At 43.5% G+C, this 144,179-nt stretch overlaps 1 protein-coding gene and 1 non-coding gene across 7 annotated transcripts; both read left to right on the forward strand.

Moving 5' to 3' along the window:
• The first annotated feature begins 9,961 nt into the window (after positions 1-9,961).
• LOC148120125 (U6 spliceosomal RNA) lies at positions 9,962-10,068 on the forward strand. Its single transcript, XR_015734655.1, has one exon. It is a non-coding gene; the product is annotated as a U6 spliceosomal RNA (small nuclear RNA).
• A 7,152-nt stretch (positions 10,069-17,220) lies between these two features.
• On the forward strand, positions 17,221-96,335 carry Fermt2 (FERM domain containing kindlin 2). Of its 6 annotated transcripts, XM_085698468.2 has the most exons (18): positions 17,221-17,375; positions 17,683-17,848; positions 42,321-42,554; positions 69,704-69,838; positions 78,884-78,916; positions 79,219-79,444; positions 79,710-79,812; positions 81,718-81,825; positions 86,071-86,205; positions 86,874-86,923; positions 87,909-88,033; positions 89,987-90,093; positions 90,214-90,435; positions 91,831-91,854; positions 92,366-92,386; positions 92,913-93,037; positions 93,281-93,422; positions 95,101-96,335. In XM_085698468.2, exons 2-18 carry the CDS (start codon positions 17,692-17,694, stop codon positions 95,272-95,274), a joined length of 2,121 nt encoding a protein of 706 aa, XP_085554594.1. In that variant the 5' UTR covers positions 17,221-17,375; positions 17,683-17,691; the 3' UTR covers positions 95,275-96,335. The 6 variants fall into 6 exon arrangements, with proteins under 6 accessions (XP_085554594.1, XP_085554595.1, XP_085554596.1 ...); XM_085698469.2 differs by lacking the exon at positions 91,831-91,854; XM_085698470.2 differs by lacking the exon at positions 78,884-78,916.
• Positions 96,336-144,179: the final 47,844 nt, after the last annotated feature.

Here is a 144,179-nt window from a genome sequence, read left to right on the forward strand (position 1 = left end):
GGCTGTGGCTCCTCATGGGACTGGCTGCTCTGCTGAAGTCTCTCACCCGCCATGTGACTCGCTGCCTAGGACCTGCTGTCCCTCATGGTCCACGGACCACTTGGGGGCTCCTAGCCTGGGACCCGGCTGCCTTCGTGTCTGGACGTGGTCTCGTGCCCGTTGCCCACTGCCATGACTCAGGGACCTGCGGCGTTTCTGCCACTGCGCCCCTCAGGGAAACAGCACCATTTTACTTAAGCCATAACATTGGTGCTTGTGACTCGGCCAGGCTCTCCATGGTCCCTCCTGCCTGCGGGTAGGCCAGCTGAGGACACATGGAACCCTGAGCTAGGGAACCAGGTTTCTTTACAACAGCTCTGCATTCTATCTGCCTGAACACTGACGTCTATGCACACCAGCATCTTCCATGGTGAGTTTTCCCCTTCCAGCCCCCAACCACAGCCGATCAACTCTTTGCTAACATTCATCTCTGTCGCCTCTGGTTGCTTTCCATAGCTAAAAACGTAACTGGACAACCCAGGGTTGGTCCTCCCGCTCTAGCACTGACGTGCTGTGTGGTGCATTCGATTTGGGGGCCCAGGGTCCCTTGGATTTTTCTTTCTCCTTTCTTTTCCTTTCTTTTGGACCACTCGTAAGTGGTCCCTGCTATGAGAGACCATTCAGAGCTGCCTCTAGCCTCTCTGGCTTCTGAGTCGCCTGGATCGGAGCCAGTCAGGCTTTAAGACCCCACTGTAGAGAGAGGACTCTCTTCTTCAGGTCCTGCTGTGTTCACTGCCATTTCACACCCTGCCTATCAAGAAAGGACACTCTTTGTGGTGTTTCTCGTGGGTTTTCACATTTTCAACTATGGTATAAACTCTCAAACTATGTTCCGCTGGTGTCCTGCCAGCTCTACTTTTCCTCAAACTGTCCCTGCTACTGCTGCTGACAAGATTGGTCAGATCCATGAGGCAGCTGTTTTCAATTCCTGCCTTTGCTCCCTGCTGCGGCTTGTGGCACGGTGCTCCACAACAGGGCAGATCACGCCTTTAGGTCTCTCTTCCATACATGTCATGTGACTGCTGCCATTTGACTGAGGTCAGGTAACCTTACCACCATCTTAACTGAGGTCAGGTAACTTCACCACCATCTTAACTGAGAGCCAAGTCAGGTGACCAAGTTCCACCATATTTACTGAGGTATTCCCTGCCTGGTTCCCTGGTGTTGACCCTGTTACCTGTGTGTTTTGCATAGAGGCATGCCTTTGGTAGGGCCCACCAAGAGCATTCGCTTCACCCAATTCCTGTTCACTCTGTGTGTGTGGACACACATGTAACTTAAATGCACCTATGTTTACTGTTAAATGTTATAATTGTCTGTTTATTGTATCTCATTCCAGACTGCAAAGCAATTAAGTTTCATGTTTTAAATTGGTATGTACTTTTAAGTCTCCTACAAAAATATAGTATATTTAACCCAACCCTGATTTAAAATATATTACTATTGTCAGTTCTGCCATTAACCTTCTATTGCAAGCAGTTTTTTCTTTCTGTCTTTTTACGAGTGTAAATCTTACCTGTTAAGTTGAGAGCCAGTACAGTCAAGCTTGGACCCAGCTCTCCAGGCAGATTCTATACTGTAGTTATACCTAATAAACAGCCCTCAACTGCTCAGAGATCTGGGGAATATGGCATTAAATATTTAATTGTTAAAAGAATTTTCATAACAAAAAGAGACAGGTTGGCTCCTAGCAGCAGCACTCTATTTCCTCCAAAGAAGGCAGAAGACAAATGGGCACAGAACAATGTCCCTCTGCAATTCACTTCAACTGCCAAGTGCTGACCGCTGGACAAAACTGCCTTTATCTAAACTGAAGATCACCAGACAGTGGACAGAATCACTGGAATCGACAACTTAGCTGCTCAGGTCAATGTAGGCTTGTCTTCATACAGATTTCTCAGCCCACAAGATCTTCTGGAGTCTGACAGGCCCTGTGCTAAACAGCAAAAGGCAAATACGACCTTCAGCGACCATGGAGGACCCTGAGGAGTAGCTCTAGGGGCCAACCAAGTAAGTTCTCTGTCATTTTTTAATCAGTAACTCCTCAAGTGAAATTTTGTCCTTCTGAAAGATCTCTGGTGCAGTTTGACAGCTGAGAGGTTTTGTCAGTTTAAAAGGACAGCCTCACCAAACAATTTCAGTAAAATAACAAGTACAAGTTATAAAGGTGTGAGGACAAATACAAGTTAATCAAATTTCTCTCTCATTCTGCCTTCCATAGTCTTAAAAATACTTTTTATTGTGCAAAAAATATCTGTCATAGTCATTCTGATATGAACTTATGTTTTCACAAATCCAAAAAAATTCTTGTAAGTTCCAGGGAGCCGAATTGAAGGACTCACCTTAAACAGGTCAGATACATCCCTCTCAATTCCCTATTTTTTTTTCCCTAAACTTAACTTTGTCCTCTGTTCTGCCAATACCTTAAAACGGGTGTGAGAGACACCAGACATTTCCATACCACAAACACCGGATAGTAGCAAAGAGATCAGCTACCCCAGGATGTAACCAGCACCCAGCTTTCTCAGGCACCCCCCCCAAGACAATGCCCACAAATAAGCAGGAAGCAGTCTTGAGAATCCATCGCCCCTATTCCTTTAACCTGTTGTGTCTAACCTCCCATCTTTTTATTATAAAAAAGAGACGGGAAGGTAATGGTCTTCCTGTCCCTTTAAGAGACAAGCCCCATCCACTCTCTCCCTTTCCATATCTGTCCCAAAGAAGTAGCTGCTCCTCTCCTCTCCTCCCCCTCCCCCCCTCTGATCACTGGCTGATCTTCTGGAGGACCCACATTTGAATTCTAGCGCCTTTGAAGTGTCTCATAACTACCTAGAACTCTAGTCATAGGGGACCCGATGCCCTATTCTGGCATTCATGCACACCAGTCACACACATGGTACACATACATGTAGGCAAAGCACTAACACACATAAAAGAAAGTAAACAACGACAAATTACAGAACTGGGAGTAAATCTCAGTGGCAGAACACTTGCTACATTCACAACACTGGAGATTAATCCCCAGCACTGCCAAATGAAAAAAGAAATAATGCCTGGCAGTGGTATATATGCCTTTGACCCCAGGACTCAAGAGGAAGAGGCCGGCGGTAGAGGCAGAGTTTCAGAACAGCCAGTGCTACACACAAAAAACAAAAAAAAAAAAACCTGTCTTAAAAAACTTGAAAGAAAGAATAAAGAAATGGAATAACAAGGGAGAACAATGTTAGGCTTCCAAGTGTCAGAAATGGTGGAAAGAAGATGAATATGTTGGGAAAAATCCTTAAGAGGAGCCGCTCCACAGACGCAAAATAACTCCAATTAGACCAGATTAGGCCAAATCAAAGATGGCCACGTTTAATGAATGCAGCGCTCCCAGGTGGCACGGAAGCATGGTGTAGGGTGGGGGAGACAGAGAGGAGGGAGTCCACACACAAACCCCGAGACCATGTGTTCCTTCGTCCAGCACAAGCCTATATAGCCTGTGGGAGTGGTCCTGACCCTCCTTGGGGAGGGGTCAGCGTTTGGTGCTCTTTCCTGGAGATGGAGTCCGGCCCAAGCCAACTCCCAGGGCCAGGGGGAGGGGTCTTGAGATGGAGCTTTTGGCTCCATTGGTGCTCCATTGGCACCCCAAGGATGACTGCCAGGGGCTGGGGTGACGCTTCCAACTCAGACAGAATGAATAAAACGTGTTTGCACATTCTTCTGTTTCCAGTGCAGGGTTGTCACCTGGAAAGGAGAATTTCTATCCTGCCTCAGGAGAATAGAGAACAGACTGAGCCTTTCTTCTGCTTTCTGCTTCTCCATTTCCTTTCGTTCAAGAGCAAACTTCAGATCAAAGATGATACATTTCGGTTTCTTCTGAGCCAATGTGGGACTAAAAGTAAAAAGTAACTTAGAATTGAAGTGGAGGGCCCTAGACATGGCCCAGCAGGTAAAGGCACTTTTTGCCGAACCTGGCAACCCCAGTTCCATCCCTGGGTCTCGCATGTAGGAACGAGAGAACCAACTTCCAATTGTCCTCCTCGACTAAAGTGCAGAGGACATGTGCATACACACACAGGGGCAGGGGGAATAAAATCTAATATAAATATTTTTGAAAGAATTGAGAAAGTAGAGACATTGCATACAAGCATGGTGCTCCGACGGTTTCATGCTTGAGGGACCATTATCTGTGAATAGTACTAGAAGCACGCATCTGATAAGACATGCTTTTCTCTCTGCTTTTGAGGTGCAGATAATGGAGCCTGCTGTGTAGCAAAGGGGAGGCTCTGAAGCAGAAAACGCCAGTCATGTGGTGGCGGGGAGTCTTGAAGAGGATCATGTCTCAGCAGAAGCTCATCGGCTTCCAATCATTATTATGATGAAATCCATGTAGCATGAAAGCTTCCATCTTATCTGCTTTTTTATTACACTTTTTTATGGGGAGGGGGGTGCACACATGCCATGGCAAGCACATGGAGGCCTCGGAACAACTTGTAATCAGTTCCATCATGTGGATTCTGTACATAGAACTCAAGTCATCAGACTGAGTCATCTCACCAGTTCCTGACTGAAAAAAAAAATGTTGAGAAATAGACACACTGTGTAGCCCTGTCTGGCCTTAAACTCATAGGGATCTGCCTTTCTCTGCCTCCCAACTGCTGGGCTTCAAGTCTACCACCACTATACCACGGCTCTGGCTAAATTTGTTGGGTTGTTTCTTATTTTAATTTTTTGTGTATGGGTGTTTTTTCTGCGTATAAGTCTGTGCACCACGTGCATACCTGATACCCACAGAGGCCAGAAGAAAGCGTCAGATCCCCTAGAACTGTTACAGTTAGTATAAACCTTAATGTTTTGTTGAGATTAGTTCAAAGGAGAGAAGCTTCAAAGTGACACCTCCCAGCACCAGATGGCGCTGTTCAGCTGCTGGGTCATTCTCTGTCACCTGAGAGCACCTCCTTTTGACCTAGCAGATTAAAAACAACAAAATACTTTTGTCCTTGTAAATTGGCCTCAGGGCAATTGGAATTGGAGGTGACTTTCTGGCTTGGCTCTCAGTGGCCCTGAAAATCCTGCCTCAGAACCAACAAAGGGCATATGTGTTTGCAGAGGACACCGTGAAACAAAGGACAATGCTAGAGAACATTTTCTCAGAATGGAGGGTTGGCCCTGCCACTCCAACCAGGAGAAATCGACTAGACAATGAATAACACTGGAAATCAGGGAGGAGCCTAGCACAGCTATTAACAAGCCTCAGGGACTGAGGTGGATTTCCTGTGGTGTGAAGGCAGATCCCTAGGCTCCTAATCATTCACAAATAGGAGCCCTCCTCCCTGTCCCCAGGCCAGCTTCCGTAGGCCAGGCACATTTGCATGTGTGAGGTCACTGCTGGCTTTCTTTAGGGGCCTCTGTCCTAGTTGTACTGAAATAATCTTTCAATCACGTCCTTCCCCTCTTACATCCCCGCCCAGCTCTGACCTCCTGGAGGGAGTCCATCAGAGCCACACAATAACCCAAGCAGCCCCACCCTCCGTTGGCCAGTAGCCCCAGTATCTGTTCCAATATGTTTAGACTCTGGTTTGCTCTGTCCGGCAGCACCTTTCCACCGGTTTAAATTGTTTGGGACCCTCAGGCCACCCTATCTTATTGGTAAAGGTTTGTGTTAACCTCTGGCTTACCAGGACCTCCCCTATTCCTCCCTTGACTCACACCCAGGCTTCATTTGTTTTGAAAAAGAATTTTTATTCCCACTCTCCCCACAAGTCCCCATTTATTTCTTGCTCAACTTTTCCAAACAAATTTCCCTTTAATATCTTTTCCTTTGATCCCTGTGAGTTCGAGGCCAGCCCTGATCTACAAAGTGAGTTTCAGACCATCCCTGTTACACTAAAACACCCAAAAAAAAAATCATCAAAAAAACAAAAACAAAAACTTTCCCTTCCTCTCTAGAGTTGTCTTGGACAGTGTACCACTTCTTCCGCGCCTTGTAGCATCAACTGATACTGCCGATGGCCTTTTCTTTCTTGAAATGGATGCCTTCTGCTTCCGGCCCCTCCCCCATGCCTGGCATTAGACTGACCTCATTTCCCCCCATCCTTTTGGTCCCTTCTTCTCTGTCCTCAGTCACCTTGGATGACTCTTGTATTCAAACTGTTCTTCAGGAAGCAGTGTCCTTTGGGAAGTTTGAGCCATCCATTAAGGTGAATCTCTACCTTAATGAATTCCTTATGTGAGCTGATCCTCTCTCAAGATCGCCAAGCATACTTTTCTAATTGCCCTGTAGAGTTTCCCACTGGATATAAAACTTTCACCCCCAAGTTCAATTTTATGTGTGTGTGTGTGTGTTGCTCGCATATATAAACACACACCAAACATGTGCCTCATGCCTGCGGAGGTCCAAAGTGTTGAGAATCGAGCCCAAGCCCTCTTCAAGAACAGCTCAGACTTGCTGAGTCATTGCTTGAGCACCACCCCACCACCACCACCTTTTTTTTTTTTTGATTTATTTATTTATTATGTATACAGCATTCTGCCTGCATGTGTGCCTGCACACCAGAAGAGGGCACCAGATTTCATCATAGATGGTTGTGAGCCACCATGTGGTTGCTGGGAATTGAACTCAGGACCTCTGGAAGAGCAGCCAGTGCTCTTAGCCTCTGAGCCATCTCTCCAGTCCCCCACCACCCCCCTTTTTAACAAAATCTTTTCAGGTTTCCCCAGCACCCTGAAGTCTTCCCTCAGCATCTCCCCATCTAGCAACTCCATTGCTCTTCCCACCATCCGTATGTAAACGCTTGGAAGCATTTCTTTTTCAGACCTAAAGCCACCTGCTAGCTGTGTGGCTCAGGATGAGTTGTGTAACCAGGTAACCTATGTGGTCTTATAACCTTAATGGTTATAAACTCTCTCTCTCTCTCTCTCTCTCTCTCTCTCTCTCTCTCTCTCTCTCTGTGTGTGTGTGTGTGTGTGTGTGTGTGTGTGTGTGTGTAAGAGAAGTGAGAGAGAAGCGCAGTCTCACACAGCAGATATGGAAACAGTCTTCTCATCCTAGCTACTAGGAAGATCATGAGCTCAAGTTTCACTGGGGCTCCAGAGCAAGTTCAAGGCCAGCCTGAGCAATTTAGTGGGATTCTGACTCCATTGTTACAAAACAATGGCCGCAACCAAATGAGAGCTGGGGATGTAACTCAGTGGTAAAGTGCTTGTCTAGTATGTTCAAAGTCCTGAGTTCAATCCTCAGTACAAGAAAAAACAATCAGGTTATTAGGAGGAATGCTTCAAATGGCATAACACAGCACCCTAGGTCATCGGAAATGCCTAGACTATTGGGGACGGGCCTTAGCAACAATTCTTAAATCCTCTGCATTCACCATTCACCTATCACGCCACTTAGCAGCCAAAGTCAAAGCTACATTTTTAGTTTTGTTTTGTTGCCCCTTCCCACACCTAAGCTATGAACAGATGTAATCAGCTCTGGATTCTAGTACCCACCTTTTTCTCTCCCTCATGCATGCTCTTACTAGGTCGATTCTATTTCAGCATTGCTTTCATGATTTTGAGACATGCATTGACCTTCAAATAGTTCTGGATCTCCACCTAAGAGCTTAGTTTTCTGTCCTCCATGGTCAGATGACTTTATTCCACTAATTCTCCCCCAGAATTTGCCAGGCTTCTCTTCCAGCCTCGTTCACTGCTCCCTCTGCTATAGCGGCCGGGGCCCACTCCTCTCCAGGACAGACCTAGCTCTGTGTAGTGAGTGCTTCAGGTCTCCAAAAGACTGGCCTTCATTCCAGGTCTCGCTGTCACTACCCTCAGACTGTGCCCGGGCCTTACAATTTCATCTTTCAGGGTTTTTTTCCTCCTTCCTCATTTTGAAAAACAATAGCTTTAATAAGAGATAACTCAAATTCTAAATTTTATTCTTTTGAAAGTACAATTCAGTAGGACACAGCACAATCACAAAAGTGTGCAGACCTCACAATTAACTTTAGGTCATTAAATATGAGCTGCAGTCAGGCGTGGTGACACACATCTTTAGTTCCAGCCCTCAAGAGGATTAAGGAGAGTTCGAGGCCAGCTTGGTTTAGATAGTGAGTTCCTGTACAGCCAGGTCTATGAAGAAAGAGCCTGTCTAAAGAAAAAAAAAGCCCTAAAAATAAACTTAAGTAAATAAAGAAGAACTGTGCCCACCAGTGCATCCTGCTCTCTCTGTACACCCCAGTCTCATTCTGATAGTCATTGAAAATTCTCCCTCTGTGGTCTGCCCCTGTCCTGGATACTTCATGCAAATGGAATCATGTAATCATCTTTTGTGGGTATCTGGCTTCATTCACTCGGCATGATTTCAAATTAGCATGCATCAGTGTTCTGTGTGTGTGTGTGTGTGTGTGTGCGCGTGCATGTAACAGCCATGAGTTACTTTTATGTCACTGAGACCAAAGAGCCTGGTAGAAACAACTCAGGGAGGAAAGATTCATTTTCAAAATCTCTTTTATTGTTACTTTTTAAATTTTATGTGAATGGGTGTTTGTAGGTAGAGTTTTTCTGTCATGGGAACCACTTCCATATTACCACACAAAGGCTTCATATTTTATAGAAGCTTGACCAATAGCTCAGGCTTATTACTAACTAGCTCCTACATTGTAAATTTACACTCTGCCACATGGCAGTACCTTTATTATCGTGGTGCATTTATCTTGTTTCTCTGAATCTCCTCTCTACTCTCTGACTCTACCTTTCTTTCTCCTCTGTTTGATCACTCCGCCTATACCTTTCGCCTGACTATTGGTCAATCAGCTTCTATTAGCCAGTGAGAGTAACACATATTTATAGTATACAAAAGGATTGTTCTATAGCAGGTGTTTTGCCTGCCTGTGTGTCTGTGCACCACACATGTGCCTGGTGCTGGAGTAGGTCAGAAGAGGGCATTGGATCCTCTGGAACTGGAGTTAAAATTGTTGTAGGCACTGAGAATTAAACCCTGGTCCTTGCCAGGTGGTGGTGACGCACACCTTTAATCCCAGCACTCAGGAGGCAGAGACAGGCGGATCTCTGCGAGTTTGAGATCAGCCTGGTCTACATGAACTAGTTCCAGGACAGGCACCAAAGCTGCACACAAAAGCTTTGCTGTTTTGAAAAACCAAAATAAAACAAACAAACAACAACAACAACAAAAAAAAAAAACTGGGGTCATCTGGAAGGCCAGCCTATGCTCTTAACTGCTGATCCATCTCTCCAGCCCCATTGTGACTCAGAGCCGGGAAGGCTCTGTGGAGCTCTTGTAGTAGGGAATGGTGTATGGAACAACTGAGACTCCTCGCATGTCTGTGGACCAGAGAGCGGAGAGCAGGATGGAAACAGGTAAGGCTGTGTGTTTGGAGGCCCACCTTAGTGGCTTACATCGACCAGCCAGGCACTCTATCCCCCAACTCCCACAGCCTCCCCCCCAAACAACGCTACCATCAGGAATCAAGTATTCAAACATGTGAGCCCACAGGAGACATCTCATATTTAAACCATTGCAGGAATCAAAATCAGAACCTTTGGCAGACAAAGTTCTTTTGTTTGTTTGTTGTGTCTCCCCCACCCCACCCCAGGACTGAACCATATTCCTTTGCAGCAATATTCTTTCATGGAAGAGGGCAGCATTCATGGGCTCCACCCATTCCTGAAGAATTACAATACATGCTAATGGGTAGATAGCTCAGAGAGAGAGAAAGAGAGAGATTTTTTCCTGTGGAGTAGCCACTGGTGAGTTGCTCACAGTTCTGTAAACAAACCCTCACCCATGCTCCTGTAAATTACCCTCCAAACTCCCTGGGTCACACAGACCTGAAAACATGAAAAGAGAGGTGGGGAGTGGGAAGAGGAAAGATTGCCAGGAGTAGAAGAGACAAGAGAGAGTAACATGTCTGTGAATATGATCAAAATACATTGTGTAGTGCTCGCTTCGGCAGCACATATACTAAAATTGGAACGATACAGAGAAGATTAGCATGGCCCCTGCGCAAGGATGACACGCAAATTCGTGAAGCGTTTCATAAAAAAAAAAAAATACATTGTGTACATGTATGAAAATGTCACAACACAACCCACTATCCTATATAATTAATGTATGCTAATAAAAACACTAAAAGTATTCCATTGTATGGATATACCATATTTTATTACTTGAAAGAAATTCATATTCTTTTCATCTTTTTTTTTAAAAAATATTTATTTATTTATTCATTGTGGATACAATATTCTGTGTGTATGTCTGCAGGCCAGAAGAGGGCACCAGACCTCATTACAGATAGTTGTGAGCCACCATGTGGTTGCCGGGAATTGAACTCAGGACCTTTGGAAGAGCAGGCAATGCTCTTAACCACTGAGCCATCTCTCCCGCCCCTCTTTTCATCTTTTAAACATTATAAATAATCACATACAAGGATTTTAGGGGTTTATTATTTCTGTTTTTTGGGTTTTTTTTTTTCAATACAGGGTTTCTCTGTGTTGCCCCAGATGTTCTGGAATTCATTGTCTATACCAGGCTGGCTTTGAACTCACAAAGTTCTGCCTGCCTCTGCCTCCAGAGTGCTAGGATTAAAGGCATGTGCCACCACCGCCCAGCTGGTTTTTAGGGTTTTCAGAAATTTTGCTTCGTTTTGTTTTGTTTCACGGTGCTGGGGGTTGAATCCAGAGCTTAGAAAAGGCAAAGGGAAGCACTTTGACAGGGAGCTGCTCCCCTCAGATGGGGACTACAACTTTCTATGTACTAAACATTTTTGCTATATACCCAGGAATAGGCTTTCAGGCTTATATGCTGTCTTTGCCTATTTGGACTACAAAATACTATAAGGACACAGCTTTTAAAAATTATCTTTCAAGTTTTGGATGTTAAGAAGTTCATTTGTGTCTAGTCAGAACCCCGTTGTTTCATAAATGGTGTAGTCTAGCTATGTCCATGTATAAGAGAGACAATGATCTAATCTAGAACTTGTGGTCTAATCAGATGTGCCATATTTTAGTGTTATTACTTTGGCGGTAAGGTTTCAACTTAGAAATTTGGTGGGTATCTTACAATAAACCCGTGTTTGGCTTTTTAAAGGAACTGCCAAGTTGTTACAAAGCAACCAGCCATTGTGCATTCTTTTCGGCAATCTGTGTGAACTGTAGTTTCTATAGAAATCAGAGGGTGGGGTGGAAAGCTTTGAGACACTCTTTTAGATGCGATTTGTCTGTTGCTTTCATGGAGTCCCAGTAGTTGTGGTTACCTGCAAAGAACTACGTAAGATGAAGCCATCAATATCCCATCATCGGTTGGAGAAAAGAACATTAGGCCCTACCCCTAGCTGAGGAACCATTGGCAGGTAAAGATTGCTAAGGAGAGAGATTAATTTTTCTCCAGGGTGTAGCTACTGGTAAATTGCCTATGATCCAATAAACAATCCCACATTCATGCAGATACAAGCGACCCTAATTAAATTCAATAGGTTTAGATTTTAAAAAAAACTTGAGAGTAGAAGGGGGAATGTGTTGGAAAGGGGGGATTTCAGAGGGAGCTGGGGGAGGTAAGAGAAGAAAATGGAGGTGAATATAATGAAAGAATGTTGTATACACATTGTCAAAGAATAAGTAACAATTGTCAGACAAGTAAACAAACAAAGGCACTGTGGTTTCTCCAGACCCTAGACCACACTTCCTACTATCATCTGTCTTTATTGCTGTGATGAGACACCATTACCACAGCAACTCTTATAAAGGAAAACATTTCATCGGACCTGGCATAGTTTCAAAGGTTTAGTCCATTATCATCATGGTGGGACATGGCAGCATGCAGGCAGACGTACTGGAGACGGAGCTGAGAGTTCTACATCTTGATCAACAGGCAGCAGAAGAGACTTGTGTCTCACATGGGGTGTAGCTTGAGCACATGAGATCTCAAAACCTGCCTCCACAGTTACACACTTCCTCCAACAAAGCCACGCCCACTCCAGCAAGACCACACCTCCTAATAGTGCCCCTCCTTATGGGTCAAGCATTCAAACACATGAGTCTATGGGGACCATTCCTATTCAAACCACCATTCTATTTTTTTAAATTTTTTTTTAATTTATGTGCATTGGTGTTTTGCTTGCATGCATGTCTGTGTGAGAGTGTGTGGTACTCTGCAACTGGAGTTACAGTTGTGAGCTGCCATGTGGGTGCTGGGAACTGAATCTGTGTTCTCTGGAAGAGCAGCCAGTGCTCTTAACCGCTGAGTTATCTTTCCAGCCCTACACCACCTTTTTAAATTGTAGCTATTGTAGTAGGTATGAAGTATTAACTCCCTATAGCTTTGGTTTACATTTCCCTGATGATGAATGACACTAAGCATTGTCTTAGATATTTATGGTCATTTATCTCCTTTAATCTATTAATATCCTTTGCCCACCAAATTTATTTATCTCTTTCCAGGCATGGGGGTACATGCCTTTAATTCCAACACTCAGTAGGTGGAAGCCGGTGGATCTCTGTGGGTTCAAGGCCAACCTGGCCTACATAGAGCTCCAGACCAGCCAAGGCTACATGGTGAGACCTTGTCTAAAGAAGAAAACAATAATAGTGGTAGTAACAATCACAAATCTATTTATCTCAAATTATAACAGGCTTTTATATATTCTAGATACAAAATTCTTAGAGATTATTTTCAAATATTTTTTTTTATTCTGTAGAGTTTGTTCCCTATATTTAAAAAAATTATGGCTGTGCAGCAGCGGCGCACACCTTTAATCGGGAGGCAGAGGCAGGCAGACCTCTCTGAGTTCGAGCTCAGCCTGGTCTACAGAACAAGTTCCAGGATAGCCAGCCAGGGCTGTTACACAGAGAAACCCTGTCTCGAAAAAACAACAACAACAACAAAATATTTTCTATGTGGTGGATGTTTTGCCTGCACATGGGTACCATGTGTGTGCCTGATGCCACAAAAGCCAGAAGAGGGCGTTAGATTCTCTGGAACCAGAGTTGTAGACACTTGTGAGCTACCATGTGGGTGCTGGTACTGAACCTATGTTGGAGCACATGCTAAACCAGTATTCTGCCACAGACTTACATGAACCTGCCCCTCACATTGTGATAAATTCCAATTCACCTAACTTCCTTCGTATTATGTGTTTATTTCTAACCCAACAAGCCACTGCCTTATCCACAGCTTTGGAGGGCTAGTGTTGGGTTTCCTCTAAGAATTCTGTAGTTTTAGAACTTAAATTTCAAGTCTACAATTCATTTCAGCTCACTTTTTTGTGTATAGTGTGAGGTGTGGGTCTAACTTCGTTCCTGGGTGGATAATCTTCCTGGCGTTTTCAGTATAAGCCTGCTGCCTGAAGAGGGTGTGCTGTGCTCCACACCTGCCTGCTTATTTCAGTGCCCCACACTGCTAACCACACAACTACGACCATGCTATTATGAGCACAAATGAACCTCGGGTTATTTATTTTTACAAAGTTCATGACCTAACCTGATGTTAAAACACTCAAACTGAATCAGAGAGAGAGAGCAAGAGAACATAAAACCCCACATGATTTTCCAGAAATAAATAATAAACAAATAAAATAAACTGAACTGAGAATAGCAAATGCAAGGAATGCGTATTTCTTTTTCCGTGGAGCAGAGATTGCATTGTTATCTCAGAGCTCTCCCTTTGGTTGCTGTAAAAACCAGAACTATGCTTTTGCTTACACATTTTTCTTTGCTTCATAGTTTACCAGCTTTTTCACGTTCCCCTCCCCCACCCCAGACCTCCTCCACAAGGCCTAACCACTTAGATGAAAACTGGCTGTGTACCCTCCTTCCTACCCTGCATTCCCTGGTTTCTGTCTCCTTGGTAGCTTCTCATCCCTGGCAATCTGCTTACCTGGTATTCGAAAGGAATAATCCATTATGTTTCAAATTAAATTTCAAGCCCCATCTTATATGTTCATGCTTGAAATCCCCTCCTTTCAACCCCATCATTATGTTTTGTATCAATACTCAAATAACTTTGAAAGTACACCACGGGGGAGGTTCAGATAAAAAGCCGAAGGCAACCTGAGGATTACCAAGTCCAGGGCTGCATCCGAGGACAGATCTGCGAGGTATCATTTAGTCTAAATCGAAGTCCAGTGCTTGGTACCTTATTTGGATATTGCTGCTTTCAAAGCCTGAGCTGTTCTTCCAAACACTGGAGTTCTCGGCTCCTTTTCAGCATGATGTAAGTACCACAAGTATTGCATTGTCTTAGAGGCTTGGGGAGGGGGGTGTTCAGATAACAGACTACATTTAAATATGTTAGAGAAAATTAGGTAGAAGTAAATATTTAAGAAATGCACTTGAAGATCCCACTTGTTGTACTAGAAGGGGGAAATGTCCTAGTTTCAAAGGTTTGAGTTTTGGCTCCTCTTTAATCTTCAAAGCAGCAACAGCTTGAAATACTCAAAGTGAAGGCCTGAAAGAACCAGCTGCACCCACCCTAATTCTTCCAAATGTATTTGACCAAGGGTCTCTGCCTCCCGGTGCTTTATACCATTCAAACAGTTTGTTGGCTTTTTAAGGTAGCATAAAGTCTCTTTCAAAACTATAATTTAAATGGGGCAGTTATTTACAATATTAACCCCCCCATCACTAATTGTAGGGAACACTTAGTGAAGTAGATTAAGGAAGCATGGTCGTCCAAGTGACACATCCTATAGTGGAAGGTTGTTCAGAAAATAGCTTACTGGGAAATAGTTAGAATGTGGAAGCTGAGGCATTACAGGGCTATGAACCACCTCACTTGGCTTCAGCAAGTTTGAGAAAAAGGAATATTCAGAAAGGACAAGGATATTTTTGGTTCTAAAGACATGTTAGAGAAACTAGTCATTCCAGGCTTACCGGAACACACACAGGTCATTAGGAATAAATCTGGGCCTCATTCCTGATTCCATTTTAATTTTCTGCCCTAACCTTCTAAGCCTCCAACCCATACGCACCTTTTTCTTTTGCGCCACTTCTAATGTCCACTGCCATCTAGCTTATTCATCCTTTACCTTGCATTACATTGGTGCTTTGCCTGCATGTATGTCTACGTGAGTGCTAGACTCTGGAGTTACAGACAGCTGTGAGGTGGGTGCTGAGAACTGGACCCCAATTCTCGGGGAAGAGCAGTGGGTGCTCTTAATCACTGAGGCGTCTCTCCAGCCCAGGCCACAGATTTTTTGGTGATAAGGTGAGGAAACAAACAGATGAATGAAATCTTCACACAGGATTTCCTTCATAATCAGGTTTCTCTCCGGCTAGATCACCCATTCTCTGATATCGGACCAGTATGTTTTCTATAGCCTTTGACCAATCTATCTGTAAATGTACAGATTACATAACTTTATTTGAAGTTGCTAAAATTCACAGACAAGGAAAGAAATCTGAAAATCCTGCCCGAGAATCTAGTAACTGCCTTAGCCACTCTGTCCATCCTGCAGAGGATGTGACATTGAATGCAGTTTTAGTGATGACAGAAAAGTCCACAATGTGGCAGGTTTTGAGTTGCTAGAAGGACTAAAACCAAACCAAACAAAACTCCTCATGGCTCCAACACAAATTAACATTTGCGGGATTTCCTTCTAGTCCTTTTTTTTTTTAAATATATATATTTTCAAATAAGTGAGTTTTTGATTTTACAGCTTCATGTGCATACAGTTTTCTACAGATTTTTTGTTTGTAGTTTGTTTTGAGAAAGAATTTCTATAATAGCCCTGGCTGTCTTGGAACTCACTAGACAGACCAGACTGGCCATGAACTCAGAGATTCACCTGCCTCTGCCTCCAGAGTGCTGTGCCACTATTCCTGGCTTGTACAGATTTTTTTTTTTACTCGAGCAAGTAATTCTCCACATCATTAAAAAAATTCTCCTATGTTTTTCCCAACACCATGTTTCCATCAACACTTCTCCCGCCTGAACAACACTGATTCCAAGTCAACTCCTTGCACCGTAGAAATAACGATAGTGGCAAGCCTGGCGAGAGGCATCAGTTCCTCCATGATGAATAGCCAGTGTAAGGAGAGTGGTTTCCCTTTTGTTTCCACCCCCAAACCTCTGGCATTTGACTAAATTTCTCCACTTTCACTCCGTTAGGGGTGCCCACCCCTTTCTGAAGGTATTGTCGATGAACAAAGGGTTATCTGCCCAGTAGACTCCCCTTTGAAGTGCCTGAGGCACTTCAAGAAGTCCAAGAGACTTAAAACCACGCTCTTTTACAGTCTGTCTTATCTGAGTCTTCCTGACCTAAACAATTTTGAGCCATGGATTTGCTAGAGGAGGCAATTTCCCTGGCTTGCTGATTCTGAACAGTTCCCTTTAACAGAGTGCAACGTTTAGTGGGGAAGGTGGGAGTGGGCCGTTCTCGATCTTCACTCAGTCTTCAACAGGTAAAGGTCTTCCCTTTGTGAACACCGGTTCAAAGCTCCTTAGATCTCTTCGAGGTGCGGCAGAGGGTGAGGAAGACAATGTGCGTGCATCCAAACCACTTAATATTCTAAGTCGAGGATGAAAAGTCGCAAGTGCGCGCAAACAGTTGGCGAGGGTAGAGAAGCGGTCTCGGGCAAACCACTGCCGGGAGGGGATGTTTTCCCGCTTTTCCCGCGGGAGCGCAGGGGCATCTGGCATCTGGCGGGCGCTTGGGTCCGAGGCGTAGGAATGCTCGCCCACGCCCGGGGGTCCAGCGGAGCCGAGGTCTGGCGGGACCCTGCTTGCCAGGCAACTTTTGTGACTCATTCGCCCCTCTGGCCTTTCTCCTGCTTTTGTGGGATGGGATGTTCAAGACAGACATCGTAAAGTTTCTGCACCCCAACTCCTCTCCCCAGCTCCTCGGCGCGATGTCCCCGCACACGTCCCGGGCCTGGGAACTTCCCGCGGCAGCTTCTCACGCACGCAGCCCAGACCCCGCTGCAGGCGCCGCCTCGGCCCAGCGCGCGCCCCTGCCCCCCTCCCCAGCTCCGCAGCCCGAGAGCCCGGATGTTGGATTCCATCCCTGTGCCTGGTCCTTCATTTCCATAAAAGGGCAGCGCTCAGAAGGGCCGAGATTGCGGCCGCCGCCTCCCCCCGCGGCGCTCCCCCGAGGCGCGCGCCGCCCCGGCCCCGCCAGAGCGCGCGCCGCCCCCGCGGGAGCGCGGCCGGCCGAGAACAGAGAGGAGGGGGCGGAGGCCGGCCGGCTACGGGCGGTGCTGCGGGGCGGGGGCCGGGGCGGGGAGAGGGGGTGGGGCGGGGGCCGCGGCGGGTGCCGGGACTCCATTAGCGGCGGCGGGAGGCTTCGCTTCCCTCAGAGCAGCGACACGGGCGCCGCCGGCCTCGTCTGTTGCCGCGGGAGCCGGACGAGAGGAGCACGGTGAGGGGCGCGGCGGGAGGAGCGGGACGCGGAGGGCGCGGCGCGGTCACCCGGGCCGGGGCGCGGACAGGCGGGCCCGGGCGCAGCGGCGGCAGGTGAAGGCGTCCGAGTCCGCTAGGCGGGCGCTGCGGGCGGAGGCCGGGGACTTTGGGTGCTGTCTCGCCCGCGCCCCTCGCCTTCGGGTGTGCGCGCGTAGACGCGGCTCCTCCGCCTTCTCCCTCGCCGCGGCCGGCGCAGCGGAGTCAGTGGGGTTTGTCTTCCTTTGGGGGAGTGACGCTGACGAGAGCCATTTCCTCCGCGCTCGCAGGAAGGAGCCATGGCTCTGGACGGGATAAGGATGCCAGATGGCTGCTACGCGGACGGAACGTGGGAACTGAGCGTCCATGTCACGGACCTGAACCGTGATGTCACCCTGAGAGTGACCGGAGAGGTGCACATCGGAGGGGTGATGCTGAAGTTGGTGGAGAAACTCGGTGAGTAGCACCCCAGATGCCTCCAATAAAGACTTCCCAGCATGGGAGGAGGGGGGTGGGGAGAAAAGGCGGCGGGGGGAGGGGTGGAATTGGGAGTTCCTAGCACCCGGCGTGTGCTGTGCTTAAAATGCGAAATCTGTTAGTATTAGGGCGCATAGATCTGCTCCGCTTTGCGTCCTGTTTTGTTATTTCGAGTCTGCGTAAAGTAGTGATTCGAGCTTACCACATACTTAACTGCGGATTCCCGGGACGAAGCTACGAGGAGAGTATGCAGGTGAAAGCTGCGACTGTGATATTAGGGCTGTGTCACCAGGTCTTACCCTCCTTGAACCTGGGTTGATAACGGTGCTTAGGGGGAGACTGTGCGAATTGCGTCGGTCATGAAGTTTCTGTAGCCGGACTACGTGATGGAGTGCCCTGAAATGTTCCACTCATCCGCTCTTACGAGGGGTGGGGCAGTGCTTGACAAACTTGGTATCTATATTGAGTTGGAAGTAAGCTATTTCGAGCATTTAGTTTTATATTAAGCCCGTGAAAGAACTTCGTTTTTTTAAAATAAGACTTTACTAAACTAATTTGAGGTTGACAGAATTTCAGTACACATAGTAGTCGATTGATTCTGACTCCGATTGGAAGGGCGACCACACAAGATATTTGAGAAAACTTGGCCCTATGCATTTCGTGACCAGTCAGACCATTTTCACCGGGCCAAATCAACTGACTAGATAAGATGGGTGATTTTATCAGGAGAGCTTTTATCAAAGGACTGCCTTTCTGGGCTGTGGTGCTTGCTTCTGTGTTTAATGAAGTTGTGCTAAGTTGTTTTGTAGTGGGGTGTCATTTTAGGCAGGCTTGGTTGGTTTTAAACAATTCATGCTTCAGGTCATCCTGGAAATGTAAGGGATATTTGTTTCTCAGGAAATGTATTTCTTATCAAAGGGGAGGGGGCTGTATTTTTACCATATAAACTTAAATGAAATAGTCTGATACAATTTCAGAAGTTAGACTGAGTTCATTTAGGTGAACCTGCTTTTTGCCCCTGCAGGGAATTTAATTATTGAAGGACCAAAGAGGAACTCATTGCAGGGGGCCTTCTCCTCTACAAGGTCCGTTGTTTGACTCTAGGGACAGCCCAAGAAAGAGCTCCCAAGGAGCCTCTTAAGAATTCGATTTTGCTGGTTTAACCAAGTAACTGTCAGTTTACAGTTTTTATTTGATTTAAGTAAATCAATCACTGTTGGCAAAATATTTACTAACATTTTTTTGTCCACCTCCACTTGAGGTTACATTTTGACAAGGAAGCAGTCATTTCTATCAGATTTCCTTATGTGTGATAGACAGACCTTATTAATACATTGTACTTTTAAATTTAGCTAATTTTTGTTCTTGTTATTGGAAACAGAATCTCACTATGTAGCTCAGACTGGCCTGGAACTTGCAGTGTAGACCAGGCTGGCCTCTGAGTTTTGAGATTAAAAGGGTTCCCTACCCATGCTCAGAGCCCAGCTCTACATTGTGATTTTTAAAAATCATGCAATAAAGGATCTGTTAAAGGTGACTTAGATGAGTTGAAGTTCTCAAAAAAAAGGTTTTAATGAATAAATAATGATTTCTACTATATTTACTTCACTTTGACTGTTATGATATCACAATTATAAATAGAATTGTAGGAGATGAGCTGTTTGTAGACATGATTGAGGTTGTTTTTGAATAACTATAATCTTAATAAATAATGCTGACGCTGATTAATTACATAGGAAAAAAAGCTAAAAGGAGCAGCTGGAAATTTTTTACCTTTCTTCAGTTGAACCAGGACTGATTCCTCTCTGTTTCAAGTTCCAAATAGGAGATATTTTTCAGCAAACTTTTGAAAGGTACATAGAGTAGGGCCATTTTAAAATGTCCACAAATCAGGCCATTTAAATTAGAAAAGAATCTGTAGCTTATCAGGTTTGTCTTAAAGTGGGACTGGGCTGCCACCTGAAGTCCTGCATTGTTATCACTGAAGGTATTAATGGGCAGACTTAGTGGCTGCTTGTCGGCAGTGGCTGAGTAGATCAGAGCAGCCTACAGAGTCTAGATAAGAGATGGAGGTCATTGTAGAGAGGAGAGGGTGCAGCAGAGAGGAGAGGGTGCAGCGTCTGGTGTCTTCATTGCACTGCAGTACTGGGCATGTAGCAAAAGCAGGCTATGTGGCCATGGACTAGTTAATGACAACATACTGCAGGCAGCCTTACCCTGTATCTTCAGGCTTGCACTGCCTATCTGCTAGCCTTTTCACGCTCATTGGAGAGTATATGATAACCAAAGGTTTCATGATTCAAAGCTATCTTCCCCATACAGTATTCATGTCACCCCTTGATTCCCTAGAGTTCATAGATCCCAGGATGAACCCTCCCTTTGATGCGCTAAGTGTGGAAACTCTGGAGGGTACTTGGCTGTCGTTAGGTCCTCAAGAATGCATGTGTACAGAAAAGGGAGCAACCATACAGTAGGGTTTATTGTGCAGCTACAATGTTCCTCTGAGAACAGACCGAGACAAAAGGGTAAATGATGCTTCCTTAGTGATACCTTTGTATTGGATTTCAGTGTTTCATAAAGAACATTTGCATTCAATAAAAGTAGGGCTCTTTTTATACCTTATCATTCATCTAAGGTGGCAGTTTCAGACACATCAGGAGATTTCTGTTTTAAACACCGATTATGTATTTGGCCAGTAAAACTCATATTGTTTAACATTAATTAAAAAAAGAACATTTGCATTTCAGAGAATGTTATTGAAACCTGATTCTTTAATTCACATATCTGAAAAGTCTCTCACATCTTAGTATAGAGTACATTTATCTTTCTGCGTTAGATGTTTAAAAGAAAACAAGGAGTGTATGTTGTGATAGGATGTGGGCTTTAGGAACTTAAGACTTTTATCATGACGCTGTGTAGGCTGATCCTAGGCAGTCACATTATTGTACACCTCAGTATATGTGAAAAATTGTTTTCTTCATCCCTTTAAAAAGCCATAATGAATGCTTTAACTATTACTACAGTTTTTAATAAAATTAACATTTTAGATGTGTATAGTTTAAATCATTTTTATTGTGTATGTTATAAATTGTACTGTGTTATATGAGGACATTTTCATGCAGGTATATGACATGTGTTGTTATATGAGGACATTTTCATGCAGGTATATGACATGTGTTGAGCGTCTCATGTACTCACTGTGTAGCCGAGGCTGACCTTGAATTTAGCCTCCAAAGTACTAGGATCCACGAATACACTGCTGTGACTGCCCTGTATAATGTGGGTTGGTTTTTTTTTTTTTTGCTTTGTTTTTTTTAAGATACTGGTATGTATAGGGTGGGGCTTTTTGTTTTGGTTTGTTTTTTTCAAGACAGGGTTTCTCTGTGTAGCCCTGGTTGTCTTGGAACTCACTCTGTAGACCAGGCTGACCTCAAACTCTCAAGCTCTGCTTACCTTTTCCTCGCCAGTGCTACCCATGCCTGGCTCCTTTTTTTTTTTAGAAAAAAAATGATTATCAGAGATAAGGATTATAAAAATAAGATAAAAGAGGATACAATTTAATAATTATATCTAAAAATAAATTCTGAAAGGAGGCTTAATTGGATGGGATTCCTCTGGAGATCCCTGGAAAACAGTGACAGACCCAGACCTGTGGGAGTCAGCAATCCAGTCAGCATTGGGCTCTGAGGACCAAAGGGATGCTTAACTGGGTTGATTTCTTCCCTTTATTCTAGGTACTCTGAGCTAAGGGTTGCCTGAGTTTTTGTTTACTGAATTTTAGGGTTACTTTACAAAAGTCTTTTTAGAACCAGGCATTGGTGGCACATGCCTTTGGCCCTAGAACTTCAGTAGAAGAGACAGAAGTATTTCAGTGAGTTCGAGGCCAGCCTGGTCTACAAAGCAAATTCCAGGACAGCCAGGGTTACACAGGGAAAATCTGTCTCGAAAAACAACAATCTTTTTAGACGATTCTAAAAGTTCTCGTTTTCAGTGGTGAGTAAGGAGTTTATAATATTGTAGAGATACTGAGTGGATGGCCCGACAGCCAGCTTCTGAGCTGGGAAGAAGGAATTGACTTCAGGACTAATTTCTTCTGAGTCTGAAGTTAAGTCACATCAGGTAATATAGACCAAAAACTCAAGTTTCAGGGTTCAGGTATAACAAAGAAGAAATGAATGGAGTTGACTTAAAAACATTTTAAAGATTGCTGGGCCTGGTTGTTTGTCGCATGCCCTTAATCCCAGCACTTGGGAGGCAGAGGCAAGTGGGTAAGTCTCTGAGTTAGTGTCCAGTCTGGTCTACACAGTGAGTTCCAAGCCAGCCAAGGTTAGGACTTGATCTCAAAAAGGGGGGTGTAGGAGGAGTCCCATTATCCAATTAAGTTGTGAAATTAGCTTGCATTACTCAAAGTGATTTCTTTTTTTTTTTTGTTTTGTTTTGTTTTGTTTTTCAAAACTTTGTGTGTGTGTGTGTGTGTTTTTTTTTTTTTTACAGGATTTCTCTGTAGTTTTAGAGCCTGTCCTGGAACTAGCTCTTGTAGACCAGGCTGACCTCAAACTCAGAGATCCGCCTGTCTGTGCCTCCTAAATGCTGGGATTAAAAGTGTGGGCCATTTCTGCCTCCTAAATGCTGGGATTAAAGGTGTGAACCACCACCGCCCAGCTTCAAAGTAATTTCTAAGTGTTCATTTATTGCACCTCCCAGAAATGCAAATAGCTAGTTTTTCCTCCAGAAACTCTACAAGTAAGTTTTGTTGAGTTCAGGATGAAGGTGCTAGCTCACATTAGGGACTTTACTACACAAAGTACTTTACACTAAAGTGAGAGGTTGGGAGAGAGACCACATCACTGGACCGCTCTCTTCCCATCCTCATGCATATGGCTCCCTGAGGAAGGAAGACTTAACTTTGTAGAATGGTGTCCATGCTGGAAAATCTCATTTCCCCCTTTGAAGCAGGAAATGTAAATGTCTACATAATGCAGACATGGCAGCCCAAGTGTGTGAGGGTTCTAAGGCATGGTGGTTGTTGTTGTTTGTTTTCACTTTCTGAGACAGGCTTTCTCTGTAGCTTTGGAGCCTGTCCTGGAACTAGCTCTTGTAGACCAGGGTGGCCTAGAACTCACAGAGATCCACCTGCCTCTGCCTCCCCAAGTGCTGGCAGTAAAGGCATGTGCCACCACCACCCAGCTCTAAGGCATGTTTCCAAGTCTTTGGGTGGGTGGGAGGAGCAGTTGGGAAATCAATAAAGTAAACTGAATCCTAGAGATATATCTGATAGCCTATACTCAGTGTTTCTATACCGTGACTGATCCGTAGGAATTCAGTATTGGATTTTATGTTTCTTTGAAAACTTGCAAGTTCTTTGGGCAAGAGAAATGATTCACAGTAGGTAAAGGACCTTCCTGCTGCCAAGCGTGACAACCACAACCTGAGGTCACTTTCTGGAACTCGGGTGATAACTGACTCCTACAAATTGTCCTTTGAACTTCGCACTTGTACTGTGGTATGCATGTATCCCAAAACAAGATATTAAGATTTTTTTTTTAATTTTAAGCTCCTTAAGAAGAGAGGACAGTATAAATTTTATTATACTCTGTACAAACCTTAATAAAATATGAGCTATTTTGTTGGGTGTATTCTGTGGTATTTGTTTCCTTAAAAAAAAAAATAATAAGTACAGGCTCTAGGTCGACCTGGCCTTTGTCTTCCCAAGTGCTGAGATTAAAGGTGGTGCCTTTGCCGAGGTTTTTCTTTCCCTCTGCCATGTTTTATGCCCCAGGTTTCTACAAAATTGAGCAGTCTGTTAGATTCCAGGTAGGGGCAAAGGCTGGACTTGGATTTCTTCAGATATTTACAAAAGACCTTGTTAGAAAAGTCTTTGTCACTTAAAAGAAAACACTTGCAACTTTTAACTTTAGTCTTCGGCTCATCTTTTAAAAACTTGTAGGGCTCAGTGAGGAGTTCTGATCTTCAGCTCCGTCCCCTTGTCATTTGATTTCATTGCTGGAAAACACAGCTTCTGGGACTGGTGGAGCCTGTTGTTGCCCTTATAGCCTCCGGTCTTTAAATACTCAAGCACATACTGCTTAAAAATGAAGGCTTCGCTCTTAATTCATTAGAGTACATTTTATCAAATTCAGGAAATATAATATTGATTTAAGACTGTCATCTGTTATAAACCCATATTCAAATATATTCAGATTTTACTTGTTCCAGTAGCATTGATTGTAGCCAAATTGGCCTCTTATTCTTTAATACACCAAATGAGGAAGTGCAGAGTTGAAAGAGCGTGTGCAGTTGAGATGCACGTAGAAGAACAGTGTTTCTGGACTTCAGCCTGTGTTAGGACACCTCTTTACCTTCCAGAGCAAAGGCTTCAGTGTGGGACTCAGTATTTTTGTTAAGTTCCCTTTCACAGACTGTATCTTTACATTCAGTTTAACTCTCAGATTATTATTAGGCAGTTGGGGAGGTTTTGATCTTAATATTCTTTTTGTATTGGATTCTCCTTATTTATGTTCAGACTGGCCTGCAATTCCTGGGTTTAAATGATCGCCTTGCCTTGAATTCCCAACTGTAGGGATTATCATGAGTGGCATCCTGCACCCAGCAGTGTTAATAACATTCTCAGACATCATTGGCTATAGATTACCCCTAATATCAGCTGTCCTCAGATTATTTTAAATGCTAATCAATGCACAGATCAGTAGGAAAAGAATGTGTTGTCTGTTTGCCAAAAGATCTGATTTCAACATCTGACCTTGCTACTTCCCGATTTGTGATCTGTGAATAACCAATCCAACTTTCTGAGTGTGTCTTGACTTCTTTAAAATGGAAAAACCAAAGTTCTTAAACCAGGCGTGGTGGTCCATGCCTGTGAGCCCAGGAGATGAAGTCCAGAGTTGGCTACATAAAGAGCTGCAAGCCAGTTTGGGCTCCATGAGACCCTGTCTCAAAAAAGTAAACAGGGCCAGTGATACACCTCAGCAGGTAAAGACCTGCTGCCTAGCCCAATGATCTGAGTTTAGTTCTCCGTACTTATATGGTAGGAGAAAACTGACTCTTTTTTTTTTTTTTTTTTTTTTTTGAGAAAACTGACTCTTAAAAGTTGTTCTCTGACCTACACACACGCACACTCAGGGAGCATACATACACATACATGCTCAAGAATAGATGTAATAAAAAATTGAAAAGACAAATTCTCATAGGTTTTGTTGAGACCTAACTAGGTTATTAAACATTGAAGTGCTTTATAAAAGCTGTTAGTATTATAAAAATATAGTGAATATATTTTGTCCACTTTGAAAGTCTCTGGGTATATACTGTTGGTGGAGGAAAGGTATCTAAAGTACAGTGAGAACACTTAGTTTCATATTTGTGAGAGAGAATTGTATACCTCAAAAGGAGTTTAGTTTGGGATTACTATGTGTTCTCATCTCCTAAGCTGCAAGAAAAATAGGTACCATTTTGCTCTTCCCTGCACTTTGAAACACACACCTGCCTCTGTAATGTAACAAAGAGCTATTTAACCACCCTTTTCCCAAGATTTCTGAAAATGTAATTGAACAATAAGTGGATGATGGTATTTCAGGGATTTGAAAAATTTATAGGCAGTGGTAAATTAATTCCCTACTTAATCTGTTTTATAAGAGTGGTGCTTTATATTCATTTATAATAAAGGAATGAAGTAAAATTATTTCTTGGCACATGAAAACAGCCTATTCAGAACTCATGAAAGTACTTTGAGGAAAAAAGCTAATGTATTCAGATTCCTTGTTTATTTTGATGTGGAGACTCAAAACCACGGCCTCACAGATGCTAACTAAGCAACTACTCTGCCGCTGGGCCAGACCTTCAGTCATGGATATAGGATTTTTATTTAATAATTTTATGAAAACATTAATATCCAAGTATATTAATGCCTTATCTGAAGTAATTAGTCTGCAAGTTGTTTTTAAATAATCCTTTTATCTTTTTAAGTTTTTTAAAATTTATTGCATGTAAGTGTTTTGGCTTTGTGTGTGCACCGTGTGCATGCCTGGATCTCCTGGAGCTGGAGTTAGGGATGGCTGTGAACCACCATCTGGGTGCTGGGAACTGAACCCTGGTCAGCCGCTGAGCCATCTCTCCAGCATTTACTTCTTAGATTGTAATTCATCTTGAAACACATAGTTTGTTATCAGAGTTACTGTGTTAGACTGGAATCACTGTGTACCAGCACTTTTTCATACTTCTGCTGGTTTTGTTTGTTCTTGATAGTGTCTCCTGCAGCAAAGTGGCCTAGAGCTCTTGGGTAGCTGAGGATGACCTTGGACATTCGATCCTACTTCCTCCCAAGTCTGGGTTTGCAGGTGTGTGTCTGTGTACCCAGTTCATGTAATACTAGCGATCAGATGCGGGTCTTCTAAGTGGGAGGCAATCACTCTAACAATTAAGTTACATTTCTAGCCTTACCATGTTTCTTAGCATGCAAGCTTTCTCAGGTATAATTTACATAAAGCAAAAATAGTCCTTGAATGTAATGTTCTGGGTTTAACAAATTCATAGTCATGTTCAACTACCATAATCAGTAAATAGAAATAGGTATTCCTCCATAGTCAGCCTACTCCCCAGTGTGAGGTCCTTAAACCATTGCTGGGTTGCCTTTTCTGGGGAGCCATGTAAATGGAACATACTGGTGTATCTCATTAAACCTGGTTTTTGAATTTGAACATGTCAATAATTTTTATTGTGGAATGGATGTGTACTACAGTGTGGTGTGTGTGTTATGTAGGGGATGGTTAGAGACAGGGTTTCTCTATGTAGTCCTGGCTGTCCTATAGCTCTCTAGAGCTGGCTGACCTCAAGACTGGCCTCAAACTCAGAGATCCACCTGCTTCTGCTTGCCAAGTGCTGGGATTAAAGATGTGTGTCACCACCAGCCAGCTTGGATATGTGCTATAGTTTTATCAGTAGTTGAAGACATTGGAGCTGTTCACAATGTTTGGAGATTGTGACTAGGGTTGCCGTAAACGTGTGTGGCCATAGTTTCCCATTTCTCTTTGGTAAGGAGTGGCATTGCTGGGCCTTGTCCCGAGTCCTTTGTGCATACCTGTCAGCCTTGATCCCAGTGTGCCTCAGCTCACGGCAGCCAGGGCTTGCTGTATCTGCTGTCATGCTGTTTTCATAACTAATTTTGCTTGTGGGTCGAGTGTCTGAAATGAGTAATGGCATTGGTGTGCTTTTCTAAGTTTTCATTTGCTGCTGTGTATTAGTAAATGAAGCTGACTGGCCTTCCTGGCCCAGAGATCTTCGGACCACACACACACACACACACACACACACACACACACACACAGTGCCAGGATGACAAGCACACACTACTCTGCCTTTTTAATTGAGTGCTTGCATTGCAAGCATTTTACTGATTGAACTGTCTTCCCAGCCCATTTTTATTTTGATTGTGTTTTTATTTTTTAAAGCTTTCCTTTATCTTAAGTATATATGTATGTATCTGTGTGTATGTGCACGTGTAAATGCAGGCGCCTGCAGAGGATGTCTGGCTTGTTGTAGGCAGTTGTGGGCCACTTGGCATGGGTGCTGGGAATGGCTCTTGAGTCCTCTGCAAGAGCTACCATCAGGATGCTGAAAATCAAGCCCTGTACCTCTGGAAGAGCAACTGTTGCTCTTAAACTCTGAGCCATCTCTGCAGCCTCCTTACGTGAGACTATTTTACATCAGTGTTTCACTCTCTCCCAGGTTGACCTGGCGCTGGCGCTCACTATGTTGCCCAGGTTGGCCTGGTGTTGGCGCTCACTATGTAGCCCAGGTTGACCTGGCGCTGGCGCTCACTGTGTAGCTCAGGTTGGCTTTGGATTCATGGAAACCCTCCTACCTTGGCTTTTTGAGTGTTGGGCTTACAGATGTTAGGGCCACACCCTGTGGCAGATTCAGCATTGAGATTTGTCTTCTGTCTAGGTACACAAGGACCATCCCGGGATGATCTCAAAGTTTGCTAGGTTACCCATCTAAAAACACGAGCAGGACCATCTCTAAATTTATCATCTTCTCTCAGTTCTGTAGCTTATATTATGTTGGAATTTAAAAATATACCGAGTATTTTAAAGGTTGATATTTTGAATCATCCATATAATGATGTTTTTGATATTTTTTTCATAATAGAACACCCAGGGTTATTAGTAAAACGCCAATAAGGTGCTGGGTTATTGATTGTAGTGCCTTTATTGGGTGAGTGCCTTCTGGTATAATGTTCCTTAATGTAATTTTGGGGTTCTGACTTAAAAATTTTATAAGCCTTAAAATTAAAAATAACTTGAAAAAGGCAAGTGATTGCTGTATCAGTTTTAAAAAGCTTTAGACAGTGTGGTGATAAATTCTGTTGCTCTGGAAGCCACCTGTGCCAGGATCCTGACTGTGCCACAGACTAGCTGTGTGACTCCGGGCTGTACCCCGCATCCACGGCCTTGCTGGTAGGGTGTGTGGAAGGACTGCATCAGCAGACACGTGCGGAGTGTGAGAACATCTGTGGTGATGGTGATAAGCGCCGTCACCGTACAGAACATCGGTGGTTTATACAGCTGCCCTCGAGCTGAACTAGGGAAATCATCGTATTTTGTAACACATTAAAGATGTAGTCTTTTATGAAGTTAAGCCAACTAGTACTCATTTATTCTCCATCATATTAGAACTACTACCTTGTATTTTTAGTAGTAATATTATGAAGAGTTAAGTATGATTTACAAGCAGTAAATTTTATGTTTCAAATGTGTACTGTATTGGCATAAGAGTATTTATATAAGCTTAGTATTCTACTTAGACTTGTCTCTTTTTTTTGCTGGCAGTTAAGAATTTAGTTTAAGTGGGGTGGTGGCAACACACACCTTAGTGAAATTAACTCACTTTTTGCCATCATTTCACTTTCAGTCATGGGGAATGATGGTCTTTGTATTGTAATTACTAAACTGTAGCCAAATCAGTGTGAGTGGAATAGAGGAATGGTACTGGAGACCCTGGCCAGAATATAGGGAAGGATTTCTAGAGGACCATGACCTGGAAGCTCAGATCTGAATGTCTTAGAATCTGTTACTATTTTCTTCTGAGATAGGTTTATACTACGTAACATATCCTTACTAAATAACCTTTTGAGATAGTTAATGCCTTTGACCACCTTTAAAAGGACAAATGTCATTAATTCTTGTGTGAGTTGACTATTATCTAGTATATATACTCTAGTGGCACACTTTGAAAATTCATAGGGCATTTACTTTGCATGTAGTCAGAGCCCTGGTTTCTAGGAGCTAAGCTAGGTTGAACAAATTAGCAGTAAGCCTTCAATTTTGGGTAGAAAGTTACCCACCCTTTGGAAGTGATAATTGTGTAGTGTCTACTGTGTGCACTGTGTAGTTGCATGGTTTAATTTGATCTGAGAAACTTATCAACCACTTTGAGCTAGTATATAGTAATAAGTAGAAATAGAGAAATTAGATAAATGGAAATCAATGGGCGTAATTTTGTTTTTGTACTTCAAAAAATTATTTGTGTCTTGGTTTTTGTTGGTTGGCTTTATTTGCTTTTAGATGGGGTTTTGCCGTATATAGGACTAGCCCAGAATTCACTATATTGTCCAGGCTGGTGTTTTATTTGCTTGTTTGTTATTTGAGACAGGGTTTCTCTGTAACTTTGGAGCCTGTCCTGGAACTAGCTCTTGTAGACCAGGCTGGCCTCGAACTCACAGAGATCTGCCTGCCTCTGCCTCCCGAGTGCTGGGATTAAAGGCGTATGCCACCACCTCCCAGCCAGGTTGGTGTTTTAGTTAGAAAAGTTTTTGTTGCATTTTAAAGCCCCATGACCAAAAACAACCTGAGGAAGAAAGGGTTTATTTGAACATACGGTTCCACATCACATTCTGTCACTGAGGGAAACTGGGGGAAGTCAGGAGCTGAAGCAGAGGCCCATGCTTACTCAGTTTACCTTGTTTTTTCTTCTGTGCATTGGGATTTTGCCTGCATGTATGCGGGCACTGGAGCTCCTGGAGCTGGAGTTACAGACAGTTGTGACCTGCCATATGGGTGCTGAGAATTAAGCTAGTGCTCTTAACTACTTAGCAATCACTCCAGCCCCATAGAATACTTTTCCCTCCCTCCCTCCCTCTTCCTTCATCTGAGTCTGTGTCTCACTATGGAGCCTTGGCCGTCCTGAAACTCACTATGAGGCTGGCCTTGAACTCATAGAGATTCAGATTCACCTGCTTCTGCCTCCCAAGTTCTGGTATTTCAGTCTACTTTTTTTATAGCAGAGGTGCCCGGGGGTGACACCACCCACCATAGGCAGTACCCTCCCACAGTGATCAGTAATTAAGAAAATGCTCCACACACTTACCCACAGGCCAGTCTAATGGAGACATTTTCTCAATTGTGGTTCCATAACTCTAGTTTGTGTTAAGTTTGGGAGGCATGGGGTGGGGGAAGAGGAGGGGTGAAAGGACAGACTGACAACCAAGGCAGCTGGCCTCCAATTTGTAATTTGAAGTGCCAGGATTACAAGTATATGACACAAGTACATTCCTAACTTTTGTTTTGAAGAGTGAATTCCAAATTTTTGTTAGTTATGTAGAAGAAATAGTAGTTGGTGTTTATTTATTAGAAGTTTATTTTTTATATTCATTTATCATAATAAATATCCAGAATTATGCGTCTTTAGCAAGATTTAGTCCTCACAGTTCCAATGACTGAGAAGTCCCAGCCAGCCTAATCTCTTTCCTCTTGGAGGGAGGGGCTCCCAGCTTGGTCCTGACTTCTTCCCTGAAGCCCTGTTTCCAGATGCTGTCACCTTGGGGATAGGGTTTCCACGTGTAGTGTGAAGGGATCCAAATCCTTATTCCATAGAAGTTTCAAAATATTTCCTGTCACAGGACACAGTCCCCATCAGTTAATCCCCAAAACCTTAATGTAGGGCTGGAGAGATGGCTCAGCTGTTAAGAGCATTGCCTGCTCTTCTAAAGGTCCTGAGTTCAATTCCCAGCAACCACATGGTGGCTCACAACCATCTGTAATGAGGTCTGGTGCCCTCTTCTGGCCTGCAGGCAGAATATTGTATATAAAATAAATAAATATTTTAAAAAAAACCTTAATGTAAACAATAATAATGTCTTTAGCTCTGATTGATTGCCAGGCTTTAGCTGAAATGCGTTGTCACTTTGAGTGGTGTGTAAACTTTGAAACACTTCCTGTTTCTGTCAGAAAGTTAACATGTTAAAGGTATGACATAGATTTTGCTCTGCCATCAGTGCACACTTTGTTACTGTGACTTAAATTGCGCCGGTTGCCCAACAACACAGCTCACATTTTCCTAACTTCTACTTGAACTGTGACTGATTACGTGGCATACAGTTTGTACCACTGGGTCGTGATAGCTGAGTGGTGTCAGTCATGACAGTTCATGTTCTCTGTGATGGGCTCTGTTCACTCAGAGACAACAACATGTGTGCTTGTGTTGCCTCTTGTCTGCAGGTGATAAACTTCTATGATGTTTTATAAGAGTGGATACCTGAAAGGAATGAAGATAAAGTACCACGAGTAGCGATAGGGCCGCATTGGATGTGAGGTTCCATCCCAGTGCAACTGGAGCCATTGCAGAGTGGCTCATCCTGGGCGCCTGGGAGACTCGGGTGCAGCCAGTGGGACTTGGTGAAGACAGAACCTACTGACATAAAGAGAAGATAGTAACAGGGTGAAGATGTCCCCGTGTCCCACAAAGCAAAACGTGCATGTATATAAAAGATGATCTCAGAAGTACTTGCTGATCCTGCTCCCCCTTGCCCTTCCCTGACACTGGAGAGAGAGCCCAGGACCTCTCGCTGCTAAGCAAGCACACCTCCACTGAGCTTCAGTTCTGTAGAAATGGTTTATTTTAGCAGGTTGTCACTAAGTTGTGCAGGCATGCCTTGAATCTGTGACCCTTCTGCTTCCAAGAGGCTGTGATCTCCAGTGTTTGGGGGTGGAGCTAGGAATGTTGAGGTGTGTGAAGTAGGCAGTGTAAGAAGGGAGAGTAAGGGAGAGATAGCAGCTGCTCAAGTACCTACCCTCTGTCATACTTGGACAGAAAAAAAAGACCATAGAGGAGCATTGAGAGAGTGATCAGGTTTCAAACAAGAATGATAGGTTAATATGTGTATTACACAATGCACATAGTCTACTTTTTGCCAGGTGAGGTGGATATAGATCGGGGTCAGTATTATCCAGTATTTGCATATTTCAGTGGTAATTATTTTCATTTTAATTGTTAAATAGCAGCACTATGTGCTAGATGAAGTTTCAGCAAAGTCCATGAGTTAAAGTTTTTGTATTTGTTTTTTAAGGCATCCTTATTTTTTTTTAATATTTCATACTGTTTTTGGTACATTCATAGAACTATATTTTAAGAACTTAAGTTCTAGAGATATACTGTTGAATTTTGTTCCGAATATTTTTCCTTCTAGAACAAGATTACTTTAGGCATTTATTTTGAGTTCTTTCAAGAATATAGTTACTGTTGAGCCATCATAAGGGAAAGGAGTGACCTGGAAGATATCTACTTATTTTTAATATTACATATACTATATAAATATATATTACTAAATACATACCCATGAAGCCTAATTTCTGATATTAAGGACAGAAGTGGCTGTTCCTCGCTCCAGTGCTGGGACCCACTTGGGCCTGTGCCGTGCTGCCACCGTCTCTGAGAGCTCGTGTGCACATCAGCTCTGCTGGTCCGTTCCCTGCAGTCATCTACCACCTCTGACTCTTTTTGTTAATTTATTTTTCTTTTTTAAAAAAGAAAACAGACTATCTTTTTTTATTTTACATACCAATCCCAGTTCCCTCTCCCTTCCCTCCTCCCATTCCTGTCACCTATCCCCCAACTCCGCATCCATTTCTCAGAGAGGATAAGGTACATTGCTTTGGGGAAAGGTCCCGTGTCCTCCCTGCTATATCTAGGCTGAGCAAGGTATCCATCCAAAGAGAATAGGTTCCCTAAAAGCCACTACAAGCAGTAGGGATAAATCCTGGTGCCACTACCAGCGGCCCCAGTCTGCCCCAGCCAGACAACTGTCACCCACATTCAGAGGGTCTGGTTTGGTCCTATGTTGGTTCCTTCCCTGTCCAGCTGTACTTGGTGAGCTCCCATTAGCTCAGGTAGACTGTTTCAGTGGGTGTCCCCATCATGGTCTTGACCATTTTGCTCACATTCTCACTCTTCCCATTCTTCAGCTGAACTTGGGAGCAGAACCCATTGTTCTGCTGTGGGTCTCTGCCTCTGTTTCCATCAGTTGTTGGATGAAGGTTCTATTGTGAGATTTAAGATATTTGTCAGTCTGACTACAGGGCAAAACCAGTTTAGGCATCCTCTAGGTGCCCCTCAACCGAAGAATGGATAAAGAAAATGTGGCACATTTACACATTGGAGTATTACTCAGCATTAAAAAACAATGACATCTTGAAATTTGCATGCAAATGGATGGAAGTAGAGAAAATCATCCTGAGTGAGGTAACCCAGAAAGATGAACATGGTATGTACTCACTTATAAGTGGATACTAGCTGTAAAGCAAAGGACATTAAGCCTATATAGTTCATGATCCTAGAGAAGCTAAGTAACAAGGTGAACCCTAAGAAAAACATACATAGATACACCTAGAAAGGGAAAATAGACAAGATTGCCTGACAAAATTGGGAGCATGGGGGTGAGGGAAGAAGAGAGGGTGAAAAGGAAAGAGGATGGGAGAAGGGGTAGGGGGAGGTGAACATGAGGGAACGGGATACTTGAGATGGAGGAAGGACAGAGATGAGAGCAAGGAAAGATATTTTGATTGAGGGAGCCATTATGGGGCTAGCAAGAAACCTGACTCTAGAGAAATTTCCAGAAATCCACAAGGATGACCCCAGCTAAGACCCTAAGCAATGGAGGAGAGAATGCCTGAACTGGCCACCTCTGACTTAAATCTTCCTATCTCCCCCTCTGCATGGATCCCTGAGCCCTGAGAGGAGGGCTTTGATGAAAACATCCCACTTAGGACTAAGTACTCCAAAGTCTCTCGCCCTCTGCACATTGGTGTAGTTGTGGGTCTCTGTTAGTCCCATCTTCAGCAAGAAGTAAGAGTCAGGACTGAGCAAGGGGTATAGCAGTAGGTCATTATGTGTCATTTTATTACTTGTTCCCTTTAGCAAAACAGTAGTAGGTTTTCCCCTAAGCCTGTGATCTATTTTTCTCACATTTAGCGGCAGGTATGCATTCTTTATGAAGGAGTGAGCCTTAAATCCACTCAAGAGGTGACTGGTTACTCCTATAATATTTCTGCCACTATTGCACCAGTAGATCTTTCTTTGTTTGGGGGCGGTGTGGTCCTAGAACTCACTATGTAGACCAGGCTGCCCCTGCCTCCTAAGTGCTGACATTAAAGTTGTGTGTCATCATACTTTACTGGCTAGCACTAGTATCTTACAGGTTAATAACTTCTTTTCCTCTGATGTCCTGCTTCTCTTCTTTCTTACTCCTGAGTGGCTCTTGTTTTCTGTTGGAAGTGTCCAGGCGCATCAGTCAATCTGAGAGTTTTGTGGTCCTCTACTCCCTCTCGCTGTCCTTTCTCATCTACAGTAAATATCAGCGAGACTGGTTGGCAGGCCCCAAGAAACTCCAGTTCCCCAAACTCCAAGGGCAGTGCATATTGTCCAGAAATGCCAGTCTTGGCCCAATTCAAACTGTGCTCTAGAAGGATTTCTGGTGGCTAGATAAAGGCCAGCATTCCTAAGGAACTTATGAAACAGGTTCCCGTCACCCAAAAGGAGTCACTTCCCTTACCTCTGGCAGAAGGGACATATATGGCTCTTCATTGACATGTATCTTTGATGCCTATCAACATATCAAAGTCAGTGCTAGTGACCAGGCTCTCCCAGTCCCTACTCACAAGGAATTAGGGTTTCCTTTAGACCTGATATTTCAGCCTTTTGTTGACAATAAAGGATAATCTCTGACTGCTTCACAGCTGGAGAGGGCCCAGAAAGGCTGGAATGCTGGTCAAAGGTGGGGAGGGGGAGGGGAGTCAGCTAATGGCAGGAGACTTGGAAATTCTATCAGAAGCATCTGGACCAAGCGTGAAGAAACAAGATGCAAATCACATTGGCCGGACTGGTTCACGCTGGTTTTCATCATGATTCCGGCTCACTGGTAGGCTCTGCAGTTGATTCCTGGATGTTGTCTTTTGACATATATATTTATGTGGATAGAAAGTCTTAGCATGATCTTTAATCTGCTCTGAAATCCTCTTTGTAGAATAAGCAGTTAACAGCTGGAATAGGCTCACACCTCTGAGCCATACCAAAACAAAGCCTGAAAAGTTACCAGCATAGTTAGAAGCATAAACATTCATTTGTAATAAGAATTTCTCAGCAGGGAAGAAGACAAAGGGGAAGAGCTTGGAGGACCAAAAGATGGCCCTCTGGTAAAGGCATGTCCTTATCCTGAGGGCTGGCTGTATAGAGAGCAGATGGAGGTGTTTTTAGCACAATGAGAAGCACTTTTAAGTCTATTTAGAAAACAACCCACTAAAATGTAAAATTTTGAGCCTGTGGCTATCATAGTAGCCAGTGTTTTTGTTACCAAGACCAGATTAGCAGTCTATCAGAACTCCATTAATTAATGCTAAAACTTGGAATTTTGAAGACTTAATGCCATATGTATAATCTTTAAATCTCAGTTCTTTACACACCTTCAATCACTTCCATAGACCTTTACAACTTACATAAACCTTCTTTCTTCCATCTGGAGACATCCAGTCATTTACCATATTGAGTGCAATCTTTGAAAAGCAAGTTCTTTTATATAAAGCAGTAGTAAAATAACAACAGCTTGGTAGCTTGATTTGTCTTTCCTAGAAACCTGTTTTGTGAGTCCCCTTTTCTCAGTGAGAAGCCTGTCAGCAAGGCAAACCTCCCTGTCCCTGATTCACTTCTGACGTACACTGGCTGTTAGGCTTGTCAGTTAGTGTGTCATCCTCAGGCTCTCCATGGATGTGAAACCTTGTTTTGTCTTCAAGAATAGAGTGGATGGGATTGGCTGCTGCCATAAGGAGCCAGTTGTGGGATGCTCCATGGAGACCGCTCCACGGTCATCCACTCAGTTACAGTAATGTTGTAGTGACTTTTCCTTCTGAAAACCCAAACTCAAGGGCTCCTTGGACCTGCCATCCCTTTCCTGTCACCTGTTGCTCTGCCCCTCACCATCTCAAAGCCACCATGTCTTTCTCGTTGCTGTGCCCTTGCCCAGCCGTCAGCACTCAGTTTGTTTCTGGGCTCTTGTTCACTTTGCACCCTCTCGGTGAACACTATGATACTCTACTATTATGAAGCACAAGTCTCCCTGCTTAAAACCAGTTCCAGACCTATTTTGACATAGTTGATATAAGGTTGGTGGTAGGAGATACTCACCTTTATTTCCACATCCCCAATCAAAACCCAAAACAAATATAGACATCGGCCCACAGGCAGAATAACTCTGGTTTGCAGATGGGTCTAGGCATCAGTATTTTTAAAAATTGCTTAGACTTAAAAGCAATTTTTTGAAAATGCTACTTAGACAATTACAATACTGACCAGACTGAAAGTCACTAAATCGCTTACCTCATGTGCGCAATAAAACCTGGACAACTTTGTACAGCAGACAAGGCTCCGGCTGCCAGGAATCTGTGCCTGCTGACAACAGCCATCTGGTCATCAGTCTCTTTCATGTGCCGCAGCTTTTCATCCAGCACCAACCGTCTCTAGCATTGGAACAGTGCCTTTTGGTGCACAGGTTAAGAGATGCTTGTTTAATGTGTTGTTTGACAGATGCTGGTTGATAGCAACAGTGATGAATACCGTGGACTAGGCTGGTAGCCTGTTGTCCTTAAGAGTGCCTGGAGGTGCTGGGGATGGCTCTGTGATCATGGGAATCCGCAGAAAGGTGCATCCTTGATTTCGTAAATTGTCTCTCTGGAGCTCCACAGATGCTGTAGTGCACACTCCTGTGATACCAGAGTGGCCAGTGTTTCAATGTATGCTCCAGGCTACACAATTCCCCTTCTATCCACCTTCCAACACCATTTTTCTTTTTGGTGTGTGTGTGTGTGTGTGTGTGTGTGTGTGCGTGTGCGTGTGCGTGTGCATGTGCATGTGCATGTGTACCCTCATGCTGGATGCTGCGTGCATGCCAGATACAATATCAAGTGTCTTCTATCACCTTTTTTTTTTTTTGAAACAAATTTCTGTTCTGGATAGTTTTATGCCAATTTGACACAAGCTATAGTCATCAGAGAGGAGGGAGCCTCAATTGAGAAAGTGCCTCCATAATTTCAGGCTGCAGGCAAGCCTCTAGAACATTTTCTTTAATTGGTGATTGATGGAGGAGGGCCCTGGGTTCTGTAAGAAAGCAGACTGAGCAAAGCCATGGGAAGCAAGCCAGTAAGCAGCACCCTCCATGGCCTCTGCATCAGCTCCTGCCTCCAGGATCCCATCTTTTTTTAGTTCCTGTCCTGAGTTCCTTTGGTGATGGACTGTGGATGTGGAAGTGTAAGCCAAATAAGCCCTTTCGTTCCCAGCTTGATTTTGGTCATCATGGTGTTTCATCATAGCAATAGTAACCTAAACTAAGACAGTCTCTCTATGTAGCCCTAACTACTCTGGAATGGAATTCTGTTTGTAGATTGCCTGCCTGTGCCTCCCAAGTCCCAGAATTAAATGTGTGCACCACCACTCTTGACCTCCATCACTCTTCTTGTTTTTCTGGATAGTTTCTCACTGAACCGGAAGTTCACTGACTCTAACAAGACTGGCTAACCAGGGAGCTCCAGCCACATATCTATTTCTCCCCTCACAGGACTGGGATTAGGTGCGCTACATATGACCTCCCCTCCCCTAAGATCAGGTCCTTTTGATTTATTGTTTTTCTTTTGGGGGGGAGCATTTCAAGACAGGGTTTCTCTGTAGCTTTGGAGCCTGTCCTGGAACTAGCTCTTGTAGACCAGGCTGGCCTTGAACTCGCAGAGATCTACCTGCCTCTGCCTCCATAGTGCTGGGATTAAAGGCCTGCACCACCACCACCCAGCTTAGGTCCTTTTCTTGTGGATGGATAAAGCACATTGGTCCCGCCTGCCTTGCCATAACTGAGAGTGTCTATTGTAAGGTGGGTGAATAGCGCCCACACAGGATTTCCCGTCCTTGTATTACTTGTTGTCCCTGTCTATGTTTATCCTTGCTGGGTGCTCCCTCATGGAAGAGCCAGGTAGAATCGGCTTTGGCTAGGCCAGCAGGTTTCGAAGGGAAGAACAGCAGTCAACTCGTGATCTATAAACAGGCTCGATGCATTTTCATGTTCCAGTGTGAGCTGTGCCTCTCTCAGACCTTTGTAACAATGGCGCTGTGTGTCTGATGGGAAGTGGGGAAACGAGGAAGATGGGCATCAGGGAGTGTTTGTGCCCTGGGCCCAGTCTGAAGACCAGCTGATGGAGAATTGAGGGTTTTGTGGAATTGGGTTTCTTTCTTTTTTTTTTAAAGGAGGCTAGGTTTATTCTAAATCTCAGTTTCAGGGTATAGTCTATGGGGAGGGAGCAGATGAAATTTCAGTGTATTCTTATCTGATGAAGTTTACTCTTAACACTGCTCATGTGGAGAGCTCACAGACAGTCCGAACAGCACTGCCCTTCAGGTCTGGAGGGCCACAGCTTGTCTGTCAGGATGACATTGATGTCGAAGGCAGATACAGTCATTGTATCTGAACAAATGAGTGTGGCCCTGTGCTTATGGACACTGAAGCCCATTCTTAGCTCCTGGGGACACAAAAAAGCCAGTAGTTGGTGTATTTTGTCCCTCAGCCATCCATAGTTCACCATCTTATTTGGGGTGTTACTTACTTCAAAAGTGTACTTTCTGACCACCCGTAACTTTTGCGGTCTGGAGCAAGTTGCCTCTCAGTCTAAATGTATGTGTAGCTTCTATTTCAGATTGCTCCTCCTTAGGCCTCGCTCGCTCTCAAGCACTTACTTGGGACCACATTTGACATTGTTTGAGCGTATCCTTTGTTATAGCTGAAAGCACTGCTCCTGCCCTGCTACTCTGTCAGGCAGCTGCCCTTCACATCACTCAGCATTTATTTCAGGCTGTAGCAGGTGCTGAGGAGCTATCCCCACTCCCAGTTCATTGTCAGCTGTGTGGACAAATTCCTGACATGCCGGCAACTTTTGCTAAAGCACAGAGATTTCTGAACTTGCTGTGTGCCTGTGGAGTGCACGGCCCTAGGCCACTAGAGAAGTAGCCAGGAAGTTCTGGGCATTGAATGACCCCAGAACAATGTTTAACCTAGCAAGTGAAGAAATACCAAGCCCGGGTTGGTTCTCAGAAGGAATGGACTGCAGTTGTCCACACTGGTTAGTCAGCTCAACTCACTGGCCATTTTTTTCTTCCCCCGGCAACTGCTTCACTCCTCCTCTGCAGTGGGCCCCTCCCCTATTCCATAAGTAAACCACCTTTGGAGGAAAAATCTTCTGGATTTTTGGAATTAGAGCGCTTTTTAAAAATTAATAGTTAATTTATTTTGGGAATTTGGATACAGGGTTTTTCCTTGTAGACCAGGCTGTCCTTGAACTCAACTCACCAAGATCCACCTGCCTCTGTTTCCAGCGTGTTAGAATTAAAGACATGCGTGCACTACCTCTGCTTGACTCAGTGACTTTTTCAAAGAGATTTGTTTATTTTATGTGTATGGATTTTTGCCTGCATGTGTATGTGTGTACACCATGGGCATTCCTGGTACACAGGGAGGCCAGAAGAGGGCAGTAGATCCCCTGGAATTGGAGTTACAGATCTCTGTGAGCTCTCATGTGGGTGTTGGGAATCAAACTCAGGTCCTCTGCAAAAAAGCAACAAGTGCCCTTAATGGTTGAGCCATTACTTCAGACCCAGGATGACTGTTATTACCAGCCTTCCTTTCTTTCTTTTGCTTGTTGGAAATACTTGACTTCATTTCCTTAATGATGACGTTATCACAGACATCTTTACAGAAGCGCCTGGGTAGAGTTGTGGGGAGGAAGGATTGTATATCTATCTATAGATAAACTGGCTCAGCTCAGCTTCACCCTGATTAGCATAATCTCTGTTCCTAAAGAGAAAAGAAGCATGCGTAACCAGAACTCTTTATATATAAAAAAGCCTGTCTACTCTAAGCTAGTTCAGAACTTGGTACTTCCAAAAGTTGTCAGATTTTGTGCTGGAAAATAAGATGTAAACCCTACATGTATAACAGGGCTGCTGCAAAACCAGTTTCATGTGTGTTTGTAGGTGAGCTCCCAGCGCCGTGATTGACTGGACTATCCCGGTGCAAAACAAATTTTGAATAAAATATTTTTTATTAAATTCAATTGACAAGGAGGGGACACTGAAAAAGAGGGAAGGGAGAGGAAGCTTTGGTTAGGATATAAAAACAAGAAAATAAATAAATAATGTGATTGACAGTTTGATGGGGAAATAACTTGGAGAATCATCTTTGCTTTGAATAAGATAACATTCATCAACTGTTATATAAAAGAGACTGTGTCTCCACTGCTATAAAATATGGCTGGATCCTTAGCAGGGAGTTGGGAGCTGGGCCATGGCACTGTGTCCTCCCCTTTATGTCAGTCCTGCTGGTTGCTAGCAAGAGCTTCTCCGAGTGTCTCAGCCATTTTTATTTGCAAGGATGTTCATATCAGTTTCTTTGAGGTTGGTGGTGCTGAGTTCTCTTTCTTCCTCTAGAACATTTGTTTGCTTGTTTTTTTGCTTTTTAAAGTCATATCTCTCTTTTTCGCCACATAGTAAGCTTAATATACAGTTGGTCCGGAAAGACTTTTCTTTAGATAGTGCTATAAACACTAGCTGAAGTTAGGTTGGTTTACTGATATTGTGTTCCTTATCTGATTGTAGCCAAGTATCATGTATTTGGTTTCTTTTCTTTTCTTTTCTAAGATTTGTTTATTTATTATGTATACAGTGTTCTGACTGCATACCAGTAGAGGGCACCAGATCTTATTACAGATGGTTGTGAGCCACCATGTGGTTGCTGGGAATTGAACCCTAGTCCTCTGAAAGAGCCATCAGTACTCTTAAACACTGAGCCATCTCTTATGCTCCCAGGCTGTGTGATTGTTTGCCCTGGTTGGTTCTTGTCAACTTGTCACAAACCTAGACATATCTGGGAATAGGGAATCTTGATTCAGAAAATATCTTCATCTGATTGGCCTGTAGTAAGGTATTTTCTTGATTGACGGTTGATGTAGGAGGGCCAGCTCACTGTGGGCAGTGCCACCCTTGTGCAGGGTAAGCCAGCCATGGGGAGCAGACCATTAAACAGCCCTCCTCCATGGCCTCTGCTTTATAGTTCCTGCCTTGACCTCCCTCGGTGATGGAGTGTTACCTGAGAGTTGTAAGCCGGAATAAACCCTTTCTTCCCTGAGCCAATTTTGATCCTGATGTTTATTCTGTCACAGCAGTAGAAACTGTGACAGTTCCGAGTTACCTTCCTCAGGATGTTTGGGAACGCATGTTTAGGCTGCAGGCTGTTCACATTTGTTCTGGAGTTCTTTCCACGCCTTCTTCACCTAGAGTGCCACCCTCATTTACTTTGAGTCCCTGTCCATGTTCCTACCCTTACTGTATTAACACATCTATTTATTTTTATTTCATGTACATTGGTGTTTTGCCTGCATGTATGTTTGTATGATGGTGTCAGATCTCCTGGAACTAGAGTTAGACAGCTGTGAGCTGCCATGTGGGTGCTGGGAATTGAACCCGGGTCCCTTGGAAGAGCAACCAGTGTTCTCAACCTCTGAGCCATTTTTCCAGCCCTTAACACATTATTTTTATTTCTTCTTCTTAAGACTTTTATTTCATTTTAGCTATATGGGGGTGTATGTACACATGAGTGCTGGTGCCCACAGAAGCCAGAGGCATCAGATTTCCCTTGAGCCCATGTGTAAAAACATCAAGTGCTGCCTCTCCAGCCCACCTTCACATGTGTGTAGCTTCAGAAATGAACCACTTTCATGTATATTATAGAAATTCTGTTACCTGTTCCTCGAAGCTGAATTCCAAATCCACCACTCAGTTTTTATTAATCTTCCCTGTTTCAGTCCAGGACTCTTTGTCTCCACAGTCCAGGTCTGTCTGATTGACCCTGGTGTTTTTCTTTGGCTTGGTGCGCTGGGTTTTGAGAGCAAAGAAAGGTTTTCTCTGCCATTGGTACTTTTTGTTCCTATCACTGACAGTCTCTTGCTTTTCTTAAGTACCCAGTTCAGTTTTCTAGCATCTGTTCTTAAAGTACCCAGGTTTTGTTTTCTGTCTTTAATTTCTCTCCAGCTGGTCTGTGATTTTTTTTTAAAAGCTTTTTTTGTTTACTGTTTGCTGTTTATAGATGTAAAAAAGGATTGGTCTGATCATGCTCTCTGGTGGGAAAAAAAGAGAACTTGGCTGCTTAAGACACATTGGACCTTGGATAAGTATGGCATCCAGGCAGACGCCAAACTTCAGTTCACGCCCCAGCACAAGCTGCTCCGGCTACAGCTTCCCAACATGAAATACGTGAAGGTGAAAGTGAATTTCTCAGACCGAGTCTTCAAAGCTGTGTCGGACATCTGCAAGACTTTCAGTAAGTTCCGCCTCCCTAGAGTGTGGGGCAAGCTTGACTGACACAGTGGTGAGCTTACCCTTGGGGTGGGGGTTGGGATAAACTCTGTATGCATCTGTATTTGAAATTATCATTTATATATAGTTCTTAATGTTAATTTTAGATAAAGAAGTATTGGGTTAAGAATTAACAGGAAAAATTAGATTTTTACCCCCTGATTAGACTCATATCATGTTTCTTATTATATAAAAGTTTTTTCTGATAACTTTTATTCTTTGACAGTAGTGGAATTGAACCTTGGGCCTCAGTGTATGCAAGACATGTGCTTTTCCCCTGCACTGCACCATCAGCCCCAACAGCTTGTCTGCTGGGGAGGGGAAGGGAGCAGGCATTGTTTTCAGAGGGCTGTGGCTCTCCAGTGTTTCCTTCATGTAAGTCATTTTGAGTTTAGTAATTCAGAGATGGTGTCACTTCCTTTGACGAAGGCCCGCCTGCTCCCAAGGAAACTGTGAGGATTCTTCCTCACCCGGTGTGAATACCCTAGGCTTTCAGAAACAAGATGTGAATTGCTTTTCACTTTGGCTGACCTGGTTATGACAGGAAGCATTTAACCATCAGAGAAAATGTGAATTTTCGTCATTTCTGCTAGCACATAATTCTTAGATATATTTGATGATTCCCCAGATTTTAGTCCTGACTACAACCAGAACTCTTTGTATATGTTGCATTTTTAGGTGACACTAGTAATTCATGAACATGCTGTTAGAAAAGAATCAAGGCTGCAGACACACAGTAAATGGCCCCTTCCTGAAAGTGACTCTGGTCTACAGTTTGATTTGTTACACGTTCCCGCGTTCAGGCTATTTTCTGTGTGATGTGTTTACGTGTGGTGTGTGGCATGTACACATGCAGGTTTGGAAGTCTTCACAGGTGTAAAGATGATAGGACGATGTGGTTGTCCTACTTTTTCTGCCCTATTTCTTTGAAACAGTGTCTCTCAAACCTGGGGCTAGGCTAGCAACCAGCAAAGCCCCAGTAGCCAGTCCTCTGTGTCTGCCCTCCCCAACGCTGAGACTGTGGTCTCTGCCAGCTGTCTAGATGGGTGCTGGGGATTCGAACTCATGTCCTCATGCTTGCACAGCCAGTGGGCTTACCCACTAAGCCATCTCCCTGGCCCCGTTTTATGTATTATTTTTTAAAATACAGTTTGCTTTTTTATAATAATTGTATCCAATTGCGCTAGTATCAGCTCCCTGTCAGTGGACTTTCAGGTTGTTTCACTCTTAGAGCACATACTGCAATGAGGTTTTGTTTCTGTTTGGCATGTTGATAACTTTTCAGTTGCGATAGCTTCAGAATGCCCAGGCCTCATTAATTCCTCAGCAGATGCTCCTGTGTTGTCTCAGGCACCTGCAAGCAAGTCTGGGCTGTATCTGCCACTCCTCAGTACAGAGCTTCTTCCTCCTGAGTTTCTCGGTTTGTGGCATGGATTCTCCATTTCTTGTTTGTGGTTCTTTTTTTTTTTTTTTTTTTTTTATTTTTTTATTTTATTTATTTATTTATTATGCATACAATATTCTGTCTGTGTGTATGTCTGCAGGCCAGAAGAGGGCACCAGACCTCATTACAGATGGTTGTGAGCCACCATGTGGTTGCCGGGAATTGAACTCAGGACCTTTGGAAGAGCAGGCAATGCTCTTAACCACTGAGCCATCTCTCCAGCCCCCTTGTTTGTGGTTCTGATAGAGGCTCTTTTGATCAAGTCAGTATCTATTTATCTACTTTAGGCCTTTTAAGAATTTTTTTGTTTTGTTTTTTGAGACAGAGTTTCTCTGTGTAGTGCTGGCTGTCCTGGACTAGGCTGGCTTAAATCCACCTGCCTTCTGAGTGCTGGGCTAAGCACCGCCTGGCTTTTTTATTTTTATTTTTTATTTTTATTTTTTTGGTGGGGAGAGGGGTGTTGAGACAAGGTTCTTCTGTGGCTTCGGAGCCTGTCCTGGAACTCATTGTATAGATAAGGCTGGCCTCAAATTCACAGAGATGCTCCTGCCTCTGCCTCCTGAGTGCTGGGATTAAAGGTGTGTGCCACCACTGCCCAGCTTTTGATGTCATTTCAAGGAATTTAGGGTATCAGAGGGGGAGATACAGGCAGATTAATGGCTCTGTTTTTACCTAATGCTTCTGAGATTACTCATTATGTTTAATGGAATAATACAAATGGAAACACAGAAAAGTACAAAAGAATTATATAACAATTACCTAATTCCCATTATTTAGGTTATTTAAAATTATTGATTATCATTTTTAAAAAATAAATTTTAATAATTTATTTTTATTTTATATTTATTGGTGTTTGCCTGCATATATGTCTGTATGAGGCTGTCAGAGCCCTGAAACTGAAGTTAAGACATCTGTGAGCTGCCATATGGGTGCTGGGAATTGTACCTGGGCCCTCTGGAAGAGCAAACAGTGCTCTCAACTGCTGAGCATCTCTCCAGCCCCCTTGATCATCATTTTTAAGTCACAGTAGTAGAGGTAAAATTCTTGAATGTCATTCTCCTAACTTCCTTCACAAAGCACATATGAGCTAGTTTGCTCTTTTGTTGTTGTGTTTAAAATTGTGTACATGTGGCTCAAAAAATTTTATTTATTTATTACTTGTGTGTGACAGTGGAGCAAATATCGTGATGATGTACATGCAGAGGTCAAAGGACAGCCTACCAGAGCTGATTCCAACCTTGTACCATGTAAGGGCTGCGGATTGAACCCAAATCCTCTGCCTTTTTTCTGAGCCATTTCTAGACCAGATCTTTCATTTTTATGCTTAGTGTTTTTTATATCTTATCTGATTGATCATTGCTGAGGCTAAACTCCAGCAAATGTTCTTCTGTTTTCTTAGGATCTTTGTGTTTCAGAGTAGTGTTGGTGTTTAATTTTGTCTCTTTCTTTAGGACATTCCTAGATGCTAGGATTATGAGTGTGTGCCAACATGCCTGATTTAGGCTTGAGTTTAGCAGCTTCTCCATGCTGTACCCACTGAGCCATTTCTAGCCCTACCTTTTTTTCCTCGTCAGTCGCTGCTGAGTTCTGTCTTAAATCTTAACTTATATTTTTACTTTTTATATGAATTACCCTTGTCCCTCACTTGTCTTACTGTGATGAATTAGACTTTTAGTTGTGCTCAGTAACAACAGTGACAATATAGTTGAATTGTTCCTGATATTTTACAGTGAGCTTACATTTTGTTGTGCTTAGGAACTTCTCACCAATATTTTATTCCTAATACCTTAACTCATGAAAACACATTAAATCTAATTAAATGGAGGTCACAGAAGTCAGTGTCATATGTAGAACAAAGGTCCTACGTTCCCTGATTAACTTTAGAATATTTCTTACCTCGCTCATGTTCCCCTTTATCAACTGTGTGCTATCACTACGTCTTATCCTGTAAATGTCTTAGGCATCTGTCCTTCCTTCCACTTTCTCTTACTGTGAATGATGGTAAGTGTAGGTGGTATTAAGTTCTGTACTTCTGTTTCTCTACCTTCCTGAATACAGCGGCGTGCATGTTTGTCTTTGCTTTACAGTCTTTATTACTGCTAATACCTATGTACGTCTGACCTGCTGGCCCTGTGTTCTAGAATTTCTTATCTTTAGAGTGATGTGGGATTTCCCTCTGTATGCTGTGATTACTCTTACTGAATAAAGAACTGCTTTGAGCCTATAGCAGAGCAGGGTGGGGTGGAGCAGAGCTAGGTGGGGAGGACTGGATTGAATGCTGGGAGAAAGAAGGGCAGAGTCAGAGAGAAGCCATGTAGCTCCGCCGGAGACATACGCTGGAAACTTTACCCAGTAAGACACAGCTACATGGCAATACATAGATGAATGGAGATGGGTTAAATTAAGATTAAGAGTTAGTCAATAAGAAGCTAGAGCTAATGGGTCAAGCAGTGATTTAATTAATACAGTTTCTGTGTGATTATTTCGGGGCTAAGAGGCTGGGAACTAACTAGTGGCCTCCTTACTACATTAGAGTTCTGGGACGAGACATGAGACACCGGCCTGGCCCTAGTCCCAGAGGCTCCACAAACTGTGTTTAGCACTTCCAGCTGGAGAATGAGTGTGGAGGGCATCCCCTACTCAAGCCATAGCATCCACAGGATGGAGGAGCCCAGAAGAAGCTAGGACTTAAAGATATAATTAAATCACTCTGGAGTTAAGGGTTGGTTCTAGAAATAATTAAGGCAGCTGCTTGGCTTTAAGTAATTCAATAACTCCATGTTTACCTTATCTAATAAGTAGTAATTGAAGATTGTTCTTCTTGTTTAAAAATATAAATACTATAAAATATTAGTGTGTGAATTGGAAAGGAAAGTGTGCTTATTCAATTCACAGTTGTTAAATCCGGTGGCAAAAACTGCCTGTCTACATTTGTGTTGTTTATGAGTGAATTATGATTAGGTTTTTGTATGTTTTAATGGCTTTAAAAGCTAACTACTTGAGATACATGGAAAGTATAGGGATCTGAATTCCCCTGTCTATAAGTAAACTTGTATTGGAGTACAGCCAGGCTGCCTTGCTTGGTTGCTGTCTGGCTGCCTTTGGATTACAAGGCAGAGTTGAATGGATCTGCATGGGGTGGATACTCTGTTGGCCTTGTGTGGGAAGAGCTGGCCCATCCTGAGCTAACTTACTTGGAGACTCTCTGTTCATCTTTCCACACTGGACACCAAACACTGAAGTCACTTCGTAACTACTCCTGGGAATGAGTTTCTCCTGTTAGTCATTTAATATTCAAGCCAAGTAATTTTCCTCAAATTAAATGAATTCACTCAAGTGCTGGTCACTGTGGTTTCATTAGTTGAACTCTTCTGGGTTCATTCTTGTGGCTCTTGATTTCTGTAAGAGAAGTAGAATCAAAAGGAAGAAAAATGATACAGCCAGTGTTACCAGCGTAGTTAGCACCAGAGCCCAAAGGATTGTGAAGGACACCAGCTCCTGAAAGGTTAGCGGTATAGACTGACACCAGACCGAGTGGGAAATTATCTTATTTTACTGAACACTGACAGCCTTTCCAAGGTGTCTCTGTTTGTTTTCAAAATTGATAAAAAGATTTCTTCTGTAATTTAACTCATACAAAAATTCCGTGTAATGATTAAATGATGCTGACTGGCTTACCTCTTCCTTTTTTAAACAAACATCATTGGCAGAGAATGTTGAGTTCTTTATCTAACCTGTACACTGGTGTGTAGACTTCATGAATGTGCGCCCCAGTCTGACAGTGTTTTGTGCTCACAGTGCATTAACGTTGGTGTTCAGGTAGCCCACTAGTTAGGCACATGCCAACCCACTCCCATTTTCCCTTCTGCCCTGCCCTCGGGTAGTACCTGTATTTGGTAGAGAGACTTGTACAATGACAGTGGAGCAGGTTGGAGGGTCTCCTGCCGCCCGGCTCCCGGCTAGCTTTATACCAGAAATAATTACACGGAAACTGTATTCATTTAAACACTGCCTGGCTCATTAATTATGACCTCTTATTGGCTAACTCTTACATTTTCTTTTAACCCATTTCTAATAATCTGTATTGCCACTCAACTGTGGCTTACCGTCATGAGTTTAACCAGCGTCCATCTCGGAGAGGAGAGTCATGGCGTCTGCATGACTCTTTCTTTCTTTCTCCTAGCATCCTGTTCTGTCTACTCCACCCACCTAAGGACTGGCCTATCAAAAGACCAAGGCGGCTTCTTTATTTAACCAATGAAAGTAACACATAGACAGAAGGCCCACCTACTCCATTTCCCCTTTTTCTGTTTAAACGAAAAGGAAGGCTTTAACTTTAACATAGTAAAATTATGTATAACAAAACAGTTATAAAGCAAAAATTGCAGTTACAATATTTAGATCTATTTTATCTTTTATCATAACAATGGAAAACTATAAGTATCTACCCATTCTTCAACTCCATAAAAGACTCCAGAAGGATATAATATTACCTAAGTAAACAAGAAGTAAGCAACTTCCAAAACTCTAGAAATGATAGAGATATCTCGCTGCCTGGACAGTCACCCAAAGTTCCTCTATACCATTGAGGCATCCATCTTCAGCCTTCAGGCCCATAGTATCCAGCAGACATTTCCATGAAGCAGGAAATTTCAAAGTTCAGTAACTTTTTTCTGTGTCTTGTAGAATGTCTCACAGACTCTTTCATGAATCAGGAACCCCGAAAGACCATTTCACCTTTAGGGAAGTTCAACAGTCCTCTCTCTGTGGGTTCTTCATGTCCAGTTTATGCAACAGTCCAGGAAAGAGCAGTTTCTTGCCCAAATGGCTAACCAACTCCATAAGGAGCCTCTTTGATGCCCATCTTCTTCTTGAAGTACCTGGTGGTGCCAGGAGTAGACGTGCCTCATTGTCATGAAAAACCCTAAGTTATTAAAACATTAAATGCTATATTCTGTAGTCTTTGAAAGATATGAAGAATGCCTATCTGAAATATATCTATGCACATCTAGAAAGCCTAATTAGCATGACTACAAACTTGATTATAGATGATTATCCATTAACAACCTATATAGTTCCTAATTATACATTACATTTTTAAATGAACTATACAATCACAATACCTTAATCAAGATCAGAAATTTTATACATATAACAAAATTGACCTAAAATTTATATCAGTAAACCAAGATTTATACCAATGCAAATTATTCATATCTATATCATATCTCCCTTTAAATGTAAAAGAACATTTATAAACAATATCTGGGAATATGGACGTAGTTATTTCTCTCCATACTTCTTCCTGCTGTATAGGGGCGCTGTTAATCAGGTCTTTTATGGTATAACCTGTGTGCTAGGTTCCTCTCAGTCGGCAGTTGAGTGAAGTAATTTTTTGAAGGTGTTCACAGCAACCTTTCAGGAGGGCGTAGTCTATCAAACCATATTGGGATAGAAGCAGTCCACAGGGTCTCATCCTCTGTGAAAACAAAAGAAGCCCCTCTCCAAAGCATCATATCCTTAGGCTCAAGTTTGGAAGTCATGATACCTTTAGAACATACATGTTGGAACAACTTAGCAGCCCACACAATGAAATGTCTCTCTGTATTTAGCTCCTTCACAGCCAAAAAAATCAAAGAAAATACAATATACAGAATCCAAACTCTCTGTGAATTTTCTATTTTTACGTGGCTTATTTTTCTTTATTTCTTTTTAATCTATAACTATCTGTATTCTGTCTCTTTTAAGACTTTACCCTTTTTTTTTAAAGCATTAACTTTATTCTCTATATTTTTTTTCTTCTTCCTCCCAAGCCTACGTATGTCTATCTAAAACTATGATCCATTTAGAGGTCTTTTATGTCTGAATCTGTCCTATTGCATTGTCAGGAATATTTTTGCTTTGTGAATCTAAGCTGTGACATTCCTAGGTCAAAAATAGGTACTGCGGGCTTGCCCCGCCCAGTCCAACATGGCGGAGCTGCTTGTGCCTCTGAATCAGTTGCACCTCTGAGCTGCAGAGCTGCGGGCTGTTCTGGATGTTGGCTCTGCATCTCTCCAATTTCAAAATGGTGAACATACCATTTCTGCTAGCTCTGGGCCCGCCAGGTGTTTAATTCTGAGACTAAGCGTGAAGCACAGAAACTCTTTTCATCCCAAGTTACAGCCAAATCTGATATGCAGAGCCATGCATGTGCAGCCTGGAAACATCTCTCTGTATGGCAGCAGAAATCCGCCATGCTCTCCCATCTGCCTAAGCCTGATCCCGCCATCTGACCAGGTGCAGGCAGGGAGCGCTGAGCCATGGGCATGGTCTCAGCTACTTTCCCCCCAATCCCAAGCGGACACACAAATGCCCAGGCCCACAAATACACCATAACCCGAGTTTGGACCGGCGGCAGGGCCCAGAAAGCTGCGTTTTAAAATGGCGTGGCTTTTTTTTCCTGCCGCTATTGCTGAATCGGGAAAATTTCTCAGCGGTACACCCGAGCAAACAGCAAAATCGTTGTTCTATACTCTTATCTATGCTTGTTTCTTTTAAAAATAAATTTTGTTTTATGTACATTGCTGCTTTGCCTGCCTGTCTGTGTGAGGATGTCAGATCCCCTGGAACTGGAATTGCAATTCTGAGCTGCCATGGGCGTGCTGGGAATTGAACCCGGGTCCTCTAGAAGAGCAGTCAGTGCTCTTAACTGCTGAGCCATCTCTCTAGCTCCTTATTCTTGTTTCTACCCGTGAAGAGTTTGTTTCTTTAGTCTACAAATTATTTAGTGCTTCTTGTTACTTTATTCTCAAATTATTTTTCTCATTCATGTTACTTTATGTTTTTTTTTTTGTTACTTTATTTTCAAAATATTTCTCTCAAACTTTTTTGTTCTTTATAAGTTTATTTCGGCTGTAAGTACTAGAAGTCCAAGCTGAACTGTGTTTTAAGTAAGGTTTCCATTTTCACATCCTGAGAAGTTGCATGAGAAAACTGAAGTGATTAGTTAACCTGTCTCCAAGGACAAGGCTCTTCCACCCCTCAGGTGTGGACTTGGTCTCTTGTTTGGAGACCCTGCATTGGTTAGGGTTTCTGTCGCTGTGATTAAACACCATGGCCAAAAGCAACCTGGGGAAAAGGCGATTTCACTCAGCTCTCAGGTCACACCCCATCACTCAAGGAAGTCAGAACTGCTGCAGAAGCCATAGAGGATGCTGGCTTCCTTCTTATGGTTCACCCAGCCTGCTTTCTTACACAACTACAGGGCACCACCAGCTTAGGGTCAGCATTGCCCACAGAGGACTTGGCCTGCCCACATCAGTCAATCAAGAAAGTGCCCCACAGACTTGCATACAGACCAGTCTGATGAAGGCATTTTCTCTCTCGAGGTTCCTTTCCCAGGTAACTCTAGTTTGTTTCCAGTTGATTTAAAAGGCGATCAGGACAGGCCCCCTCAGGGTAGGGTCTATTGAGCTTTATTCCCAGCTGTCCTGATGAGTGAAGCGGAAACACGGAAACACGCCAGAGTCGTCCCTCACATCTCATTGCCCACATGATCACGTGCCCCGTCTCAGCTACAAGAGACCGAAGAAACAGAAAGATACTCATGTTTACAGTTTCCTTATGTTAGAGACAAGCAGAGAAGAGGACTGAGAAATGATCTGTGGATTCACCCACAAGCAGGTCTGTGACATGCTCCTCTTAAACCCATAATGAGCCAGACTGAGCAAAACTTAAAGATCAAATGCTATTTTTATTAGAGTGACTGTGTGAAAACTCTCTTTCATTTTATTTAATTAACATACTTTCCTCCTTTCTTTGTCCTCCCCAATTCCCAGACAGGATTTCTCTGTGTAACAGTTCTGCCTGTCCTAGAACTTGCTTTGTAGACCAAGCTGGCCTTGAACACATGGAGATCTACTTGCCTCTGCCTCCCCAGTGCTGTAGTTTCACTTATCTTTTAAAATTTATTTTGTGTGTGGGTGTTTTGTCTACATGTGTGTTGTGTACCTGGTATCCATGGAGGTCAGAATAAGGTATCAAATCCCCTGGAACTGGAATTATAGATAGCTATGAGCTGCCATGTGGCTGCCGGGAACCCAACCCATGTCCTCTGGAAAAGCAGCCAGTGGTTTTAGCAGCTGAGCAATCTCTCTAGCCACTCACTTAACTATCTAATCAGTTTGATTGAGGTATATAATCTTCTAGGTAATATTGAGTGCATTTTGACCAATTTACAGCAGGGTGCTAGGGCAGGTTTCCTCATCTTGTCATTTCCTCAGCCCCTTTGCTGTTCTGACCCCACCAACCACTGCTCTGTTTTCTGTCACTGTAAGGACTGCCTTTTCTCAGTTGTCTTTTAGCTATACAGTATATAGCCGTCTGTGGCTTTTCCCACTTAGCATAATGCTTTCTGCCCTTTATTTACCTGTGGTGGTTTGAATGGTTAATGTTCCCCACAGACTCAGGTATTTGCACATCTGGTCCCCAGTTGATGGCGCTGTTTGGAAAGTTTTGGGTCACATAGGCTTGCTGGTGGAAGTATGTCACTGGAAATGGGGCTTTGAGATTATGTAACTTCACCCTATTTCCAGTTCACCCTGTCTGTTTTGTGCTTGTGGTAAAAGATGTGATTTTGTAGCTTCCTATGCCTGCTGCCTGTTGCCATGGTTTCTCGTCTTTATAGACTCTTAACCACTTTGGAACCTTAAGCCACTTCTATTAGTTGCTTTTGGTTGTGGTATTTTATCACAGCAGCAGCAAAGTAAGAAAGAATGGACCACCATTCACAGCACTCTGTGAGATGGCTCAGCAGGTGAAGGTACTTGCTACCTAATCTGAAACCTGAGTTCAATTTTGGAACCTTATTGCACAAGGAGAAAACAAATTCCTACAAATTGTCCTCTGACCCCCATACACACGTCCACACATATACATGTACACACGCAAAATAAATAAAATGGAATAAGACTTTTAAATAGGGGTGAAGAGATGGCTTAACAGTTGAGAGCACTGACTGCTCTTCCAGAGGACCCAGGTTCAGTTTCCAGCACCCACATGGCAGCTTATAACTGTCTGTAACTTCAAGATCTGACACCTCACACAGACATACACGCAGGCAAAACACAATGCACACAAAATGAAAATAAATAAAATGCTTTAAAAAAGAATTTTAAATAAAGATACAAAGAACACCTACTTGTAGTTTTTATAGGAACTCAGGTCATAAAACATCAAATTTAAGAGTGAAATTTTCCAGCTGTACTTGCAAATTGGACATACTATTTTGCATTCTGACCAGCAGTACTTGAGGATTCAACCTGTCCTGTGTTGGTTTAAATAGGAAGTCTTCCCCATAGGCTCATATATTTGAATGCATAGTCACCAGGTAGCAGCACTATTTGAAAGGATTAGAATGATTAGGAAGTGTGGCCTTGTGGAAGTAGATATGGCATTGTTGAGGTAGGTAAGGTCTTGATGGGGGAAGAGTATCATTGGGAGTGGATTTTGAGATCAGAAACACATGCCTTGGTGTTCTCTCTGCTTAGGGATCATGATGTAGCTCTCAGCTATTGTTCCTGTATCTGTCTCTATGCCACCAGGATGCCTACCATGATGGTAATAAACCACACCTCTGAAACTGTAAGCAAGCCCCCAGGTAAATGCTTTCTCTCATAAGAATGGTCTTGGCTGTGGTGTTTCTTTACAGCAGTAGAACAGTGACGAAGACAGAACGTGGTGCCAGGGCCTGGCATATTGTGTGACAGACCTGACCGTGCTCTTTATTGGAGGAATATGGAACACTTTGAGCCTTTGGACTAAAAAAATAGTTGAATACTTCAAGTGGGGCTTACTGGGCCACCCTAGTAAGAGCAAGGATAGTAGTACTAGAGCAGTATCAGCTCAGCTCAAGTGTCAGAGGGAGAGTGGCCAGGAAACTGTTCTTAGGATTTGATGAAGAATGTGGCTGTTTTTTTTTTTTTTAACTTGTCCTAAAAATCTGCGTGAGGCAAAATTGAAGAGTTTTGTATAACATGAAGTCCTGGCTGATTTGGGTTTCTGTCCTGCCCGGTTCCCACAGCTGTTAGCCCCAAAAGAAAATCACACAGAGATCTCTAAGTTATAAAGCTGATTGGCCCATTAGGTCAGGCTTCTTATTAGTTCTTGTAACTTACATTAACCCATTATTCTGATCTATTTTAGCTACCTGGCTCAGTACCTTTTTCAGTGGGGCAGATCACATCCTGCTGCTTTGGTGGTCTGGGCAGGAGTGGGAAGAATCAACTTCCTCCTTCCCAGAATTCTTCTGCTCTCCTTGCATCATTTCCACTCCCTGTCTGGTTTTCCTACCTGTACCTCCTGTCTGGCCAATCAGCGTTTATTTACGATTGACAGAATACAGACAATTCTCCTGCACCAGTTTTGGATTAATGGTTTTGGCAGAGGCGATTGTAAGACAGCTTAGTATAGACTGTGTCATGTGGTTATTGGTGTTCACTCTTACAAAGACCGAAAATGAAAAGGAGTAAACTGAGCAAGGAAAAATGCAAAATGTAAGTTGGGCGGGGGGAGGAGCTTCAAGAAGTGTAATGGAGCTAAATCCAGTGCTCAGATAAAAAGTTTAAAGAAAACCCTGATGATAAATGGAATAAAGGGAGTGGTGACCTCAGGGCAAGACCCAGCCAGCTAAGGAGATAGAGGAAAGCTGACAAGAGGAAGGAAACCTTACACAACAAAGCTGGTGAAGATGTCATTGAACAGGGTGCCTGATTCCAACCCCCACCAAGCAGCAGAATTTGGCAGCTTCAAACCAAATGGTTCTGTCTTCAGAGTCAAAGATACAATAAAAGGGTTGTGGAGTCTCCTTCCGTGGCCAAGGAAAGTCACCGAGGCCAGGTGTGTGTCGGGTGTTTCTCACGGAGGCCTCTGGAGAGGAGACCATACTTAAGCTGTGAAGGTAAAGCCTGGATTCACTGGAGATGCCAGAATTGTGAGATGCATGCCAAGGAAAGCTGCAGAGGAGGTCTGGAACCAGCCCAAGAGAGGGGAGTTTGTTGCAGTCAACAAATTGAACAGGAGGAGTTGGCAATCTGAAGAGTGCTTTGACATCAGACATGGAATTGCAGAATTTGGAGTTTGCCCAGGCTCTGGACTTGGTCCAGTATTTCCTCAGTATGCTCCTTTCCTCCCTTTTGGAATGGTAATGAATGTACTATTGTGTTAGAAGTATGCCATATGCTTTTTTTGTTTTGTTTTGTTTTTGAAGACAGGGTTTCTCTCTGTAGCCCTGGCTGTCCTGGAACTCACTCTGTAGACCAGGCTGGCCTTGTCTCAGACCCATCTGCCACTGCTTCCGGAGTGCTGGGATTAAAGGTGTGCGCCACCACTGCTCGGCTTGATATATGCTTCTTTATTTTGATTTTACAGGGGGTTATGGTTAAAGAGAGTGTCTTGAATCCCAGAAAAGACTTTGAACTCTGGACTTTTTTGGTGTTGTTTGTTTTTCGTTGTTGGTGGTGGTGGTTGTTCTGTTTGTTTGCTTTTCAAGACAGGGTTTCTCTGTAGCTTTGGAGCTTGTCCTAGAACTTGTTCTGTAGACCAGGCTGGCCTCAAACTCACAGAGATCCGCCTGTCTTCCTCCTGAGATTGCTAGGAATAAGGTGTGTGCCCCCACCACCTGGCAGACTTTGGACTTTTAAACAGTGTTGAGACTGTGAAAGATTGGGGACTTTTAAAATTGGATTAAATGAACTTTTTACATTACGATATTGGTACAAACCTGGAGGGACTGGGAAGTGGAATGTGATGGTTGAATAAGAATAGCCCCCATAGACTCATATTTGAAGGCCTAGTCACCTGGGAGTAGCACTATTTGAAAGGATTAGAAGGTGTAGTCTTATTGGAGAAAGTGTGTCACTGGGGATTTCAAAAACTCATGCCAGGCTCTGTCCTCTGCTTACAGATCAGGATGTAATTCTCAGCTATTGCTCCAGAGCCTGCTTGTATGCACCATGCTTCCTGCCATGATGTAATGGACCAAATCTCTGAAACTAAGCAAGCTTCCAATTCAATGAAAGCTTTCTTTCATGTATTGCCTTGGTCATAGTGCCTCTTCACAGTGATAGGACAGTGGCTAAAATGCCCTGTGTCTTTGAAACATTTTATTTGAGCGTTTTGGTAGATGTGAGTCCAGGGATTAGTTGCTGGTGTCTAGCTCCTTGGCGATGTTAGGATTTGTATCTCAACTGTTTCTCACAGCTCACATTTTGAAGGTTGCTCCCCAGCTTGTGATACTATTCTGGAACCTTTCAGCTGATGGAAATAGGTCACTAGGAGCAAGACTGACTCCAGGGCCCTTTCTGCCTTCAAACCTGACAACCATTTGAATAGACCCCACACAGGCTCCTGCCGCTGTGCTTGCCTCCCCACTCCGGTGGAGAGAGACTGAGCAGAAGTATGTATGTCTTTCCTCCTTGGCCTTATTTCTTTCTGCTATTGCAATCAAAGCAACAAAAAGGGAACTCCAGGTGAGGTATGTTTGAATTCTTTGCTCTTCTCTTCTAAGTGGGCCTTCTGGTTGAACTACAAGCATTCTTGGCATATTCTGGATGCAGAAACTTTATTGGGCTTGTTTTGAAAGCATTTCTCAGTGTGTGGCTAACTTTCTGTGAAGTGTTGTTGAAATTGAAAAGTTTTAATGTTTGGGGAAAAAACAGTTTGTGGTCTCTTTCTGTTTCCTTTGCTTTCTATTAAAGGATTGTTTGGTTGTCCTTGGTGACAAGTTCTCTCCACCTGTGACTTACTAGCTCTTTCCACTATCATCATAGTAATTGCTTGAAGGAGTGTCCAACCGTCAGCCTGTACCTGTGTTCCAGGATGGCTCTGAACACAGACACAAAAATTATCTCCTTACGTAGAACATTATTAGGTTTTTTTCTTTGATTTTTTTAAAACCTTTTTTTTTTTGTAACTGGATTTGTGTAGCTCTTGAGCAAAAATTTTATAGATGGTAACAATATCACAGAGGCCCGTGGGTCTGTAGAAGATTGTCTTGATTGCTTATTGATGTAGGAGGGCCCAGCCTATCGTGGGCAGCATCATTCCCTAAGCTGAGCTCAGGCAGCATGGATGAATTCATTTCTCTTTGTATATGTAACAGGACCAGTTCTCTGGAGTTCCTGCTTCTAAGATATCTCTGCCTGGAAGAGTCACCCAAGTAAACCCTTTCTTCTACAAGTTGTTTTGAGTTGGGCTGTTTTACCAGAGCAGCAAAAATGAAACTGGCACATGCAGATTTTCACTTGCTTTTATCTTTTTTTTTTTTTTTTAAAGATCTTTATTTTTGCCTTTGTTTTTGAAAGACACGATAGCCAAAGAATTCCCGATTGCCTTGCTCCAGTAATTGATGTCTTTAAATTTCTGGCCAGCGTGGTCTCAGAGAAGACTGCCGCTCTTCTGCATGCTTTCTGTTCGCATTTAGTGATGCCTAAGTGGGCTTTGTTTCCATAGTGTCTCTCGTGATGTCTCTGCGTCCGTTGCTCTTTCCTCTGCTAGCTCACTGGTTGTCCCACCCGGTGCGTTTACCATGCAGGTTTGTTTCCAGCACTCGGAGCTTATGATTTTTATTTGTTCATCTGGGTCATTTTGGTTTCCCTTCCTGCCTCCTCCCCTTCCTTTTCCTTCACTCATGGTTATGGATTGTATTTTCCCTGCCTCTTTATGAGACAATGCTCACTTGTGTATGAGGCTTTATTAATTTAATTTGTTTGATAGCTTGATTTTCCCTCTAATTCCTTTAAGTGGTGCCAACTTTTTTTCTGTTTACCAGATTGTAAGGAAATCGGTTGTTGGTTTTTTTTTGGATTTTTTTGTTTTGTTTTGATTTTGTTTTTAGCTTTATTAGGGCAGATCCAGAGCCATCATTAATTAGTTACGGGACCAGTTTAGCCTAACTCCTAAGGTGTTGTCTTTTGGGAGTTCTTCCACTTTTCCTGGTGGCAACATGGTTTCAATCATGGGTCATTTCCTGTTTCCTAGTCTTGAGTGGTTTCTGCTTACTCAGCAGGTTATAGTTCAGCCAGACTCCAGGAAATTTCTCTGAGACTTCTCCGCTCTCCCTCCGTACCTCCCAGCCCCAGCTGCTTTCAGCTAGTAAATTGGTACAGATAAAGCCATATTCATCCCCTTGGCTTTTGCTTTATTATTGTCTAAATAAAGGATAGTAAGTCTAAGTTCTTGCTACTCCATCTTCATTGGACCTTCCATCTTAATTTTATCAGAAGATTTTCTCTTAGCCTTGTGTATTTTTTCAGAAAGCCATCGTTGTTCATTAAAACATTTTTAGGTGCAAAATCATTTCTTTCATTGAAACTTAAAATCGAGCATGTTCTAGGCCATGCTCGTGGTATTCTCTTCCAGATTGGTCTTCTCACCCCACCCTCCTGAAAGTAAAAGGCTCCATCAACCACGCAGATACAGGGTGGTCACCCTTGTCACTGCTTCTCTCTTCAGCTTGATGGGCCTCACAATCACCGTGGAAACAGATCTCTAGGCATGCGTGTGAGGCCTGCTGCCTCAACTTCTCGAGTGCCAAGATTATGTGTGTCCCATCATATCTACTTTCTGACATTCTTGTCTGCTGTTGTGGCTCTCCCTCCACCACACACACACACACACACACACACACACACACACACACACACACCTTTGGAAAAGTAAAAACAAGCACATAGACATATTATATATATTAATTTAACCAGAAACGGTTTCTTCAAAGAAAATCTAAAATTATTTCCCTTATACACCCTTCTGCATGCTCATTTCTTAGCTCTTCTATCCCTAGACCCCTCTAATTCTATATATGTATGTATATGTACACATGTGATATACATGAACACAATAATGTTATTCAGTGAGATAGCATGTTTTATGTCTGACATTTTCGTGTCTTGTAGTGCTATATTGTTCTCTAGCCCCACTCTTTTTCTTAATTTAGATTATTTCTTAAAAATTTATTTTTACTTTATGTGCATTGGTGTTTTCTCTATATGTTTGTATATTTGTATGAGGATACCAGATAGTTACAATAGAATGAAAATCACATAGTCATGTTTCATGTGCAGCCGATGGCTGGTGCAGATCGAGGATGGGACTGTCAGTCACCAGGAAAATGAGATGAGCTCCTCTAAACTTCTAGTTACTGTAGGAGTAGGAATAGAGCCTGGTGGTGATGCACGCCTTTCATCCCAGCATTTGGGAGTTAGAGGCAGGCAGGTGGACCTCTGAGTTTGAGGACAGCTGGTCTACAGAGCGAGTTCCAGGACAGCCAGGGCTACACAGAGAAACCCTGTCTTGAAAAAACAAAGAACAAACAACTTTTCTAAGAATGAGCTATAGGGAGTTCTGAGTACCTGAAAATGCCGGAGAGCAAGGTCCCCAAGTGTGCAGTTTACTACATTGACGTGGTAAGCAGTTTGCATTACCCAGCTAGTTAAGAGCCTCGTGTCTGCTTACGGCAGACTGAAAAGTTAGTTAATAGTATTTTTTTGCTGTTGTTTCAGTTACATTCATAGCTGACTTATGAGCTGGACAGGAAATGACTTAGGAACAAAAGTATCAGTGTATGACTGTGCAGTGCAGAACTTGTCAGGACCTAAGGGACACTCCAGAGACACTTGAGAAGACTTTGGATGACGCACTTGACTCCCTCGCCCAGCTGGACGGTGACACAGAGAGGTGGTGGAAAGTGTCACAGCTCAGCCGTGACTCATTTCGTGTCCTCCAATATTTTGAATTTATTTTTACCATAACTAGTGTAATTTCTCTAAGGGAAAACAACCGTGGGGGGGGGGTTGCCACCACCAACAGTCTGCCCCCGGTACTGAAGTATGGTACAAACTTGAAATTTCATGTTTAAAAGAGTATTTTGGTTTTTCAAGACAGGGTTTCTCTGTAGCTTTGGACCCTGTCCTGGAACTAGCTCTTGTAGACCAGGCTGGTCTCGATCTCATGGAGATCCACCTGCCTCTGCCTCCTGAGTGCTGAGATTTAAAGACGTGCGCCACCACCTCCCGGCAAGAGTTAATGTTTTTAATTATGTGTACTGTCTATCTGTTTAGGGTATGAGCATATGAGTACAGGTTCCCTCAGAGGCCAGAGGTGTCAGATTGCCCTGGAAGTGGAGTTAAGGGTGATATGAGCTGCTTCATGTGGATGCGGGAACTGGACTTGGGTCCTCTGCAAGAGCAGTGCATGATCTTAACTGCTGAACCATCTCTCCAGCTCAGCTTGGAGTTTTCTTCTCTTCTCCAGACATGGTAGCAATGGCACTTAAATTCAAGGGTGCCCTGAGAATTGTGCAGTTCCTAAGTATTTGTGTGTATTAATGTCACTGTGACTGTGATACTTACCCAAGAGAAACAGCTTAAAGGGAAGAAAGCTCAGTTTTAGAGATTTCATCCATGGTGGAGCAGAGTGGATCACATGTCGAGCACTATGAAGCCTGTGTAGTGGACTTTTCTTCTCATTTTTCTCATTCTACTCAGGCCCCAGGCTGTGGGATGGTGCCATCACCTCTGGGCAGCTAGTTCCTCCTTAGTTAGTCCTCCCCATAGATGTCCTCATACACAGACACACAGAGCAGAGTGCTCTACTCGTGTCTGTCTACTGCAGTGAAGAGGCCCCTTGAACATGGCAGGGCGTATAAAAGTAAACATTTAATTGGGTTGGGGCGGGTTGCTTACAGTTTCAGAGGTTCAGTCTGTTATCATGATGGGGAGTGTAGCAACGTGCAGACATGGGGCTGGTGACGTCTTGATCAGAAGTCAACCAGAAATAGACTGGGACACTGAGCAAAGCTTAAGCAAGAGACCTCATAGTAACACACTTCCTCCCAGAAGGCCACACCTACTCCAGCAAAGCCACACCTCCTAACAGTGCCTCTTCCTTTGGGGGACATTTTCTTTCAAACCACAACTAGTCTCTCTAGCCAGTCAAAGTGACCATCAAGAGTGACTACCATAGAAGGTCTCAGATGTTAAAAACCGAGTGGGGCTGTGAACATAGCTCAGCAGTGGAAAGTACTTGCTGCACCAGCAAGAGGTCTAGAGTTCTGGATCTGCAGAACCCCTCTGCATTCTGGGCGGGCCTGGTGAATGACCTATGCGAGACTGGGAAGGCAGAGGCCAGAGGTCTGAAGCAAACTGGCTAATGATGTAGAGACTCTCCTTCAATAAATAAGGTAGAAAAATGGCGGAAGAAGATTCCCAACACAAGCCTAGGACCTCCACATGCATATGCACACACCATGCATGACCACACACATATGAGCACACACACACACACACACACACATATATATATATATACCACATGTTCATATGAGAAAAGGAAAAGTAGTCTGGGAAATAATGATGAATCATTTGTAGTAAGTAATCAGGTAAGTACAGATCAGAAAGTTGTTTTGAAATACATTTGGGTGTCTAAACATACCCAGTAGTACTAGTGATACATCAGATCCAAAGCTCACATGTAAGGGCGAGTTAATGCTACATCTTGAAACTGTAAGAATGAAGAGCCAGCCATGGTGCTCACCTTTAATCGCAGCACTCAGAAACAGAGGCAGGCTGATCACTATGGGCTCAAGGCTAGCCTGGTCCACATAGTTCCAGTCTAGCCAGTGAGGGAGGCTACATAGTGAGAGAGACCCTAGCTCAAAAAGGGGAAAAAATCAAAACAAAACCTTGCTTTGTAGTTATGTAGCTGAAATATGCTATATTCTTTTCATTGGTATTGCTAGTTGTACAAAATACTGGACTTCATATGACATTTTCCTACATGTGTATTATTGTCCTTTACTCACATTCCACCCCATTGCTGACCCTTGTTTCTTCTCCCCAAATAATCTCTTCCTTTTATTTTCATGACTTTATACACACGCACACACGTGCATTTATGAGTGTGCCCGTATTGCTAAATCTAGATTTCACTAAATGCAGTGTTTATTTTTTCCTTCCCTGTTACCTTATCTCCGCTCCCACTTTCTTTTTTTAAAAAATATTTATTTATTTATTATGTATACAATATTCTGTTTGTGTGTATCTCTGTAGGCCAGAAGAGGGCACCAGACCTCATTACAGATGGTTCTGAGCCACCATGTGGTTGCCGGGAATTGAACTCGGGACCTTTCAAAGAGCAGGCAGTGCTCTTAACCACTGAGCCATCTCCAGCCACCCCTCCCACTTTCTTTTAGTTTCTTCTTTCTCTCACATATTCCTCTTCTGTTTTCATGTTCACCACACATCTGTATGTATGTGTTTATATATCATTCATATATATGTATATAAATACAGAGATATTGATTATGAAAGAAAACACAGAATATGTGTCTTCAGTTGGCTTATTTCACTTAGCATGGTTCCATTCAATTTCCTGAAAATGACCTTAATTTTATTTTTTATAGCAGAATGGAATTCTGTTGTGTTTATATATCACAATTTCTTTATCCATTCACCTAGTGATTATCTAGACTAGTTCCAAATCTCAGCTGTAATGAATAGTGTAGCAGTAAACATAGATGTCCAGGCATCCCTGTGGCATGCTGACTTACTAAAAGACCCTGTGAGTATATACCCAGGTCTGTTACAGCTGGGTCAGGATGGTAACTCTATTTTCAGTTTTCAGAGAAAGCACCACACAGATTTCCATAGTGGCTGTACTGGTTCACACTTACCAGTAGTAATAAGGGTCCTCTTCTTTCAATTATTTTTATTTTATTTTATTTTGTGGATGTGTTTCCCTGCATCATGTGTGCACCATGAGGAAGCTAGAGAGGGTATTAGATCCCCTAGGATTGGATTTATATAGACAGTTATGAGCTGCCATGTGGGTGCTGGGAATTGAACCTAGGTCCTCTGGAAGAGCACCCAGTACTCTTTAATTGCTAGCCATCTCTCTAGCCCCACATTGGTTTTTGATGATAGTCTTTCTCACTGGGGTGAGATTGGATTTCAATGTAGGGTTTGGTTTTTTGTTTGGTTGGTTTGGTTTGATTTGGTTTTTTGAGACAGGGTTTCTCTGGGTAGCCTTTACTGTCCTAGAACTCTCTCTATAGACCACACTGACCTCGAACTTATAGTCATCCATCTGTTTCTACCTCTTGAATTCTAGGATTAAAAGTGTGAGCCACCACCAACCAGCTTTATTATTATTATTATTATTATTATTATTATTATTATTATTATTATTATTATTATTGTCTTGTTTTGTTTTTCAAGACAGGGTTTCTCTGTGCAACAGCTTTAACTGTCCTGGAACTCTTTACACCAGGGTGGCCTTGAACTCACAGAGATTTGCCTGCCTATGCCTCCCAAGTGCTGGGATTAAAGGCATGGGCCACCACTGCCCAGGCTTCAATGTAGTTTTTGTTTGCATTTCTTTGACCACTATGTTAAATGTTTTTAAAAAATATTTATTGGTTCTCTATTTCTCCTTCAGAATTTTTTAATCTTCATTTTTATTTTATGTGTATGATTTGTCTTTGTGTATGTCCATGTACTCCATGTGTGCAATGTCCATGGAAGTCATAAGAGGGCAATGGATCCCTTGGAGCTGGAGTTACAGGTGGTTGTGAGCTGCCGTGTGGGTGCTGGAAATCAAACCAGGCCCTCCAGAAGAGCTGCCAGTGCTCTTAACCACAGAGCCCCCTCTCCACTCTCTGTATGTCTTCTACGGATTTCATTTGCCCATTTTGACTGGATGATTTAAGGGAGGCATTTACTGTTTTAAATTTTTTTGTTGTTATTGTTTTGTTTTGTTTTATAGATTCTAGGTACTAAGTCCCTATCAGATAAGACATTCCAGGACCCCAATCCAGAGAATGGTGCTGCCCACAGTGGGCCGGGTCTTTCCTTGTCAATTGTAACAATCCCCCACAGACATATCCATAGGCCAACCTGATCTAGACAGTCATTCATTGAGATCCTCTTTGCAGGTAATTTTAAAGAGACCGGAAAAAAAAGTATGCGATCTGAAGAGAAACCAGAGTAATTTTAAATTATGTCAAGTTAACAAGTAGCTGTTATCCCTGTCATCATCCAGCCCTTGGAAGGTAACGGATGCAGGAAGACCTGGCGTGAAGGTCATCCTCAGCTACATACAGAGAATAAGATACATGCCTTCTTGTCTCACTTTTGCCATAGAATCATCATGGGCTCTGGTAGTAATCCAATAATTCACAAATATGAATTTCAGATGAAATGTTGTATGGAAAAGATTAAAATGGTTGTTGACAGATTTATTCTTTATAGTGGCATCAGTATTAAAAGAAATGGTCTTTATATTTACAGAGAATACCGTATAGTTACTGCATAGTTGTGCTTCAATAAGATTTTAAAGGAGGCAGAGGCAGGCGGGTCTCTGTGTTCAAGGCCAGCCTGGGCTACACATACTGAGTTCTAGGACAGTCAGGGTACATAGCAAGATCTCGTCTTAAAGAAAAGATAAAGGAAAGAAAACATAAATCATACTTTTTTCTATTTTTAATTTTTACCACGACTATTTTTTTACAATTAGAAGGAAACATCATATGAGGTGATTGTCCCACGTTGTCTGTGTTTTCACTTCCCAAGATTCCATTTACCAGTTGTCAGACCCAATTCTATATTATCTAACAGAAAATTCCAGAAATTGACAGCTGTAATTTTTGTACCCTCTGAGCTGCGCAGTCAGTCTCACTGTGTCACCTTTGTACGGTGTGTCTGCTCTCTCTATACACCCTTCCCCCAGTCAGCCAGGAGCATCAAGGTTCCAGGTCGGCTGTCACAGTTCGCATTTAGCCTTTGTCTTCGTGGTCTCAGGGCAAGAGATACTGTGCTGGCAGTAAGGTACCTGAATTCCATTGGGGTTGTGGAATGTGTATCTCATGGACAAAAAGAGGCTTGTAAAATGTCTTAAGAGAAAACAGTTCTTGTCCCTTAATTTTTATAGCAGTTGATAAAGAAAGCCCAGATTCTGGCAGGCTGGGTAACCTCCCTGAGTTCCAGTGAACATGGATCTGGGGTTTGAATTCAGCTAATTTGGCTGTGTCTTTCTTACCTTAAAATGTGTCTCTCGGGTTGGAAAGATGGCTCTGAGGTTAAAAGTATAGACTGCTCTTTTAGGGGTTCTGATTTCAATCCCCAGCAACCACGTGGTGACTCACCACCATCTATGATGAAATATGATGCCCTCTTCTGGCACGCAGGCAAGTATGCAGACAAAACACTATATTTAACAAATAAACCTTAAATTAAAAAATTGTGTCTTAAAATAAAAGGGAAAAAAATTGTGTCTTTCAGTCCTTTGGCCAGATGATAGATCTTAGTGTATTGTTTCCTAGAAATAAAGAGCTTCCTGAATCATCCTAATTGGTCAAAGATTACAATCTTGTGAACCCCTGAAGCTGGAAGACTGCCACGAGTAGTAAGACCAGGGTACTGCTATTGAGCAGTCTGTCACAGCCTGCTCTCTTTTGCTCTCTGCCCTCTTCTTTATTTTTTGGCCTTTCCATCTCTCTGTACTTTGCCTTTTCATTTTTAAGGCAGGGCGTCACTAGGTGACTCTGGAGGGCCTGGAACACACTATGTAAACCAGGCTGATCTTGAACTCACAAAGCTCTCTGTCTCCTCAGTGCTGAGATTAAAAGCCTGCATTCCTATTTTATTTATCTGACCCTTTATTTATTTTTTTTAATTAAGTAGATTGTGATGCCGCCACCATAGAACTGTCTGTACCCATTTAAAATGTAAAACTTTGAAGTGTTTGGTTTGGTTTTTTGAGAGGGTCTTATTCAGGAACTCACCCTAAAGCTCAGGCCAACCTAAACTTGCCATCCTCCTGCTTCAGCGTATCTCCATCTTCTCTCAGATTTCCTCACTGAGATTTGTTGGCATTCTGTGGAACTTTATTGGTGGAATCGAAGATTTTAATCACAAATTTTCTTCTTTTAAATTAGCTTCTTTCACTTACTTTAGATTCATTCACTTTATTATATGTGTCAATAGGTTGTTATTTCTGCTGATGAACGGGCTCTATTGTATGTGCCTTGTTTCCAGTGATGGGCAGATTTCACATTTCACTTTATCTGTGTGAATCACTCGCAGTTTGGATGTTGTGAATAAAGCTGCTGTGTTCATGATTGTCATTTTCTTGGGTAGACGGGAGAATATCCAAGTTGTGTGTTAGCTGCACGTTTAGACTGTAAGAAACCGAAGACCAATTCCACATATTCTCTCCTTCCCCATTCCAGCTGCACATGTGAGAGCTGCACACGGCCCCTCCTCCTATGTCGTCCTTCCCAACCTGTGTGTTTTTGAAGGTGCCTTGCTTTGGCGGGTATAGTTTAATTCACATTTCTTTGATGGGTGGTAATTCATTATCTTTTCATGTACTTCTGGGCCATTCTTTGATGAAGAACTTGTCCCACTCTTTAGCCCAGTGGCCTTATTCTGGAAATATATATATTCACATATTTTGAATATAAGTCTTAGAGATATGCTTGCAATATTTTATACCTATATATATATATATATATATATATATATAGGTATAATATATATATTGCTTCTCTCTTTATTTTCTGAACAGTACCTTTCAAAAAACAGGTTGGTTAATTTTTTTAATTTATTTTATTTGTATGTATGCTTTGCATGCATTTGTACCAAATGTATACAGTGCCCTCAGAGGCCAGAAGAGGGTATTAGCTCTCCTGGAACCAGAATTACAAAGGAAGATTTATGAGTTTTTATTTCTTGTGTATCTTCCTGCATGTATGTATGTGTATCACATGTATGCCAGTGCTAGCAGAGGCCAGAAGAGAGCATCAGATCTTCAGGAACTAGAGTTATAGGTGATTATGAGCCACCTAGTATGGGTACTGGGGGCTAAATGTGGGTCATTTGAGAGACCAGCAAGAGCTCTTAACTGCTGAGCCATTTCTCCAGCCCCAAAGGCAGGTTATGGGGTGAGGATGGGAGGGCTTGCATGTGTATTCATTTCTTTTCTGCTGACCAAAAGCAACTTACAGGTGAAAGTGTTTATTTTGTGTAACATGAGGGCCAGCTTGTTGGGGTTTCTGTCCCGCCCGGTACCCCACAACCAGCAAATCCCATAGAGAAATCACACAGGACTCCATAAGGTTATAAACTGATTGGCCCATTAGCTCAGGCATCTTGTTAACTCTTATAACTTATATTAACCCATTATTCTCATCTATGTTAGCCATAATGGCTCCATACCTTTCTCAGCTGGGCAAGTTACATGCTGCCTCTTCAGTGGTCTGCGCAGGAGTGGTTGAGGGACCTTAGCCTTATTCTATTCTCATTGCCCCGCCTCTACTTCCTGTCTGGTTGACCCGCCTATACTGCCTGCCTGGCCAATCAGCGTTTTATTAAAATATGATTGACAGAATACAGACAATTCTCCCGCACCAATTTTGGCATATAGTTCCGGCGGGATAAGAGTCTATCATGCAGGGAGTTGTGGCAGCAAGCAGCAGGCCTGGTGGGTGGTAGGAGCTGGAAGCTACCTGATAACATCTTAACATACATGAAGCAGAGGGTGAACTGGAAGTGGCAAAGCTATAAACCCTCAAAGCCCTCTGTGAGTGCCACCTCAGAGTGAAAGAGGCCTCATCAAGGCTCCTCAGCCTCTGCCAACAGCGTCACCAGCTGGGACCCAAGTGTTCAAGTACAGGATCTTTTCAGGGACTGTCTCCTTCAAACTCCATTACCCTTTCTAAGCAACCTGGATCTTCTAGTTTCACTGTTGGACATAGGTCCACAATTCATTAAGAATTAATGTGGGTTGTTTTGTTGTTGTTTGGTCTTGTTTTTTGGGTTTTTTTTTTTTTTTTTTTTTTTTTTTGGTTTTTCGGGACAGGGTTTCTTGGTAACTTTGGAGCCTGTCCTGGCACTTACTCTGTAGACCATGCTGGCCTTGAGCTCAGAGATCCACCTGCCTCTGCCTTCCAAGTGCTGGGATTAAAGGTGTGCACCACCACCGCCCAGCTGGCATGCACTTTTATCATCAGTGCTGGGACCTGGATTGGGTGGTCATGAGGATTCACTGGCTACTCAGCCTAGCCAGTCAGTAAGCCCCAAGTTCAGTGGGAGCCTTGTCTTAAAAAACTAAGGCAGAGCACCAGAGGCCATGTTGACATCCTTGATCTGTGCTGCCACCTCAGACCATGCTGAGGTCTGTGGCACATGGTAACGCTGGAGACCATGTGGATGGCCGTCGTCCATGCACCCACTGACTGTAAGGAGCAGAGAAGCTACTTTTGCAGTGGTTTGGATGACTGAAGACTCAGAGTTGAGAAAGAGGGACAGAGCATTTCTTTGACAACCCCTAGCCTAACCTCACCCCCCAAAAATGTAATAGTCTAGTCCGGAAGCCATGGAAGAGAACTCGTAAAAGTCATGGTAAGGATGCTAAAGTGTAGCTCTCCACAGTTCATGCTTCTGGCATGAGTGCAGGTAGGGAAGGACTCAGTTTCTTTAAGGGGCTGGCTGCTAGGAGTTTGGCCAGGCTCCAGTGAGTACATGGACAACACAAATTGAACTTTTTTGGGGGTGTGGTAAGTCACAAGGTATGGCAGGCTGACTTGGGAGGACTGGGAAGTGAGTGTGTTTGGGGTACATAATGTGAAGTTCTCAGTAGTCAGTAAAAATACTATGTTGAGAAAGGTTAGAGAACAATTGAAGAAGAAGATAACTGATGTTGACTGACCGCTGGTCTTTACACGTGCACTCACAGACGTGTGCATACACACATACACAACCCTCTTCTCAATTATAGGGGCAGTTGACTGAGGTCCCACTGATTTGGGGTGAGGGATAATGTTGAGTCTTAGAATTCAGGAACATGGCGTATACTGTATCTAATGTGTAAGAAATACCTACCTGAGTCTGGAGAAATGGCTTTTAGGCTAAGAGCACTGACTGTTCTTCCAGACCACTAGGGTTCAATTCCCAGCACCCACATGGTGGCTCACACCCATAAGCAGTGCACAAACATACATGCAGGCAAAATATCCATACATATAAAGTTCAAAGAAAATACCTGTTTGTTAAGGTAATCTATTACATATGCTTTGTGTACCACATGTACCTTACGACATGGAGAATGGTTGATGCCAAATAATATAAATTCTTAAATAAAAATGAGTATATGAAGAAAAGTTCTAGAATTTTCTTTCTGGCTTTTAGAAAGTGTTTTTTAGACGTGTTCTGACTGACTTGGAACTTGCTATGTAAACCAGGCTGACCTTGAAGTCACTTGGATCCACCTTCCTAAGATTAAAGGCTTGAACCAGCATTCCCAGTGGGTTTTCCTTCTGTGCCCTAGTGGATTCTCTGTCTGCTCTGCGGTCACTATACTTGTTAGCTAATAATGAATTAGTGCTTTGGGTAGACTTTTTTTTCCCTCCAGTGCTGGAATGGAATCCAGCGCCTTGTGTGGGCTAGCCAAACATTCTCTCACTGTAGTTTTTGGGGATTTCTAGCCTGCCATCCGTCACTCTTTTGTTGGTGTCAGTGTTGGGCAGAATGCTGACATCTGCATTCATAGAAGGAAATGGCAAATTCACATCTCAAAATAGACTAACTAGACTTATTGTACTAACTTCTTTTATTTAATCCATTTCTTAACAGATATAAGACACCCTGAAGAACTTTCTCTCTTAAAAAAACCCAGAGATCCCACAAAGAAAAAAAAGAAAAAGCTAGATGACCAGTCTGAAGATGAAGCGCTAGAATTGGAAGGACCGCTTATCACTCCTGGATCAGGTGAGACCCTGGCTAAACAAAGGCAGGGCGTGAGGGCCTGCACTGTGTGTTGGTAAGGGTAGTGGGTCATGTAGGTTGGGAGAGTGGGCCAGTCCCCTTCAACCGCTTTCCTCAGCCATATTAGTGCCATTCAGGTCCTCTCGTGTGCTGGCCATCATATGTTAATAATGGACTCAGTGAAGAAGAAGACTCTGCTTGGGTCCGAAAAGGATAGTTCCATAGTTGGACTGACTTACTTAGGTCTTTGTTTGTTTGTTATTGTTTTGTTTTTGGTTTTTCAAGACAGGGTTTCTCTGTAACAGCCTCGTCTGCCCTGGAACTCGCTTTGTAGACCAGACTGACTAGAAGTCTCTGAGAACTGCCTGCCTCTGCCTCCTGAGTGCTGGGATTAAAGGCACCACCACCACCCGGCTAGACTTAGTTCTTTTTTTTTTTTATATTTATTTATTTATTTATTTATTATGTATATAATATTCTGTCTTTGTGTATGTCCGCAGGCCAGAAGAGGGCACCAGACCTCATTACAGATGGTTGTGAGCCACCATGTGGTTGCCGGGAATTGAACTCAGGACCTTTGGAAGAGCAGGCAATGCTCTTAACCACTGAGCCATCTCTCCAGCCCCTAGACTTAGTTCTTTCATTTGCAAAAATTGAAAGCTTTTTGACAGGTAGACTGTGAAAAACAAATCCCTCTTTTGTTGACACATTAATCCCTAAAGTCTTAATTACTGAAGACCTTTTCTGTGGTTTGCATGTCCTGGTCTTTGGTATTCCTGCCTTTTTCTTTAAAGTCATTCCTTTGAGAAGCAGCCTCATGTTCCTACCACTCCTTTCTCAAGCTGAATTAGGTGTTCTCCTATGTTAAGACCTTTCTGTGTAATATACGGAGTTGTCTACCCTAATAATTGTGCGTTCCCTGCAGAAAGGGAGTCTCCCACTTTGTTGTTGTTGTTGTCTACCAAGACCTGCTCAGCAGATGGCACACATCAGGCAAGTGGGCAATGACTTGTCACTGGAAGACAGGTTGCATAGTTCTTTGATTTGAACACGAACATGTCTGAATATCATGGCAGCCACATTTCCATTGACCAACCATTACTAGGATGGGTCCCTCCCTGCTGCAGGCGTTGCAACTCAGGTTACTGGTGTAATTTATTTCTGCACCTCCGCAATGCACTTTACCTATAAAAACTGGGTTCCTACCCCCAGCCTGTTGAGGTAGATGTGTAACTATCCACATTTTAAGGAGGGTGGGATTATGGCACAAGACAGTTAAGAAAGTATGTTTTATGGTAATATTTATATATTAGCTGTAATTTGAGAAATGCAAACAATTCAATGTACTTACTGCTCTTTTTTTTTTTTCTTTTTTTCCCCAAGACAGAGTTTTTCTGTGTAGCTTTGGAGCCTGTCCTAGAAGTCAGTCCAGGCTGACCTCAAACTCACAGAGATCCGCCTGCCTCTGCCTCCCGAGTACTGGGATTAAATGCCTGTGCCACCATAGTCCGGCTGCACTTACTGCTCTTAAATTGCTTGTTTGAAAAACAGTTCTTATATTTAAAGAAGTTATACATAAATGTTAAATGAATTAGAAAACATGATAGGAATTCAGAGACCAATATTACTCAGTTAGGAAATATTTAGTTTTATGGGTTTAGAAATTTAGTTTGTGAGTTGTTTATTTGGTCTGGTTGGGTCGTTTGTTTGTTTGGAGATAGGGTTTCTCTATGTTGCCCTGACTGTCATAGAACTTGCTCTGTAGACCAGGCTAGCCTGAAACTCAGAGATCCACCTGCCTCTGCCTCTGCCTCTGAAGTGCTGGGATTAAAGACATGTGCCACCACATCCTGCTTTTGTTTAAGATTTGAAACAGGTTTTCTACATAGACCAGGCTTTTTTTGAACCCAGAGATCTACCTGCATCTGCCTCCTTAGTGCCTGGATTATAAAGGTGTGCCAGAGATCAGAATTTTATTGTAAAGAAATGGCAGAAACAAAGATCGTCTTGGTAAAAGCAAAGTACAAAAGTTAGTTTAGCTGAGCCAGTTCTTGGGGGAGTGGCCTCAAGAGTAGTTTAAGACCATAATGGGAGAGTGTGTGATGGCAAGTCGATGAAGTTACTAGTGTATTAAAGAGGAGTTGGTTTCTGAATTATTTACAGAGCAAAAAATATTTTAGAAATATTGAATTTACTTCTAATTATTTTGGAGGAGGAAATGGGTGGTAGCTCACACACAGTAAAAGAGTTGTGATGTCATTTTTAAAAAGACATTTCAGTCCTCCAGTGTTACTGATTGAGGTCCTAAATAAAACTCTTGTAATAAAAGCCAGGAAGGAGGTTATTGCAACCACAAGCACTCAAGCACCTTCTATAGACCTGAGTCTATGCGAATGAGGTAACGCTTGAAAAGCCCCTTAGGATAGGACTGCTTATCTGGGAAACCAACTATATGATTAAAGCCTTGGTGCCACCACCCACACCTCCCAGACTTCTCGTGGAAAGGAAAAGGGCTGGAGGCTGAGTTGAGCATTGTTACAGTTATGAAATACCCATGGCTAGTAGCTCATAAAACACATTTCTTTAGCTGATAGCATGGTGGTGATTCAAGGATGTGGTGCAAACACGTTTACAGATCTTGCGTCTGATGACATACATTACCATGCATGAAGGAAAAAATACCAAAGAAGGACTCAGGGGTTAGACTTTTAAATCAACTCCCTCAAAAAAGACTTCTCAGAATTCTCCAAGCATTATATCATTTCCTTCTGAAGGCGGTGCTCCAGTGACCTTAGAAACTCAATCCTAGACCCTGTCTCTTCAGGGTCTTGCTACTTCTTAATGCTGCCTCCTTTTTGTCTCTGGAGAATAGTCACACGAACCCTTGGTGGTAACTAGGAACCATTGTACCTTTGTAATCAAGCCTCCATCAGTTGGTGAACATACCCAGGTGTGTGAAGAGTTCCCAGAGAGGGTGCAGATGCTGTAGTGTGTCTCCCATCCAGACTGGGTGGGCTCCTGTTGTTAGGAGTTAGTGATGTGCTGAGAGAGTTTCCAAGTTCTGTCAGCCACTCCAACAAATGATGAAGGAATTGTAGAGCCAGGGTAGACGTTCAGGTGAGGCGTGGACTACATGTGGCCTCAGAGATCACCCAATCTTAACAGATAGCAGGGGAAGATCTCTTCCAACCGAAAGGACACGCAATGTCTTCAGAGCGTAAACACGTGCATACTCCTTTTTCACGTTTTTTTATGTAAGGCTGGAAGCCTTTGGTGTGTGTCTGCTGGCCAGAGTTCTGAAGCCTTTTATGTAGGTGGGGGCGGAGACACATGTGCAGTGCCCACAGATGCTGGAACACTGCAGATCTCCTGAAGCTATGAGCCACCCAGCATGGGTGCTGGAACAGAATCCTGGTCCTTTGAAAGAACAGAGCAGCGAGGGTTCTTAGCACTGAGGTAGAGAGTTCTTCAGTCGCCAAAATCTGGGTTTTTTGCATCTCTTTCTTCACGGTCTTTTGTAATTACTGGTCTTCACCTGATCCAGCAAATTGGTTTTGTTTTTCAGTTGAGTGGACCTTGCTGTGTAGACCGTTCTGATCTCGCACAGATAGCAGCGGTAGCCCTCACACCCCTGCAGTCTGCAGCCCTAGCCGCCACGCCAGCTAGGAAGTTGTTCTAGCTGCTCGTTTTTCCTCATATCCCAGAACAAACTTAGCTCTCCCAGGCCTCGTGCTTTCCTCATTTGTGTTTCTCAGCTTTACTCCAACAACTAAACTGGCTGCAATAGTTTGCAGAGTATAGAGGGTCATTTGTTTTGTTGTTGGTTTTTTCCTGGGGCGTGGGTGGAAAAGAGTGGGGTTTCCGTCTAGCTTAGACCTCATGATCTTCTCCCCTCCTGACGTCTAGCTTGTTCCTTTCCACTCCGACTGCAGCTCTACAGCTGCTGCTTTTTTCTGGACTGAGTCATTCTTCAGTTCTCCCTCAGGCTTGATTTCCAGAAAGCTCCGAGTATGCTAAGGACACTACTGGACAGCTTTGCAAGAGACACTTTTGGGTTTTTTGTTTGGTTGGGGTTTTGTTTGTTTGTTTGTTTGTTTTCGAGACAGAGTTTCTCTGTATAACAGTCCTGGCTGTCCTGGAACTCACTTTGTAGACCAGGCTGGCCTTGAACTCAGAGATTGCCTGCCTCTGCCTCCTGAGTGCTGGGATTGAAGGTGTGTGCTACCGCCATCTGCTTACAAGAGACCTTTAAAAAATATTTTTCATTTTGGAATTTATTTATTTAATTGTATGTATGTGTGGGTGTTTTCCTACATGCATGTTTTTGCTTGCCATGTGTGTGCGGGGCTCACAGAAAGAGGGTGTCACAACCTCTGGAACTAGAGTGAGAGGCAGTTGTGAGCCGTCATGTGTGTGCTGCGGATCTGCCTCGGTCCTCTGGAAGAGGTCTCATCCTGAGCCATCTCTGTGGTCCATTCAGGAAATCTTTTTAAGAAGGAAAACCAGAGCTGTGTTGAGAGGTTGCTGCTGTTGAAGGCCATGTTCCCTGAGCAGTTTATTTCCCCAAACAGGACATGCAGTGCTAATGTTTGCCTCTCCCCTCGTTCTGACTAAGAGGTAGCATGAGAAATTCAGGCTGAGTCTGTTGCCTGGGATCAGACACCCAGGAAAGGGAGAGCCAAGGTTTGTGGAATATATCCTTAAGCTCTGACTGTCTAGCCACATGCCCCTACCCTTCTTCCTGAGGACACAAAGACCTTGAATTTTAGCAATGTTTCAATAACCAAAGGTCAGAATCTAGCATTTACCGATTCTTTTTTTAAACTTTGATTACTTTGAAGAAAAGAAATACATTTTGATACCTTAAGGAATCTATACTGTACACTCTGTAATAATCAGAACAGTTAGAGGTCATCCATGTTAGAAACTGCAACATGGAAGATCTTACCAGTGAGCTTTGCAGCCCAGAAACCAATGGTGACCACCAGTGTATATAGGAATTCTAAGACACACAATCATTCCAGTTATCCAGAAGTGACTAGAAGTAGCTTCTGAGTGTGAGAACGACAAGAAAGCCCTGTTTATGTAGAGTCGGAAGCATTGGGTAATGTTGTCGTGGCTTACTGTTTGGGCTTTCTCCCTGCTACCCTCAGTTCTGCTCACAGTGACAGGGTATAAGAAAGCTGGCTGAGCCCATGCCAAACAGCTCGACTTTCACTGAGTCTTAGGCTTTGGGGTATTCACGATTAAACCATGGTAGTTCAGATTGATATTCCCTTTTTAGAAGATACTCTGGTAGAGAAATGGATGGCAAACAAAATCATGAAGAAGCCCCATAGGCTGTATTCTCTGTAGTTGTCTGGTTTGTAATGACTAACCTGTAGCTATCTATAATCAATACAAATAGGTCATTTTTATTAAGACTGTGTGTGTGTGTGTGTGTGTGTGTGTGTTAGAATAAAACTCCATCAGAGTCCATGCTACCTGGCCAATACACACTAAATTCTAACAGCTACATTGCCCTGCTTGTCATGAATTCACTGTCCAGAGCTGACCTCAAACTCTGGATGGTCCTCCTGCCGTGGACCCCCGTGCTGGGATCAGCAGCTGCGTTCCCATACACACTGAAAGCAGGTTTTCACTTTTTGCAGCATAGTCATTGATTTTCAAAGAAATGTAACACCAGAATTTATTATACAAGTAGAAATTATCTTATTAGGAACTTTTCTTGAGAGCTGGGCAGTGGTGGCGCACACCTCTAATCCCAGCAGTCAGGACCAGAGGCAGGTGGAGCTCTGTGAGTTGGAGGCCAGCCTGATCTACAGAGCGAGTTCCAGGACAACCAGGGCTACATAGAGAAACCCCATCTCAACAAATGAACAAAACATTTTCTTAAAAAAAAACAAAACAACAACAAAAAAAACTGGGGGACAGCAATTAGGAAAAGGAAAAGAAGTCTGGAATCAATATTCTGTTTCTCTTATTAGGAAAATTATTAACATAGGATGCAGTTTTTTAAGTATTAAATATTTTAAACCTATTCTTGTTTTATATTTATTTTTTAAAATTTTATATGCAGTGGTCTTTTGCCATGGGTATTGAGCTCCCTGTAGTTACAGACAGTTGTGAGCTGCCTTGTGGGTGCTGGGAATTGAACCCAGGTCCTCCTGAAGAGTAGTTAGTGCTCTTAACCACTGAGCCATCTCTCTAGCACCTTAAACCTATTCTTTAAAGAACAAAAGAAACCTCATTTTTTGAAGAAGAAAAGATTATATAGATAGATAGGTAAGTAGATAATATTAAATATTCAAATATTAAAGGTTGAAATTTTCTTATTTTACCCAACTAAAGTAGTATTATATATTTATATATGTTTCTTTCTGTCAGTAAAATGTTCTAATGAGCCACATATTTTCTATTACAGAAGTCATACACTAGATATAATTTCATTATAATAAACTCAAATAATAAAATAGCCAAGCCAAATGTGACGATCCCTTTTAAACTATTCTTTTGCTGTCCCCTCTCAGCCATTTCTTTATTTTTTTTTTCAGTTTTTATTTGTGTGTGCATATGTGTCTGCCCATGTGTGTAGGTGACCATGGAAGCCAGAAGAAGGTGTTGGATCCCCTGAAGCTGATGTTACAGACAGCTATGAGCTCTGGGAACTGAACTCAGGTCGTCTAGATGTTCCTAGACACTGAGCCATCTCCACAACCCCCAAGAATTAATCGTTTCTTGATAACTGTATTGTAGCAGTTTGGACTACAGCTGAATAGCACCCTTTCCTCCTTTCCTTCCTTCTCTTTCTTTTCTAATTGTGATGAGGCCTCACAGCCATTGCTAGCTTGGGTCTCACTGTATAGCCCTCAAACTCCCAGAGAAAGACTAATATATGCTGCACATTGTACTTCAGTTTTGATTTTGATTTTTTTCTGCAGCAAAGCAGAGAGTTCTTTCAAGTCCTTTTAAATGCTCTCAAAAGTTTCCATATGCAAAAGCTGTATTTATCTGTTCTCTACCTGCATGGTATTACTGTACCACATGGACTGCAGAAAGTTGCTGTGGTTACATCGCCATCAGTAGTATATTTGAATATATACCCTTTTCATTCAGTGTTTCCAGTGTTAAGTATTGTAAATTTTTATACATTTTTTTTTTTACCATTTTGACGATTAGTAGTGTCTCAGGGTTACTTTATTTCTCATTTCCTTGATAGATGCTTTAAACACTGGGATGGTAGAATGATATTTCTTGTATTAGCCAGTAACTTTTCTTATTCTATTGATCTTTTTTTACATGCCTAGACTGTTCCTTCTTCTTTATATTTTTGGTCTTTAGTGATATTGTTTTTATGTTCGAGAGTCTCACCTGCACATTAGCATTTTGTTTGTGGTCATTTTACTGTGTTCTAATACAGCAGCCCTCCCAAGAACCACGTGTGAATTATGTGGAATAGCTCAGAATATAGTGCTCTTTGGACAGTTTTCCGTTTTATGAAAGTTATCTCTCCATATTTTGTTGCTGACTGAATCTGTTACTTCATCTCACTCTGTTTGATTTCTGCCTGAAATAGATATGAGAGCAGGCACATAGGAAGACAAGTTAGGTTAGCCTTTGAGCCAGCCTGATGGAATCTAAACTATGCATGTCCTCTGACCCAGCGGTGTGGCCAGCATTGGGAAATAAGCACAGAACTGTTTACAGAAGCTCCGTTTGCCCCGAGACCTCAGCAGTCACACGCATGTGGGTTGGGAATGGTTTGAAGACAGTGTGCAAACACGCAGCACCAGCTAGTCCGACATGGCCGGCAGCTTGCTGGCTCTTGACTGAGAACGCGTCCTTTAGCCTCTGTCCCTCAGTTTTGCTCTCCAGGGTGAAAATAGATTTGTCGAGACACTAAATGAGTTGTTGTCCTGTCGTATCTGTAGCGAGTGGAGCTGTGCTCTGTGAAGGGCAGGCTGTAGATGGAGAGTGGGCTCTGTTGACACACTTGTCTGGATTGGAAACTTGAGAGTCGTTCATTTTAACTACTCAGCTCTAAGTAATTCTAGTACATCACTGTAGGAAAAATGTCAATATTCCAACATTCTTAGTGAAAGATTTATTCAACAAATAGGTTTTTTAAGTAAAGGGGTTTCTGCCAATTAGTTAATATTCTCCCATACTGCGTTTATGTTACTCCCTTAGGAGAATCACTGCCCAGATGAGCTGGAGAAGTGATTCCTGCCTTTGGTAAGGATGGGAGCCATTACCCTTCCATGGTGTCCTGATTTTAAGTTTGCCAATGACCCCTAGAGAACAGTGCGTCAGAACTGACTATGCTCCTGCCTCCTCTGGCCCCACAGCTTTCCCATGGACACCACACAGGACTCAGGGATAGTGGGTCAGATATGGATGGCTGACAAGATAGGTTCAGTGAAAGTCCTTCAGTCTCAGTGCTGCCGCACAGGGGTGGAAGGAAGGAGGATGCCTACGCTTATTTTTCACTTAGATAACTGGGGGAGGGTGGATTATTAACCCTCTTCTTTCCACATCTAGTAACAGTGTGGCAGCAGAAAATGAGTCAGAACGATGGCCCTAAGTTTGAGGCCAGCCTAGACCACAGTGTGAGAGCCTATCTCTAAAAACAGGACAGGCCTGGATAGAATATAACAGATTGAGACATGTCTTTGATATCCTTAATTCTGTTATTCAGGTGAAGGAGCATGTGTTGTATCATTAGCTTGTGTGCTTCATCTATGTAGCCTCTACTGTATGCCTCGCCCTGTCACACTGAGGGGCCCTAGATAAATGAGGTGACGCCTCTGACTTTAGTTCAGCTGTATATAAACCAAATCACGGTCTGCCTGATTAAAGCACAGCTTCATTTTTGCATTGGACAAAATACTGTGTTTCTGTTGAAGCTCCTGAGATTTTAATGCAGCTACTCATGATCCAAAATTGGGGCGAGTCTATTTCCCCTCTTCCCCGTTTCCTCTTCATTCCTTTGTCTTCTGATGTTGCCTTTTCTTTGCCTTCTGAACTCCTTTCTTTCCTTTCCTGTAGGCATCGATGTTCTTTACATTGGTCCTCTGAAAGGTGAGCCTCACCACAGTCACACACACAGTGTCGGTCTGTGCGCTTCAGCTATGGCCTCATCCCCTAGTTCCCTCAGCCGGCTTTCTCCTCAGAACCGCCACCACTTTAATCACATCACGGCTTTGGTACTGTGTGTTCTGTTGTATGAGCACAGTTATTTTGTGTTTTGAGGCAGGCAAATAATGTGCTAAGCTTTCCTTCCAGATTGAAGCTTGTAGCTCATTGTGCTTCCTGCCGTAGTGTGTGTGCTTACTGAGCTGAGTCTGAGTCCCCCCTCACAGCTGTCTCTTCTCACTTACTAGGAGGCATATACTCCAGCCCTGGACTTTACAGCAAAACAATGACGCCCACTTACGACGCTCATGATGGAAGCCCCTTGTCACCAACTTCTGCCTGGTTTGGTGACAGTGCTCTGTCAGAAGGCAATCCCGGGATACTTGCTGTCAGTCAGCCGGTAACATCACCAGAAATACTGGCAAAGATGTTCAAGCCTCAAGCTCTTCTTGATAAAGCAAAAACGAACCAAGGGTAAGTTTTTGGTTTTTTGAGACAGGGTGTCTCTATGTAGCCCTGGCTGTCCTGGAACTCACTCAATCTGTAGACCAGGCTGAAATTCACAGAGATCTGCCTGTCTCTGCCTCCCCAGTGCTGGGATTTTAAAAAGCATTCATCACTAGGCCTACCCAAGGGTAAGTTTTAGGGGGACAGGCACAAGCAAAGAATGTACCTGGTGGGGGTGGGGTGTTTGGTTAGATGTGTTTGCTTTGCTCAGCCCTCTTCTCCGTTTGTTCAGGTGGCTTGACTCCTCGAGGTCGCTGATGGAGCAGGAGGTGAAGGAAAATGAGGCCTTGCTACTCCGATTCAAGTACTACAGCTTTTTTGATTTGAATCCAAAGGTACCAAGGATCACAAGGAATCTTTTCTGCCTGTTTCCATTCTCATTTGAATGTTAAGACGCTGTAGTAAGTTTTGGATAATATTCAAAACCCAGACCTTTAGGCAAAAGTTTGTGTATTCTGAATAAATCTGGTATTTTTTTAGGGTTGCTGTATACATGTTATACACAGAATTATGTGAGCACATAATGAAAGACAAGACACTAGATCAGTGGTTCTCAACTTTTAGGGCCTGACCCCTTTGGGGTTTGTACAACCCTTTCAGAGGGGTGGCCTGCAACCATTGGAAAACCAATATTTACATTACAGTTCATAACAGCAGCAAAATTACAGTTATGCAGGCCCTACAGGTTGAGAACCACTGATCTAGTGTCTTGTCTTTCATTATGTGCTCACATAATTCTGTGTATAACATGTACACAGCAAACTGTGTAACAGAACTATAAGAGTTTTACTTTTAGGCCGCATCATATCTACTTTTAGTTGTAGGTTGGGGAGTGAGTGGAATGTTTGGTTAGCATTTTAAGAGAGCGTTTCTTTTCGCTAATATAATTAAATGGACAGTCTAATGATATGGATACACATAGTTTCCAAAAGTGTCTCTGTTCTCCTGTTTTGGACATTTAAAGTAGCTCCTTCTCCCAAAGGTCTACCCTTTGTGTGTTTCTCTGTGAGTGAGGTATTTCCCAAAGTAATTAATTTGTACTCACTGAGTTCTGTTGTGGCAAGTCAGAATAATAATGTTAAAATCAATCTGTATTTGTACCTTGTTTTAATTCTTTCCAACTAGATTTCTCTTTTCCCCCCTCCTTCCCTTTCTTTATCAGGTGTTTGCTTTTTGAGATAGAATCCAGCCATCCTGCATAGGCTGTGGAACTTAGTATGAAACCCGGGCTGACCCAGGCTTGAGATCCCATAGACTCTGGGTGTGGATTACAAGCGTACATCAGTACCCAGTTTTGTGGGATTTGTTCTGTCTTTGAGACAGTGCCTTCTGTGCAGCCTGGGCTGGCCTAGAAACCAAGGATCCTCCTGCTTTAGCTTTCCCAGTGCCAGCATAGCAGTCATGGGCCCCCACGCCCTCCTTCAAGTCAGACACATAGTCCTTACATGAACCTCCTTTTTTCCCTTCAATGCTAGAGGTCAAATCCTCTCTCGTGCTAGGCAATCCCTTCTGCCTACTGAACTAAATCCCTGAGTAATTTTCTTGTCATAGTTTGTCATTTTAAATAGAAAATTAGATGTATCTATAGTCATATCTAACATAATAGATCTCTTCCTTTTTTTAGAATTAACCATTTTGATAATAAAAAGTTGAAAAAATTTACATACTCACTTTTTGTCATGCTTTAAACATGAGTATTTATGGTGCTAAAGCCATAGCACAGGTTTTTAATGGCAACACCCATTAGGCAGACGCAAGAGGATCTCCGATTTCAAGACTAGTTAGTTAGTCTAGACAGCAAGCTAAGGCCAACCAAGGCTACACAGTGAGACCCTTGTCTCAAAAGGTGGAGACGGGGTGCTAGGGAGATAGACTGCTGGTTAAGAGCACTTGCAGAGGTCCAGGGGACCCAGCAGGCACCAGGCACGCATGTAGTGTATACATGTACACAAGAGTAAAACACTCATAAAATAATTTTATTAAAAAAAGAGACTACTTTTAAAGACATTATTTTAAAATTTAGGTGTGTTTGAGTGCAGGAGCCCACAGAGGTCAGAGATATCAGAACCCCTGGGATCTGGAATTCAGGCAATTATGAACCATCTTACATGGGTGCTAGGAACAGTATGCACTCCTAACTGCTGAGCCATCTCTCAAGCCTCAAAAGTGAATATATAACACTGAAAACTTTCTGGTATTGAATACTGTGTATTAAAGCCCGTGCTTCCCTCGTTCTGCAGTACGATGCTATCAGAATCAATCAACTTTATGAGCAGGCCAAGTGGGCTCTTCTCCTAGAAGAGATTGAATGCACCGAGGAAGAGATGATGATGTTTGCAGCCTTGCAGGTAATGTGACATAGTGACTGATTCTTAACTGGGAAGAAGAGAGTGGTGTAGTAACCATACAGGCATTTGATACTGATGTTCTTGCTATGTAGGAAGTGGCACATGGGACTGGCAAGACAGCCCAGCAAGCAGATGTGTGCTACCAAGCATGGTCACCCAAGTTTGGTATTCAGGACCTACTTGGTGGAAGGAGAGAACCAACTCCCAAAATCATCTGAGGCTGGGCATATTGGCGCATGCCTTTAATCCCAGCCCTGGGGAGGCAGAGGCAGGTGGATCTCTGTGAGGCTAGGGCAGCTAGGGCTGCGTAGTGAAACTCCTTTTGTTTTCATGTGGTCTTCTCACTTATGTGTGCACACGTGCATGGACGTGCAAACATGCTAAATATGAAAATTTGTAAACATTGGAAGTGAACATTTGCAAAAGTGAAGCAAGCATGATTTTTTTTTTCTTATTTTGGTTTTTCTAGACAGGGTTTCTCTGTGTAGCCTTGGCTGTCCTGGAACTCATTCTGTAGCCCAGGCTGGCCTCGAACTCAGAGATCCCTGCTCCCTGCGGCCATACACAAAGGTGTTTCCAGGCTGCACAATGCTCTACATAGCAGATTTGGCTATAACTCAAATAAAAAGAGTTTATTTTCTCTACACGCTCATTCTCAGAGTTAAACTGCTGAGTGCAACTCCTACCTGACAGCCCCAGAGCTAACAAAAATGATACATCCACCATTTTAAAATTAAAAAAAGGTGGAGCCAACATCCAGAGCAGCCACAACCAAGCTGATTACCATTTTAAAAGCTCTTCAAGACAGTGGAGAATTACAGATACACAATAGAACAGATTCAGACATGAAAGACTTCTAAATGGGTCGAGTTCTGGAATTAAACATGTGTACCACCAAGGCCCAGCTAATGATTATTTTTGTTTCGTTTTGTTTTAAAATATTTAAGAATCAGCCAGGCGGTGGTGGCACATGCCTTTAATCCCAGCACTCGGAAGTCAGAAGCAGGCGGATCTCTGTGAGTTCAAGGCCAACCTGGTCTAGTTCTAGGACAGGCTCCAAAGCTACAGAGAAACCCTGTCTCAAAAAACTAAATAAGTAAATAAATAAATAAAATATTTAAGAATTATTTAGGTGGTGGTGGCACACACCTTCAATCTCAGCAATTAGGAGGCAGGGGCAGGTGGATCTCAGTGAGTTTGAAGCCAGCCTGGCCTACCAAGTGAGTTCCAGGTCAGCCTGTTATACAGAGAAACCCTGCCTCAAAAAAGAAACAAACAAACAAAAAAGAAACAAGGCTGGAGAGATGGCTCTGAGATTAAGGTATTCTGACTGTTCTTCCAGAGGTCCTGAGTTTAATTCCCAGCAACAACATAGTGGCTTACAACCATCTGTAATAAGATCTGGTGCCTTCTTCTGGCGTTCAGGCATACATACAGGCAGAATATTATATACATGTATAATAAATGAATAAATCTTAATATACATATATATTTAAGAATTGCCAGGCGATGGTGGCACATGCCTTTAATCCCAGTACTCGGGAGGCAGAGGCAGGCAGATCTCTGAGTTTGAGACCAGTCTAGTCTATAGAGCAAGTTCCAGGACAGGCTCCAAAGCTATACAGTGTAACCCTATCTTGAAGAAAACAGTTAGCTGAATGGTGGTGGCGCATGCCTTTAATACCAGCACTCGGAAGGCAGAGGCAGGTGGCTCTCTGTGAGTCTGAGGCCAGCCTGGTCTACAAGAGCTAGTTCCAGGACAAGCTCCAAAGCTACAGAGAAAGCCTGTCTTTAAAAAAAAAAAAGAAAGAAAGAAAAAGAAAAAAAATTCTTACAGTTCTTCGGTCCTTCCAGCTGTCTGAAGAATTTCCTGAATTAAATCTTAGCATAGTTCACTGGGAGGCTCCTACCTGAGTGACTCTTTAAATATATCATTCACACTATGAATACAGACTCATTGTTTTCTGGTGGAAATTTTGCCAAAAGCAAGAATAAGATGTGTAAAATACATCTGTGAAAAACCATAGGTTTTAAATTTTATAACAGTATTCTTTATCATTTTGTTGTTGTTTAGGTATTGTGCTAGGAATTGAACCCGTAGTCTTGCACATGCTAAGCAAGCTTTATACCACTGGGCTTTATCCCAGCAAAACTTAGATTCTTTTCACAGTAATTGAAGGGCCTCAAAGCATGGCTTTCTTGGATCATTTTAGTGGATGGATGAATGATGGATGGGTGGGTGGGTGGGTGGATGGTATATCTATGTATAATATAGATGAGAAGGTGAATTTTGGAGTGCAAATCCAAAAGACTGACACACAGGCTGCTGGAGTCATCTTGGTAAGAGGAAGATAGACTCTCGTCCTCCCAGTGTGACCACACTGAATAGAACTCTTGCTTCTGCTCCTCGTCATTGAGAACAAAGTATGGTGGAGCCTGCAACCCACACATTGAACTGCTCTGTCTTTGTGCTCCCAGATCTCTGTAAGTTAGGCTTATTATAGCAAGAAGAAAGAAAATAATTTAGTATAAACTGGATAAAAAACAAAGCTGCGAAATTATTAAGATCATAACAGGGTCTCTTGTATCAGGATCAGCCAAAGTGTTTTAAAAAATGGATTTCAGGCTGAGCCACAGAGTTGCTGGGTCAGGATCTCGGGTGGGGTGATGGGAGGAAAGGAGGTGTCTACATTTTAACCAGCTCTTCACATAATCCTTTTTTCCTTTTATTTTTTATTTTATTTTATTAACATTTCTTCATTTATTTTACATGCCAACCACAGTTTCCCTCCCTCCTCTCTTCCCATTCCCTCCCCACGCTCTGATTCTCATCTCCCCGCCTCCCTATCCACTCCTCTGTCTCCATTCCAAAAGGGACAGGCTTTCTGTGGGCGCAAACAAAGCTTGGCACCATACGCCTGACAGTCTCTGCTTACCTTGTTCTCAGTGGTTATCACAGAAGCTCTGTCACTGCAAAGACCTACTGAGTCTTAGAATACAGGACTGGTAGTTGGCCTTGGGTCCATGAATTGAGTGTTCCCACACATCAAATAAATGGATACTTCAGAAGTTCAGAGCCGCTTATGCCTTGAGTAGCAGCTAATGAGAATTACACCAGCTGCTGTTGTTCTCTCATAAAATCTCTCAGGCTTGATCACAAAGCTTAATAGATTTTTAATATTCTGAGTCACCAATTGTATTAAAAACAGCTATTTTTTAAATAAATATTTATTTATTATGTATAGTGTTCTACCTGCATGTATGCTTGGACACCAGAAAAGGGCACCAGATCTTATTACAGATGGCTGTGAGCCACTATGTGGTTGCTGGGAATTGAACTCAGGACCTGGAAGAGCAACCAGTACTCTTAACTGCTGAGCCATCTCTTCAGCCCTAAAAACGGCTATTTTATATTTTAGAAGAGTCTATGCTTAAGACTGTTTCCTAGCTAGATGGAAGGGCCGTCTGACTGCACTTACACATTCTCTGTTCACACATGAATGGTTTCTTATTCTTCGATGGCTGAGACAACGGAATATTGAAGACAGAACTGGGGAAAGTGGAGCTAGTGTCCACTTTACCCTGGAGGTAGAATAGTGATACTTTGCTCTGAGTGATTAGGACTGTAGGCCAGCAAGGGCTCATTTTCTCAGTGATGTTGAGACAAGCCGGTGAGTTTGTCTCTACAGGAGGCTTCCTGGGATGTGCATCTGTTCAAGGCACAGGACAGAATGCACTGAAAGCCAGCCACCCCACAACAAAACAAGTAAAACTCAGCTCTGTAAATGCTTCCTGTCATACCAGGGGAGGCAGAAACTGGTTTCGTTTGTATGTACACAGAGGCTGCACTCATTTTGGATAAGTTTTTCTGATCAGGTCTGTCACACTGATCCCAGGTGCCTTGGCCCTTGCTTTTTAGCCTTCCAGTTTCAGGACATTTTAAGTGTTGAGGTGTTTTATCTGCAGTTTTGTCTGTGCACATGTTTGTGCAGGATCAGTGGAGACCAGAAGTGGGCCCTGGATTCACTGAACCTGCAGTTATAGAAGGTTGTGAGCTGCTAGAAATCAAACCCTGATTCACTGTAAGCAGCTAGTGCTTTTAGCTACTGAGCCTTCATCTCGCCAGCATCCTCCCCTGACCCTTTATCTTTGCAAATCAGATTTTAAAAAAGCTTCCAGTAGTAATTTCATCTCTAAGTTCTACAACTGTACAGTCATTTCAACAACATGCTGTTGTGGTTTCAGTATCATATCAATAAGCTGTCAATCATGACATCAGAAAACCATCTGAACAACAGTGACAAAGACGTGGATGAAGTTGATGCTGCCCTTTCTGATCTGGAGTTCACTTTGGAAGGCGGGAAGACATCAACAATTCTGGTAAGGTGGCTCTTTCGCTAATATTTGACTTTAGTGGAGGCTTACCTTTTTGTGGATTTTCCATGGCCAGCTATGGCATCTGGAAGGTGGAGAAAAGTGTTCAGTTCTTTCCAGAAGTTTGTCATAGATTTTCAGAGAAGTTTTTTGTGGTGGAAGGACCAGTGCCAGGGCCTCACTCTCCACCCCAGGAAACCTTCTCGGAGGAAATAGTGTTACTGACCTCTGGGGCTTCCCATTCTGACGCCCTCTCTGCGTACTTGTTTTGGGGAAGCATCATCAGGCCGTGGTAAGTCGACTTACTTAATACACTACAGAAAGAAGAGAAATGAGCCTCATGATAACCTAAATACTGCTTTTTTTTTAACTGAGGAAGGACTTATTGATGAAGAAACATTATGATTTATAATATTTCCATATATTGCTGTAAACCATTTCAGCTATATTTAGAAGTAACAATATGTTCTTGGGAGTTGTACAAATGTCATGTTGTTCAAATTTTTATTAGTTTTGTGTAGTATTTGAAAATGCCTTTGTAACAAGACCATCTAATATGATCATATTTATATCTTTAACAACTGTATTTTGAATATTAAATAAGCAGTTTTAAAATCAGATACCAAACTAAATTTAAAAGATTAAGAAAAATATTATTTTAATCCTTTACCTAGGGTGACATTACTTCAATTCCAGAACTTGCTGACTATATTAAAGTTTTCAAGTAAGTACAAAAGTGGGATAGATTTTAAATATCAATAAGAACTATCAGTTTTATAATCAGGTTCTCATTTAAATTTACAGCAATTCGATTGTCAATTATTTATAAAATAAATCTGTAAGATTTACCAATTAGATACACACTTAAAGTTAAAATCATGTTCACTAAACTAAAACCACAAAAATCATTGTTTTATTTGATCTTAAAGTCATCAGGACTGGTTGTATCATAGTTGGTAGTAGTGGCTGACATCAGTGGTCTACATTAAAAGTAACACATGGTGTCCTAGGAATGCCAGTGTTACGCCCTTGCTCAGAGCTCCAGACTCCATTGGCTTATGTTCATGTGCCGCTGGACCCTCTCTTGTAAGGTCCCAGTAAGTTTTTCTAGACTTTTAAGCTATTCATTTGTAATCTTCAAAACCGAGAGCTGAGCAGTAGGGTCGATGGGAGACAGCTGTGGTGCCAGCTCTCCACTTTCCTACTGTGCTCTGGGAAACTTGCGGTATAAGCGCTTTGCGAGGCTGGAAATATTGGAGCTCACAGAATGGAGCGCTTCTGAGAAAAGGACAATTTCAAAACTTCTCTCTATCTACCTTTTCCACACTTTCACTGTGCCACCTCTGTGTCTGGCTCTGAAGTGGCATGTCCGTGTCATGACTGACCTTTGACTGCAGTCATGTTGAGTACACATATGCACAGATTTCCACAGCCATGATGCTGTGGGCACACTGCATCTGCAGGGTTTTTCCAGATGGACAGCTTGAAGGGTGAAGTGCGGACTGGGGCTCTCTACCCTCTCGATGTTTACAATCTTCTGGAGTAGACTGAGAAGGGGGGGGCACACCAGGGAAAGCTGGCCAAAGGCAGATGATGTCAGCCCATAAAACTGGCTTTGTGTTTTTCAGCACTGAGAAATTTAACTGCTAAAACAGCCCTGACGAAGTCATGTCAAAGTGGTTATTGTCTCAATTCTGTTTGCTATCTAGGCCTAAAAAGCTGACTTTAAAAGGATACAAGCAGTACTGGTGCACGTTCAAAGACACATCCATCTCCTGCTATAAGAGCCGAGAAGAGTCCAGTGGTACACCTGCTCATCAGATGAATCTCAGAGGTAAGGGGCCTCGTGTGACCTGTGGAGGCTTTGTGCATACACCTTTGGAGGCTTTGCAGTGTTCTTGGTTCTCCAGTTTGTGTGTTCAGTTGCAAGTGGGTATTTGTTATGATCTCTGGGTGGACCCGAGTTGAAGTACACAACATTTAGCTCTCTCATCAGGTAAATTTATGATATCTCTCTCCTGATCTTTAGGATCAGAAAACATAAAGATCACTGATGTTGTTAGGGTCCGCTCATCTGCAGCCTGTGGTTGCCCTGTCTGCAGTCCTTGTCTCATCCTGCTTGCTCTTCACCCCTGATCACAGGTGGAGCTTTTAGCCTGTTTTCCTCTTCCTCATCCTCTTCTTCTGTCTTCACTTTGTTCTCCCCCAGCTTGTGAGGCAAGTCCAGGACGTTCCTGCTAGGCTCCTCACGGCCAGCTTGAGTTTCCTTTTGCCTTGTCAGGTTGAAAGCTGTGAGCAGTGGGACTGGAACTTGAGGCAGGGGTCTCCTCATTGAGCCCTTGCAGCCTGGGCCATGCTTCAGCGAGGGCTCAGCTGTTAGCTCTACTTTTTTTTATTTAATATTCTTTTTAAGTATCTCATTTTTAAGTGTGCGTGTTGTATGTACAGGTGCCTAAGTAGTCTAGAAGAGGGCATCAAATCCCCAGGAGCTGTAATGAGAGACAGTTGGAAGTTGGGAACTGAACTCCTCTCCTTATTCATCCAGAACTGCTCAGCCACGCCTCCTCCAGTCCTAGCTAAAGCTCTTACACATTCAGGCTTATGGCTAGAGCAAGAGCCTCATTCACCGTGTTGGGGGCCTCTGGTGGAAGGAGACTTACCTCTCCATCTGGGGACCAGAAGTGACATTCAGTGGTAGAGTGTGTGACGATTGTATGTTAGACCCTGGGTTCAGTTCCTAGCACCCTTTGGAAATCACTGCCAGTTTGGGCAGTGACAGTTTAGAAAAGTTCCGAGGGAAGGAGGTGGTGAGAGGTGTTGATTTTTTATTCTTCTGTGAGGTTGTGAATGTCATGGTGTTAATGGGGTCTGGCTCAAGATGCAAGGAGAGATCCTAGTAGAGTTCACTTGTATGTGCTGGGAATGAGCACCAAAGTAAGTAAGTCTGCAGGAGGCTGCCGAACAAAGCCAGCCTGCACTGGCTGGAAGCACTTTCCTGGCAGAAACTTCCTGCTGGTGCAATTGGACAGAAAAGGGGATAGGGAGGTTGGAATAAAACAGGATTTAGGGAGAGAATGTTAAAATGTGCTAGATACTGATGTCATGGTTGCATGGGTGGTAAATGATTAATTAATAGAAGAAAAGACTCCCTAGTTCAGTTTTTGATTTTTTGGGTTTTGTTTTTGTTTTTTGTTTTTTTGAGACAGGGTTTCTCCTTCACGGAGACAGCTGTCCTGGAACTAGCTCTTGTAGATCACGCTAGTCTTGAACTCACAGAGATTCACCTGCCTCTGCCTCCCAAGTGCTGGGATTAAAGGTGTATGTCACCTCCCGGCCAGTTTTTTTTATGTTTTTTTAAGGAGTATTTACAGAATCACCTTGAGAAATCAGTGAAATTTGTGTCTTCACACACCTGTTTTAATTTTACCACAACTTCCCGCTTGTTTGAAAAGTTCTAGAGAAAGACTTATAAGACAGCTGTTTGTATGTGGTAATGTTCCTAGAAAGAAGAGAGATCTCTTTACCTACAGTACCCTTTCCTTTAATATTTAAACATTTACGTGGAAGCCAAGATGACCATTTGGATTCTTAGAGTTCATAAATGTGTGTTTCTGAGTCCTTGGCTCCGGTGTGAGTACCAAAGCAGCATCAAGTCACTATCCACCATATCAAGGTGTTCTTAAAGTGTTGTGGCAGAATTCTCCGTGTTAAGATCTTTCAAAATGAGGCTAATTTATTGGCTCAGGATTTCCTTTATCTACTTTTATAATTTAATTTATTATTACAGGATGTGAAGTTACCCCAGATGTAAACATTTCGGGCCAAAAATTTAACATAAAACTCCTAATTCCGGTTGCAGAGGGCATGAATGAAATTTGGCTTCGTTGTGATAATGTAAGTTTTTCAATTAAAGTCACTTTTCTCTGACTCCCATGTGTGTTGGTTGACCAGCTATCCCTACATTTTACACCTAGGTTCTGAGCACTGTGTGGCCTTATCCCTCTCTTTCCACAGGAGAAGCAGTACGCACACTGGATGGCAGCCTGCAGATTAGCTTCCAAAGGAAAGACCATGGCAGACAGTTCCTATAATTTAGAGGTTCAGAACATCCTCTCCTTCCTGAAGATGCAGCATCTTAACCCAGATCCCCAGCTAATTCCAGAGCAGATCACAACAGACATCAATCCCGAGTGCCTGGTGTCCCCTCGCTACCTAAAAAAGTATAAGAACAAACAGGTATTTCATTCTACTTAATCAGCTAGTTTATAATACTGTGCTCATGCTTTAAATACTGTTTCCTCTTAAATGAGAGTCACCAGCTTTGGTAGAATATAAAACAGGAAATGGAGGAGGTGAGGGTCTGTTTAAACTGTTGTTAATCTTCTGTAACGTTAATAGGGCAGGGGAGTGTTTTGAGACAGGGTTTCTTTGTGTAGCAGAGATCTGCCTGCCTCTGCCTCCCGAGTACTGGGGTTAAAGGTGTGAGAAATATAATGTTATATCTCCATCACTGTCTTAACCCTAATAGAACACTTTCTTGTCCACTCTCTTTGGAATTCCTGTCCTGGAAATTAATACCATAAAAGGCTTGCTGTCCAGGAGAATGGCACGTTAGTGCATCACTCAAGGTCCTTTGCAGGGGAATTTTACTTGAGAGCCCCCCAGGATTCCTTACACTGAACAGCAGGCCTTAAAAGGAAAGGCTTCAGAGTGGAGAGGGGAGAGAGAAGACCTCTAAAATAAATAAATCATTTTTATTGACTTTTGGTTTTGTCTTTAAGGGATCATTTTAAAACATTAAATAGAATATTACCTTCCTTAAATTTAAACGTCACTTTATTAAATGAATCTGAAACAGTTTTACTTTCCCCAGAACCAGTCAGAACTTTAATCAGGAATGGTCTGTGTGTGCAGTTAAGGCTGTGTCAGCGTCATGGGCTGTGGGCGTGAGCGGTGAGGGATGGCGGAAGGAAAGTGCTGCCTAAGGGAGCCTCATGGAATGCAGATAAGTTAGAAGGGAAAGGGAGGAGGTGCTTGTTTCCCTTACCAGAGAGCTGTGTGCCACGAGACTAGTTTCTACAGGTGAACTCATTTACCTTCGAAGGATTTCAAACCTTAGTGGTTTTATTATTTCGGTGTCTGTTGTCCAGAGATGAGAGTTCTCTGCTTTTGTGTTGTGGACAGAAATGTGACCTAAAATCCTCTGTTCTGTCGTCTGTGTCAATAAGGGAATGTGTGGCTTACGGTTAAGGACCTTTCCAGGACTTTGGTCTGAATGAAATACACAGACCTTTCCAACCCCTTCTTCTCTAAGTAGGCCCAGAACCTTGTCCCCTCAAGTTCAGGTGCTTGCATGGCTGCCCTGACCTCTACCAGTGCTCACAGGCACAAGATCAAATGATTGGCTGCAGGGGATCCTGCCAAGGTACATATCAGCATAGCCTCTGATACTTAATCTGCATTTCCCTTCAAATTATGCATATTTTAGCTGAGCTTTTCCAGGGCTATTTTGAGTGAGTATGAGTTTTTAACTGTAAATAAAGAATTGTCCTGTCATACCAAACTGAAAATGATACATGTGTGGCCACAGCTCCCAGGCCCTGTTTGGCAAACGTGTGTTTCTCCTTCCAGGAAAAAGGATGCAAAAAGCAGATGGTAATTGAGGGCCGCTGCCTTTCTGTGCAGATAGAGGAGCAGTGCGTCCCTGAGCTCGTGTGTGGCCTCTGAGCTCAGCCTTAGCGTCCTTCTGAAGCTGTGCATGCCTCATGTCCTCCGCCGAGAGCTGAGGAAGCTGTCGTGGCTTTGGATTATTCGTTTTTATTTTGCCACTAAAATAATTAGCTTTGCCCTCACCATAAGAACAACAATGAGGGGAGAAAGCTTTGCCCCTTCTGTGAGCTTCCACCTTTAACTGAGTGACTGTCTGCAGTGTGCACGTCTGTGTTCTGAGTGGACGGTAGTCGCTGCTTCCTGGTTTCCATTCTCATTCCTGCCTTGACTGTTTCACCTGAGTGGTCTTTTTTCTGCATGGTTTTCTGCTAGAATTTTGGGTTGCAGGTTCCATGGCCTTTGCTTTGCTTCATTGCTGTTTTCCTGATCACCTCTCCTTTTCTTTTTTCTTTTTTCTTTCTGCTCCGTTTTTCTTTCTTCGCATTGCCATCTACAGCCAGGCTATATAAGAGATTTGGTAAGTTGGTAATACGGAGATATTTACAAAGAGAGAGAAATTAAACATTGTAAAGCCGTACTCATAGCCAAACTACCCTGGCCCCTTCCCCCGCCAAGGGAGAATTCATCCTAAAGTCAGTGTAGGTAAACTATTTCAATTCTGTTTGATTGCCATAGGACATGGATGATACCCACTATTTCTTCATGTTCAGGTCTCTAGACTGGAGCCCTGTGGCATTTTGTTGCTAAATACCAACCATAATCTGAATATAGATCTGAAAGTGTTATCTTGTCATTGCTCGCCAACGTCTGTTCACTTGGAGCCTCTCAGTCCTGGCAGGCCTACACTAGAATCCTAAATGCTTCTTATTGACACATGAAAACTGAAATTAACAATGTTACTTTATTGAAATCCCCAAGTAAACTTTAGATAGTTTTAAATTCCAATTCAACATGATTTTATGGGGCATATAATTAAAATGTTTTATCTTATTTCTATCACAAAAGATACAATATCTAATTATTTAATCCTTAATCATGTTTAGATAACAGCAAGAATCTTGGAGGCCCATCAGAATGTAGCCCAAATGAGTCTGATTGAAGCCAAGATGAGATTCATTCAAGCTTGGCAGTCTCTGCCTGAGTTTGGCATCACACACTTCATCGCGAGGTCAGTGTGCTGCTGTGGTCTGCATCTGTTGTTTGTCTACTTCGTGTACTTAGATCTTAAACACTCAAAGCAAAGCTGCTTAGATATACTAAACTCTTCTATAGCGAAACTTTAAAAAATGGTATTGTCTAGACCTTCCATTAACAACTCAAAGTATTGTGATTCTATCCTTACCTGCAGGAGTTCAGCTGTTAGGGTTGGAGCCCCTCCCATATTCTGAGGGAGTTTTCTTTAATATTACAGATTTCAAGGTGGCAAGAGAGAAGAACTTATTGGGATTGCATACAACAGATTGATTCGGATGGATGCCAGCACCGGAGACGCCATCAAAACATGGCGGTTCAGCAACATGAAGCAGTGGAATGTCAACTGGGAGATCAAAATGGTGAGCTGGCAGTAGTGTGAGGATGGCTGAGTAGTTCAGTGGGTCTGGGTTTGTTCCACAGCATTTAAGGAAAACAAAAAGGGAGAGCCTTAGGAATTCTGAACCCTGGGTTATGTGATATTTGATACCTCCATTAACTGCTAGGGCTGGTTTGACTTGTCTGGCTGGTGAGTTCTGCTATCCCCTTCCTTCTCGTACTTGTTGGTGGGAGAAGACAGTCCTCTCTGCCAAGGGTATATGAGTAGCTGTGCTCCTATGCTAGAACCTTCAAACAAACTTTGAAAGGCCACCGTTGGGTAGGTAGCCAAATTTCCAAGACTATAGCCTCATCCAAATGAGGCCCTGCAGGGTAGTCTGTATTTGCTTACAAACGAATAAGGAGATGGCTCAGCAGCTAAGAGCACTTTGCTGTTCTTCCGAAGGACCTGGGTTCAATTCCCAGCACCCACATGGAGGTTCACAACCACTAACAACTCCAGACATGAAAGGAGGGAGGGACGGAGGAGGAGGAGGGAGGGAAAAAAGGAGAGAGTCTAGGGTAGCTCAGGTACTGGGAAGAGAGAGAAAGAGAGAGCTCGCCAGCCTAGGGATAGCTCAGGTACTAGGAGTGCTTTCCTAGCGTTCCTGAAGCCCTGGTTGGTAGAGCACATCTGTCCTGGGCCATGGTGGTACAGGTTTTTAATCTCAACAGTAGCAGTGGCAGGCAGATCTCTGAGTGCAAGACCAGATTACTCCACAAGACAGACTCCAAAGCTACACAGAGAAACCCTGTTTCAAAAAACCAAAAAAAGAAAAAAATAATAATCTTTAGGATTAAAGTATAGACCATGGTTGTTACTCATTTCTCACTTAAACTTACCTATTTCATAATGTTCTCTCTGTAATAGCTAAGCCCCTTCCCATAGCAGCAGTCAGAGTGCCTGGGTGTTTACATTTCTGCTCATCTCACAGCCCCCTCACAGCTTCTAAAGCAGGCAGGTGGTCTGGACTTAACTCCCATCTGGAAGCCTCAGGTGTGGTTATTGTCCATGTGTGCACTTAGTGGCTGGCTCAGCTTTGAAAGAGTTATTTGCACTCTAGTGCCCGCTGCCTGTAGCACTGTGTAGACACGATGGGGCCCATTTTCTTTGTTACATGGACATCATATTAAACAGCTTACTGGGCCTGGTGATGGTGGTGGTGGCGCACGCCTTTAATCCCAGCACTCGGGAGGCAGTGGCAGGAGGATCTCCGAGTTCAAGGCCAGCCTGGTCTACAGAGTGAATTCCAGGACAGGGGAAAAAAACAAAAACCAGTCTTACTGTTAGGCTATTTGGCTTGGCAATTGGATCTGTTGTATCAGTTGCTATCAGGAAAGCCCATCTTTCTAAAATATTTGATCAGAATATCTAAAGGTTAAATTCTGAAGCAAATGTTAAATAAAACACAGGAAGTAGATTTTCTCCCAGGACCTGAAGAGAGACATTCTTATTAATTGCATTACCAGAGACTGCTTGGGAACTTAATGACTTAAACCCCTTGAGAACTTGCAAACTAAAGGAATGGGGGAAGGGGTGGTGCACTGTTGGTATTGTTTGGCCACACAGACATTGCTGTCCCTGGCTAATTCTCTGGGGACTGTCAGTGCTTCCTTACAGAAGCCGTTGGGGATGCTGACGGTTCTTTGTCTCTATCCCAGGTCACCGTGGAGTTTGCAGATGAGGTCCGGTTGTCCTTCATCTGTACTGAAGTAGACTGCAAGGTGGTCCATGAGTTCATTGGTGGTTACATATTTCTCTCAACTCGGGCCAAAGACCAGAATGAGAGCTTAGATGAGGAGATGTTCTACAAACTCACCAGTGGTTGGGTGTGAATAGGAAACTGTGTACAAAAACTGCACAGCCATAACAATATTTAACTTTAAAGCTATTGTTTCTTATATGCTGCTTAATAAAGTAAGCTTGAAATTTATCATTTTATCATGAAAACTCTTTGCCTTATCAGACCGGTTAATATATACACTAACAAGCATGGTTATTAATCTGCTACCATGATGCAATATGTGGACTGTGGAATACAGAACGTTCCCTAGGGCCACACATTGAAATCTGAAGTAGTGGGTGAATCGGGAACCAGCTGTTGCTAATTGACATTAGCCAAACTAAGAAACAAGCCATCTACTACCAAGTTACCCAGGGTGTAACCTATATGAAGTCTATTTATCATGTATAATGCATGTGTTTAATGTATGTCTAATTTGATGCCCTCTTTCCAAATACCCTACTTCTGGTAGCCAGTTAGCCCCTCTCCTAATATAAAATCAGGTCTGCAGTAGATGCGTGGTGTTCAATGACATCGTTGACCTTGAAGGAAGAGCTATTGATCTGTTCTCCTTGAAGAAGCATGTTATACATTGTTTCGTGTTTACTTTGCACCAGACTGTATTACAACACTCTTAGTATTCACCAGCATATTCACTGTCTGCTAAAATATGCAACCTTTGTGTTCCGATATGAAGAAAGTTCTATGAAGTATGCATTTTGTGTAACTAATGTACAAACACAAATTTTATAAAATTGTACAGTTTTTTAAAAAACTATTCACATCTAGGAAATGGCTTAAATGTAGCATCCTCGCATTTATTAAATGTTCTTAAAGTATATAATGAATATGCAATTTCAGTATCTGCTAAATTAAGAATGCCTTCATGATGGTCATGACTTGCCATGATGTCCTTAACTCTACCGCCTGCACTGGCTCTGTTCTGGTCGTTGCGCTGTTACAGTCTGCATTGGTGCTAGCTAGAAAACTCCTAGCTCACGAGCCCAGAGGGTGCAGGGAGGGTGGACTTACCAGTATTTTCTGATAATCCATGATTTAAAGACTGTATAAATGCAATTTATTTTAAATAAAAGCAAAACCTTTTATTTAACATTTCTTTTTGTACTTCTGATCTCTCAACACTACCTACATCTTGCGTTGTTAGAACGGCCGCTGGTGCTAGGCCGTGTCCTGGGTGAAGAGCTTTTCTCTCTAAGGTGCATGCTTCGTTGCTCAGTTAGACTTCAGACTTTGAATTGTGTTCCTTACCTTGACTCTAATACAGGTGCTTTTTTCCTTATGCACAGGAAGCAAAGCCTACACTGCTACAGCGGTTCTCAGCCCACCTAACACTGAGACACTTGATTGTATTTTATTTTTAATTTTATTTAGCTTTATTTTATGTGCATTGGAGTGAAGGTGTCAGATCCCCTGGAACTGAACAGTTGTGAGCTGGCATGTGGGTGCTGGGAATTGAACCCTGGACCCCTGGAAGGGCAGCTAGGTGCTCTTAACCACTGAGCCATCTCTCCAGCCCCTGTGACACTTTAATACAGTTCCTCATGTTGTGGGACCTCCAACAATAAAATTATTTTCATTGCTACTTCATAACTGCAATTTTGTTACTATTATGAATTGTAATGTAAATATCTGTTTTCTGATGGTCTCAGGTGACCCCGTGAAAGGATCATTCAACCCCCAAAGGGGTTACAGGCCATGGGTAACTAACTGCTGCCTAGACATTTTACCCCTTACCCATCTTACCCCCAGCCCTGCACTTACCCTCACCTGTCTGAATCTATGTCTGCCTTTATACCTTTTCTTCCATAAATAACCCCTAAGTTGCCTTGGAGCCACGTGTGTGCTTTTGCCTTCTCTGAACTGCCAACTGTACTTAATAGGTGCCAAGCCCAGGTTCCTGTCCCTCGGTCCAGTCATGGGGAAAGCAAACCTGTGGGTGGCAGCCTCAAACCAGAGAGGCACTTTGTAAGAACCCCCAGGAACCTACATTTGAGTTTCTGATCCCTGTGATTCACGTTCACAAGGGCACAGGAACAAGGACTATCCAAACTCCAAACAAATCCTGTTCTCAGTGAACAGGCTAGTACCCTACTAGAGGCTTCTGATGTGATAATATCAGCTGTGTGGTTTTTGTTGGTGTTGTTTTTTTCAAGACAGAGTTTCTTTGTAGCTTTGGAACCTGTCCTAGAGCTCTTGTAGGTCAGGCTGGCCTCGAACTCACAGTGCTGGGATTAGACTGCTGTCAGTTTTGTGATCTTGAAAGAAAGACATTTGCAATTCTTGACTCTTTAATGTCACACATCCAAAAGGGAAAGACAGGACCGACCGGTTCTTTCTGTGCTGTCTAGTTGTGGTTTATGTCTTAGTAAAAGGTCTAAGCAAGGCAGTGGTGGTGAAGCACACCTTTTGTCCCTAAGTGCAGGCACTTGAAGGCAGAGGTGGGTTCTCTGAGTTCAAGGCCAGCCTGGTCTACAGAGCGAGTTCCAGGACTGCCAGGGCTACACAGAGAAACCCTGTCTAGGGAAAAAAGTAGGGGAGGGTAAATTAGCAGTGGTGAAGTATGAGGCCAGCCTGGGTTCCGACCCTTAGCGAAAAGACACGGTTCAGTGTTTTAGGGTAGACACTAGCAATAGTGAACACAATAGTAAAGCATTTTTTCCCCGACTTCTCTGTGCTATATCTGTATCCAAGTCACTTGAAACATGGGCATATTCTCAGTCTGAGAGAGCTTTCTAAATCCGTCCCTTGGCTTCATGTCATCACAGACCGGGACTGCTGTCCAGAGAGCGTGACCTGTACAACTGCCGTCTACACTGGCTCAGACGTTTGCCATATCCAGAACACTTGTGGCCACAATACCAGCTCCTCTTTGTAGCCATGTAGCCGCAGCGCTGAGGCAAGGATGAGTCGACTTGCTTAATGGGTATAGCCCTAAAAGGCTGGTATAGGAGAAACTTTTTTTTTCTCCTATACCAGTAAAAAGATCCGGTTTTTATTCTGCTCAGCAATTCAGGAAGCTGTCCCTTCCCAGGAGCACTGAGCTGTTCAGCAAATTAACTGAGTCTTTATCTGTTTGAAAGGATTCGGTTTGGCAGCTCAAGAAGTGGGGAAGGAGGGAGAGAGAACCAACAGGAAGTGGGAAATCCGGGTAAGGGCAGTGAAATTCTCAGTGGATTGCAGAGCCACCCAGAACAGGAAACAGAGGTCAAAAGCTTATCTGGGGACCTTATTTCCCACTGTGCAGATTCCTCTGCTCTATTTAATTAAACAATAAAGTTTCCCAGGCTGAGCACACGTATGTCAAGAGCCCCATCTCTTACTAGATCACTTCCAGTTGAGTTTTCCTTTTGTTGTTTGTACTGAGGCCTAAATATTACTAAAAATTACAAGCACTTAAAAATAATTTGAGACCATTATTTCATGAGATCTAATTATAGTCTCCCGTGGCTTCACTGGTCAGGCATTATTCATATTACTGCTCCGGGAACTGGTCCAAGTTCAATGTTAATTAAATTTGTGATTACAGACAGCACAGTGAACCAAACAAGCCTGCAGCCGTGTCAGAGTCACTGGCAAATGCATGAGAAGACAACATTGAGCGTGGACTTCTAACCTCCAGGTCTCCAAGCTTCAAAGTAATGTGAGGTGAACAGATCCACTCTGAATCCTACTCAGCACTCAGAACACTTGCAAGAGCCAAAACTGCTCCTGAGAAATGACAGCAGAGGGCACCAGCTTTGCCCGTGGGGGACAGGAGTGAGAACAAGTCATAAAGCACAGGTAGGAAAATACCATAATGACTCCCTCCCACAGTTTCAAAAAGGTGTATCCTAACTTTAAAAAGTTAAAAAACACAGAAAGCACTGGGTAAGCTGGTGCACATTTTGCAAGACTTTTGACCACAGACCCCCAACGTGGAGAGGCCAGCCTGATGTACAATACTGAGTTCCAGGGTTACACAGTGAGACCCTGACTCAAAAAAAAAAAAACAAAAAAAAAAAACCCCAACAACAAAAAGCGTGATGTTGGCAGAGATGACCGAAACACTCACTGAAGAGTCGAGAGACTTGGAACCGCGTGCAGGGGAGCCGCTTGTTTCAGAGATCATCACAAAAGATTCTTCAGAGGGGCCACGCCTCATCTCATTGTGTGGTTACCCGAATCAGGATCCTGTGGATCAGGACTGAAGCTCAAACAGGAAATGTTCTCGTGGTCTGAGGTAAGGTATTGGTAGAGGCTCCCGTGGGGCAGCGCACAGTGTACACTGTGTGTGGTGCTCTAAACTGAGTGGAAGACAAAAGGCAGCAGGAATATGAGTTTGAAGCCAGCGTGGAGCTACATAGTAAAACCTTGTCTCAAAACAAGAAGGAAAATGTGGAGAAGGTATTGTAGCATAGTTGACTGAAGAGGAGTGCCCAGACTATAAACAAAGGCGCGTGTCTGTACTCACATCAGTCCGAAAGGAAGTGGACAAAACCCTAAGATAGTCACTTCACTGGAGTGGAAGCCTGAGTGAGCAACTGCCCAGCCTCACAGTATTCTGGAAATCGGGTACTTTGTGAAGTGTTGAGGACTGAGCCAACCAGGGCTCTCATGTACTAAACAAAAGCTCTACGCTCAACTCCATCCGCAGTGCCACCAACTGTAGTCTGTCTATCATATTGGTAACTTAGTTAAGATCTGGTGGTGCCAAGCATTGCTGGGATAACAAAGATATTTATTGGTGCAATTATAAATTCCAACATCATCAGAAGCATCTGTTGTCCTCTGGTAAAATCACTCATGCATCTAAGGATCTCGACTCCATTATTACGAATTATGTGTCTGGAGAAACGAAACGCATCCTCACGCCCACCGCTAAGCACGTTCTAGAACGTGGCACAGCTGTATTGTGGCACCGGTCTGTAATTCCATCTACCCAGAAGTGGCAGCAGGAGAATCACAATGCCAACCTGAGCAAATTAGCTAGGCCTTATGTCAAAAAGCCGAAAGAGCTGGGAAACTTGTGTGTTGCTGTGTAACTCTGGTGCCTGGAATGTACAGATAGTGGAATTAGGATTTCAGGCCAATCTAGGCTACATAGGACTCTCTCCCCACTTCCTGAACCCTATCCCACTCTGCCCCCCCCCATCCCAAAAAAGGAAGGAAGGAAAGAAAAAAGAGCAAACTTGCAATGTAGCTCAGTGGTAGAGTGTTTGCCCAGCGTGTAGAATCCTGTGATCAGTGTCTAACCCTGAAGAGGAAAGAAAACGCGGAGTTCACTACATAAAGCGGCAGTGACTTGGAAACAGATATGTAACAATATAATAAAGAGTTACATGTTCTAGCCTGCTTAAAATAGTTTCTAAACTTGCAGGATTTCAAAATTTGAAACAACTGATAAGTGGCAAATGTTTGTCATGGTAGGGGATAATGTGCTAAATTTTCGTTATTATTGATAAGGAAGGGCCGAGCTTGTGAAGGTCCTCCGCTTCCATCCCACGTGGATTCTGGAATCTAAGGTTCTCAGGCTCCTGTGAGAAGCGCTTCACCCTACTGCACCATCTCGACAGCCTCCAGACTGTAGTGAAAGATGTTTTAGCTCTGATGTCCCTTATGAAACAGAGTGGCACTGAGTCCCCAGAGGCCAGGGGGCGTGAGTGCCTCTCAGCAGCTGCCACTCTGCTCCTGGATGCGTTTTCCCAGTTCTGGCTTCTGCTGCCAAGTGAGTCTCTAACCGGTGGGCTACCTGACTGCTAGCTAGTTGGGATCGGGCTCATTTCCTCAAGGTCCAGTTGACCTTACCTCACATTCATAGGCTACACCAACACTCCCCGAAAGTCAGACCAACAGGACAAGCGAACACTGGGAAATGAAGCTCAAAGTCAGCCTCAGCGTGCAAACAGTGACCTTCTTCCCAAAGGATTGTGGGAACCAGCACAAACCTGCCAAAGCCACCTAAGCAGTAGCTGAGCAATCACTGAAACTGCTTACACCTCTTAGAGCCTCTTACACAGAAGGGGACCTTCTGCCCAGACCTAGAAAATGGCACTGAATTCCCTGCCATGCTTTCCGTATGGTGGATGGCGCCCACACTGGGAGCCTGACCTCTTTCATGTGCCCCAAATTCCCCCTGTGAAGGTCCCTAAAAAGGAAACTCGACAGACGGCCCCTTTCATCTTCACTACTGAAGGCGAAGTGCTGGAATGGAGGTCTGGTTGGGGTTTATTTAGTCAAACAACATGAACCCAGCAGCCTTTCCTCTAACCCTAAGTAAGAACTGCTGCAGATCAAATCCTGTTGATCTCTGAACAAAAATGATTTCTAAACCCATGAAGTGTGGTTAGAGCCCCTGCTCTTTGATAGTTGAGCAACCAGCAGAGAAGCTGTGTCCCAGCAAAGCCTGAGGGCATGCCTGTGGCAGTAGGGTAGGCCTCCCCCCCCTTTTCTGAATGGGGGAGGGAGAGGAACAAAATAGCTGATAGGGACCTAGTTAATTGGTGCTGTCCCTAAGGAAGGTCACAGGTCACTGAAGGAGCCAGCCAGCTCATTTTGTTCCCAGAGATCTCAGCTCGTTCTCCCAAAGATCTCTGCATTCAGATTCAAATATGTCACTACTGCTGAAAGTAGGTAAGAAGCAAGGAGCTTTTTTGGCAAATCTTTGGGTGTGCTCAAGAGGAGGGAGACTGGAAGCCTGTAGGGCTCAGAGACGGAGGACTGCAGTGTGTCACAGCGCGGCAATGACGAACTACAGCTGCTCACAAGGCACAGCCCTGGGAAAACTGCGTGGCCAAGGGCCCAAGGGAAGCCATGCAGGGAGGGTGTGAAGACCAGAGGGCAGGAAACGAGAAAACCCAAAGCCCATCCCCCCAGGAAAAGGAGAATCTGGAGAAATAGCCCTCAAAACCTCAATGAACGCTTGAGAAAAGAAAAGAAAAATTACGGGGAGCAATGAGGGATTGTCTGAGTGGTTGAAATGCAGCTAAATTTAGCTTGTTTCTGAGGTGCAGATGGGAAACCCGGAATTCCAGGGAGTGGATCCATTAAAAAAAAAAATCATCCTGGAGAAACAAAGCCGATCAATCAGATGTCCATGTAAGCATCAGCTATAGCCAAAGTCCACTTAAATGCCTATGGCTTTAAGAAGCAGTGGAGGAACATGGAAGAGAAAGCAGCCGGAAAGTTTTTATGGCTGAGATATAGGATCCTAGAGTGGAGGTTCCAGAAGCAAGATGCCGCGGGAGACCCGTGGGAAAGCCAGCTTGCATTTTTCAAAGATGTTCTTCATCGAGGATGAGGGACATCACACCCCGAGCACATCCTCCAGGAGGGCAGAGGGGACGGGAGCACAGCCCTACGGGAGACAGTATGTCGTGGGAATGTTCCCAACAGGAGGTGGGTGCAGGGACCTTGGACCGGGAGCAGCTGGGCCCCCTGCTCCTGTAAGAGGAGTCCTGTTTGCTCAGGGACACTTCTGAAGTGACTGAGAAAGATCACTGTTGTAAACAAATCTTCAAAGCCAGCTCTTTCTGGAACATTCCATGTAGACTCTAAAGAATCAAGCCTAGGAAAGCTCTGACCACCATCATGACTTCTTAGGATAAGTCACTGACAACCACCACGAGGTGTCCCCCACAAGGCGTTACTGCTGACTCAGAGTATCCACCCTGGAAGCAGGAAGTAGACCTCGGGGCCACACACGCCCAGGGTCTGACACAGTCTGGCAGGCAAAGTGGCTCAGCACAAACTTCTGGAGCGAAGAAAGGACAGGATCCAGATACAAATGAAAGGATTGGCTTTAAGAAAGCACCTGGTGACTTACTTGGGCCGAGGTGTGGTGTGTCTGCTGAGCACCTAGCACAAGGCCCAGGGTTCAGTCCTAGAACTAACTAGCCAGGGCCGGAGGGCTCAGAGGAAACTGCCTTTTCAGACCTGAGTTTAAACACAGCTTTACACTTGGTTTTTTGTTAGCCAACTAGGGTTTTGTTTCTGTTTTGTTTTTGGTTGTTTTTTTTTTTCCTGTTATTTTTAGATTCAAAATCTTAGCCTTCCCTTCCTACTACCAACTGTTTTTGAAGTCAGGAAATTGAACCAATTTAAATAATGGCCCAATCCGAGCTCTTTGGAGGCAGGTGCTTCCAACAGAAAAACACAAATTCAAATTCAAAACCAAACAAGGGGGGGGGGACAAAAACAGGGATGATCTGGATTATTCTGTTACGTGTTTTATGCAAAAAGGAATTCTCAGTGGGCAGTGGTGGCACATACTTTTAATCCCAGAAGAAGCAGGTGGATCTCTGAGTTTCAGGTTAGCATGGTGTACAGAGTGAGTTCCAAGACAGCCCTGTTTCAAAAACAAAAACAAAAATTTTTAAAAAGGCGGGGGGCACTTTCATCTGGACAGAGGCATTCATTCTTAAGTTAACGTCCCAAAGAGGAGCCCACTCCAAAACCTTTTCTAATTTCCTCCCAGCCAAAGCTCCCACAAGACTGTATCACACCCATTCCACAAGCATCAGAAAGCTGTGCCGTAATTAAGCAAAAGGATTTCCCGAAGGCATTTAGGAATATATTTTTTTAAATTACAGATGTCTTAAAGAGGTGTCTAACACATCTCCAGATCTCCAAGGAGGAAGCAGCTGATGCATACGGCCGCACTCCGAAATGAACACAAATAGGCATGACAGACCAGAACCTGGTTAGTCAGAGCAGCCCGATGTCTGCCACCAGGCTCCACAGCCCCGGAAGGGGACCAAGGGCCCAGAGAGTCCCCATAAACTCAGTGCAGCCATTGGCAGCTTAGTTCTGGAAAACTGCTCAGTCCTCCCGGGCTCACAGTCAGTGTACCTGGGTACGTACCCTGACCTCTGCGCACCAGCCTGGCCTCTGGGGAGATCTCCCATCATCCCCTCAGTGAACTCCACTGTCCCAGCAGGTGCTGTAGCCAGAAACCATATTGAGAACTGAGCTATGACCTGAACTCGGGCAACTGTCCCGGCCAGAAACCCCTGCATATTCCCACCTGTGGGTCTCTGGGCAGCTTCCACTGCCCTGGCTCAAGGGACAGCTGCCCAGGAGAAAGACTGAGACCTAAGCCCACTGTGAGTGCTACGTTGTAGGGGACACGCTCTATGAGAACCAAAAGATCTGGGTACTTGCCCTCCTAGTATAAGGGTGTGGAAACTGCGCGTCTCACAGCCCCAGTGCCGGGATTAAGAGCAGGTGTCCTTGTGGTCCGCATCATCCACCCCGCCCCCCAGGTTCTGCACATATTGCTGACAGGAAGCAGAGGGAACATTACTGTTGCAGGGATGGTCTGCTCACAGCGGCGCACTTGGGCCTTGAGCGAATCTGCGTCTACCCTTGGATGTGCACAGCTAGAGGGCGCAGAAAGCAACTTTGCCCAGCCTGTACTCAGCCACCATGCATTCCTAGGGAGGTACACTACACTAGCTGAACGGTGCGGTAAAGCCAAGACAAAGCCTGGCCACGGCCGGGAGCTTGACCAGGTGTTGGTTATAGTCCTGCTCTTAGTCAGGAGCGAGGGACAACAGTTCCTGTTGCCGCCCTGCCCTTGTGGTTGCCACTTCCCCATCCAGGTATCTGGTCTACTAAACACTGCTGTCAGGAGTGCATGGGTACCAAAAGGAAGCAGCTCCAGCTCCCCCACCCGCTACCCTGGCAGCATTTGGGCCTGCACTACCAACCCATCAGAGACCAAGTGCTGCTGGCTCCCCATCAGTGCCAGAACCGTACTACCAGAGGCCCTGTTAATATCAGGGCAACATAAGCAGCACCCGAGGATATCCTCATCACCTCGGGCCACCATTCTCAGTGCAAGAGGATCCAACACCCACACTGTCTGCCTGGACTGCCAGGACACAGCCCATGGAGGCTTTAGGTCTCTCTAACACCCATTACATCTGTGCTGTGTCCAAAATCACTAATAATACAGCCCCGAAAACTGTAAGAGACTATACTCCAAAGCCAACACTGCCTAATGAACTGATGCTCCAAGACACACATCAGAAAATGACTTACCAGCCGGGCAGTGGTGGCGCACGCCTTTAATCCCAACACTCGGGAGGCAGAAGCAGGCAGATCTCTGTGAGTTTGAGGTCAGCCTGGGCTATAAGAGCTAGTTCCAGGACAGGCTCCAAAGCTACAGAGAAACCCTGTCTCAAAAAAGACTTACCAAGATTACTTCCCCTAAAAGCTGTAGACAGTTCTTAGCTAATATCTGTGTAAATATCAATTATGATAGAATAGTTCAACAATATACAAAAACACACACCAGCAGTTCAATGAAATGATGAAGATGCTGGGTACAACCGGGAGACTCAGCAAAGAAATAGTGGTTTCGAAAAGACTCAAACAGAAACCATGGAAACAAAGCTCTCTAGTGTGGGATCTCCCTCTGTGTGCTCTGATTGCCATTGGTTATTAAAGGACTGCTTTGGACATATAGCAGGGCAGAACTTAGTTAGGCGGGGAATGTTGGGAGAAAGAAGGGTGGAGTTGAGAGAAGCCATGTATCCCTGCCAGAGACAGCCTCTGGTTGGAATCTTGCAGGTAAGCCACAGCCACATGGTGATACACAGATTACTGGAAATGGGTTAAATTAATATGTAAGAGTTAGCCAATAAGAATCTAGAGCTAATGGGCCAAGCAGTGATTTAATTAATACAGTTTCTGTGTGGTTATTTCGGGGCTAAGCGACCCCTCCAACAGCTCTCCATAGTTAAATTAAAAACAAACAGCTGAAGGTCTCTACAATTGACCAGGTCAAGCATTAGGCTGACCTGGAAGACAGCTTTTCTAAACTATCCCATTCAGAAGGAAGGAGAGAGTGTGGACGTCTTGTTTTCCAGCAACATTGGTTTGAAGCTGCTGTCCGGCTCAGATGCACCGGGTGGACCCCTCTGTGGACGACACTTGGCTGTAGATGTGTAGGCTCGCTCATGTCTGGGTTTTCCTTTCTACCCATTGGTCTCTGTCTGATTTCATGCGGCTTTGCTGCAGTTCTGTAGTATACTTTGAAATCAGTAATTTGATGTCTCCACATTTGTTCTTTCTTTCCAAGAGTAATTCGGTTACTTGGAATACTTTGTGTTTCCAAAGAAATTCTGTAATTTTACTCTGTGTTATTCATTTTTTTTTTTATGTTTGCTGGGCATTTGTGTTTTACCTTCAAGAAATTACTTAACTCGTTTGCTCACTTTTACTTTAAAATCTTCTCTCAAAAATAGTCCCTTCCTATTCATTTTTCCTCACACCCAAGGCAACCACTATGAGGTCATCCCCAGCCTTCACCTTCCTACTGTGTGGGTTCTGGCCCCTGGCTTCTTTCATCAATATTCCCTGAGTCCATTCTTTTCTCTCTTTTCAGCATGTTTTATAGATTTGTCCACTTTTGTTGATTGCACCATCATTTGTGCTTTGTCCTACTGATACCCACGCAGATGCTTCCAACATGGGCTGCTTGGAGTGGAACCTCTTGTGCAAGCTTGTTCCCACTCTCTTGCCCCTCCTGTCTCATATTCCTCTCCCCCTGTATGTGCATCTCCATGTGTTTCCATTTCCTCTAGAAATGGAAGTTGTAAACTGGAAGATACATGTCTGACTTTATGTAAAAGTCCTAAACATTTTTCCAAAGTGGACATGTTATCAGTGTTCTGTTTTGGAATATTTGATCACACTCTGTGAAAATATGTCGCTGTTTTACATTGTCTGCCTAAATACCTTCTGATTGGCCTAATAAAGAACTGAATGGCCAATAACTAGGCAGGAGAGGATAGGTGGAACTTCCGGAGAGAGAGGAACTTGGAGGAAGAGTCTGAGAGGTGGGGATTTTCACCAGCTGGACACAGAGCAAGTGGGATGTACAGTATGAAGGAGAGGTAACAAGCCAGAATGTAGATTAATATAAACAAGTTAATTTAAATTATAAGAGCTACTTAGGAATAAGTAGCTAAGGCCAAGCTTTTATACTTAATAAGAAGTTTATCTGTCATTTGGGAACTGGTGGTCCAAAGAAAGTCCAACTACAGTGTTCTGCCTAGGTAAACTGACTGGGTTTCTACCCTGCCCTAATCCTGCATATCATTAAGGACAAGTTGTCTGCAGGGCAAACATTCCTCTTCAGGTAGCCTAGCCAAAACTAACTTGATGTAAGATGAGGCCAGAGTGACCCCAAATCAGTTCCAACCTCATTATAATCTTGTATCCATATTAAGTCGCAGTAACTACTAGCTGCCGGGACAAGAAGCACCAGACCATAAAAGGAGTTCCAGGTGTCCTCGCAGCCTAAGGAAATTAGGACCTCAGCCTGCTTCCGTCAGCCTGTCCTCCACATCTCTTCTGCTCTGTGTCTGTACTGACCTTTCCTCAAAGAGCTGGAGAAGGTGTGCGGGCCTTGCCTGCTTCTCCCCTCCTTGACCACTTGAATAACTTGTGTTGCTTAACTTCATTTTATCTTCCTGGCTTTGTGACATCATGGACGGAGATCTCACCCTTACTAGGGGGTCCAACAGTTGGGGGGTCACAGATGCACTATATTAAATGTCTCCTCATTGTTGGGGTGCCTACATGTGAGGCTGTCAGTCTTGCCCTGTAGCCACCCTAACAAGTGTGAAGTGACTGTAATTTGCATCTCCCTGAAGAGAGAGGATCCTGGGCTTCTTTTTCTGTTGCTTGCTGACAACACAGGTACCTGTCCCTGTGAAAGTCTGTGGTTGTCTCTGTTCCTGAATCTGCTCTCTCGTGGAACGGAGGTCTTTATCCATTCTGGAAACAAACCTTTATTATGAGCCCCTATCTTCCTAGGCTATGGATTGCTTGTTTTTCTTAAGGGTGTTTCTGATAACTAAAAATATTTACTTTCGAAGGAGCCTAATTTATCATTTTTTTCTTTGGGGGTCATCATTATTTTCTGTGTCCTACTTAAAAATAGCTGCCTCCCTCAGTTCCTGAGAAAAGTCTCTGTGTCCTTCCTAAAGTTTCACGGCTTCACAGTAGTGATCGGTCATGATGGGTTGACTCAGGAGGCTAAAGCAGAGGACCGTGAGTCTGAGAGCAGTCAGGGCTATGTAGCAAGACCCTACCTCAAAAAAAAAAAAAAAAAAGAAAGAAAGAAAGAAAGAAAGAAAGAAAGAAAGAAAGAAAGAAAGAAAAAGAAAAAGAAAAAAAAGGAAGGAGTCACAGTTTTATTTCTCTCATTTGAGTCTAACACCAATTTTAAGTTAATCTTTGTCCATTGCTGTAAGGAGTTGGTCAAATGTGTTCTGTTTGGAGACGTGTTTATTGATGTTGTCTTTTACATAGGCTCTAGCTCATCTAGCCCAGGCTGGCCTCTGCCCTCAATGCAGCCAAGAAAGAGCTTTAGCTTTTGATCCTTCCGCCTTACCGCCTAAATTCTGGGATTACAGACAGGCACCACCCACCCTACGTGGCGCATTCTGTACTGCGGCCCAAACCCAAGGCTGCATGCATTCAGCAAACACTGTACCCACTGAGCTATGATAACTGGCCCTGGTGAGTTTTTTTGTTTTAATTTGTGGGCATATAGATATTTGTTGAAAATACTGTTGTTTTCTTTTTGACTTACCTTTTTGTTGTCCATATAAAAAAAGGGATCTTTTTTTGAAGGATAATAGAATTTGTTTTGTTTTGGTAAGTATTGAATTTTTTTTTTTACATACTAATTCCAGTTCCCCTCCTTTCTTCCTGTTCCCCCATCTTCCCTTCACCCCACCCCTCATCCGCTCCTCAGAGAGGGAAGGCCTCCCATGGGGGGGTCAATGAATTCTGTCACATCACCACGTTGAGGCAGGACCAAGGCCCTCCCCCTGTGTTTAGGCTGAGCAAGGTTTCCCTTCATAAGAAATGGGCTCCCACAAGCCAGATCATTCATTAGGAATTGATCCTGGGCCCACCTGCATTCAGGGGGCCTACATCAGTCCTATGCAGGCTCCCCAGTTGTCAATCTGGAGTCAGTGATCTTTCCCTAGTTCTGGTCAGCTGTTTTTGTGGGTTTTCCCATCGTGGTATTGACCCTTTTGTTCATATTATTGCTCCCCTCTCTTTCTTAGACTGGACTCCAGTAGATTGTAGACTGACTATCTTTTCCTTTATTCCTAATATCCAGTTATGAGTGAGTACATACCATATTTGTCTTTCTGGGACTGGGTTAGCTCACTCAGGATGGTTTTTTTCCATTTTCGTCCATTTGCCTGCATATTTCAAGAAGTCATTGTTTTTTTACCTCTGAATTGTACTTCATTGTGTAAATGTACCACTCTTTCTTTCCTTCTTTCTTCCTTCCTTCCTTCCTTCCTTCCTTCCTTCCTTCCTTCCTTTCTTTCTTTCTTTCTTTCTTTCTTTCTTTCTTTCTTGTTTACTTATTTGAGACAGGGCTTTGGAGCCATCCTGGAACTCACTCTGTAGATCCACTTGCCTTTGCCTCCTGAGTGCTGGGATTAAAGGTGTGCGCCACCACCACCAGGCATATCACATTTTCTTTATCCATGCTTCGGTTGACATCTAGGTTGTTTCCAAGTTCTGGCTATTACGAATAATGCTGCTATGAACATAGTTGAGCACATGTCCTTGTGGCATGATTGAGCATCCTTTGGGCATATGTCCAAGAGTGATATTGCTAGGTGTTGAGGTAGATTGAGTCCCAATTTTCTGAGAAACCACCATACTGATTTCCAAAACAGCTGTACAATTTTGCACTTCCACCAGCAATGGATGAGTGTTCCCCTTACTCCACATCCTTTCCAGCATAAGTTATCATTGGTGTTTTTGTTCCTAGTCATTCTGACAGGTGTAAGATGGAATCTCAGAGTTGTTTGATTTGCATTTCCCTAATGGCTAAAAATGTTGAGCAGCAATTCCTTAAACTTCTTTTAACCACTTGAGTTTCTTCTGCTGATAATTCTCTGTTTAGATCAATATCCTATTTTTTTAATTGCATTATTTGGTATTTTTGTGTCTAGTTTCTTGAGTTTTTTTATATATTTTGGAGATCAGACCTCTGTCAGATGTGGGGTTGGTAAAGATCTTTTCCCATTCTGTAGACTTCCATTTTGTCTTGTTGACCATGTCCTTTGTCTTACAGAAGCTTCTTAGCTGCAGGGGATCCCATTTATTAATTGTTGCTCTCAGTGTCTGTGCTACTGGTGTTCTCTTTAGGAAGTGGTCTCCTGTAGCATGAGTAATAAAAACCCAGAGACAGATATTAGGATTCATCCTGAAGATCAGAAAAGCAAAGCAGCCGAGCTACTAGAGAGTTCTTCCTTCCAAGAAATCCTCAGACCGAAAGAGAGGGAGTTTCTGTTTCATCCTGCCTTATATTCCTCCCTAGTTCTGGGACTAAAGCATGTGACTCCCAAGCGCTGGGATAAAGGTGTGTGGCACCACTGCCTGGCCTCTAGTGGTGTAGTTTTACCTTCTGGTCTTCAGGCAAGCTTTATTTATAAAACATAAATAAAGTATCACTATAGTTTCCTGTGCCAGTGTGGTCAACTGTACTTCCCACTTCCTCTTCTATGTGGGTCAGTGTGATTGGTTTTACATGGAAGTCTTTGATCCATTTCAATGTGAGTTTTGTGCATGGTGATAGATGTGGGTGTGCGTGCGTTTTTCTCCATGTCAGCCATCAGTTATGCCAGCAACATTTTTTGAAGATGCTTTCTTTTTTCCATTGTATAATTTTTAACTTTTTTGTCATAGGTGTGTGGATGAATATCAGGGTCTTTGATTCAATTCCATTGGTCCACTTATCTGTTTTTATGCCAATACAAAGCTGTTTTCATTACTGTAGCTCTATAGTAGAGTTTGAAGTCAGGGATGATGATGCCTCCAGAAGTTCCTTTATTGTACAGGATTTGTTTTTCCGTATGAAGTTGAGAACTGTTCTTTTGTGGTCTGTGAAGAATTGTGTTGGGATTTAGATGGGGATTGCATTGAATCTGTAGATTGCTTTTAATAAGATTGACATTTTTACAGTGCTAACCCTACCTATCCAAGAATATGGGAGATATTTCCATTTTCAGATATCTTCTTCGATTTCTTTCTTCAAAGAGAATCTAGACTTTTAAAATTTTTATCTTATTTATTTATTTATTTATTTATTTATTCTGAGACAGGATCTCACTTTATAGCCTTGAGTATCTTGGAACTCACTACACAGACTAGGGATGGTCTTGAACTCACAGAGATCCACTTGCCTCTGCCTGACAAGTTCTGGGATTAAAGGTGTGTGCCACCACACCTGACATCTACCATAGTTTTTTTAAGATGGGGTTCTACCTATCTGAACCATAGATGTTTGCTTCATGAATCTCTGTTTTGGTAGCGTAGCTTACACTGCAAATCGTGAGTCACAGATGAAAGTCTTTCACCATTATTCCATTTGTTTGTTGCGTGTATATGCAGGTCTGTGTGTAGCTGTGAGCACACATGTGTGCATGTGTGTGAAGGTCAAAGGTCAGCTTCAGGCATGGTGGAGCCATCTACCTTGCTTTTTGAGACAGGATCTCCTCTGTGTCATTGCTTAGACCAGGCTGGCTGGCCAGTGAGTTCCAGGAATGCATCTGCTTCTGCCTCCCCAGCACTGGGACTGCAAGTGTGTACTGCAAGGCTTTGTTTGGTTTTGTTTGGTTGATTGGTTTTTCAAGACAGGGTTTCTCTGTATAGCAGCCCAGGCTGTCCCTGGAACTCACTATGTAGACCAGGCTGGCCTTGAACTCACAAAGATCCACCTGCCTCTGCCTCCTGAGTGCTAGAATTAAAGACTTGTGTCACCACCGCCCAGCGCACTGCAGCTTTTACATGGGTTCTGTAAATGGGACTCAGGTGTGTGTGTGTATTCATAAACCGTGACTATGGAGGTTCGGGGCTGAGATCAAAAAAACTTCCTCAGTCGCCCTTCCACTTTAGTCAGTGAGGCAGGGTCTCCCCATCACACTTGGAGATCGCCAGTATGGCTGACCCTTGGTGTAGGAGGTCCTTCTGTCAATGTGTTGCTTTTATTGGTTAACGAATAAAGAAACTGCCTTGGCCTAATAGGGCAGAATTTAGGTAGGCAGAGTAGACAGAACTGAATTCTGGGAGGAAGAAAGCAGAGTCAGGGAGGAAGGCCATGGAGCCGCCAGAGACAGACATACCAAATCTTTCCCGGTAAGCCACTGCCATGTGGCTATATACAGACTAATAGAAGTGGGTTAAATCAAGATGTGAGAGTTAGCCAATAAGAGGCTAGAGCAAATGGACCAAGCAGTGTTTTAATTAATACAATTTCTGTGTGGTTATTTCGGGACTAAGCTAGCCGGGCGGCCGGGACGAACAAGCAGCCCCTCCTTGTAATAGACCTTGGCAGTCAGCTTGCTGCCACGACCCTGTCTTCACTTTCCAAGGCTGGAATTTCATGCAGACCTCTGTGCCCACCCCGCATTTACAGGCGTTTCTGGGTACCCAAATCCCACTCCTTATACTTTTATAACAAGCACTTTTAACCATGAAGCCATCTTTCCCAGACTAATTGTGTTCTCAAAACCGTCTTATCAAAAGGAGGGTCGCACATTCTGCAGAGGAGGACAGTTTTACAGGATTTAAGTTCACGAAGCACTGGACAACATAAAAAGAGCAGCTATTGAATGAGCAATAGTGGAAAGGGGGACCCCAGCTTCCTAATGGTAACAGAAGAAGCCTCTCTTGGTTTCAGAAACAGTCATGTGATGTAAGAGAACAAGTGTTACCTACAGCAGCTCTGGCATCTTGTACCCGAGTCTCAAGTCAACTTTTGTAACAGCATGGAGACCAACAAGAGAGGCATGGCTAGCTACACGCTACAGAGAGAGCTCTCAGCAGGAAGATAAGAACGGTGGTCCTTTGCCCTCAGTGGTAGGAGACTGACATGTAATACTAGCCAAACTCCTCATGGCCAAATTAATGATTAATGAGCTATTAGTCACACACAAATTCCAAATATAACACAAGTAAAAGGAGTCTCAGAGATAAACAAAGCTCTTTGGGTTTTGTGTTTGTGTTTGGTGTTAATGTTGTTTTAGGCAGTCTCACACAGCCAAGGCTGGCCTGGAATTCCCTACGTAGCTGAGGATGGCTTTGAACTCCTGATCCATCTGTCTCTGCTTCTCGAGGCTGGGCCTGCTGGTTCGTTCCACCACAATGGGCTCCAAAGTCAAATTTAAAACTCCCTATTTTTTTTTATGTAGTAGAGCTGTTTCCAAGCCAAACCCTGGCCTCTGGTTTCCCATTCTTGAAAGCTATAAGCAGACAATTGAAGTATTTGCCCCAATATCGGTAACTCATCTACAATTTAAATATCTGCTGTTTAGCTGGGTGTGGTGGCCCATGCCTTTAATCCCAGCACATAGGAGGCAGAGGCAGGTGGATCTCTGTGGGTTCTAGGCTAGCCTGGTCTACACAATGAATTCCAGAAGAACCAAGGCTATGTAGAGAGACACTATCTCAAGTAAACAAACAAACAAACAAAGATATGCTATTTACCGGACCCCTGTAGTGACAGAACTGGGGAGGCTTCACAGGAAGATCTATCTGTAAGTTGTGAGTCAGCCTGGACTGCAAGGTGAGCCCCAAGTATAGGCCACACAGCAAAAACCTATGTCAACTCCTCACTTTTTTTTTTTTTTTTTTTTTGCTCTGCGAGTACTTACTCAATTAGATCATAAAATCATGCCACCCTTTCCCTCAAACAGAATTGTCTTGTGCACACATGTGTTAGAGGTGGATGCGAGAGTCACAGGAGGAAAAAAGTTAGAGGTTTTGGGCACTTTGGTCTTTCATGTTTCCTGCTTAGATGATACAAACCCCAGTGTTTCTTAGCATAGAAGAGCACGGACTGACGCCTGAGCATCTTAAAAATAACCGTGAAAGGGCGGGGCCCAGCACATCTCGGGACAATTCCCTTATCCTAGGGCCTCTCCCTGGTACAGCTGTACACAGTCTATCTTTAGACTCCCCTGCTTCCCCTTCTGGGCCTTGGTCCTCGCTCCTGGGTCTGTCAGAGGGACTTACTGCCTCAGGATGACCAGGGTAGTGCCATACCCTGGCCTGCCCTCCGTGGAATATGGACTTGTCCCTAAAGCAGAATTGTTTTCCCATCTGTTCACTTCTCTCCAGAACTCAATAACGGTAAAGACAAGAGGGGGCAGGACAGAGGCAGAGGCCAAGGCACAGAGTCCAAATGAATCAGCCTGGGCAACAATGGTGAGAGCCTTTCTAAGAAATGAAAAGAAAGTGGGGGTACAGAGCAGTCCAGGGCACTTTCCTAGCACGTGGGGTCCTGGGGTCCAACCTGAGCAGTGCATGAAACCAGTCTGGTGGCTTCCATGCTTGGAAGGTGGGAGCAGGGGGTCCAGAAATTCAAGGCCACTGTTGCAAACATAACAAGTTTGAACCCAGCTAGAGATGCAGACTGGCTGGCCAGTGAGTTCCAGGAATGCATCTGCTTCTGCCTCCCCCAGCACTAGGGTTGCAAGTGTGTACTGCAAGGCTTTGGTTTGGTTTGCTTTGCTTTGCTTTGCTAGGTTAGTTTTTCAAGACAGGGTTTCTCTGTATAGCAGCCCTGGCTGTCCCTTGAACTCACTTTGTAGACCAGGCTGGCCTTGAACTTACAGAGATCCACCTGCCACTGCCTCTACCTCCCAAGTGCTGGGATTAAAGGCTTGCACCACCACTGCCCGGTGGAATTAATGCTTTTTATTCTTCTTATTACCCTGGAATGTGTGCCTCACGAGGGAAGACCTCCAACTGTAGAATACTGAACTAAGAAGAAAAAGAGAACGGTTAGTTTTCTCCTTATCTTACCGAACAGCTGAGGCTGGGCAGTGTTATTTAAAAAGAGGTTTATTGAGCTCAATAGCTCCCACTTCTGGAGGCTGAGCTTGGCTACGGTGAGGTCCTCATGGTGGGAGGCATCACCGTAATGGGAGTCCAGGTGACAGAGATCATGTGGGTGTGAGAGATGCCAAAGAGGCTGCCGGGGAGCCAGGCGAATTCTCTGAAAGTAACCCTTCTCCATGGGGACTACGTTGATTGATCCCTTCTCAGGCAGGCCCTAAAGACAGTAGCCCCTCGCCAGACTCCACCTCTTAAATGTCCTCCGACCTGGACACCCCAGCACTCAGGACAACCTCCAGCACGGGCACGTGTGGGAGGCACGCCCGAGTCTGGACACACTTCCAGCACGGGCACGCGTGGGAGGCACGCCCAAGTCTGGACACTTCCAGCATGGGCACGCGTGGGAGGCATGCCCAAGTCTGGACACGTCTGGACACTTCCAGCACGGGCACGCGTGGGAGGCATGCACAAGTCTGGACACACCCAGCACGGGCACGCGTGGGAGGCATGCCCAAGTCTGGACACACCCAGCACGGGCACGCGTGGGAGGCATGCCCAAGTCTGGACACTTCCAGCACGGGCACGCGTGGGAGGCATGCCCAAGTCTGGCAGACCCCTTGCAGGACCTTTATGCCAGATAAACCTACTACTCTCATTGTCCCTTGAGGAAACAAAAGTGATGAATGAATAGATTTTACAAATCTACTGAAACGCGAATGACAATCTAGAAGGTGAAGTGTAAATTCTAACTCACCAAGTTTCCTTTTCTCAAGGTAAAGTAAAACAACGCCCATCGAGGACCATTCAACACCAAGAAAGACAATCTTTTCCACCAGCAGTGATGGAAAACTAGGTATCTGCACACAGTAGACTGAAACTGGGCTCTGACCTTATACCACGTGTAAAATAGGAGCTCAAAGTGGATTGAAGACGTCAGTGTAAGAGCTAACTCTAAAACCCTTAGGAAAGCAACACAGATCCAAAGCTTAGTGATGAAGCGGGGCGGTGGCGCACGCCTTTAATCCCAGCACTCAGGAGGCAGAGGCAGGTGGATCTCTGTGAGTTTGAGGCCAGCCTGGTCTACTGAGCTAGTTCCAGGACAGGCTCCAAAGCAACACACAGAGAAACCCTGTCTCGAAAAACAAACAAACAAACAAAAAAGAAGCTTAGTGATGACGGTTTGGCCATCCAGTCTTGAACAGCAGCCCATACTCACGACTCTGCTGCTCTTGTGAAATAAACACAGCAGACAATCGTCCGCATTCCCTCCCACCTGCAGGACACTGTGCCTTGGTCCGTGGGGACATGGCACTGGGTGTAGTCTAGACTGCTCTGGAACTGGAGGAAGCTGCTGTTGCCGATGACACACGATGTGGGTGCTACATGCAACCCTTCTGTTCTTAGCAGAGAAAACGCCCGGCAATTGCAACACGTGTCTGGATGGCTCACTGCCGAGGCTGCCTCCGTGGGCGGAAGTGAGGAACAGTTTTTTCTGGATTCCAGGGAAATTAAGAAGAAGTAGAAAACCACTTGCAGAAGGAAGGAAGGAAAAATCCAGGACCTCTCTCTAGGTACTTGACTACTTTCTACAACCTCATTCAAAAGGAAATGGTTTATTTCCTTCCGGCCGCAAGAAAGGGCGTGTCCGAGGAAGTGCCACTGGCTCTCACCAATGGGAATGAACGGCCTGATGTGGGCGGTAGACCTGACCTCCAGCGCTAGTGCACTGAGTCCTAGGGTTCGTCAGGGACGGTCACACTTAGTCAGCAGGCCTCCCATTGACTCAAAGCCATCTGGGGGTCCAGAAAAAGGCGGTGTGGATTAGACAGGCTAACTCGGCCATTTGTCTTCATAAACTTTATTAGTAACTTCCTGGCTTTGGCTAGGCCCCTATTAGTTGGTTTCTAAGGTAAGATTGGTCTTCAGTTTTCAAGTAGCCTTCTCCTCATTTTGTTTTGTTTTCTGAGACTGGGTCTTCCACAGTCCAGGCCTTCAGTTCAACCTGGTGCCTCTTTCTTTCCCAAGTGCTGAATTAGACAGGGACCACCACATCCAGCTTCTAAGGCAATTCGTTTATGGATCAAGTTTCCTGACACCTTCTCTAATAAGCAAATCTTTTTTCCACAAAGGGGGGATTGGCTTCTGCAGATTTCTGATTAGTGAACACTAAACGTGTGTGCCCTTCCCTATCAGATTTTTCACTTAAATTCACTCCTTTTTTAAGAACTAAGTTCTTTTCATTGTTCCCCAAAAAATGCTTTTGAGTAACTCGGGTGGGGGTGGACTCAGTAACTCAGTGGGGGAGCCCTTGCCTAGACTAAGAAAAACCTTTGATTGACCCCCAACAATCATACCCCACACACTCTCTTTCTCTCACATATACCCTCACACTCAAACACACGTATACCACACTTTCTCACATACGCCACACTCAGACACACTCATATATGCACACATACATACATACTCTCTCACAATCATGCACATACACATACTAGACGCTCACATATAGCCACACACACATCCACACACACTCACATACACTAACACAAACAAAGCTAGCTCAGAAGTCCCCTTAATTTCCGCAGTGTGGTGAAGCTTCTTCGGTCTCATCTGCAGGATGCCCATGCCACGTGAGTCAGCCGAAAGGACCACGCTCACTGCGTGACTTCCATTTTTAGACCCCAAAACAAGCATTCTCTGACGAGTCATTTTAGCCAGACTCTCTGACAGGCATAGCAAAGTATTTCCAAATGAAAATACTTTCTCTTTGCTTGGGCCTGTGACATCATGGGAGTCTTTGGTCCCAATTAACTGCTCAGTGTGTCCATCTTTGTACCCCTAATGGGATTTCCCCACCCCATGTTATTTTCAGATGAAGAGTAATTTAATCAAATGCTCGCCTTGCTAGATAAACAAAGCCAGAGCTTTGATATGGGCTAAATCCACCCTAATTGCATTATTTTTATACATAATATATTAAGTAAATCCTAAGAAAGCATATGTTGGGAAAGCCTGTGCCCAGTGACTTCATTAACTATTGCTAACTCCTGCTCTTAGAGTTTGTGCTATGAATTCATTGGGAGAGAACCAGATCTGGTTCTAATTTCCAAGACCATCTCTAATTCAAAATAAGCCATTTGTCACAGAATCTTAGACAAGAGGCTGAGGTGCCTCCCGACTGTGCCCAGGGCAAAGAGGACCGCTCAGGTCAAGAGCGTATGAGGGCAAGGCTGGGCCAGAGAGCTGGCTAATCACAGCCTCCCAGGAGGAAAACTACAGCCTAGGCTGGTTTATCTACAATCTAAGATTTGTGAAAACAAGCTTGAAGCCATATATTTAATATATATTAAATCTATTTAAGTTATATTTACATTATAACAGTACATATCATAGATGACATCTCCACGTTAGGAAGGCAGGGTGACTTAATCCTTTATTAAAGACAAATAGAACACTTTAAGAGGAAAGATCACACTAATAGATTCCGTTGAACATGGCTTCTGAAATAGATGTGTTTGTTCAATGTTAAGTTCTGTCCTCAAGAAATACAGGCTGTGGCATCTGAAGAGAAATGGTTATAGTGTGTGCTGTTGATTTTCAAATGGTTCAGAAAGCCTATGTGTGTGTGTGTGTGTGTGTGTGTGTGTGTGTGTGTGTGGTGTGGTGTGAGTGTGTTGTGGTGTGGTGTGTGTGTCTGTGTGTGTGGTGTGTTGTGTGGTGTGTGTGTGTGGTATGGTGTGTGTGTGTATGAGTGTGTGTGTGGTGTGGTGTGTGTGTATGTGTGTGGTGTGGTGTGGTGTGTGTGTCTGTGTGTGTATGAGTGTGTGTGTGTGTGGTGTGGTGTGTGTGTGTCTGTGTGTGTTGCAGTGCTAGGAATCAAACCCAGGGGCTTGTATATGGTAGGCCCACTCTCTACCACTGAGCTAATTCTCTAGCCCCATGGGAAGAGAAAGGTGTGGGGAGTGTCTCCATTGTAGAGCACTTGAGTAGCATTTGTGAAGCCATAGGTTAATCCAAAGCACAGAAAAACAAACGGAGAAAGAAGGAAAGATAAGAAATGGGGGGGGGGGGCTGGAGAGATGGCTCAGAGGTTAAGAGCACTGACTGCTCTTCCAGAGGTCCTGAGTTTAATTTCCAGCAACCACATCTGTAATGAGACCTGGTGCCCTCTTCTGGCAGAATATAGGCAGAACAATGCATACATAATAAAAATAAAATCTTAAAAAAAAAAAATGGGAAAGAGGGAAGAAGAGCATGTGCAAGTAAGAAAGGATAACAAAGTAAATGGGGAGACTAGCTGAAGTCGGAGGGAAGTTACAAGATTGTGTGTGTGTGTGTGTGTGTGTGTGCACATGTACCTACATGCACAATATTCTTATTCTTACAGCTTTTATATAAGCTTTTTTTTTAATATAACCAAATACAAAGCTAAAATCAGTGACACCTACATTTATTCTGGTTTGGAGAAAGTGGTGGTCGCTGCCAAGTTCTTAGCTTTTGGAGGAGGCAGAGTGTACCTGCTTGCTTCTAGGAAGGTTGTTTGATTTTTTTTAAATTTATTTTTATTTATTTATTTACTTTTAGAGACCAGAGATTACAATGGTGCCTGCTAGCATGCACCAGCCAGCCTTCCGTTTCTGCAGCGCTGGAAATAAGAGGTGTGCCTCATCACACCTCAATCAGATCAACTACATGGTAGCTTCCTCAAAAAGGTCCCATCCAGGTAGCTCAGCATACTCTCTCGGCTCTCTCCTTCGGGTAGGTTTTCTACAATTTTATTATCCAGTTCTCCAGAGCAGCCAAAACACACATAATCTTTCTCTCTCTTCCACTCCCCCTCTCTCTTCTCTTCTCTCTCTCCTCTCTCTTCTATTCTCTCAATCTCTCGCCTCCTCTTTCTCTCCTCTGTGCCATGCTGCAGTTTTAAGTGGGATTCCTTCCACCATGGAGACGCTCAGTCCTTCAGTTGTGGCTTTCACTGGATGGGGCCCACCTGTCATAAAAGCTTTACTTGGTTTCTACTGAATTAAATGTTACGTCTTAAAAATACCTTCAGAGCAACACCGTGACCAATGACTAGTGTTTAACCAAACAGTTGAACACCTTAGCAGAGCTGAATGGATGGAAAAAAATTAACCATTGGGGGCCTGGAAACAGGACGGCAGTGAAGCATTGTAGGAAATGGAGCTAACCTTCCATTTGGCCTTAAGGAAAAGCGAACTCCCGAGACAAAGCCTGTGTGAGGCACCCCGGAAATCGCCGCAGAACCACCTAAAATACCAGCGTGGAGACCTCCTCACCAAGGGACTGGATACTGAGTACAGTGGGGCATGGCAGGCGAGAAGAGTCGGGAAAGGGTTGGCCTGGGAAACAAGGGGGAGGCGGAATTTAAGGATGAGGTTTCCCTGAAGAGGAGGGGAGCAAGGTTTTCCCAGATGTAATCAATTAATTCTTTCTCAAAAAAATAAAATAAAATAAAATAAACAAAAGCCTACAGGACCTTCAGCAGGCGACACTGGCTTTGTGTCCTTCTCAGTGGTCATCCTTGACTTAATAAAGCGTTTACAACAGAACCGCCCTACTGTAAAAGACCGCAGAATTGGAAACCTGGTTTACAGTTGTCTAACTGTTTTAATTATTTAAATATGTGGGAGACTTTTTGCCTTGAAGAGAATTGCTACATTAATTCAATTTTGTTAATTTTTTTTCCTGAGTAAGTTTTCAGACCTTTGAAACTTTATTGATGACCTATTATTTTATGGTTTTGCATGGCTTTCTTCATCAACAGACTGAGCATAATTTAAGAAGAGATTCTAATCACCACAGCTAATTAGCAAGAAAGGTAAGTGCTGGCATGATTCCATTTTTACCTAAATACGAGTTTTGAAAGTAATGACTCCCAGATGGACAGGAAATTACCTCTGGGACAGCTGGCCTGGATGGAGAACATGCGCCACTCTGCTGAAGCCCAGAACTCGAAACACCTCAAATTCATAAACTTTTTTTTTCTTTTTCTTTGTTTTGGGTTTTTTTGTTGTTGTTGTTGTTTTGTTTTTTGTTCTTTTTTTTCAAGACAGGGTTTCTCTGTAGCTTTGGTGCCTGTCCTGGAACTAGCTCTTGTAGACCAGGCTGGCCTCGAACTCACAGAGATCTGCCTGCCTCTGCCTCCTGAGTGCTGAGATTAAAGGCGTACACCACCACCACCCAACAAATTCTTAAACATTTTTAAACTCAATCTTAGAGTGATTAGAAACATTCTGGAATCATAGGCCCTTGAAGTTAACAACTCTTCCATAGGAGAGGCAAAAATGGTTGCACCATTGGAGACATGGGATTTCCTTTCAAATGTGAGGCAATGCCATGAGTCAAGGAGACTCACTCACTGAGCAGTCTTGTGATTCATGTATGTAATGCATAAACAAAGCTTTAGCCTGAGCAACCTCACGACACACTTGAAAGTATTTGCTCATTCAACAATCGTTTATTATGTGCCTAGTCATTGATAAACTTCACATTTATTGCGTGGGGGGGGGGCAGGTGCACAAGGTGAAGAGGTCAGAGGGCAACTTTCAAGAGTTGACTCTCTCCTTGCACCATGTGAGTTCCAGGGATTGAACTCGGGTGGTCAGGCTTGGTGGCAAGTACCCTTACCTGCTGAGCCATCTTACCAGCCAGCTGGGAAATGTTAAGTGTGTGTTGGAGTTGAACAAGTAAGTGTGCTGAGACGGGGCTCTGGTGCCGGCTGTGCCAGTAGGGAAGAGTTTCCGCTGGCTCTTTCCAGAGAGGTCTGGAACGACTTGTTCAGCTTCTGAGACCTCTTCTGATTCTCCAGGAACATTCCGTTGAGAATTGTTGCATGGTGTTTTACTCCTTCACTCTTTTGACTGTTTGGGGGGAGGGAGCACCACCCAGCTCCCAAATAAATCACACATAGAGAGTTCTTACATAGGAATGCCCAGCCTTAACTTAGCTTGTTTCTTGGCAACTTTTAACTTAAATTATCTTGATTACCTTTTCCTTTTTAACTTAAATTATCTCGATTACTCATTTTCCTTTTCTTACCAATGTATATCTTACTCCCACTCTTGCTCCTTGGCTAGCTGGGTGGCAGACTCCTGACATCCTCCTCCTTCCTCTCTTGTTCCCAGATTCTTCCTTCTTCCTGGTTTCTCCTTGTATTTATTCTCTCTGCCTGCCAGCCCTGCCTATTTCTCTCTCCTGCCGTCTATTGGCTGTCAGCTCTTTATTAGTCCATCGGGTGTTTTAGACAGGCAGAGTAACACAGTTTCACGGAGTTAAACAAATGAAACAAACAAAAGTCACACACATTAAAATGATATTCCCCCACAGAGAATCGACTTCCCTTCAGGTCCGCTGATGCTGTTTCACCTGGCTTTCTCTAGCTTCTCTCTGCCCACCACACCTCAAGGTTAGGATTTCCCGGGCCTCCTTTGAGAGACATCTCCATCTCTCCTGGCACACATCTCGCCTAGAAGGAGAGTCAATGTCATGACATTACCACCCGTTAGAGACTGGCAGCTGTCTCTCAAATTCCATCTCAGCTCCGCCTCTTCAAGCTACCCAGGGAAACCCAGACCCCATGTCTAGACGTGACCTGCCGGTCTAAAAGTACATCAGCTGCACCACTTCAAAGCGAATTTTATGACCCTCCCTCTCTCCCCACAGCTGCCAACACAACCTACCACCCACCACCATGATGGTTACAGTCCACACAGTTCTGGAAGTCCTGGCAATGACCCCTCCCTCACTGTCATAGCCAACACCACAAATACTTACATGGCCACAAAATCCTTTAAATCCTCCTCCTAAACATTTCTTGAGCTTGTCTAGCCCTTTCTATTCCATGCCTTAGTTCAAGACCTCTCTATGCCATCTGGATTTATCCCTGTCATCTGACACTGCTACACTGTGGTCCGTTCCCACAACGGGGTAGGGAGTGGGACCCAGGCAGGGGACACCCACTTTCTGAAGTGTAATGGCTTCCACAGGTTCCCCAAGTTCTAACATGTGCGTGCAAGACATGCCACATGCATATGTGTGGATGCAAATATATGCATAATACATTCATGGCTTCCTCAGAGCCAGCAGTGTCCTTCCAGGTAAGATTACATGAAGTCCAGATGTGGAAATGCTGGAATTTGAAGGCCTGGATTCACATTTCAAGTTTACAGCTCTCTAGAGTGCCTTGGCTATGGAATAGGATTCTTGAGATTACAGTCAGCCCAGAAAGGATGGTCCTTCTCACCTTGGACGAATGCTTTCGGGAAGCAGGGACTGTGGGAGGGACACATAGTCACCTGCAACTGCAACAACCCCTTGATTCCCAAGCCCTTCACTTACTCTTATAAAGGGTCCCAGGCAGCTTTTTCCTTGGCAGACTCAAGTTTCCATGGTGAGTACTCAGCCCCTTGCTGAGTACATTAATAAACACAGTCCAGTCTGTCGAAGTCAGACTCGGGTTTTTTTCTACCTTCTGTCTCTTTATGCTGCTCAGAAATCTAACATATGAGTCATGTGAGCTTGAAAACACAGTTTAATGTGCTAATGTTGCAATTGATTATCTAACACTGCATGATAAATTACCCAAAACTTGGTGCTTAAAATAGTTAAGATGAAGGAAACCGAACAGAAGAGCTAACATCTACCGTCTCTATGGCTGAGTCAGGAATCCAGAGAGTCTTCGCTGGGTTGGTAGCTCAGGGTTTCTCCTGAGGACAGTCGAGGCTGGAGCTGCTGTCATTTGAAAGTGACACTGAGATTAGAAGGCTTTTCCAAAGTTGCTGCTCATATGACAGAGCTGCAGTTCCAACCGGGCTTAGCGAAAGGGCTTTCCTCCTCCAGGGGCGACCACTCCAGAATGCTGCTTCAGTGTTTCCGGCTGCGGCCCCTAACCTCCCCCGGAATGGACAGTCCATCAGAGAAGGGACAAGGAGGCCCCAATGCCTTTTACAACCTAGTCTTAGGAGTCATAATTTGTCACCCTGTGTAGAGGGCACAAGGTCCTTGGGTTCACAGATAAGCACTATAAAAATCAGGGACGTTAAGCACGCAGGGTTGTTTCTCTTTTCAAATGAAGAGATGTATAACCTGGTTTCCACCCAGCAGGCTGGGAATGTGTATGGTTAATAGCCTGGTGACCCGTGTTATCTGAGGGCCAGGACACACCTGGCTCTCCCAAACTGATGTTAATCCCAGACTCTTCCTCCCTAGACCTTTTATCTCCAGCACTATGTATGTCTCAGGCAGTAGGAGATGGGAGAGGTCACATGTCCTTTCCAAACGGGAGAGGAGGTGGTTCACATCTCGGTGATTTGTGCTCTATGTACAGCCAAGCCACATCTCTCCTCTACCCCAGACTCCTGTGTACTTCAGTCATCCATGCTAGACTCCTATCTTGAGCATTGTTTCTCAGTCAATAGAATCCATCTTTATGGAAGAAGTCACAGGTGCTTTGAAAAGAGTTTCAAGGTAAACATGTCTTAAGCTTTGTCGTGCACACGGGTTGGAGTTGATTATCATCAGGAAATTTTTTTTTTCCCAAAACGGTGCTGTGCTTAAATATGCCTAAAATAAACGGCCAGAGTCAGACTCTAGAAGTCTGAACCAACACCGGCTGAGTCGTGTTGAACTAGACTTCCTTCTGGCCTTGTGTGGATCAACCCTGCTGACTGTGATGTTTGAAGAGGCTTCCCACATTTCTGCCGTATTTCACTAGGTAGAGGGTGGTAGAATTAGGGCTCATGTCTTTAAAAGAACCAGACATTTTGTGGGCAAATTTGAATGGCACCACAGTAGCTTCCTAGGTAGAATGGTGTCTTAGTTAGGGTTTCTATTGCTGTGAAGAGATAGTGTGACCACTGAAACTCTTATAAGGAAACCATTTCATGGAGGTGGTGGCTTACAGTTTCCGAGGTTTGGTCTATTACCATCATGGCGGGGAGCATGGCAGTGTGCAGGCAACAGGAAGTAGACTGAGACCCTAGGTGTGGGTGAGCATATATGAGACCTCAAAGTCCGCCTCCACGGTGACGCACTTCCTCCAACAAGACCACACCTCCTAATAGTGCCACTCCCTTTGGGGGCCATTTTCTTTCAAATCTCCACAATGGAGATGGAAATAGTAATACTTTATAGTGTTAAATGACTGTCTGTTAACTGTTTACAGTGGTGGTATCTAAGCACCACTTAGCTACTGTATTCATGCAAATTTATATTCTCCCCCATCGACTCTCCTGTCACACCAACATCACCCAACCTTTCTGAATTCCTCACCTTTCCTGAGGAAGCTATGGAAAACACTTTGTACCACACACACTCTGCTCTGTCTTCCTGGAAGACTATGTTTTAAGTTACATTTAATAAGTGTTTATATCTGTGCATCATGTACATGCCTGTTGCCCTCGGAAGTCAGAAGAGAATGTTAAATCCCCTGATGTAGGGTTACAGTCTCCTGCTGAGACTTTGCCTTATTTAACTGCATGGCTCAAGTTCAATCACAACCTCCAAAGCACAGTGGTAGCCAACAGATACTTTAATAAAGGAGTAGACACCTAAAGTTTCAGAAACACTTCTGAAGAATAATAGGAAGAGCCAGGCGAGGTGATACATGCCAGTAATTCCAGCACTTGGGCAGTGGAAACAGGAGATTCAGGAGTTCAAGACCAGCCTTGAAAAAACAGAGGCGGAATCAGAAAAAAATCAATGAAACAGATCAAATAAATTAGAACAATGCATTGGCCAGACCTCAGTCCTGGCTAACAATAAATAGACTGTGATTATCCCTATACAAGCCCCAGGCAAATAATGTTACATTATATATAGTAAACAATACCTATATAGGATGTTCATGTTCCGTTTTCTCAGTCTTCTCTGTTCCCATCACTAATTTAAGTAAGCTAAGTTTAATGATTAAATTTGTGTTAAAAGCCATAACATCACTGTTTATGAATACAAGTGACTCTAAGAACTTACAGAAATTTGTTTATTGTTTACAGTTTATAAGGCCAAGGCAAAGAAAATCTCCCACATATTAAAAATATTGCTTAAAAGGTTGGGCTAACCATGTTGATGCCCGAGGTCCATGCTACCACTGAGGACTACACTGGGTCCATGGTCCTACTGCAGCTGGGGTCATGTTGATGTCAGTGGCCCCTGTTACTGCTGTAGGCCATGCAGCTGTCTGCGGTGGTCTGTGCTGCCGTGGGGGAGGACCGGGCTGTGTAGACTTGGGCTGATGGCCTCAGGCCTGTGCTGCTGCCCAGGGCTATGATGGTGTCGGTGGCCCACGCTGCCACAAAGGGCCATGTTGATGTCCACAGTCTGTACTGCAGCTGGAGACCTTGAGGTATGTGGCAAGTGGCAAGTGCCAACACTGGACGCCATGTGGAAGTCCGTGAACCATGTTCCCACTGACTGTCAAGGGCAAGGAAGCTACTTTTGCAGTTGTATGAATGATGACTGCAGACTCACAGTTGAGAAAGAGGGACACAGAAAGTGTCTGTGACACCCCTAACCCTACCCTACTCCCCATAAAGTTACAGCCTAGATAGAAAGATATCAAAAAGAACTCTTAAAAAGTGTATATTAAGGAGACCGAGGTGTAGCTCTCTACAGTTGATGACTTCTGGCAGGGCATGTGGGTGGGGAAGGGCTCAGCGTTTTTAAGGGTTTCACCATTGGGAGTTTGACTATGCTCCAGTGAGAATATGAGCAACCCAAATTGGACTTGTTTTGTTTTTTTCTTTTTCTTCTTCTTCCCACCCCAATCAGAGGAGGTCTCACAGGGTGGGTGGGTGGACCTGGAAATGAGTGTGACCAGGGTTCATGATGTAAAATTCTCAAATAATTGATAAAAAATATTATGTAAAAAAAGTTGGGCTATGTTGTAGAATATTATCTTAAGATGTGTTATATTTGTTTATGCTGTAGAACATTTAATGATGCAAAAATGTGTTGCAGTCATTTATGATACATTTGTTTAACTCTGTGAAGCTGTGATCCTTTGCCTGCCTAAAACACCCAATAAAGAGCTAAAGGACCAATAGCAGGGCAGGAGAAAGGAGAGGTGGGGCTGGCAGGCAAAGAGAACAGAAGGAGAAATCTGGGGAAAAAGAAGAAGGAACGCTGGGCGGTGGTGGTGCACGCCTTTAATCCCAGCACTCGGGAGGCAGAGGCAGGCGTATCTCTGTGAGTTTGAGGCCAGCCTGGTCTTCAAGAGCTAGTTCCAGGACAGGCTCCAAAGTTAGAGAGAAACCCTGTCTCAAAAAACAAAAAAGAAGAAGAAGAAGAAGAAGAAGAAGAAGAAGAAGAAGAAGAAGAAGAAGAAGAAGAAGAAGAACAAGAACAAGAAGAAGGAGTAAGCAAGAACAACGAGAGGAGGCCATCAGGGGCCAGACACACAGACATCTAGACACCCAGACACCTAACTACCCACCCACCCAGGCACCCAATCACCCAGACACCCAGACACCCAACCACACAGACAGCCACGAAGTAAGAGTGAAAGTAATATATATAGAAGTAAGAGAAGGTAGTGGGGAGGTGGTGGCACACACCTTTAATCCCAGAACTCGGGAGGCAGAGGCAGGCGGATCTCTGTGAGATTCACCCGGCTCAAAATATATATGTTGTATTAATCCAGCAGCATTTATAATCAAATGTCTTTTAGCAGCTGTTGCTCCTTCCTCAGTCATCAAATAATTCAAAGACAACACAATAACATGCAGTATCCAGATTCTCTCTGTATTTTCCATCTTTATGTGGCTTTATTTTAAACTCTAGTTCTTTTATTTTTATTTTTAATTTTTGGCTTTTTGACACAGGGTTTCTCTGTGTATCTTTGGCTGTCCTGGAACTCACTCTGTAGACAAGGCTGTACTTGAACTCACAGAGATCTGCCTGCCTCTGTCTCCCAAGTGTTGGGATTAAAGGTGTGTGCCACCACACCCAACTACTCTCTTTCTTTTTTTTACTTTAAGGAATTTATCCTTTTTTCTTTTTTCTCCCACACCTACATATATTTTTAAACACATTGTAAACCATTTAGAGGTTTTCTTCATCTGAATCTAGCTTTACTGTATATCTCTCTTTTTCTGACCACATGAGTCTTTAATTTGCTAAACGAAATGGCTAGATCCACCCCCCATTCCTTAGCTTTCTGAGAATCTAGCTTCATGGTGGAGGTACTGGCCAGAGCCATATTGATTGCCACAACTCTATGGCATTTCAAGGTCCATGCAGTCACCAAGAAGCATGCTGTAGGCTATTCATAAACACCATTTAAGTGTTTTGTGGCAGAGCCTCTTAAAAGGGCTGCAAAGTTTTTGCAGCTAAAGCTGAGTCAGGAAGCCTCTCTTAAATGAGATGCTTTTGCTTCTAACAAACAGAGCCCACCTGAGAAAATGCTACTATCAATAAGCTGTGCTTAACTCTATTCTTTTCTGTCTAGAATTACTTCCCAAGCTCTCTCAGGCTTTATGTGGATGCAGTTGTCCATGTGGGCAGAGGCAGGCAGATCTCTGTGAGTTCGAGGCCAGCCTGCTGTATCTGAGGGCCAGCTAGAGCAGCGGGTGTGAGAGTCAGTGCCCAATGTGCCACGCAGCTGGTAGACCGATCCCAAAACCTGCTGACTGGGTCCCACGTTGGGCACCAGGACACAAGCATCCAGACCATAGCACTAAGGGAATAGAAGTCAACACCGGCCTCTAAAGCACAGTTCTGGAAGAAAAGCTGAAAGCGACAGGCCCAGGAAGAGCGTCCTGTAGACACTGTGCTGGAGAGAGCCCTGAGCATCACAGCACGGACAGACTTCTGTAACTCAGATGTTTGCATGCCAGTCTCTCTTCAACACTCTGCCCTGTCAGAGTGTGAGTCACAGGCCATCTGGGCTACCAACCTAATTTTATAGGCAAAGAAACAGGATAAATCATTTACCAAACACCACACAAGAATCATTGCCAGATGGAATGCCACCCTGTTAATTCCTAACTGTCCTTCTGACCGTCCCTAAGACTAGGCACAGTCTACTGCAGCCTCGCTCCAGACATTAGCCCAGACACTGACTGTGGTTATGAGTCGCACCGCTAAAGAGATGACCTGGATTAAAGAGGGAGCTTCAGATTTCTGCTAACATTTCTGCTTGCAACTGCTTGAAGCAACTTTGCTTAGACTGAGAACATTTTCAATAACTGATTTTATGATGAATTGAGAAGCAACTTAGTTCATGGATTTGTAGTAATTAGAAAACTTGGTGTGAGCCGGGTGGTGGTGGCACACACCTTTAATCCCAGCACTAGGGAGGCAGAAGCAGGTGGATCTCTGTGAGTTCGAGGTCAACCTGGTCTACAAGAGCTAGTTCCAGGCCAGGCTCTAAAACTACAGTGAAACTTTGTCTCAAAAAGCCAAAAAAGGAAAAAGAAAACTTGGTGTGATGCCAGGTATGTAGTGGCACACGCCTTTAATCCCAGTGCTCAGAGGCAGAGGCAGATGGATCTCTGTGAGTTCGAGGCCAGCCTGGTCTATAAGAGCTAGTTCCAGGACAGCCAGGGCTACACAGAGAAACCATGTTTTGAAAAGAAACAAACAAACAAATGAAGAAAAGAGAAGAGAAGAGAAGAGAAGAGAAGAGAAGAGAAGAGAAGAGAAGAGAAGAGAAGAGAAGAGAAAAAGGAAAACTTGTGTGGATTATAGTGCAGAAAATTAAAGTTCAAAGCTGTGCATGGCACATGTCTGTAACCCCAGCACTAAAAGAACTGAGGCAGGAGGATCATAAATTTGAGAGTTGCCTCGGTTACTTACAGTGTTTCAAAAAACAAAACAAAACAGAAATGTGAACTAAATTTTAAGAGAGTCAACAAAAGCCATCAAGGGGCTGGAGAGATGGCTCAGTGGTTAAGAGCATTGCCTGCTCTTCCAAAGGTCCTGAGTTCAACTCCCGGCAACCACATGGTGGCTCACAACCATCTGTAATGAGGTCTGGTGCCCTCTTCTGGCCTGCAGACATACACACAGACAGAATATTGTATACATAATAAATAAATAAATATGAAAAAAAATCAAAAGCCATCAAATAAAATGAAGAGAAATATGAAGACGACCAATGGATTGCAGAGACTCAGTAACAGATGTTTAAATGTGATCGTTCACATTTGCCTACTGTTTAAAGTAAACTTTGGTGTGGCTCTTACGTTTACTTCCAGCACTTGGGAGGCAGAAGCAAGCAGATCTCTGAGTTTAAGGCCAAGCCTCAACTACATAGCAAGCCCCAGGCCAGCCAAGGCTAAATAATGAGACGTTGTCTCAAAAATAAAATAAGAATAAACTTTGAAAGAACGGTACTCAACTTCATATGGAAAAGCAAAAAAACCCAGTATAGCCAAAACAATCCTGTACAATAAAAGAACTTCTGGAGGCATCACAATCCCTGACTCTACTACAGAGCTAAAGTACTGAAAACAGCCTGGTATTGGTATAAGAACAGACAGGAGGACCAACGGAAGCAAATAGAAGACCCAAATATCAATCTACACTTCCTCGAACACCTGATTTTTGACAAAGAAGCAAAAAATATCAAATGGAAAAAAGAAAGAATATTTAACAAGTGGTGCTGGCATAACTGGATATCAACATGTAGAAGAATGAAAATAGACCCATATCTATCACCAGATTTTCTCTCTGTAACAGCCCTCACTGTCCTGGAACTCAGTCTATAGATCAGGCTGGTCTCGAACTCACAGAGATCCGCCTGCTTCTGTCTCCCTAGTGCTGGCATTAAAGGCGTGCGCCACCATACCCAGCTATTGAGTTCGTTTTTTTACAAGGCTAGCCCTTTATTGTGGTTTGTGTACACAGTGAAACTCCATTGGAGAAAACTAATTTGTCTTTTGTAAGTGGTCATCAACTGGGGGCAGCCTCTGGGTCAGGGATGGGCCTCATGTCTGCTTGCCCACTCAGTACTGGACCCTCTCGGTCTGCTTCTGTGGTAGAACGCTTTTGTCGATTTCCATATGCCGAATGATCCCTCCATATCTGGGGTGGAGCCTAGTTGATCATGACAGATCTTTTGGGTGCGTGCTTGGATTTGGTTTGTAAGTATTTTATTGATAATTTTTACATATATGTTCATAAGGGAAATTGAACTATAATTTTCTTTTTTTGCTGGGTTTTTATGTGATTTAGTTATACTAGGGTGGCTTAAAAAATAACTGGACAATGTTTCTTCTGTTTCTATTTTGAAGAATAATTTGAGGAATATTGGCAGTAATTCTTCTTTTACTGTCTGGTAGAATTCTGCACTGAATTTTGGCTTATTTTTCTTGGGAGACTTAATTACTTCTGTATCATTAGAAGTTCTGGATGTTTTAAATTGCTTAACTGACCCAGATTTCACTTTGGCAGGCTGTGTGTATCAAGAAATTTATGCACTTCTCTTAGGTTTTCCATTTTTGGTGGAGTATGGCTTTTTAAAGTAGGACTTTAGGACTCTCTGGATTCCCTTGATGTCTGTTGTGATATCCCCTTTTCGTCTCTAATTTTGTTAATTTGCATCTTTCTCTTTTAGTTAATTTTGGCTAAGAGTTTATCAATCATATTGATTTTCTCAAAAATTCAATTCTTTGTTTCATTCCTTGTATCGTTCTTCCTTTGTTTGTTTCTGTTTTATTGATGTCAGCCCTGAGTTTGATTATTTCTTGCAGTTTACTCCTTGTTTTTGTTTTTGTTTTTGCATTGTGGTTTCTCTGTGCAGTCCTAGAACTTGTTTTATAGACCAGGCTGGTCTTGAATTCAAAATCTGCCTGCCTCTGCCTTCTGAGTGCTGGGATTAAAGGAGTACAGCACCACCTCTTGGCTTGTTCTAGGTCTTTCAAGTATGCTGTTAAGGTGGTACTACGTGAGCTCTCTCCAGGATTTTGGTGTAGGCACTGCCATGATTTGCCATCGTCGTTGTGTTCCAGAAGCTGTTTAGCTCTGGCTGTCCTGGAACTTGATCTGTAGATCAGGCTGGCCTCGAACTCACGGAGATCCTCCTGTCTCTCCTCCTGTCTGTGCCTCCTGAGTGCTCGGATTAAAGGTGTGCGCCACCACCTCCTGTCTTAAACTTCCTTCTTAATTTCTGTCCTGACCCAGCTTTCGTTCAGTGATTAGTAGTCCAGTTTCCACCCATTTGTAAAGTTCCTGTTGTTTCTGTTGCTGTTGATATCCAGCTTTAACCCATGATGATCAGATAGGGTGTAGGGTGTTATTTCAACTTTATTGTATCTGTTGAGATTTGCTTTGTGTCCAAGTACGTGGTCAGTTTTGGAGAAAATTCCATGAAGTGCTGTGTTTGGACGGAATGTTCTGTAGATGTCTGTTAGGTCTATCTAGTTTCTGATGCCAGCTAACCCCAGCATTCCTCTGTTTAGTTGTCTGACTGACCTGTCTGTTGGTGAGAGCGGGGCACTGACGTCTCCCCCTCACTGTATGAGGGTCAATATGTGATTTCAGTATAGAAGTGTTTCTTTTACAATTTGTTTAGTGCATAAATGTTTAGAAATGCCATATCCTCTTGGTGAATTTTTCCTTTGGCTGTCAAGTAGCAAAACCATACACTAATTTATGCAATAATCATATCTAACACTATAATTCATTTCCTTCTATATAAGTTTGTCCATACTTCTGATTATTTCGTTCAGAGAGGATATTAGAAGTTGCAGTGTTAGGTTGACGTCTGGCCATTTTAAGATCTCTCTTTCTTTCTTGAGTTAGGGTCTTACTACATAGTCAAGCTCTCCCACCGCTTGCTTCCCTGAAGGGGACGGCTTTACAAGACCTTCCTTAAAAAGGACACCCCCCACTTCAGTGTTGATCTGATTGCTAGTGGGCTTGCATGTATTTTCATACAATTATCTGCTTTGTGTTTTCCCTTTAGTAAATCATCTTTGTGTTCTTTATGCATTAGGAGCTTCTAATAAAGTAATTTAGGTGTCCAGGAAATTATGTCCTCACTCAAAAGAAGTGTTTTCCTTTAGAGTCTTCTAAGGAAAATTTTATGAATCAATAAACTAAATTCTTGAACCTATCACAATAGAACAACGCTGCTTGGGGCTGAGAGACGGTTCAGTGGTTACGTTCATGCACTGTTCCTATAGGAACCTGAGCTCATTTCCCACCACCCACATCAGGTAGTTCACACCCACCTGTGACTCCAGCAACTAGAGGATTTCAATACTATGTGAAAGAACCTACACTTTTGTGCACACGCACGTGTGTGCACGCGCACACACACACAACTAAAAATAATAAAATTGTTGTTTAAATATAGAATGATCAACTTTTGTCAAATAAATAATATATTGATATTAATATTTTGTCTCCAAGCCATGATTTTTCCTCTGTTGGCTTCTGGAGACAGAGACTAAATAAATATAGACTCAGTTCTCGCTCCTACTTACTGCCTTTGTCTGCTGAGCAGTGCTATGACAGGCATACCCCGCCATGCCCAGCTCCTAACCCTAAGTTTTTACTTCAAAAATTGTCAAAAGCTTGTGGTGGTTTCTGCTTATTTAAAACAAAACAAAACAAAAACAAAACAACAACAACAACAAAAAACCCATACAAACAAAAAGAAACACATAGCGCCATCTAGAGGTAACAAAAATACTTCTCTATATTTTTTATAACTGATTATGTAGCTCAGTTGTTAGAGTGCTTGCCTAGTATACATGAAAACCTGGGTTCAAGGCCCAGCATCACATGAACCAGGCATCCTGGCACACACCTGTAATCCCAGCACCTGAGAGGCAGAGACTGAAGAACCAGAAGGTCAAAACTATCTTCAGTTACATACAAATGTGATGATAGCCTGGGATGCATGAGGCTCTGTCAGAAAAATATTAATAATAGAAGATATTTCAGGGGTGAAGAGATGGCTTGGGGGTTGAGAGCATACACTCCTCTTCCAGACAACCTAAGCTTGGTTCTTGATTGGGTGTCTCACAACCACTTGTCACTGTGTAACACACACACACAACAAATAAAAATAAAATATAATGGTTTTAGTTTTAAAACCAAATTGTCAAGTCAATATATTTAATATTCACAAAAAACTACCTGGGGGGCTGGAGAGATAGCTCAGTGGTTAAGAGCATTACCTGCTCTCCCAAAGATCCTGAGTTCAATTCCCACATGGTGGCTCACAACCATCTGTAATGAGGTCTGGTGCTCTTGTCTGGCCTGCAGACATACACACAGAATATTGCATACATAATAAATAAATAAATAAGTAAATAAATGTATGTTTAAAAAAAACCTACCTGGGTAAAAATGTCAGATTTTTAATAGAACTGTCATGTGAGATAAACTTTGTGTGTATATGTGAGGTACTGGTATTGGATTTAGGGCTTTCTGCATGCCAGGCAAGCACTCTACCACTAGGCTGTGTCCCCAGCTCTTCTGGACTGTATCTTTTGTTTTGTTTTTTGATACAAGGTCTTACTATGTAGCTGTGGCTAGCCTGAAACTTGCTAGGAAAATAAGCTAGGCTGGAATTTGTGTTGTCTCTTTTTCTCAAGTGCAGATACCACACATACACACACACACACACACACACACACACACACACACAAAGAGAGAGAGAGAGAGAGAGAGAGAGAGAGAGAGAGAGAGAGAGAGAGAAGGATAAAACTCCCTACCCCCACCCCTTGAGACAGGGTCTCACTATGTAGCTCTGGCTGTCCTGGAATTCTTTCTCTAGACCACTGGCCTCAAACTCAGATACTCACCTGCCTCTGCCTTCTGAGTGCTGGGATTAAAGGCGTGCTTCGTCACCTCCTGGCTATGGACAAAGTTTTTAAAATGAATTGGTCAGAGCAACTACAAGAACTCTTGACTCTCTTGTGACTCTCAGTGTTTTTTTTCCCCATATTTAACTCTAGAACAAATGCTATTTTCTTCAGCTTCCTTTAAAAGCACCAGGAGCATCCCTAAGGTCTCGAGTGCCAGAGGTGTCACCCTTACCCAGTCCTGGGACACATTCTTTACCCAGAGGTTTGTGGGCTGCATGATGAAATGGCAGCCTGTGATTTCTGTGTTCACGCACACTCACATCCCATCCATACAGGTACCCACGGAATTTGTGTGTCTGTGTTCACGCACACTCACATCCCATTCGTCCAGGTACCCACGGAATTTGTGTGTCAGTGTTCACGCACACTCACATCCCATCTGTACAGGTACCCACAGAGGACAGAAGAGGACATCAGATCCCTGGTGCTGGAGCTACAGGCAGCTGTGAGCAGCCAGACTTGGGGGCTGGGAAGGAAGCTCAAGTCCTCTGTCAGAACAAGCAGCGCTTTTAACCCTGAACCTCTCTCTCTCCAGCCTCATCAGTCACTCCCCCCTCCCCACTTAAATATCCAATGTTGTTCCAGCCTTCACGGCAGAGAAAGAATGCTTGAATTAGAAATGTGGGGAAGAGCAACCGAAAATTGCAGTTGTGATGCTCTGAATCTACTTATACCTGAAAAAAAGGAGAGGAATCGTGTACACACATGACATGTGGATGTCTAGTTGCCGTGAACATGCAGCTTATTAGTACAGCTTTGTCTCACATGTGTGGGTGATGGGTTTTCCCCCACGATCCCTTTTGGAACTGCTTTGTTTTAGTTTATACGTCTAAGTTTTTCTGTGTCTCTCAATTTCATCATGATTTGCTTTCTAATGGAACTGGGAACTCTTCAAGGGAAAGAGCATCTTGTGTCTGCTCTCACAGACCCCCAAGAGTGTCATATTATAATAAGCATGTGTGTGAACTGCATGATGAAGTTTGCTTATGACCACAAAGACCCACTATCTCTGGTAAACTTGATTGTACAAAGTCCAGTGGAGTCTGGGTAAGTAGTATTTGATGATGGTTGCGACAAAGGTCAGGAAACTGTTGCTTCAGATCTGTGTTTACCCCTGAACAATGATTTAAAAGAACTATACACACATATATACAAAATCTGCTTGAAAATTCCTCAAATTTGTACGTCTTCCAATTTCTAATTCATATTTTGGGAAGGGATTCCCTTTGAGGGAATTTCATAATCTTGTTTTTGACAGAGAAAAACAAAACTAATGAAAATCTTTCCCAAAGGTTTTCGTCTGAAAACATTTAGGCAGCCAGAAAAGTTAAAAAGGAGGAGAGCAAGCTGGGGTGTGGGTCTAGGCACAGGCTTGCCAAGCATGCCTGAGATCCCGGATTCAGTCCCAAGTACTGTAAACCAGTACATTTAACTCCTGCTGATCTTTATGACCATTATTGTCCACTGTGATATTATACCATAAAGAATAGTACCAGTCACATGCATTTAACTATTACTATTATAACTCTTACTAGCTATTATTAACACTCTTAATCATCTAACCATGTTTCTTTTTTATTTGTTGGTTCATTTGAGACAGGGTCTCTTTACACAGCCCTAGCTGACCTGGAACTCACTATGTAGATCATACTGGTTTCAAACTCACAGAGACCTGCCTGCTGCTGCCTCCTGAGTATTGGGATTAAAGACATGTGCCACCATGCCTGACATTTAACCATATTTCTGATCCACTGACAATAACTTGTAGATTGTCATGACGACTTGCCTCTAAATACTTCCTCCACCTTCACTTAAGAACAAGTGCGTTCTCCTTCAAAGCCCCATTGCTACACCTGAGAAAATAAACAATGCCCTCATTTCCAGCTCAAACGCAAATGTCTATAACTGTCCCAAAGGTATGCATTAGGGATGTTTAAAAAATCATGATCTATTCGATATTTATATTCATCCACTGTAGATGATTATGCTGGCATTGAAGTTTCAGGTACTGGGCACTTTCAATGTTCCAAGGTGTATGGCAAGCCTGCTTGCCACAAGAAGGTTAGAGATGGGTCTTGTAAAATGCTGGTGAACTGTTTATCTCTGAATACTTTGATGTCTCTTAATGATCTGCCATTATGGTCACAAAACCTCGACTAGTTCTAGGGACTAAGAACTGTGGGACCAATGAGATGGCACGCTTTCCCAGTCTGGGGGAGAAGCTGTTTGGAAGTATGGTGGGATGTTCCCTGAGTTATTGTGACAGTGTGCCAAGACAGCCTCACCGACTTCTCCAGACAATCGAGTGGGTAGGTTTGAAAAGCCTTGCATTAGCCTCCTAAAGCTAAGGGTGCAAGATAACAGACACAGTTTATGTTGATCGGATATAAACTGTGAATTGTTGTGCACCCTACTGTGGTCATTGTACATGTGTGTATGTGAGTGTATGTATGTATGCACGTGTGTGCAGTGAGCATGCCCCTGACTGTAAGTATGTAGACCGTGGATTGACGTTGGGTCAGGTATTTTCCTCCATCACTCTCCTTCTTATTTATGTGTTGTATTTTTGAGAAAGAGTCTCCCATAGGTTTTAGAGATACATTGGATAGCTAACAAGCCCTGGGACCCACCTTGGTGCCTCCCCAGTACTGGGATTGCAGGCTTACCCTGTCACAACCAGCTTTATGAGGTTGTTACAGATGGAAAGTCGGGTCCTCATGCGTGCAAGGCAAGAACTTTCCTGCCCTAGTTCTCACCCCAGTCCAACATTTTGTTCTAACATTTTACATGGCTCTGAACATCAAGGAGGAAAGAGTTTCCTATCCGTCTTGTTGGGCTATAAGTTGTATTAAATTTGGACCCCAAACTAGCCCCAAAACAAACACTGGGTTTAATCTCCAGACAATTTCTCTTGTCTTTTCTTGGGTCATTGAATTTGAAGAACCTGGAGTCACATAAGGACATAGATATAGACAGCAATCATATTTGACCCTTACTGTTCCTGACAAGATGTCACAGTGGGGTGACACAGAAGCCACCGCTGCACCAAGTTTCATGCACAGGTTGGTGAAGCACTCTCCAGTGGGAATGTAGCCTCCGTGTCATTTACCAACCTGAAGTGTTTCTGATATGTTTTTTGTCAGTTTTTTTTGTAAATTTTAAGAAACACATTTGTATTTTAGAAGAGACATCTAGACAGTTGAGGAAAATGATTTTTAAATCTCAAATATGATTTCCATGGCACATTAGAGGAGAATCTTAACTCAGAGTTTCCGTGCTAAACACTGATTGCTGCAGTCTTGCACAGAAGTTCACAGGGCTGCCGTCCAACGCTTAGCTACAATGCTTAAATGTTCACCCAATTTTGCAGTCATCTGCCAGTGTCTTAGTTACTCTTCTACTGCCATGACAAAACACCACGGCCAAGGCAACTTATAAAAGAAAGCATTTAATTTGGAGGCTTGTGATTCCAGGAAGTGAGTCCGTGACCATCATGGTGGGGAGCTGGGCAGCAAGCAGGCAAGCATGGCACAGCTCAAAGCTGACATTCTGAGACAACAGTAAGGCAGAGAGAGATGGAGAGAGAGAGAGCGAGAGAGAGAGTGTGTGTGAGCGCTAACTGGGACCGGCATAGGCTTTGGAAAACCTCAAGCTCACTTGAGGTAACACATCTCCTCCAACAAGGCCACCCCCACATCCTTTTCAAACCAATCCACCAACTGGAGACTGAGTATTCAAACAAGAGCCTGTGGGGGCCATTCTCATTCAAACCACCACAGACAGTATTAAAGGTGAGCAGTGAAGGCATTCACCATATTCACACTTTTTTATAAGGCATTGTGCTATTTTTTTAAGTTCTCTATGGAGTTAAACTTGAGTTCAAAGAAGCTCCTTCCAGCATCTTCCCCTGACGTGGTTCACCTCTCCCCCAAAGAGCAATCATCAGTCCTTCTGTGTCTTACCGATTGCACAAAATGGCCAGTATTTTTAAAAACAAGCAAATGATCACAGATACATGAGCTTGGTGTCACCTGCCTGTGACAAACAAACAAACCCTAAACTTGACAGCGCTGACTCTTTCTCCTTTTCTTTATTTAATCACACACTCAGGAAGTAAAGAGGCCAGCTGGGCCTGGTAGCGCACACCTTTAAACCCAGCACTCAGGAGGCAGGCAGATCTCTGAGTTCAGGGCCAGCCTGGTCTACAGAGTGAGTTCCAGGACGGCCAGGGCTGTTAGACAGAGAAACCCTGTCTTGAAAAACCAAAAAGGAAAAGAGATCAGTTCTCTTGGGTGAGGTAGACCAAAAAGGCTGCTGGTTGGATGAGGCTTTGGTGGGAGCCTCTCAGGATCTCTCCATTACCAGGTACTTTTCCCTCTGGACAATGATGTGGTCACTATCTAAAACATTAACTTGGTCTAGTAACATAACACAGCGGTTACCCAGCAAACGTAAGGCCCTGGGTTCAGTCCACTAAAACAAAACCAAACAATAAAATATTTCACTTTTGCTGGTTTTGACCCAAATAACAAAGCTTGTTTTCAGAGTAACATGTTCCCATGGCTCAGATGGTCAAGCATGTCCTTCCACGGGTCCCTGTGCAGAAGGCTTTGTTCCCAGCTTGATAGTGTTGGAAGGAGGCAACAAGCTCTAAGAAGCTGGGCCCCTCAGAGGCTGGGATGACGAAAACAGGAAGTAGAAGTGGTTAGGCGGTTTAGGGTGGAAAAGACCCCCAAAGAGAAGCAATCAGTTTTCTTCTTGACTAAAAGGTAGTGTGAGAGGGACGCAGGAAAAATACAACAGGCAGGTCGAGGGTTTGCAAATCGAGACAGTTAATAAGTTCCTGTTTGCCCCCATGTTTGTCTGACCCATCTGCACAGATGTCCTGGTTCACATGTGGATGGGAGGTATGTGGGCAGGAAACGCATCAGGATGTATACTTGCCCCTGATTGGATGTGGGTGTGAGGTACATGGGCAGGAAGTATCCAGCTTGCCCCTGACTAGACCTGTATGAAAATATGATAGCCCTGAGGCTTTACCCTTTTGAGTCCCTCCAAAAACATAACTCATGGCCATTTCCTAGGAACCCCAGGAAGTCTTGGCCAGTATTTAATTAAAGCTTGCTTTAAATTTGGGTCAAACTTGTGACTGTGGTCCTATCCCAGTGGGATTAACTCCCGAAATGTTCTTGGGCCGCTTGGCAGCCTCATCCTCTCCACAAGCCTGAGATTCCAGTACCGTTTAGGGGGTCTGATCTCTGATCTGGTTCCTAAATGATTTTAGAGCAATTAGACTACTTTATAAGTGGTAGAACAGCAATAAAGGCCCATTAAGAAAAAAAGAAAAACTCTTGGGGCCAGAGAGATGGGTCAGCGGTTAAGAGCACTGGCCACTCTTCTAGAGGACTCAAGTTCAATTCCTATCACCCAAATGGCAGCCCACAACTATCTGTAACTCCAGTTCCAGAGGATTTGACACTCTCACACAGACATACATGCTGGCAAAACACCAATGTACATAAAATAAGAATAAATAAATCATTTTTTAAAAAGCTGGCAGTGGTGGCATACGCCTTTAATCCCAGCACTCCTGAGGTGGAGGCAGGTGGATCTTGAGTTTGAGGCCAGCCTGGTCTACAGAGCTAGTTCTGGGTCAGTCAAGGCTATGCAAAGAAACCCTGTCTCAAAAAATCAAGAAAGAAAGAAGAAAACTCTTAGTCAAGATAATATAGTTCCTGGCCTGGGTAGAGACCTAAGATTCCCATTCGAGCCAGGTCCATCACCTGAGCAAAGGACCACTCTCAGAAAGGTAGGCTTACCTGAAGTCATGCTAAAGAGATGGGCAGAATAATTGTTCCCTTAATAAGATACTGTATTTCCTTGAGTTCCCATCTCCAGTTCAGCTTCACCAAGTACAGCTGGCCTAAGAGTGCCCACCTCACCTCTCTATCTGTGCTCTGGAGTGCTTTTCCTAACTAGACTCTGGGCTTCCTCCAACATTTTGAGATTCGCTCTCTAAAACTCCCCAACATATGACTGCTCATTGGCCGTGTGTCTCCTCCTTGACGTGGCTTTTCTTTGTTCTCCTCCATTCTCCTTTCCCCAGCAGCTGCTGAGATTTCGAGCTTGCCTGTCCTATTTTTTGTTTTTGCTTAGCTTTGTTTTGTTTCTTTTTCTTTTTTTTTTTAAATGTTTATTTATTTATTTATTATGTATACAATATTCTGTCTGTGTGTCTGTCTGCAGGCCAGAAGAGGGCGCCAGACCTCATTACAGGTGGTTGTGAGCCACCATGTGGTTGCTGGGAATTGAACTCAGGACCTTTGGAAGAGCGGGCAATGCTCTTAACCTCTGAGCCATCTCTCCAGCCCTGTTTTGTTTCTTTTAAACACTAGCAAAATTGTCCTCAAGCTTCAGAAGAAAATGACGAGGAGTGAGGGAAGACGTCCCAGCCCGAGGTCCCTGTGTCTGTAGACTGGAGGAGTCCAGAGTTCTCAGGGGGTCCTTTGGTGGTCTTTCCTGAGAGTTCGGAAAGGAATGAGACAAGCTCGCCCAGCTTTCTCTGGCTTGTATCTAACCACGTTATTTCTTCTGTCTACGTGTCCCCACCGCCGCCATGTGCCATTGTCACCGGCAGGTGACACAGCCAGCAGGGTACCTCTACGATCTAAACTTCGAACATCCCAAGCTGTGAGTTAAATAAACTTTTTCTTCATCAGTATCCTGCCTAGTGTGCTTTATGAAACTTGTGAAAATTGCCTAATGCATATGTTTTCAAAGAGTTTGGAACACTTCTAGACTAGACTATAAATGGCGCCACAATCGGCCCTTTGTCTAGCATGACTGCAGCTGCAATGCTACTGTGTAGCAACATTTGACATGTGTTTACTGGATGTTTTACCTCTTCAGACAGCCATTCATCTCTGGGGAGATAAGGGGTCACCAACAGACCACACAGTGCCTCAAAACAAGTACTTTCTGATCCACACAATTTATGGTCTAAGATAATGCTGGCAACCAGATAAAGACTCAGAATCTGATCCCAGCAGTACTAGAATGCATAAATTAGCTTTAAAAGAGGGGGGAAGAAGAAAGTGAGGGAGACGGAGAGAGAGAGGGAAAGAGAGGAAGAAAGAGATAAGCAGGCACTTTACGTGCTCACCCTGTATACTCTGCCACACTACTGTTCCCCATTCTACCTTCAGCTATGGTACTATGGGAACATCTCTATAATCAAGAACTGAGGTAAGAGCCGGGCAGTGGTGGCGCTCACCTTTAATCCCAGCACTCAGGAGGCAGAGGCAGGCGGATCTCTGTGAGTTCGAGGCCAGCCTGGTCTACAAGAGCTAGTTCCAGGACAGGCTCCAAAGCTACAAAGAAACCCTGTCTTGAAAAACAAAAAACAAAAAACAAACAAACAAACAAAAAACCAAACAAAAGAACTGAGGTAAGAAAAAGGCCAAACTTACTGAGTGGAAGTGTTACAAGCAGCTGGCTAAGGCTCTCTTACTCTACTCTGGAAGAAATCATAGGCAGGCAAAGAGTGTGTTACTTAGTGTTTGAGGCTTGGCACTATGTGTCAGTAGCTTGTTGAGCTAGCCTTACAAACCCCAAGTATTATATATAGCACTAGGGTCTGAGTACCATGTGTCTATGGTTCCAGGTGTTATAGGTAGGTGGATCCAAAGCTACCTAGGTTTGAAGAAAGGTCAATTTGAAGCCAACCTGGGACGCAGTGGGCAGACTCCAAAAGTAAGGAAGAGCGCTGGTTAGGAGCACAGCTGCTCTTGCAATGAACTACAACGGACGGTTAAACGGCATTAAGTCATTGCACTGCTGTGCGACTGTCACACAGCTACACCTAGAGCTTTTTGTCTTTCCTTGTGCTGAAGCAGAGGACTGGAGAGGACAGAGCTATGCAGAGAGAGAGCTCTCAGATCTATACAGGAGACTTCTGAGTCTCGCTAACTAACAATCTTTGCAGTCCTAAAGTAAAATTCTATGAGGTTGAGCACAGAATAGCAGACATGTTGGAGGGCCAGGAGGGTTCCAGATTCTACCCCACCTCAGACACTTTATCAACGCTGATCTAGCTCTGTGGCAGCAAAGAAAATTCCAGCTGTCGGCAACAGAGCTTAAACATCAACTCTGTGGCCAAAACATCGTAACACATGCTTGTAATCACAACACTCAGAGGTTCAAGTGAGGAAATCACAAGTTGTAGGGCAGCTGGGCTACACAGAAAGATCCTGTTCAATTAAAAATCAGTAACAAAAAGAGAAAAACAATCTTCAACATTATCTAGATGACCCACAACTAACCTAACTATTAATCTGTATGTCAAAAAAAGCCTTTCAAAACTCTCTGAGAAAACAAAATAAAAATATTCAACAACAGCATAACACTTATAAAGTCTGATATCCATCACTAGAACCATAAAAGGACCTTAAAATTATATATATGCAAGTGTGTGTATATATACACACATTTATGTGTATATGTATACATATGCATACACTTTCTCCTTATTTGAGATAGGGTCTCATGTAGCACAGGCTGTCCTCAAACTTGTTCTGTGACTGAGGATGACCTTAAATTTCTAAGTCTCGTCTCTCTGCCTTTCAAGCATTAGGGTTATAACTGTGAGCCACCATGCCTGACTCAAAGTCACGTGTTCTTCATATTTAATAGTATATAAGGTATAAGTGCTCAACTACATAATTATATTCCTTTTTCACTTTGGCTCACCTTTAGTACTAATGCCATCAAATAAGAATTGACCCTTGTTCAAGACAGCATGAGGCAGTAATGTTGTAGAAAAGTAGATGGACTCAAAGTATATTTTATGCTTGAATTGGGAGAGGGACATCAGGATGCATTGTGATCTTCATTGTTTTAGTTTTAAATGATGAGCTGTAAGGTGACTCAGAGCTGCCCTTCCAGAGGACTCCAGTTCAGTTCCTAGCACCCCCACATCTGGCTGCTCACAGCTGCCTGTAACTCCAGCGCCAAGGGACTTGTTGTCCTCTTCTGGTTTCTTCAGGCCTCCACACATGCATGGCAAACACCTACATAGACACATAGGCAAGCACATAAATAAAAATACTTTCAGGAAATCTAAATGAGAAGGGGCCGTGGTGGTACATGCTTTTAATCCCAGCACTCAGGAGTTTGAGGCCAGCCTGGTCTACAGAGTGATTTCCAGGAGAGTGAGGGCTGTTAC

The sequence above is a fragment of the Myodes glareolus genome, chromosome 12 (assembly GCF_982192425.1).
Source record: "Myodes glareolus chromosome 12, mMyoGla1.1, whole genome shotgun sequence".
Taxonomy (NCBI): domain Eukaryota; kingdom Metazoa; phylum Chordata; class Mammalia; order Rodentia; family Cricetidae; genus Myodes; species Myodes glareolus.

What these genes read in the sequence shown, in the direction of transcription:
- Fermt2 (XM_085698468.2), top strand. Translation starts at nt 17,692, where the DNA reads ATGGCTCTGGACGGGATAAGGATGCCAGATGGCTGCTACGCGGACGGA. An exon ending in TTACATTGGTCCTCTGAAAG is followed by an intron (nt 78,917 to 79,218) that starts GTGAGCCTCACC and finishes CTCACTTACTAG; the next exon opens with GAGGCATATACTCCAGCCCT. An exon ending in GACTATATTAAAGTTTTCAA is followed by an intron (nt 86,924 to 87,908) that starts GTAAGTACAAAA and finishes TTTGCTATCTAG; the next exon opens with GCCTAAAAAGCTGACTTTAA.